We start from the raw sequence: 144,179 nt of genomic DNA, 5'->3' as shown, positions 1-144,179 counted from the left end.
TGCTCCAGAATAGGGAATAACTCCGTATCATAACATATCATATCAGATGGCCATATCAAATCATATCATGTCATATCAGAATGTGTGTACATGGCACAGCATACTCCACAACCCATGTACAAGTAAACCTGCCCCCTCACATCGAGGCACGGCGAACAATGCAGTGGAATACGCTTGATAACATATCCTGGCCCGGGCTCAGTGAAGGAAACATTGAGGCATCCACGAATGGAGTAGTGAGAAACTAATGCAAAATAAAATATAGCACATTTACGGAGACCCAGTAGCATAATTCAGATGACAAACCATATGACAGAAGCGGAGCAGTAATCATAGTGTATGCATTTCGGATATCCCAATAGCATATGTCAAAATAAGCTTTTTGTAATCATTTTCATGTTTCAAAATACATTATGGGGCTTATCAAAATAATTCAAACGAATGTCATATATTTCCAGAGACTCAATAAGACCTATCGGATGACAAATCGAAATAATGAAATCGGACAGAATCATAGTGAGTGTATTTCGGATGTCATAATGAATTACAGAGAAATAACCTTTCTACGATCGTTTCCATACTCCAAAATAGTTTATAAGACTTAAGGGAGCATTTAAAACAATTTTTTTTATTTAGTAGTTAGAAGAGCAGTTAAAATATTTCCTTTAGAACCGCTCGAAGACAAATCATAGATACAAAAGGGTAAAATCGGAAATAGTGGTCCACCTCGGGACAACCGAAGCGAAGGGCTCGAATTACGTATATTATGCCTATGGAATCACCTATAGAGGTCCTAGGGACATTCCATAACTTTCTAGACAATTTGTAAAAGTTTACATAATTCTTTCAACCAAAATATCCTTAAAGGATTCAATTCCATTGAATGATAAAGGGGCATTTTTGAACGCGGATTCCGATGAATAGAACGCTTCCCGAGATTCAAATCCGATCCTAGTACACCTAGGACATGCCAAAAGAAGAATAGGGGTAGCTTTACATACCTTATTCGCTCCTTACGCCTCTCCAAATTCAAACCCCGTTTCGTCCAAAATCTACATTTGGTCACATTTACCAAATATTAATCATAAGGCTTAAGAGTCCAATTTTAACCAATACTTGTCTACAGAAATTTGGGCAGCATCTCCCCTATACATAAGGCATCCCCGAGATTTAACTCGGCTCCAAATGTCAACAACCATATCAACAACAATACCAACAACATCAACAATCGAATTAAAACGCATTCTAGCATGAATAGTATTCTTTTCTACATAGTGCGACAACTTCCAAGCTAACTTCGCACTTCCAAACCAATATCAATGTTTTCATATTCATTTGCTAATCAAGATCATTCCAACACAATTAGGAAGCATTTCATATCATTCTACAAAATATGCACAAAATATACAAAAATTCCACCAAAATCATAATTAATCCGAAACCTCTAATTTTCGACATAAATATCCATAACACATTTTCATCCTCCAATTTCATTAACAAGTTAACTACATTTATTTTCATCCAAAATTCTCTTCAAATCTCATTCCATAATTCACAATACCAACGGACGAATTTATATCGCTATTTTTCCCGTTCTAATCCGTTAAAACTTTAAATAAACTTGTTAGCAATGAAAAGGAGCCTTATACATACCTTAAGAATTCAGCCACCACGTTATCACCCTCCTCCTTGGTTGATTTTTACCTCAAATTGAAGACAACGCGACATACAACACTTTTGTCTTCATGGGCTTCGGGATTCGGGGCTCGGATTTTGATCAAAATTGATTTTTCTTCTTTCCAATACTCTTTTCTCTCTCTCTCCAGAACTTTCTGGTCTTCTTTGTATGAATAATGAGGAGAAAGACCTGAAATTTCATTTAAAAGGGTGTGGGTAATGGGCCTAACCCGGTTGGGCCCGAGTTGGGCCTAACCCACTGACCTTTCGACCTTAAAACGTCCATATCTCCTTGTACCGACGTCACCTGGGAACCCACGACCTATGGTTGGAAAGCTAATTCAATTATCTACAACTTCTATTTCTTGGTATTTTCCAAATTCCAAACTTATAATACAGTTTTTTTCCCCCCAAAGTCAGGTCACCCGAAAACGTTTTCTTAAAAATATTCGTTTGGAGGACTTCCACTTTGATTTGGCCCAAGGGCCCTTCTTGAGTTGTGTTTAACTTCACATATGTGATTCATATAATTTGTCACATGTCCCAAAAAAATCTTGACGTGTGGGCCCCACCTCAACTTACAATTAATCCGACGTTCAAAAATACGGGATGTAACAAATATTCTGCAAATTTTATACAGTGAAGATGATTGAGATATTCACTGTTTTTGGAAGGTAAATCTCTTCTGCCTATCAGATACTCGAGGGTACCGGAACCAGTGGCGGAGTCACACTATGCCGAGGGTGTTCATCCGAACCCCCTCGGCGAAAAAAAACACTATTTTTACAAGGTTAAAATTATTTTTTATGTATATATAGTAGATGTTGAAACCCCTTAAGCTTCTTCGTATGTTTACTTTTTTATATTTTGAACCCCCTCGGCGGAAATCCTGGCTCCGCCACTGAGTCCGGAACATAGATATTACAAACCCCTAGACTCTGAAACGCGCATTTGACATCATCAATCTTCCTATGAAGTCACAACTATCTTGAAGTTTCTTTTTCTTTAGAAGTTTTTTTGTTGGGAAGTAATCGGCTTATCTCCAGATTATTAAGTCGGAAAAGAATTAAACCACCATTGGATAAAAGTGAAAAATCCGCTTCTACTTTGCCTTTTTGATTCTGAAGTTGTCGCATTCAAGGACATTAATGATTTATGAACAGATGCAGTAGATTTGCAATTAACAAACTTACCAAGTATGTAGAATAGTTCATGACAACTTTGAATCATGAAGTGACGGGGCAAACCAAAATCTCCGACCCTTTTAAGTGATCAGCTTCCCACGCTCCTCAAGGATCCCAGAATCAGTTGCTTTTACGTAAGTGGACTATTAGTACATGAAGCTTTTCACAGTGAGCAACAGGATAACAAAACATCATATTGAATAACTGAAATATTATACGTATTAGAAATTTTTCATAAAACAAGAGAGACACTTGATTATATGCTACATGGATCTTGAGTACTTATTTGAGATTAAAATGAGTTGATTTGCAGTTTTACAGTGCCAAAGGCTAAGGAAATCAGATTATGGATAAACAAAGTTAAAGCACTAACCATTTCACAAAAATAAGTAAATTCATTAATTTAAACGTCTGATACATCAACCTTCTATGCCAATATGAGAGGATACAATGTTTAGAGCACATTCTACCCTTTCTCTCTATTTGTATGACTATACCTCACTGGGACACTTGAGTTTGCGCCTAATGCAATATCAGTATGAGATTCCGGCTTAAAATGGCAAACATCTCCTACGCACAAATTATTATCGCGTACAAATTTGCCCCATCCTTAACAAAATATAAGTCTATCAGAACTGCGAACTACAACCGGCCAACTAGCACTACCAGTCTCATGAATAGACATTTACTCAAATTTTTGCACCTTCTTCACGTACTTGTTGCCAAATGTAGCCGGAATATTCAGCATAAAGTCTGTACAGTAAAAACGTGCTAAAACAGAAAACACATTCAACAACCAAGTGATCAGGTATCAAATGCTATGAATTAAAAAGAAAACAAGAAGTGGTAGGCTACTTTTCATCACGATTCGAAGTACATTCAACTACTTCAAAAAATACCGTTTGATCAATACGATTCACTTAGCTAACGTTATTGTAAAGACACTCAAGTGAAAACTAGATGAAAACTTACTCAAAATGACGAGTTATTATCTTCTGCTGATCATATATATCTACTTTTGGAGGTGAAATATATTTGTCCTTGTCAAATATCAAAGAAAGAAACACATTAACATTTTTCACAAATTCTCAGATATTTCACTTCCCTAAACTCTAAAGTACAAGGTAGTTAATAACTGCACTACATCTCAGAGAATTCTATCTTCCGAAAAAGTCCGAATTTCAAATCTTGATGCTTCTGTTTTCTTTAAAATATTCTTTTGTTGAGAAATTATTGGACATCAATGTTATCTCTAGAAACTTAACCTTGCGAGAGAAATTAAAAAATGCCATTCCTTTTTGACAACAAAATCACTTGTATATAGTACTAACACTTTTGAGAATACGTAGGATGCATTTACGGATTTATGCAGATGCAAAATATTTGCCATAAAAAAACTTACAAAAATTACTTTCTGAAAGTTGGATTTCTACATTATGAATTCGAATGACTTCGAATTTATTGATTTAGGCGTAGGAAGAGAACTCTAAAATCATATTGATTGGCACATTAGGCTGGCAATGCCTTAAAGTGATAGGTTTTAATGCTAGAATTTAAGATTAAATGAGAAAACGATGCGTTCTTTATTCAAATTTCAGAAGATAAGAAGATCAGTAGTGATTAATTAAGAGTGCATGAATAATTGCTGTTTTCATTTAATTCCATTTTTATCTAATGTACTCCATTTAGAGTTTTTAAAAGTCGTGTCCACATCCCACCTCCACCCCACGCCGTTCGTTTCTTATTTACCCCTTTTTTTTTCTTGGGTCCTGCCAGTATTTGCTTGGAGAATTTGAGCTGTTTAGTGTGAATCAAAAATCAAAATTTCAGTAACTTATTGTTTTAGTTCTTCACATATAATATTTGGCAATTTAGGCGTATCTCTTTAGTTTTCCTCATGCTAAAGCCATAAACCAAAGTACAAAAACAAAAACTACAATAGTGTTGCAGCCAACTCATTATAAAGACCGCAGTACCCTTCAATTTTACATGAACACACATTAATTTAATCTTCTAATAATTTTAACGAATTTGTAAATATTGTTGTTTCCAAAAAGGATATGTAGTTATTTGTAACGTCTGAGACACTTTTATCATATAAGCCTACACAAGTCTTGAGTAAACTGTAAGAACAAATTCTTATCAAGAGAATATACAATATTTCAGATTGAAAGGAGTGAACTTTTACAGGGCCAAAGAGAGGAACTCCAGGTAGTGGATAAGAAGCTATGTAAAGCATATATCACATCATTGATAGAATGCTAGCTGTAAATTCATTGATTTAGATTTCTGGTACATCAACCTTTCTATTACAACCTCTCTCTCAAGTAGAAATATTTTACCCAAACATTAAGGTGAATGCTCACAGAGATTTTGCCTATATTTTTATGACTACTTTACTTGGGCTATCACATAATGCGAACTTTCAGTATGAACTTCTCCTCATCAATCAGCTTAAAACGGCAAACATCTCCAACACGCAAAGCATTATCGCATATAAATTTGCGTATCCCTTTCCGAATTTCCAGTCTATCATTGGACAGAACATTAACGGGCCAACTAGCACTGCCAACTTGAAGAATAGCCACAAGTGGTTGCTCCCTCTTCGAGTATCTATATCTATTGCCAAATGTAGCAGGAAAATTCTGCATAAGTATGTACATTCACAAACATGTTCAGAGTTCAGACACAATACACATTTAATAATCAAGTGATCAGTAACAAATGCTATGAATTAAAAAGACTACAACAAGTATAGAGAACTTCCCATCATCATTCGAAGTATATTTAACTACTTCAAGGGATTTTAAGTTGGCAGATAGTTAGCGTGCAAAACTGGCTTGAAATTGCTGCCAGAATTTCTTTGGGAAGCTCAATATTGTTTGCCTTTCCAGCAGTAAAGCTGTGTTTTAATGAATGACTCGTTCGAGAATAGATTGCTTTTAACGATTTATGCATACACAAAGTATTTGGGACTAAAAAACTTACCATGCGTGCTCTTTTTAAGTGGGATGCCATAATGACAACTTCGAATGAAGTGACTGAAGCAACCAAGTGACCTGATCCATTAAGTGTTTGATCAGCTGGCCGAGCAACGATAGCTTTCTCTGCACCAGTTGCTTCTTTGTAAGTTGACTATTTTTGGACTTGGACTTTATAGGTTAAACACGGAGACAAATGTGTTGCACCGAACTACCAAAAAATGTAAGATCTTCAAAGAAACTTACCCTGCGCATTTTCTTCATCCAGTGGAACTAGCTTAGACTCTTTGAGAGGAATTACGTCCTGCTTCAAGCTGCCGTTTTTCCCATATATTTTAACATAAAACTTCGAGTTTCCAGCATAGGAAAATGTTAGAAACTCTCCAAATTCTAAATTATTTTCTTGCACAAAATCTGGCCAGCCTCCCTTGAAAAATAAATCACAGTCATTCTTTTCCACAGCAACAGTCCAAGATCTCGCTGCAAGATCTTCAAGCACAGCGATCGAAGGAATATCTCCATTGAAAAACTTCAGAAAGGCAGGTGGAATTCTCTTTTAAAAAAAAAAAGGAGACACAAAACTTATATAACTTCTCTTGATTTCCGGTGCCAGAAAGTTGTTGCAATATAAACAGTGTACAATAAGACAAGAAATGCTTTAATACAAATCAAAGTACAATATACTAGGGTCATAATCCAATGATCCAATCTAATCTTCTAAATCTAGGGCCATAACCACCATTAGATCGTTTATTGTTTCATCATCCACTCTTAAGTCCGTAAGGAAGTATTAAATTGACATTCCCTTTGCAGATACATCTTTAGCCCTTCTTTAAATATTTCCAAACCATATTTAATCCTAGTTTCTCTGCAATTATATGACTGTAGATTGCACTAAATGGATTTATTTATCTCTTATATACAGTAATAGACTAAACAGACAGAAGGTTGGATTAAGTTGACGTTCAACTGGTGGAAGGCTCCTTAACTTCATCGAAATTATCTTAATACAACCGAATACACTAATGCATATCATTCTGAAACACCTTTGTTAGTTATTTCTCCAAAATCGTATTCCTAGAAAATCTTATACGATTAGTGCAAGTTCTATTTTGATGCAACTTACACCACCCAAAGAAATACTCCCTGAGTCCCAATTTAAGTGTCTTACTTTCCTTTTTGGTTTGTCCCAAATAGTTCCTCTTTCTATATTTAGTAAGTTGACAATTCAAATATACTAAATGATAAGTTTAAAATCATAAGACTCAAAGGACATCTTAGTACATTATACACATTTTTAATTTAGAAACACCTATTCAAAAGTGTCTTTTTATTTCTTAAATTTTATGCCCCCAGTCAAATTACGACACTTAAATCGGGACGGAGGAAGTACTAAACCAAGAAAGACCCTTTCCTTTTTGGGACAAAGTATCACAAATTCTTGCATTACTGATTCATCTTTATACATCAAAACTTTGACAACATTTTCCTCATTTTGAAGATAGTGTGTAAAAGAATCATTAGTCTTTTTTTTTTTTTTCCGTAAAACTTGCAAAGGGAAAGAAAAGATTACCAGTTGCGGATAGCATATTTCAGGGTAATAAATCTTAAAGAACTCAGGAAGGTCATGAGGGATAAATGCATGCTCCATTGGTGTCACCATTTTGTTTGTTCACTTTCTGTCTCTGTCTATATCTTAAAGTTAAAAAAACCCGAAGATTGGCTCAACTGCAAAACAACAAAGAAAAAGAGAGGTAAAAGAATCAGTAATAAAAAAATCACATATACACACTGTCAACAGAATACGAAGAAAATGGAGAATACAAATGGGCAGTAAAGATAAAACGAAACTTACCTCTTACTGTAGTTCACTTTCTTTCTCTGGCTAAATCTTGAAGTTAAAGATTGGCTCAACTTTAAAACAACAGGAAAAAAAAATCAGTAGTTAAAATAAGAAAATCATATGTACATTGTAAAGAGAAGAGGAAGAAAATGAAAACAAAATGAGCAGTAAAGATTAAACAAAATCTACCTCTTAGTGTAGTTCACTCTTGATTTCTGGTTTTCGGTACAAAGAAAAAGAAATTTTCGTTTGCTAAGGAGAAGGGGGAATAGGGTCGACCCGTTTAGGATCCGAATAACCTCTCTCCTTCTTATAATCTGCCTCCCGAGGTGTTTGGGATTTGAAAAGCATGCAGGGAGTCAGTTGATTTTGGCATGGGATGATGATATAAAGAGGTTTCACCAAAATGGGCACAAAGAAAGAACGGAAAAGGGCTAAAATTACCGCTAAACTTTGAAAAATAGTTCATTCATACTCTTCGTTATACTATAGGGTCAATTATACTCTTATCGTTATACTATGAGGTCAATTGTACCCTTAACCCAAACGAACTGTCACGTGTCATCATCCTAGACGCCCAACCCATTTCCCCCCAAATAATTATTTACCCACCAAATTTAACCCAACCCGATCAGAATATAACATTTTCACCCAAAATTATTATGACCCAACCCAACCATATACCCGTTATTCAAATAACCCTACAATTCTCTCTCTCTCTCTCTAAACTATGTTATAAATTCATAGAAGCTAACAAGTCTAGCATATCACTCAAATTAAAAATAATATTTCCTTTTCTCCAGTAATACAAATTACGAATAGATCTACTCTTACCCAAAGATATATGTTCTTTTTTCTTTAAAACACCTACAGTACGGGTAATGCATAAAGGGATTGATATTGAAGTCTTCTTTTGATTCCTTCCCGCGTTCAATGACCTTCAGTAGATGTTTTTGTTTTGTGAGGTCGGCGGCGGCGATTTACTGTGGGGAGAGAGGTCGGAGATGGTATAGTTTAGAGAGAGAGAGAATGTAGGGGATAGTGTAGGGTTATTTGAATAAGGGGTATACGGTTGGGTTGGGTCATAATAATTTTGGGTGATATATTATATCCGGGTCGGGTTGGTTTAAATTTGATGGGTAAATAATTATTTGGGGGGCAAATGGGATGGGCGTCTAGGATAATGCCATGTGGCAGTTCGTTTGGGTTAAGGGTATAATTGACCTCATAGTATAACGGTAAGGGTATCATTGGCCCTATAGTATAACGACGGGTATGGATGAATTATTTTTCAAAATTCAAGGTAATTTTGGCCCTTTTCCGAAGAAAGAACGAGAAAAGGTGAAGGCTAAACATGAAAAGGACGAAAGCGACGTATTTCGTGAATGGGGAAAGGAAGAGCACATACAAGTCATTCGAGCAAGGGCTAAAATGATCCCTCAAACTTTATTTAATCCCTCAATTTTGCTAGAATGGCACATTTTTTATCTCTCTAGCGGAACCGTTTAAAAATTAACGGTAGGGACAATTTTTCCAACGAATTTCTATCCCCTTTCTTGATTGATGCACAATTTATTTCTTCATGCCTTCTTTATTTCTTAGGATAAAGGAACCAAATCCTTTTAAAACCATAGCTGATTGACCAGATTTATATAACCTCGTTCAAGTTTCTTGAATAATCTGAAATTCTGAGGGACCACGACGCTGGGTCCTCTTGAGCCGAGCATCTTAGCTGACTATTTGCAAAAATGGGTTTTGGATTCGTAAAGAGATCGATTTGATGGATGGAATACAAGAAGAGACAGCAAAGGATGATCTTTTAAAACCAACATATATTTGCTCAAACAGATATTTCCTTCCCTGCCCCAAAATAGTTTCCACGTGCATGGCTTGTTGCAATTAGTAGTCAAGCAAACCGAAATCAAATAGTCAATAAATAGTTTCCAAAGTTACTTTAAACTTCATATGCTTTGTCTTCACTTGCCGACATAACAAAAACTAAATCAAAATCAAATAAGGAGTTAATAAAAGTATCTCCTTGTAACACCTCGTGTATTCGGGCTAAAATTTGACTCGTAAGACAGGGGTATAATGAACCCAATTTGAGTAGTGTATAAATGGTGTTTGAAACCCAATCAATACATGGGAAGAGTCCTTGAGCAAAGTAAAGTCGGAAGCTACCCTACGGAGCGTGTTTTCAAGTGAGTTTGCACCATGTCTCAATTAAAATGAGTATACGGAAAACTGTGTAAGGAATTTGGGAAAATTTCCGTCTTGAAAGTTGTTGATCTTTGAAATAATTTTCCAACGGTATATTATGGAGGTCAAACAGACATCTGTACAAAAAGTTATGCCCGTTTTACTAAAACAGTGTTCTGTCAATATACAGTGGAATCTACGGGCCGTAAAAATTATACGGGCCGTAGATTTGGGCCGTAAAACTGGTCCAGAAAGTCCAAATCACTGTAATTGATTTACAGTGGGATCTAAGGTCCATAAAACTTTTACGGGACGTAAAATAGGGCGTAAAATGGATCCAACAGCAATTTTAAAACTTCGTTTTAAGGCTTTTTCACTTCATTCTTCACACCCCCAAGCCCTAGAACGACCTTCTATTCTCTCCCATCATCAAGAACACCAAGGTAAGCCTATTCTAATCATTCCAAGTCAATTTTAATACATATCCTTGTAATCTAAACAAGAAAACATCATTCCTAAACTAGGGTTTTCAAGAAAACCCATCTCAAGGTTCAAGAACTCAAGATTTTGGAAATCTTCTTCAAAGTTAAAGTATTTAATTCAAGTTTGGAGTATTACCAGATATGTAAAGTTACTATCTACGTGTGGGAACATCATTGTTCTGCCTCACGCCTCATAATCCACAAATTATTATTCTTTATGAAAACTAGGGTTTCTATACAATGCTCATGATAACCCTAGGTCCATGTCCATGATTATATTATGTATGAATTGTTATAATTCCATCATTGAGTTCTTAATATTTTTTTATGATTATTAAGAATCTGTCTGTAATCTATGAAAACCCCATATATCCCATTCCATGGGTTCATGCATGCTAGTTTATGATATATTATGCTATTTTCGAGAAAATACTATACATGTTTTACAAGTTCATACAAGCAGCTATAATTCATGATATCCATGTACAAGCAATTTATATTCATGGAAACCATGGGGCAGCAAGTGCCACTTATTTTACATGTCCATGTTTTTGGGAGTTGCTTTAATTACCGAGGAGGGCTTCAGATAGCCTGAAACTACATAGCCACCGTAGGATGAGGATCGCTCCACCCATGTCCGGACGATCTCTCATTATGACTGGATCCTTTCATAATATTATTAAACCTCATGTCCCTGGCAAGGTATGAGTGTTCTGCTGGTAGGACGCAAGTACCAGATGTCATACCCCATTTTAACCGGGTTAAATTAGAAGTACAACATATTGGTGATTCCTATTTGTTGTTTATTTTTAAGGAGTCGCCACCTAATTATTTATGGTGAATTAGGACACCTAATGGTTAATTAAAATTATTTTAAAGTTAACTCTGTTTTAAAAATCTGCGAAACTTAAGATTCTAGGTAAGGGTTCAATTAGTCTAAAGGGAAGGTATTAGGCACCCTTTAAGACCCATTAACAATGGTTAACCGACCGGACTTATGATTAGTTAGGCTAAGGGTAAATATAAATGTTTGGGAAATAACTTATGAATATAGCTAAAGTTTTAAAGGAAAAGGTAATAATGTTATTAGAAATAAGACTTGCAAAAATAATAATTTGTATAAAAGAGTTTAGTTATAAATTGAAGGAGCGCGGGATATATTTGAAAATAACTCAAAAAGGGGGAGACCTTAACTAATTTTGTTTAAGAGTACAGACAAGATGGAACTTTCCCTTCTTCTTTATTATGTTTGCTAAGTACGCCTAGCTGAAAATGTACGTGACTGATTTAAAGTTGGAGAGTTATTTATAAAATATACTTGAATTTATATTTGTATATCAATAATACTTTGAGATTTTCGATATAGTAGGAATGAAAATATAATTCAAAATATGTATTTATGGCTTTGCACTTGAAAATCAATGGCTTTAATATAGATAAATATTAGAGGTACTATAAATAATTTAATATGAAAGAAGAAAATGAAACTAAGGAATTAATTATTGTTTCTTCCTACCCATTTTGCTAAAATCAAACCCACTAGTTCCGCTAAGGTTCACTTAATCTAAGCAAATAAAACAAGTAAAGTGTTAGTCATACAATACAAATTAAATGCACAAAGTAAAAAAAAAAAAAAAAAAAAAAAAAAAAGAGGAATGAAATGATTTAAATGGGTTCAGCCCATTGAGGATTGTCGCTGTTCTGCTACTGTTGGGCTTCGGCCCAGTAAAATTTAATCGATTGTGTGGATGGGCTGACTCGAGAAGAGGATTCCGTTGGGCTTTGGCCCGACGCCGAATGCGGGAGATGACGAGTCCGAGGGACTCGTATGCGATAATCATGCATAAGAACAAAAGAAAAAGATTAGTAAAGTGAAGATGTGCAAAATATATTCTTTGAATATATAAAAAAATATTTGCAGCAACAGTCCAGTTTGCACAGTCAATAATTCAAAAACCAATACTTTTAACAAAGGTGCCGGTATATATAAGTGTGTACTTGGAATGTGTCTTGATGTATACACTTAACATATATCTTTATTATACACTACTGATATGTACTAAATGGGCAGCTAGTGTGCAGAATTAATTAGGACCGAACTAATCATTTAAAGGTCGAATATTCAGCATCTCAAGTCTGCGCATCAACATTGCACAAGGACCATGTTTCAAGGCATCGAACTACTAAACAAAATATACTATCTTTCATTTCCTTTTATTCAAAAGTATCCGGAAGCTGAGACAAAGACGAGGAACAATTTCAAAATTACAAACCTTGTTACACATAAAAGAAAACCAGGGAAAAACAGATTTCAAACCAAACGAGAGGGCTGCTATGAAAACACTATGAAAACAGAGCGAGAAAGAAGGGGATCAATTCCATCGGGCAATAGACAATGTTTAGTCTCATAATATTCGAAGCCAAAACAACGGCTTTTAACAGAGAACCAATTAATTATTTCTAGCAGGGAGAAGCTTGTTTCCTTTTTAAAGGTAGTATTTTGTTTCTCGGAGAAACATAACAACAGCCCATCAGTGGCCTATTTGACAGCAGATATTAATGAAGGGCAGCCACAACAAACAGTCGCGAGACAACAATATAGGACAACATCTCGAACATAATAGTGGTTCAATCAGTGAGCATATCATCAGCCAAAGGGTAATAATTCATGGTAATGGCCACGAGTAACAGCTCGAGTGTAGCATCCGTTTTTGTTTAAATGAAAACAACAACTTGCAAAAAAGTATAACAGTAGCTTATTTTAGTTTTAAAAAAAAAGGTGAGTCTCAATGATATAACCAATAATGTATCCACTTTATTTAGATAAAAGGAAACAAACATAGAAAGCACAACAGCAGACTTATCAAGGAGTTGACACCAATAATGACATTGCAGCCATGGTTTAAGTTCAAGAGGAGCATGAAACTAGTTTAAATAGACTAATGTGGTAACTAAAACCAATTTGTATAGAACTATCACATAATGAAATTAGGCCTAGAAAATAAACAAGCAGACATGATATAATGCTATAATTAGGATAGACTAACCAAACCCGCTAAGCTACCCCAGTAAACCTATTAAGCACATAACAGGAAATAAACCAATAAACAACTAACTTCACCTAACTAGGCATATTAAGCATGTAAACAGTAAATGAATCAACAAATAACTAGCTAAAGTATATTTAACTAAGCATATGTAGACAGCAAGACAAAACAAACTAACAAACACAGAAAAATTAAAAGACAATGAGGGATTCAAACGATAAGAAAAATATGATTCATGTCATATTAAAAACGTAAACAAAATGAATTAATCATAAGGCAAGGGGCATTTTGAAACTGTATGCTTAATAGGTAATGTGGTAAAGGAAGCTTAACCGACATTCTTTACACAAATAATTGCATAGCTTATACTTGTCATTTTCATCCTTTTAAAATATAGTTGCTTTAGTCCACATGGAAAGCAAACTGGATCAGTTAACTCAATACCAATTCACGCAAAACAGTCGCATTCAACAAGGATATTCATATTTGTAAATGGACATATTTAACAAATATGGAGATGAAAATAGAACAGGGCAACAGGAAGTTATACTTCGCACACATGTTGAAAGTTGAAACGAAATTAAATATCTAAATTCGTAAAACTCAACCATGCTTAATTAATTCCGGATTTCTAATAAACAAGACAGAGCTCGAATGATACACACGATATTCAGAATCTAGAAACTAATAAAGAGCAGTCCAAAGAAGCAAACAATTAAGATCCAGATCCAACTTAATACCATTATGACGCACAAACTAATAATTCGGAGTCCACATAAATGATATACCCGATATATACTCTAATGTACAAATTCTTGTAGCTCAAAGGTATACAAGAACTATATACATCTAGTATATTTAGGTATATCTCCCATACTCTCAAACAGAAATTCAACACTTACACAAATAAGACATACTTGAACATTACTATTACCAGCAAACGTCTTCGATTATACTAACATACCTGAGTACCGCCATCAGGAGAATACACCAAGTTACACACAAAACCCCTTGTTAAACCCACTAATTAACATGCTTTAATACCAACTAACACATAATTATTCAAACAAGATAAAAATAAACAAATCAAAGAAGAACATAAATGAAAGGCAAATTACACACCTTTTTCAGGTGCAGTGAACGAGGGCGTCGAGGTCTCGGATTTATGCTCGAACTCGAACGAACCCGAACCCGATTAAAGTAACTAAAGTTTCAAATTGGAAAGTGAAAATAGAGTAATATGTGGCTGTTTTTTTTTTTTAGAATGAGGCTATCTTTTCGATGATAATTTCAGTCCCAAATCTTATATTTTCAACAGAAGGGTTTTCTGATTTAAAAGAAAATCAAGACCAAAAAGAAACTTAAGACTCGATGACAGAAAACTTGTGTATCCTCCAAAACACTGGAAAAAAAATCCTCTCCCCATCTCCTCTCAATTCCCCTTCTTTATAGGGTTGTGATTAGGGTTTAAGAAAGGAGAGAGGGAGCGTGGGGGGACAGAGATGAGTGGGTGACAGAGGCGTGGGGGACAGGGGTAAGTGGAGGAGAGCGTGAGAGGAGCGGGAGAGAGAGGGTAGGGTAGAGAGATGGAGAAGATGACAAAGAAGAGGGAAAAGAAAGAGAAAGAGGAGGGAGATGGAATGAAGGAGGCGGCTGAAGGGGTTAGGTTTAGGGGTGAAAAAAAGAAGTAGAAAATTGGGCCGGGTCGGGTAGTTTTTGGGTTGGACCGGGTAGGACAAATGGGCTGGTCAGGTCCGAAAGTATGGGCTGGGTATTTAAAATATGGGCTGATTATTTGGGTAGGGGAATAACATTGTATTTGTATTTTAAGCCATTAATTTGGCTGAAAATTGTTGGTCCTTCCTCCCATATTTAATTAATTTTGGGCTCCTAATTTAATAACCAGTATAATATATACTATGATAATTAATGATTATTATGTAGAAAATAAAGGATTTAACAAAGTGTTGTCTTGTAATTAATTTAACGAGCTCAAACCCAAAAATGAGACGATGGCGAACCATTTAAAATTTGTGATAAAGTAATACTTGTAATGTTGATAGTAAAATAGTGAAAATTAATAGTAGTGAAAATAAAGTGTTTAGCTCGTCAATAAAATTAGAAGCTCCAGGAAATAAATTGAAATAAAGGAGGGACAAAATTGGGTGTCAACACCAGATCATGTTATCGGTTATATTTACTGCTCTCCCCACTCACGATACTTTACGCATGATATATATGTATATGTACTCATGTTCATGATCATGTTTTCAGTTTCAGTTCTTATCATGTTATTCCATGTCCCATGTTATTTCTTCAGTTGCTTTACATATCAGTACATTCAATGTGCTGACGTCTCCTTTTATTTGCCTGGGGGCCTGCATTTCACGATGCAGGTACTGATTTACAGGACGACACATCTGCTCAGTAGGACAGCATTCGTATCAGCTTATTGGTGAGCCCCATCTCATTCGGGGTTTAGTCAACTCTTTATTTAATGATTAGCTATGCATCTAAGGTATGCTGGGGGTCTTGTCCCATCGAGTATGTTTCCATGTTCAGACTTATGTTAGAGGTTTCATAGACTAGATAAGTCAGTTATGTCATGTCACACTTTCGGAGTCGTATAGCCATTTTGACTCATTCATGTTATTTCCGCACTCATGTTTAAACAAGTATTTTTATTAAACATTATGACTTATTGCATTTTGTAAACGCTCATCATGCATTCACATTATATTCCGCTCATGTTATGCCTCATGATGATTCAGCAAGCCATGTGGTTCGCTCGGTCACATGCAGTAAGGCACCGAGTGCCGTGTTTCTCCCAGGCCATGGTTCGGGGCGTGACAAAGCTTGGTATCAGAGCCCTAGGTTCAAGTGTCTTAGGGATTCTATGAAACCGTGTCCAGTGGGGTCACTTTTATATTTGTGTGGCGCCCACACATATAAACAGTTGACCACCAAGACAATTAGGATTGTCTCACTTCTTTCAACTCTAGATCGTGCATAAAGTTATGTTCTCAGAAATCACTCAGAGTCGTGTGTTGTTTCTCATTCTACCGAATACGCCTCGTCTCAATGGATGAGGAGATGTAAATCTAATCATTATCAATGTGTTGCTTTCAAATGGAGTCATCACGAATTATTCTAACTCGTGCCAGGAATCTTAGAGCAGTAAGTAGCATTATTTTTCCATCGAATTCTGAACGTATCGAATGTGTAAGTGGCGAGAAGGAAATTCGAGGCTCAAGACTTGCTAAATAGTGCATGGTGTGTTTATCAGGTGATAGTACCATTTGAAAGGCAAGTTTCGATATGGTAGTACATGTAGGTTATATACCCTATAGAATAAGTTTAATTGGACTCTTTGACCATAGAGCTATAATATAAGGATGATGGTTCAGATTTAAGATCCCACGAGGTAACATGTTATGAAGTTAACCGCAGCAGGCATAAACTTCCACGGTATTTTTGAGCAGGAAATAGCCTAAGAGCCAACCACCTGTAATACTAGAAAGTCTCGACTTTTTTTTAAGGATATATATATTTTTGTCATATTATCTATGTACATAACTAGGAAGGGACTGATGCGATAAGAAAACCACGAGCAGACGATATTGAATTTTTTTGTAAGGTTAGTTTTAAATTATTTAAGCTTATTCATATCAGACCTAGAGAGTATGACGTTAGTAAGTTACTACAAGAAGCAGCTATTACTATGAGATAAAAGATATGACAATTCCCTCTTAGGTTATGTGATTAAGTATTTATCCCTGATGTGTATAGTATGATATAATTTTGAAAGTGTATAGGGAGTTTGAGGTTAGTTGTTACAATAGTATGAAATAATTTTGAAAGTGTATAGGGAGTTTGGGGTTAGTTGTACCAATTCCTTATTTGAGACAGATGAAATTTCCCTAAGTGCGATCCATGTCTATAGTTCAGAAAGATAGTATACAGCCCCAGAATAGAGTCAGATAAGGAGGAAAATTTAGAAATAACTGTATGCTTCACTTTAGTACTCAAAGAAGAATTAGAGAATATGATCCTAGCAAGTGGTTAACAGAAGCATAGTGAGTGAGTTTAAATAGATACAGTGAATTAGAAATTTTCAGCAGAGTTAGTAGAAGTACGCTTTGAGTTAGTTAGTCAAGTTAGCACTACTAAGTGGATAACTATATGAATACACCGAAAGCGTATTAGAACCCAAAAGGTTTAAGTTAAATTTGAGGTATAGAAATTGGTAAAAGAAGAAAACCATCTAGGCAGTAAGAGAGCAAGCTACAGAAGAAGAGCCTTTAAGAGTTATCAGAAAAGAGTTTTCCCCAAGACCGACAAAGCTAGTATGCTAGTTATGTACATTAGAAACCCGTTCATTTAAGTAATCCAGTTTTCGCAGTAAGTAAGACTTGCTTGAAGTAAGCAGAAGAAATGAGTCGTCAGTATTTTAGAGGAAATTAACAGCACCATTAGATGACCACTTATCGCTAACTCAAGAGATCCACAGGCTTTAAACGTCAGCTTTTGAACTAAGGGGGAGATCGTGCGATAAGATGCCGATATAGATTATGTGTTTTGTAAGTTGATAGGTGTTAAAGAGATTATGTCAGAGGATCACAATTTCATGTAGCCAAGATAAGGTGTGTAGAATGCGATTTTTGTCATGCCCGTTGAGATCAAGTCTAGGTAATTATGTTATGAGATAAAGTTCTAAATCGAATAGCAGGTTTTAAGGGTATAACGGTTTCAATTCCAGACTAATTCATGTACTATGTGGTACTAATGCCCAGACGTACTCTACTCGTGCCTTTCGTACCCATATCATGCCCATGTAAGAGATTTACACTCCACATTTAAGATACAAGAATTAAGACTTCATACGATAGTAAGCTATGCAAGGGAATGTCATTTCATGTTTCGCACATCAGGTGTGCTCATGTCTAAAGGAAAAAAAAACCTGCATTCAGGTCTCACGTATCTATCATGCTTTTATACTCATGATCGTGTTCTAGTATCTAAGTGTTTTTCAAATCTGATGATGATCTTGACTCCTATGATTATGTTCTCCATGTTACCACATACTCGTGCCCCAATCCATTTCGCTATGCATCCCACTTATAGCGGTATCGTAACAATGATTTTGTTAGATAATAATGAAGGTGAACCAAGATGGATGTCCTACCTATGATTCTATGTAATTCATGCTTATGTTTCTTTGGCTAATGTTTTAAACCATCTTGTAGCTTGGCACAAAGGATGCCTTTATCTTTTCTGAAGTACCTATGCCATTTTTATGTTCAGAGTGACTTTCTACCCATGTCTTAGATGCTCGAGGAACGAATTATACATGCCTATAATCCATTCTTTCATGAGCCTTATTTATAACAAGGGCGCTTACTCACAGTGATAAGAGTAAGCTATGTTGAACCATGTCCTATTCTTTCGGTATATCTAAATTCTAAAGGTAATATTTTATCCATGTCTTTTGTCTCTGACCTAAGAGTGAGCCTACAATTGTACCCCATGCAAATCACACTTATGTCTTATTATTAGCTCAATACTCATGAAATCAGGTCCAGATGCCACGATACGCATCTATAATGTATCAGGTTGCTCATGGTCCCATGCCCCATGTCATGCTATTCACGTTTCATGCCATATGAATCACGTTCCCATGTACGCATGTTCCACGTTACGTCCTCCATGTACAATGTGTTATACCCTATTTTAACCGGAGTCAAAATAGTTTACAACATCCCGATAATTCCGGGGTTAATTAAAGTCAAGGAGTCGCCACCTAATTACTTATGGTGAATTAGGACACCTAAATTTAATTAAAGTTATTTTTAAAGTTAACTCCGTTTTAAAGTCTACAAAACTTAAGATTCTAGGTAAGGGTTCAACTAATCTAGAGGGAAGCTATTAGGCATCCTCTAAAATCCATTAACAATGGTTAACCGACCGGACTTATGTAAATTAATTAGGCTAAGTATGAAATGTGAATATTTTATGAAAGAAAGTATGCTGAAGATCTGTTTATAAATATAATATAGAGTGTAAATTGGTTAATATGATGTTTTAACGAAAGGCCGATATGATTTTGAAAGTAGAACTTTGGTTTGAAGACTTAGGAAAGTTTGGTAAAAAGGGGGGCTTCGGATTGAATACCAATTTTAATAATTAACCAACTTAATTAGATGTAGAAAGAAAAATGTGTCTGGCTGTTGGAGTTGTTAAACGTCCCATAAAGATGATACAAAATAGAGTTTTGCAAAAAAAAAACGTTACTTTTATACTTGCTGAAATGATATATTATAGACTTCCTCTTTTAAACTAACTAGGTGTTATGCTCCTATATGACAAATATCCTATTAATATCGAGAGTTAAATGACGCTAGATGATTAAATACAGTCTAATTTTTAACACCATAACGATCTGGTTTCAGCACACAAACACATAAATTAACAAACAGAGAAAAGAAAAAAAAAGACACAAGAGGATGAGCATGTTTTCCATTCAGTTCCCTGGAGATAGTAAACTGCCCGCAGGATTCATTATTCAACGGATGTAAAGGAGGAAATAATATCATGTTGGCTCCGTGCAGCATCGGCGTCGTTGAGTCTCAAATGAAACTCTTCGGCTCCGGTAATTATGCAAACATTAAAAGAAGATTGGATTAGAAGAAGAGAACTCACACTAAAAAAAACAATACTTTTATAGATTATGTTAATCAAAATAATAAAGATACTAGCTAACCAAATAGGACATCATAACAGCAGTAACTTCATAAAGCGTAGAGCTTCAAGTACAAAAGACAATTACAAAGGCCTATCCCTGTTTGTACTACCAGCCTTCTTAACGAACTGAACAAAAAAATCCACATGCAAACCAAGTATTTCACACAAGCACCCATATGTATTATGAGAATTCCCTCACTAGACAAAAATCTTGGGGCTGGAATCAGAAGCAAAAAAGCAGAATATCATTTGATCGCAGATAAACACATAAAGTTTCTTTCTTAGTACTGTTATCCTCGCCAACATGTTCTATTATTTTCAGGAAACTGGCAGATTACAGGTACTTGTTGTATGCTTAAAGGGTTAAGAGTGTTGAATCACCAGAGAGTGTCAACATTTCCTCAACTAATCTAGAATCTAGATATGTTCTGTTGGTAAGAACAGAAATATGGGATTGGAACTTGTTGAGGATAAAGAATAAAATACACAGCTGGTCATACCAAACTCAAAACAAGCACAAAATTCTTTTTGTAAATGGAACTGGAGTTGAAACAAATATGTGGCAGTTAAACAGACAACGATAGGTCCACAAAAATGTGAGCTAAGCAGATAAGTATTGAAATTAATATAAACACCAGTGAAGAAACCAACAGAGATGAGACTGGTCGAATTGCCTAAAGAACTAAACCGTGATTCTGAGAGAATTGCAGTAAAAAAAAGATGCAGTGAATAGTCAACCAAAGTAATAAAAGCAACAGCAGAGAGAAGAGTGACAATGCAGGCAGTGATGATTAACAAGGGAACAACAGACAAATTTAAAAGGAAAGTCACACAGCAACATAAAGGAAACAGGAAGTAAACACGCAAAACATTGAGTGTCCAAGGGAAGCAGCATTCAGGCAGTGTGAGCATAGGGATGACATGCTTGTATTGATAGAAGGCATTTAACAGGAAGTTCGAAACTAGGTAAAAGTTAAGATTCAAATACCTACGTAGCTAGTTAAACTTCAGCTTAAATCTTCCACATGATCACATTAAGCTATTTAATGCACGACAGAAGCTATCTAAGGCACAACAGAGACACTGTCAGATCTAGAGTAGCCTAAAACAGGGTACTAACATGAACATCTATAAACAACAAGGAATTATGCATACTTAACTGACCATCAACCAAATTAACTAGGAATGGAACCTAAATAAATCTATAAAACTTACTGGATTGAATTATCAACATACAAATGAACAGTATTCAAACTAAACCAAACATGTTAATAGCCTAAACTAAGTAATAACAGCCGCATCCAACAAGATCCAAACTGAGCTAAAACATAATAATGACTAATCTAACAATAATAACTAAGCTAAACATCAAACTAAACCTTATGAGCACGTAAACCTACGAAACTTAAAAAAACGAGGGGAACGAAATGGGATTTACCTTCTTCGTGTGTAGTGAACTGGGACGTCGAGGTCTCGGATTTATGCTCGAACACGAACGAACCCGATTAAAGTAACTAAAGTTTCAAACCGAAAAATGAAAGTAGAGTAATATGTTGGCTGTTCTTTTCTTTTTAGAGTGAGGCTATGGCTGTTGAAAGAACTCCCCTCTTTCGGCTATGGACTTAAGGCCATTTTATAGTTGATAAAGGCTAGCGTTTTGCTTTGAACTTGAGATTTTGGCTCCAAACAAAGTTCAAGGAGCCGTTTGAAATCAAGAATCGAATCTTTAAAGTTGATTTGTTTCAGAAAGTTCAAAAAGTATTTTGGCCCTTTGTTGACCCGAGCGTTGAAGACAGGAGGGAGAAGGATATTGCACGAAAATGGAGTGGCGAGGTCTGTGATAGTGAAAGCGGGTTTGGTTCTTTGCTGGAAATGGAGATGGAGAAAGAGAAGACGACAAAGAAATGGGGAAGATGAGAGTGGAGAGTATTGCACGAAATAAGGGTAACAAAATCTGCCATGGTCGAAAGAAATTGAACCTTTGTTCAAAACAAGAAAGAGATGAGAGAGAGACGAAGAGACAGACGATAAGGGATGAATGCGGCTAGGTTTAGTTTTGGTTGAAGATGAAAATGACGATTGGGCCGGGTCGGGTGAAAATGGGCAATGGACTGGGTTAAAGATGTGGGCTGCTGATGAGAGTGTTTCGTTTGGGCCATGATTGGGCTCAATTTGTTCCGAATTTCCTGGCCTTTTTCCTCCTTTAATTTAATTATTTTTTTGGGCTTCTAATTTAATAACTAGTACAATATATATTATGTGAAGACAAAAAGTAATTAGTATGTAAAAAGTAATTAGTATGTAGAAAGTAAAGGATTTAATAAAGTAAAATTAATTTAACGAGTACAAATCCTAAAATGAAATGGCAACGTACTGCTAGTAATAAAAGTAACAATGTTAATACTAGTAAAATAAAAATAGTAGCGAAAATAAAGTATTTAGCTCGTTAATAAATTTAGAAGCTCCAGGAAATAAATTGAAATAAATGAGGGACAAAATTGAGTGTCAACACAATGCACCATGTCACGTTTGTTCTCTAAAGCAAAGTATCTCATGTGAATAGTACCAATAATTCCTTTTCTCTCAGTCCTCTGTAATTCGCTCACGAGAATGAGCAAGATGAGCTAAGGTATTCATAATCATGATTAACAGCTAACAAGATAATCAGAAGTAAGATGCATTCCTATATTCAAATAGATATCTTTCCATGTACCCTGTGGTACTTATCTCAGGAGTATTCTACTCAGATTTGACGTATTCATGTCATGCCTATGTTAGAGATTTATGAATACCTATGTTAGGATCATATTCTTGTTATATGACTCAAGTCTGTTGCATTCACACCGAGTTGCGCTTACATTTAAAGCCTGAGTCATATTCCTATCTCATATTACCATGGTGACATATGAACATCTATAATTAAGTCCCTAAGTATCCAAATCCTACCCGTGATAATTAGTATTCAACCCTCATGTTGTAACAATCATGTTTTCGACATTCAGATCCCATGTTATGATATCCATTTTTACACGTATTCGTATCTCATGACAGTTTAGCACTCATGTATTCATGTCATCTAGTCTTCATGTATTTATTGCCCACGTCATGCGTCTCACGCCCAGGTCATCATGTCATGTTCGTGCGTATTTCCAGTACTCATGTCATTCGTGCCTACGGATTTTCTTTCAAACCCCATGTATAGTAATCATGTAATCATTCAGCCAATATCCGTGTGTTCAAGACAGATCAGTATTTATGTTAGCTACATTCAAGATTTAGTAATCACGTTATGTCACATCATGCGTATTAAGATACCGTGTGAGTTGTGTGTCGATACTTTAGTTAGCTGGCAGGCATTTGAGAAATGTCGTAAGAGTTTGAATTATAAAGGAAGTCCTGCCATAAATTTTGTAGATTCCAAAGTTAATAGTGATTCTTAACAACTAGTCATAAATCGAGGACAAATGTTTCATGATTCTCATTCATGTAGGTGTCACTCAGTTTCATGTTCCCCATGTATATGTTTCCATGTAATCACGTATTCAGTTCTCATGATCCATGATCATGTTCCCACGTAACCATGTCAAGCTCTTATGTTTTATGTCATGTTTCTTTCATGTTCATGTATTCAAGCCATGTCCAACCATATTCTTGACCATGACCCATCATTCGAGGACGAATGATCCCAAAGGGGAGATATTGTAACACCTCGTGCATTCGGACTAAGATTTGACTCATAAGACGGGGGTATAATGAACCCAATTTAATTAGTGTATAAATGGTGTTTGAAACCCAATCAATACATGGGAAAAGTCCTTAAGCAAAGTAAAGTCGGAAGCTACCTACTGAACGTGTTTTCAAGTGAGTTTGCACTATATCTCAATTAAAATGAGTATATGGAAAAATTTGTAAGGAATTTGGGAAAATTTCCTTCTTAAAAGTTTTAGATATTTGAAATACCTTTCCAACGGTATATTATGGAGGTCAAACAGACATCTGTACAAAAATTTATGCCCGTTTTACTAAAACATTGTTCTGTCGATTTACGGTGGAATCTACGAGCCGTAAAAACTTTTACGGGACGTAAAATAGGGCGTAAAATGGGTCCGACAACAATTTTAAAACTTCATTTTAAGGCTTTTTCACTTCATTCTTCACACCCCCAAGCCCTAGAACGATCTTCTTGTTACATCTCGTGTTCTCATGCGTTGGAAAGTGTATAAGTTAAATGATATTAGTAATGGACACGAGGTTATCCCCCAAGCTTATAGGTGGTTAAAGTAATGGTACACATGTATCGTAAGGATTAGAAGTTAAACAAATCAAAGAAAATAAGTTTCGTCGAGGTTTAAAATTTATTTGAGTGAAATACGGTCCAAGCTATGATATTCCGTATTTTTGGACTAGGAAAGTGAACCGTCCAACATGAGGAAATTTATCCGAGTCCGGAGAATTTGGTTATATTTAAGCATGAAAAACAAGAACTTGGTATATGTGAGGAATGAAGTCCAAAAATAAGTTGGGCCTTAACAAGTGTGACGACGGTGATTGGAAATTATATTTTATGTGTGGCTAATGAAGGGGTATGGACTAGTGTTATGTCACACGAGCATGGCAATGATTATATAAAGTGTATTAAAAATGATTACTACTTAAAGTGAGTTGAGGTCAAGAAATAAATTAAGTGGATAATAATTATTTTATCCTACACGTGAATTTATGAGGATAAGTATACAAATGACTTGACACCTATACATGTGGTGGCAACTTATATTATGATTTCAAAAGAGATATGTACTCAGGTGGTCCCGTGTGAAACAAGAAAGTGTCATGTAACCATTTATATCATTTTGTCTTTTGAAGTAGTCATCATTTTTTTTTATTTAAGGAAAAATGGTAAGCATCAGTTTGCTCTAAAAATGAGCCACGATATTTGGTCTACAAATGTGGCAGCCTTTCTTTTTAATTTCAAGGAAGAAAAGTGTACCCTTTGTCTCAAGAAAAACATGGGGGCTTTGCTCACCCCTTGGATCTCGTTATTTTATTTTATTGCGTTGTTGAATTCGGGTTTTTTTCGAAGGGAAGTAAAGTGGAAGAAGATCATTTCTTGGTATATAATGTAAGAATTATCCTCTTCTAAATATATTTAAATTTATTGAATTCATAGCTAAATCGTGAGACGAGAAATACGAAAATTATACCGTAAATTTTATTTGATGTTGTTGTTGGCTCATGGGCTATTTGTTGGACTGTTTTGTGGGTTATGTAAACGTTGTTATGGACGGAAATTATGTTATACGACATGATTATGTTAATGAGTATACGAAGTGTATTAAAAGTGGTCCATGTAAATAAATTGGGAGCAAGAATTAAATTGCACGAGATAAAGTAAGCAAGTTTCATATGAAAATGAATAAACGGACAAGTGTATTGGCATGGCCATGTGTATGCATTACAAGGAAACAAAAATATGACTCATACAATTAAGTGGGGTATGGTGCTTATAAGTGGGGGCAAGAATGTTTCATACTAAAATGTGGAATTAGGTGGGCCCTACGGCCAAAGCATGGGATTCACTTAAGAATTCATATTAAAGATGTAGTGATCTGTCTAAGGAATAGAAACATTTTTCTTCAATAGTAGACCAACGTCTTCTTCAATATTATGTAGCAGAAACGTTTTTCTTCAAATAACATGGCAATATTCTCTTCTTAACACATAACAGCTACGTTATTCCATTTCATCGTGTAGTGGGATCTGGGTTTCTTCAAGATGAAGTAATATGGAAGAAGAGTATTTCTTGGCATATGAGACCTGCGAGCTCGAGAAGTATACGTTGGACATTAGATAGAGTTCAAGGTATGTGAGGCTAGTCCTTTCTTTCCATGGCATGAATCTTATAGCTTGACTCTCTTTTATCCATGAGTTCCCTTAAGTTTCGGAAAATATGAGTCTATGTCCATAATTAGCCACACAAGGTAATGAGTAAAGTATAGAAATCTCAATACTCATGTTGTGATGATCCTATGATTTTAATGATGTTATTTATTGCTTACACTCACCTTATATGCTAATTCCTTCAAGGTGAGGCAGGTTGTCAATGAATGTTCCATAATGACGTCGGAAGCCACCGACCTTACGTCACTCCGATATAGTTATGGATTTTTATTGGGCTCTTGTGCATGCTTTATATATATATATATGGATGTATTTTCTCACACCGCGCCGCGCTATAGTCGGTCGGGCAGGCACGTAGATGTGCACACCACTATAGTGGGCAGCTTATACCCCGGACGCGGGAGGCCTAGACGCAGGCTATGATTATTACACCGCTCCTACATGGACGGGCAGCTTATACACTATCACATCGTACCTATATGGACGGGCAGCTTATATATGTATACATACATGACATGATAATGAGTAAGTCAGCAACATTATTTCATTTATATTTGACAGCCAGTACAGATTGCTCTTTCTTGTTGCCTCTTTATTTCATTGATGTCTTCCTATTTCATTGATATATTGTTATTGTTTATGCCTCTCATACTCAGTACAATTTTCGTACTGACGTCCGTTTTCTTCGGACGCTGTGTTCATGCCCGCAGGTAGACAAGGAGGTGAGCTTGATCCAGATTCTTAGTAGCTGTCAGCTGATTGAGAGCACTCCATTGTTCTTAGGTGCTTATGTTTATTCTTTTGGTTCATATATGTATTTCGCGCACGACGGAGTCTTGCTCCGTCTATATGTATAATATGTCAGTAGAGGCTCGCAGACGCGCAGGGTGGGTTAGATGGTCTCACAAGATTACTATGTTATATTTGTATATGTTATTTTGATAGCCTAAAGGGGCACATGTACATAAAATCATTTGTGTTTTTTTAAAATGAAAAATGGTTGTCTTATGATTATGAGATTATGAATGATAAATAAATGTAAAATGGTTATGACGAGTGAGGAAACGAGCGGTGCTCGGTGGTTAGCCCCGGGTACCCGTCGCGGCCCTAGTCGGGTCGTGACACTTCTATTCTCTCCCATCATCAAGAACACCAAGGTAAGCCTATTCTAATCATTCCAAGTCAATTCTAATACATATCCTTGTAATCTAAACAAGAAATCATCATTCCTAAACTAGGGTTTTCAAGAAAACCCATCTCAAGGTTCAAGAACTCAAGATTTTGGAAATCTTCTTCAAAGTTAAAGTATTTAATTCAAGTTTGGAGTATTACCAGGTATGTAGAGTTACTATCTACGTGTGGGAACATCATTGTTCTGCCTCACGCCTCATAATCCATAAATTATTATTCTTTACGAAAACTAGGGTTTCTATACAATGCTCATGATAACCCTAGGTCCATGTCCATGATTATATTATGTATGAATTGTTATAATTTCATCATTGAGTTCTTAATATTTCTTTATGATTATTAAGAATCTGTCCGTAATCTATGAAAAACCCATATATCCCATTCCATGGGTTCATGCATGCTAGTTTATGATATATTATGCTATTTTCAAGAAAATACTATACATGTTTTACAAGTTCATGCAAGCAAGCTATAATTCATGATATCCATGTACAAGCAATTTATATTCATGAAAACCATGGGACAGCAAGTGCCACTTATTGTACATGTCCATGTTTTTGGGAGTTGCTTTAATTACCGAGGAGGACTTCAGATAGCCTGAAACTACGTAGCCACCGTAGAATGAGGATCGCTCCACCCATGTCCCGGACGATCTCTCATAATGACTGGATCCTTTCATAATATTATTAAACCTCATGTTCGTGCAAGGTATGAGTGTTCTGCTGGTAGGACGCAAGTACCAGACCATGTTATCGGTTATATTTACTGCTCTCCCTACTCACGATACTTTACGCATGATATATATGTATATGTACTCATGTTCATGATCATGTTTTCAGTTTCAGTTCTTATCATGTTATTCCATGTCTCATGTTATTTCTTCAGTTGCTTTACATACCAGTACATTCAATGTGCTGACGTCCCCTTTTATTTGCCCGGGGGCCTGCATTTCACGATGCAGGTACTGATTTACAGGACGACACATCTGCTCAGTAGGACAACATTCGTATCAGCTTATTGGTGAGCCCCATCTCATTCGGGATTTAGTCAACTCTTTATTTAATGATTAGCTATGCATCTAAGGTATGCTGGGGGCCTTGTCCCAGCGAGTATGTTTTCCATGTTCAAACTTATGTTAGAGGTTTCATAGACTAGACAAGTCAGTTATGTCATGTCACACTTTCGGAGTCGTATAGTCATTTTGGCTCATTCATGTTATTTCCGCACTCATGTTTAAACAAGTATTTTGATTAAGTATTATGACTTATTGCATTTTGTAAACGCTCATCATGCATTCACATTATATTCCGCTCATGTTATGCCTCATGATGATTCAGCAAGCCATGTGGTTCGCTCGGTCACATGCAGTAAGGCACCGAGTGCCGTGTTTCGCCCAGGCCATGGTTCGGGGCGTGACACTCCTTTATAGAGAATATGTTACCTTTTGAGAAATATAATATTGTAGCTCTTTACAGTAGCTAAACCAGAACGAAGAGTTACTAAATTCTACTCTTTTACACCAATCTTTAGCTACAAAAAATTAACCCTTTTATGCATATCAACCTATCCCTTTTAGTCTGCTATGCATATAAACCTATCCACATTGTCTTGAACAGCAACATCGACTCATTTACACCAACCTTCAGCAGCAAAAATTAACCTTTCACAGCAGCAAAACTATTCTTTTAGAGTAGCAAAAATTATCCTTCCATAGCAGCAAAAAAATTCCTTCAACAGCAGCAAAACAAGAGCTTTTACAGCAGCAATTTACATACTAAAAAATGAGTCGTCAGAAACTCCACTTTCTTGAGTAGCTTTCATATTTTCTTGGCTAGCAGGTCCTCTTCTCACCTACAATTTTTAAAAAAAAATATCAAGATTATACAATGACAAACACAAAATCCTATGTCAGAGACACTTTTTTATTTCTTATTTCTTGTCTTTATGTCAATTTTTTATTCAAAAAGCTTCTGTTGTATCATGCATTGCACAAAATAATTGAAGAAATTTAATACTATTTACTAGTAACCTTATTATAATATACTGAAGCTATCATGTATTAAACAAAAGTTAGCAAATATATACTAAAGAATGAGAAACGGAATCAACATACAGTGAAGAACCACTTTTTTAGTTTAATGATACCCATCTGGTGTTTCTTGCTAAAATCTTATCATAATTGGGTATTTCACTATCATGAGATCTAATAATCATTATTGTAGAAGAAACAATCAGCTTCTTCACTTGAGTTTTCTTGTTGTAGCCGGTCAGAGATTTTCACAGAGTGACTAGGGCTTTTTTCGGTGCTCATGAAATTAGGGGGAAAGGCAACTGAGTTTAATAGTTTTGTCCAGATGGGTTTAGGAGTCACGTGAGTGTCACGTAGCCTTAGGACCGTTACTTTTTAAACAGGTCCCGTTAGGGAGATAAAAAGTGCATCACTCTAGCAAAGTTAAAGGATTAAATATGCTCAAATTACATGGACCAAAATGAACCTACTCTCATAGATAAGAGATCATTTTAGCCCTTTGCTCCAAGTCATCCTTTGGATTTAAGTTTTACCCAAATAATGTCGAACTGATAAAAATAAGGTGAAGCATTAATATAGAGCCCGTTTGGATTGACTTATAAGTTGCTTATAAGCTGTTTTAAGTTTTTTTGAGTGTTTGGCTGGCCAGCTTAAAGTCATTTTGTGCTTAAAATAAGCTCAAAAAAATAATTGGGTCCGTTTAACTTAATTTATTGTTGAGCTACCCCAATTTTTTTTTTTTTAGCTTATAAGTTACTGCTTAAAATAAGCCCAGGCTCATAGTCTTCGAAGTGCTCAAAAGTAAGTACTGGCTACTATATAATTGTTTGAGAAAGGACCAAAATGATCCCTTTATCTTTGATTTTAGATACAAAATAGTCCTATTATTTTACATGAAGCATTAATAGTCCTATATCGTTGCAAAAATGGTCCACATTTGGTCATCTCCAAGGATTTATGTCACTCATTAACGGAAACGCCGCTTTAATTGAATTTTCCTCATGATTTAAATAGGGTTAATGATTGATTTTTTCTCCATCAATAAAAAATTCCACCCTTTCAGTACCGTGATGATAATTAATGGACCCATGGTGATAATTGATAGGAGTAGTTTTTTAGGACCATAGCGCCCCATGTAAAATAATAAGAACTATTTTGAGTCTAAAGTCAAAGACGGAAACATTTAAAAAATAAAGGAAATATTCTACACTAATTATATATCTAAAAGTTTTGCTCAGACATAAATAATTTGAAAACCTATTGTGAAAGTCTAAAACGAGAATTCCAATTAAATGCACCTTAAAACTAGTATTTTAACATTTCACCTAAAATTTAAAGAGTTTTAACTGATTTCGAACCCTTGTAAATATTTGCACTTTCAATTTAAAGTTATCTAAAACTATAGCTAATAGTCAATAAATTTAATTTGCTATCGTAGAATAAAGTAAGTATTTTACATAATATATAAATTAGATTTAAATTTAAGTACTTGCTAAGTTAGTAATTATACTAAAATAATATTCATCGTCCAACAATCCAAATAGACCCCAACTTGTCTAGACGGAAATCAAGAAGGCCCATGATCTAGGTTGGTGATCTTCATTGCACCTTGAAAGGGTTTCACGCCTAAGGTTACCTCAAGTGATCGAACTTATATCATAATTTGTGGTGGAAGGAGCTTGCGTTGGCAAGTGTCGACCTACATAAAGATAAATGAAAATAAGACCCCATTTTATCTACAAGTGTACTTAACTCGCTTCCTTATTTCTCAACCGAATAAATTTATTTTATACCTCATACATTTAATATTAATTGTGTGAGATTTTTTTATCTCCCTCAGTAGTGAACACAAAGTTTGTGCACCCACAATAAAATTTTGATCCACCAATTTTTGAAATTAAACAGAAAAAAACCTCACATACTTAATGTGCACAAAATAAGGCTTTTCTTCTCAAGCAAATATTTGACTAATGGAGCGGGTAATGATGTGTCTTAGTCGACTGCGGATATGTTCTTCTGAAATATAAAATGCAGATACGTACATGGAGTACATTATACATCTGAAAAAGACATCCCTTTGTAATTAGTCACCAGTCCTCATTTTTGTATTTTGTGAAGGATGGTTAGGAGACCTTAACCACTTTATTGTTATTATTATATTTAATAAAAGTAGATGGGAAACCAAAAATATATAATGGGTTTGTTGGGATTTAATGGTTGCAACTTTATAGTGCATTCTTTAACTTAAAATGTAGGGTTCTAATTTCATAGAAGAGCATCCTTCTTTTACTTTTCCTTTCTCACTTTTGATAGGCCTACCCTAACCAAACAAATACTAATATTTATAAAAGAAGAAAAGCGATAAGAAATTGATGAGTAGCTTATATTTTTTTTTTATTTCTCACTCGTGTTGTTTTGAAGTTCGGCTAATCGGCATTCATATAGAAAAGTCCAACTTTAAAGGGAAAATGCTCCCTAATTTCCTATCAAGTGTAACTCTATTTTCAATGCTCAAACATGAGGCTCTGATTAAAAATGATGAATACTTGTTAATCTACATTCTACATTAACCTTTAATAGTGATTATTAGGTTATATGCTTGTTCCAAAAAGAAAAAACACACAAATATGTAGCATATCTAGGACTTGTAGGTGATACACATAATTTGGCATCTCTATTTTTTAGTTTTTCTTTATAGAGGATTAGGGTTGGTACATCTTCTTGGTTAGATAAGGATGTCCAAGGCGCCATGCACTAATCTTCATATGGGACCTCTTCATATAGGATTAGGTTGTGTCAATTAAACACCTTAATTTGTGATAAATAACAATAAACAACTTAAGGCAGCTTAAATGGGATGACCTAATACCATATTTAATTAATTAAGTTTGTCATTATGTGCATTAGGAGACAAGAGGATGGAATCTTAAGTCTTAACTGCCACGGATTAAAAATAATAATTGCATATACTAATAATTAATCCTGATGTATACTCTTTAATTGATCAAATATGAGACTATATAACCATCTTGTCCAATTTAAATATTTCAATAACCACACCACTAAATCTAAGCTGATTAAGATCAGTTACATCGTATCGGATAACATCAAGAACTCAGAATATTTTATATTTGTAACTGATATTTTTTAATAAGATTAAAGCTCATTTATTTATACTTAATGAAGGTCTTAATCTTAATAATTTATATTTTAATCACCAAGTTTATTTTTTCTGAATATAATCACTCTTATCTTAATCATTAGATGTGTTTTTAATCTTACAATCATTTAATGGGTCTAAATAGATCTGAGTAATTAAGATTTATAACAAAATCTTAATATCATAAAAATGGCTATTCATATTTTTTACAAAAATGACAATTCTACAACTATCATTAACCACCATTTACAATAATCACCATCAACGACCTTACAACCAGTAGTTACCACCTTTAGCCATCACTATATATCTCCAACATCGTCATCATTCACCACCACCATAAACCATCACTGTCATCCACCACAATTATTAGCATCCACCATCATTTATCACCATCAACAACCACCCACTACAACAAATTTGGTTATCAGTGACGAACTATGTTGTCACTTAAAATTCATATTTCGTCACAAAAAATACTTTGTGACGAAAAACAAAATCGTCAATCTTCGTCCCTAAACATGGGTCGCTAAAAGTATACAAAGACAATTTAGTGTTTCATCACTAAATAAGGTTTATTAACTACAAAAAATAATTTCGTCCTTAAATTCATACTATTTATGACAAACTTCTTCGTCAAAAAAAGTATAAAAATTTTGTGGTTGATAGTGTGTTTTTGTCACTAAAAAGACAATTAATGCCGACGAAACAACCTTGTCACTAATTATTATTTTAATCAGTGACGATCATAATTGTCTTTAAAGTCATATGTAATTTGTAGCTGAAAAAATGTATTTTCGTCACTAAAAACGATCTTTTATATACAAAAAATATTTCGTCATTAAATACATAAATTGGTGACAAAAATAATTTTATGGCTAAAAGCTATCATGTTGTCATTAAAAATATTGATTTTACCGACAAAACAAAATTGTCACTAAAGAATGTGATTATCAGTGACAATTATAGTTATCATCAAATACAAAGATAATTCGTACGCAAAGTGATTTTAGGACAACTTATTATCGCCAAATAAATGTGACGAACTAATCCGTTGGTGATTAAAATATGATTTTCCTAAAAAGTATAATCTAATAATTATTTCAGAATAAAATTAGTATCCATTGTACAAATTAAGCAAGCATGTATTTTATTCTTTAATAATATACCATATGAAAATAACGTAACAAAACATGCAAAGTACTAACAAAATTTTCAGAAAAAATGACTAAAATTATATTGAGACAACATCTCATTACAAATTCCTTAAATTTAAAGAAACAATAATGAAACTAAATCTATTCAACATGAAAGTATAATTACAATACAAAAATATTGATAAATTAAAAAGACAAAAATATGTTTCTTCCTCGTATGCTAACGTAGCTCCACTCATCCAGTAATTTTACTCTTGAATTAGTTTCACCATCATGTACCTGTGTGAAACAAAAAAAAAAATAAAAAAAAATATATAATGTTAGTGCACTTTTTGATATCACCATCTAAATAAAATATATCTTCAATCTTTAATCACAAAATTAATACCTCTTCATGGTCAAAGACTGATCATCATTGTTCACCCACCCAACTGATTGCACTTAACCCCACCATATTCCTGTTCCGTGAAAATGACATCCATATAAATGAATTTGAATACCTTCAAAAAAGTTATATGAACCATTCAAAAAGTAAAGAGAAGGGGTTTTTTTTACTTTACTTACTCTGAGGATATTGCCCTTGTGCATCCCATACTAAAACATAATGAATAGAAGAAATATCAAAGAGAGGTTTGTTTTTGAGATCAAGATGGGAGGTTATATTACGTGCATGTGATAGGAAGTGGAGACATGGGGGGAGAAAATGGGGCTGGACATATAGCACTGTTGTTTAAAAGGGGTTTGGGAAAAGAAAAAAAAAAGGGAAAGTTTGCCGTCTAATATTTCGTATGAATCCGAAAAAGAGTAAAAACACAAAAAGGATGTTGAGAAAATTATTCTGATTTTTTTTTATTATTATTATTAATAAAATCTCCCATTAAGCAAGCTTAGTGGAAATTTAATTAAAAAAGATGTTGAGAAAATTATGTACTTTATAAATAATGGGATTTAAGTTTCTGATGCACTTTGTAAATTAAAAAAAAAGTATTTATACCTCATATATTATAAAAATCATATACTTACACCCCTATGAGGTATATTTGTTACTAAGTGTATTATAATATAATTATTTAAAGTAAATTGAAATTATAAATAAGACATTTTTATGTATTTATTTTTATGAAATTGTAAAATGAGATAAATATTTTGTTCAATATCTTTAATCACGCATTTGATTAAAATGGAGAATATTTTAAAACATGTATATCTATAAAAACAAATGAATGCAAATTAAGTGACTTAATAAGATATATCGACTATTAATAATAATTTTTCTATAATATGACTTAGTTTCAGATAAGCTCCCTAAATTTTGAAATTTAAACACTTATAACACCACCCCCTCCCCCCGCTCCCCACCCCATACTATAAAATTCACACACTTACACCTCCCTATGAGGCGTATCCGTAACTAAATATATTAAAATTAATTAGTCAAAAAAACTAAAATTATAAATAAGAAATTTGCATGTATTAATTTTGTGAAATTTAATAAAGAAAATAAAGATTTTTGTTGAATATCTGTATTTATGTAATTGATTAAAACAGAGAATTCTTCGAAACATTATTTTAACAAATAAGAAATGAATTCAAATTAATTACTTAATAAGATAAATAGGCCATTAGTAGTAACATTCCTATAATATGACAATTTCGGATACACTCCCTAAATTTAGAATTTAAACACTTATACCCCAAATACTATACAAAATCCTACATTTATACCCACGATGAGGTATATCCATAACTAAATATATTAAAATATAACTATTCAAAAGAAAACTAAAATTACAAATAAGAAGCTTTTTATTTCTTTATTTTTATGAAATTTAATAAAGAAAATAAACATTTTTGTTGGCTATCTTTATTCACGCATTTGATTCAAACAAAGAATTGTCTGAAACTTGTATCTTTATAAATAATAAATAAACACAAATTAATTACTTAATAAGATACACCGACTATTAGTAATAACTTTTCTATAATATGACTCAGTTTCGGACACACTCCCTTAATTTTAAAATTTAAACACTTATAACCCCTATACTATAGAAATTCTACACTTACACCCCTATGATGTATATCGTAACTAAATATATTAAAATATAATTATTTAAAATCAAATTAAAATTATAAATAAGAAGTGTCTAATATGTTTATTTTTATGAAATTTAATAAAGAAGATAAATATTTTTGTTGGATATCTTTATTCATGCATTTGATTAAAACTGAGAATTCTTTGCAACATGTATCTTTATACCGACTATTAGTAATAACTTTCCTATAATATGACTCAATTTCTGATACACCCCTAAATATTAAAATTTAAACACTTTATCTCCCTATACTATAGAAATTCTATACTCACATCCTCTACAAGGTATATCAATAACTATATTTATTAAAATATAATTATTAAAAAGCAAATTAAAATTATGAAAATGAAATTTTTATGTATTTATTTTTATGAAATTTAATAAAGAAGACAAACACATTTGTTGGATATCTTTATTCACGCATTTGATTGACAACGAATTGTTTGAAACATGTATCTTTATCAATAAGACATGAACACAAACTAATTACGTAACAAGATATACTGACTATTAGTAATAACTATTCTATAATATGGCTCAGTTTCAGATACGCTCCCTATTTTAAAATTTAAAATCTTATATCCTTATACTATAGAAATCATGCACTAACACCCCCTATGAGATATATCAATAACTAAATATATAATAATATGATTATTCAAAAGTAAATTAAAATTATAAATAAGAAGTTTTTATATATTTATTTTTATGAAATAAAGAAGATAAACATTTTTGTCGGATATCTCTATTCACACGTTTGATTAAAACAACAAAATTTTCTAAACATGTCTCCTTATAAATAAGAAATGACACAAATTGATTACTTAATAAGATATACCGAAAATTAGTAATAACTTTTCTATAATATGACTCAGGTAAGCTCCCTAAATTTTAAAATTTAAACACTCGCATTTACTATAGAAATTTTACATTCACACCCCTTATGATGTATATCAATAAGTAAATATATTAAAATATAATTATTCAAAGTAAACTAAAGTTATAAATAAGGAATTTTTTATGTATTTATTTTTCTGAAATGTATTAAAGAAGATAAATATTTTTGTTGGATATCTTTATTCAAATATTTGATTAAAACAACGAGTTTTTTGAAACATGTACCTTTATTATAAATAAGAAATATTCCAAGTTAATTACTTAATAAGATATGCCAACTATCAGTTGTAACTTTCGTATAATATGCCTAAGTTTTGAATACACTCCCAAACTTTTTTAAACACTTATACCCCCTATACTATATAGATCATGTACTTATACCCCAATGAGATATATCAATAACTAAATATATAACAATATAATTATTCAAAAACAATTAATTTATAAATAAGAATTTTTATGTATATATATTTTTTTATAAATTTAATAAAGAAGATAAACATTTTTGTTAGATATCTTTATTCACGCTTTTAATTTAAAAATAGAAATTTTTGAAACATGTATAATATTTATAAAAGCAAATGAATAGAAATTAATTACTTAATAAGATATATTCAATATTAATAATAACTTTCCTATTATATGACTCAGTTTTTGATACGCTTCTCTAAACACTTAATCCCCATAGCCATATACTATAGAAATTCTACACTCCCACCTATGAGGTATATCAATAAGTAAATATATTAAAATATAATTATTCAAAAGTAAACTACAATTATAAATAAGAAAAAAAAATTGTAGCTATTTTAATAATTATATTTCCACGAATGCTCTGCACATGTTTATTTTTTGAACACTACAGTGCCTTTATCATACTTATTTGAAATCCTAGTTGGTTAATTTTTTAATTTTCACATTAGTGGTAAATGTTTAATCAAAGATCCACAAAACATCCAACACCTTTTACAAAGTCTAGACTTGCAAGTTGACATTATCTTCGTATAATTGGTCTATGTGGAATCACGATCCCAACTCACATTACGTTTTATGTTTGCATTGATACTTGCCTTTTATTCTCATAAGATGTAGTTGGGCGCTACCACATTATTCTATGATTTAGTATTTTTTTATTCCTATTAAGAGCACTTGAAAAAATATTAGTTAGTTGTCACTTGTCATCATAAATTATCGTAGACAAAGATCCTTTATATTTAGCTATGAATATTTTTCGTCGCAACTAGTTGATTTATTCAACTGCAAATTTTAAATCGTCACTATTTAAAACATTACATATTTTGTGACAAATTGTTTTTTGTCACTAATTCACATGTTGATTAGAGACAATAAATTACTCGTCACTAATTGCTTATATTATTAGTGACAAAAATTAAGGTCATCATTCAATATAAAATTTCATGGCTAAAGCTTACAACATTTAACTACAAACTCCAATTTGTTGCTATTGTAAGAACATACTTTTTGTGACGATACTTTTTGCGTGTTTAAAATGTAACTAATTTAAAGACAAATAATTATTTGTCACAAATTGGATACATTATTAGTGACAAAATAATGTGTCGCTGATAACTTAAATCTGTGGCTATTGTCGCCAACTCATTTTTTGGTGGGAAGTTTTAGTGGACAAACAATTTGCTACGAATTTTGTTTTTCATCACTAAAAATATGTGGCTCAGGTATTTAAAGACGAAATTTAGTCTTTGTCACAAAAGATGAACAATTAGTGACGAATTTATGTTGTAGCTAAGAATTTCGTAGTTAAATATCATATTTGTTACAGTGACGCCTGAATTTCGCTGATTTTCCAACTTGAAACATCATCTCATTCCTCCTTTCTTCGCCCCGCTTTGCTTTTTTCATAAATATCCTAAATTTTCTGAAAATGTTCGCTATCAGGACACACTCGAACATCGATAACTTGTCACCATAAACAATCGTAAACAAAGATCATTGATTTTCGCTACAAATTTTTTTCGTCGCCAATAGTTAAATCATTCAACTACAACTTTTAAATCGTCGCTATTTAAAACATTACATATTTTGTGACAAAAATTTGTTGTCACTAAGTCGCATGTTGATTAGTGACAGTAAATCGTCTGTCACTAATTGTTTATGTTATTAGTGACAAAAACTAAGGTCACAATTAAACATAAAATTTTGTAGCTAAAACTTACAATGATTAACTACAAATTCTAATTTGTCGCTAATGTATCAACACAATTTTTGCGACAAAAGTTTTTCGTCTCCAAAATTTAACTAATTTTAGGACGAAAATCAGTTTGTCATAAATTGGGTATATCATTAATGACAAAATAATGTGTCACTGATAACTATAAATTCGTGGCTAATAGTACTCAATAAATGGTGCCAACTCATTTTTTGGAGGGAAACTTTAAGGGACAAAACTTTGCTACGAAATTTTGTGTTTCGTCACTAAAAATACGTGCCTCATGTATTTAAGGACGAAATGTAATTTTTGTCACGAAAAATGAATAATTAGTGACGAATTTTGCGCCGTAGCTAGTATTTTCGTAGCTAAATATCATATTTGTTGTAGTGACCTTTAATCACTATTGTCAGCCATCACCACCGCTAGCTACTACTTGTAACAGGCAACATTATCAAAACATCATTCCAAATCAACCGCTGCAACCACCACAACTACTCATGATCATCACCACCAACCACCGCATAATTTTTTTAAAATAATTTATTGATACAATATTAAATTATTTAGTATTTTATCTGAATATCATATTTATTAATTTTAGATAAAGATCAATTTTATATATTCAGATGTTGAAATAACAAACATTCTTAATTATTAAGTATTTATATTTTAATACACCTTCATTTTTATATATCCAGATTCATACATTTAGATCTTAATGTACATGTTAATATTCAAATTTATATTCAAGATTATATATCTAAATTAATGCACATCTTAATATTCAAATTTGTATTAAGATTCAGACGTCTTAATCTTAATAAAAAAAAGCTTATAAAATCAAACAATTACATTTCTTATACTATGAAAAATCCTACGTAACTATTAGCTTGAATAATATTTCCTATATGTTAGGTGGTTACTTTGTGAAAAAACATAAAGCATATGTGTAACTACAATATTTTTGTGGATTTTTTTTTATTTTTAACACCAATAATTTGGGAAACATGTATATTTCAAAAGTATTAGTACTACTTATTTGTAATGACCTCTTGTACTTTAAACATGTCAACTAGTTGTACTTAAAAAAAAATATTAGATAGAAATTTCTTATTATTTATTATTCAGCCTTAAATGATCTTACAAGTTACAATTATTTAGTTGGATGAACTTTGCTTTATACAATTCAAATATATAATTTTTTTTAAATATTTTGAGAAAAATAAGAATAAAATTATCATATTTAAGTAGTATGATTTTATAAAATTCTGCAATTAAGTTGATCATAAACTGTACCAATATTTCGTCCTTTACGTCTGATGACCGGAAAAAGAAAAAAATATAAAAAAAAAAGAAAAGAAAAAAAAAGGACCCCACACCACACCTAATCCCCTCTGTACTCTATTCAAGCAAAATTTCACCATTATCTCCTCCACCCCCTCTTTTTCTTCTCAAATCTCAAATCCTCATATTAACTTACCTTATATATTGATAACTATGGTAAACTTATGAGCGAGAATCTTTCGGAAATAACTCCCAAAAGAATAAAATCTGCGTATATTTTATCCTCCACAAATTCACTTGTGAAATTACATTGCGTTGTATCACAAATAGTAAGTGTTAAAGAAAGAGTAAAAGAAAAATAAAAAAATAGTAAAATAAAAAAGGACCCCACACTACACCCCCACCCACACCTAACCCCCTCTTTACTCAACTCTATTCAAGCAAAATTTCACCATTCATTGATCTCCTCCATCTCCCTCTCTCTTTCTTCTCAAATCTCAAAAAATCCTCACTTTACTTTTCATCACTATCTTCCCCATTTTCACACAATGTTCAAATTATACATCCTTATCCCATCTCTTACACTTCTAATCTCAATTCCAATAATCTTTTTTTTAGCCCCATCTATCCTTCCTCAACGCCAAATTACCATTTCTATCCCTGATGAACTTGACGATCTTTCCCTTTTTCACAAAGCCATAACCGCCGATTCAACTTTCCTTAAAAAACCTTCCCATAAATACCCTTCCAACAAATTCCGACTAGGTTCAACCACCATCCACCGCCCTAAAATCGCCTTTCTTTTCTTAACAAACTCCGATTTGCACTTTCAGTCCCTGTGGAACAAGTTCTTTAACCTTTCTGATCCACATCTTTATAATATTTACATTCACGCTGACCCCACAGTTAAAATCACACCTCCAGTTGGTGTTTTTTCTAACAGATTTATACATTCTAAGAGAACTCAACGCTCATCACCGACACTTATTTCAGCCACGCGCCGCTTGCTTGCTCACGCGGTTCTTGATGATCCAGATAACGTTTATTTCGCTCTTATTTCACAGCATTGTATCCCTTTACACTCTTTTAATTACTTTTACAGTTTTTTACTAGATACCCAAAAATTATCAAACAAAATGGAGTTTCCTAGTTATATAGAGATTTTAAATGAATCTCCTTCATTATTAGATAGATATAATGCTAGAGGTGAAAATGTAATGGAACCTGAAGTTGGGTTTGATAAATTCCGGGTCGGGTCACAGTTTTTTGTGATTACAAGAAAACATTCCTTAATGGTTATCAAGGATAGTAAGCTGTGGAGGAAATTCAAGAAACCTTGTGTAAAAATTGAATCTTGTTATCCTGAAGAGCATTATTTTCCTACTTTGTTATCAATGGAGGATCCAAATGGGTGTAAAGGTTATACATTGACTCGGGTTAATTGGACTGATAGTGTTGATGGGCATCCACGTACTTATCATCCATTTGAAGTTTCATCAGAGCTGATTTATAAGCTTAGAGAGTCGAATTCGACGTATTCGTTTATGTTTGCAAGGAAATTCTCACCGGATTGCTTGAAACCGTTGATGGAAATGGCAGATTCCGTCATTTTTAAGGACTAAAGTTTCTTTTTTCTTGGTAAGTTTTATTTATTCTTTATTGGGGCTCTTTTTTCAGTTGAGTTTACTTGGTATATTTGGTTTGATTTGAGATGGACGGCTAATATGGTATATTAGAAAGTACTAGTGATATTTGCTAGAGTTAGCTTATAACATACTTCAAGTGTTGACAATTTGAGTGGTGAATCTATTCAAGGTGGTTTTCTTTTGTTTTACTTTAATGGTGATGGAACATTTTTAGAATCCGAGTAGGCTTGATATTTTAAGTAGCCGAGCATATTTAGGTGAATTGAAGCCCTTCAAATGTAAAGATAGTTATGTTTTCAGGAATTTTATGTAAATATCTCTTAAACTATTTTAACAGTCTCAATGTGTTGCTTAAACAATAGTACTGTAGTACATAGTAATTTTAAACTTTTATCTGTAACCATTTTCTTTATACTTTCAATAATTCAACTCTTCTAGATATATATATTTTAGAAAAGGTTGAAAATTTTATTCTTTCTTTGTTTGTCGCATACTCACCTTTACCTTCATTAGTCTTGTATTACAATTTACAACCAAAAAAAGAATCCCCTCCATTGAATGGTTTTATTAGATTTTGATTGTTGAATTTGAATACAATTCTTTGGTCTCGTTTGGACTTTGGGCGGCCGATGGAAAATCTCCCAAGTAATAATGGTCAAAGAAAGAACCACTAGGATATTTGGTCTTTTGAAAAGAAGATAGTAGGTAAATTATGGCATCCTTAGTTGATATTTGTGGATTTGGTTGGGAAAGTTAGACCAGATGTCTCTATCATATTCATCACTATTAAACAAATTGTGGTCAATTTTCTTATAAAAGGTGTTGAGTTTTGGCATAAAACATTAAAAACCTTTGTGTCAATGAAGCTAGAGATATGACAACTGCTTTGGTGAATTGGTGATTAGTTGAGTTAGGATCCGATGTGATTTAAACTGAATCATGTTCTATTTTTATTTATTTTTGTTTACAGCTAATGATGAAGAGGAGAAATCTTATGCAAACTGTGATTGTTGTGAAGAAAAAGAACGCATCTTGGAGTATCAGATGGGAATGAGGTCTTGAAGGGTTGTCAAAAAGAAGGCCCTCAGCCAAAGTAACCCCAAAAAGAATCCAACTCAAAGCTTTGAATGAGCTTTCAAAGAAAGCAACAAAAAGCAAGCAGTAGACAGAAGGTACTGTTGAGGTGTAATTTAGTAATGTTTTGTTTTTTTATTTTTAAATTAGGCGTTCAGTATTCCACTTGCTCGACTAAGGAGTTAAAACGCTCCGTACCAAGAGGATCTCTGCTCTAGCTCGAATTCAATTTGGTAAAATTTCTAGTTGTAGCTGGTGGGGTTTGAGGAGAGGAGGCCTTTAGGCTCTTCCCTTTGTTGCGTTGTGTGTTCTTCTTGTACATAGATACTAAGAATATTTCGGTGAATCATGAGTGGATGATTAGAGGGCTGTTATTGTGAAGGTTGTTAAATGGTGGATTGAGCCATAAGCAAATAAAGAGAGGGCTAAATCCAAGTCTTTTTCTCCAAGTTACTGTCCCCCACATTTCGCCTTTCCCCCCTTTTTTTGCCCTCAGTTCAGCATTTTCTTTACTTTGATTGTAGGTTATTCCAATGAATGATTTATTTTTCTAGTTATTCCAACTAAATTCTGTAGGATTTAGTTGTTCTGGCCTTTTGAGGCCATCCTTGTACATTGACGTGACTTTTTGAGCAGTAAAAAAAAAATACTAGACACCGTTTGTTTTAGGGTTCGGTCTAGTTGTAAGAACGCGACACGTTGTATGTGAGTTAGATGCACGCTATGATTCCATTACAGACAAAATTTGAAATGTAAGTGGTGAATGGTAGAGGGCCGGATTCATTACCCATTGAGTTTACAGACTAAAATGTGAAATGTAAGTGAGGGTAGGGTAGAGGGCTGGATCCATTACCCATTGAGTTTTGGCCGTGCGTTATTGGCTCTGGGGTGAGTTTTCATAAAAAAAAAAAAATGGAAAAAAGAAAAATACTAGTGACTAGATTTTTTTTTATTTTTTTTAATGAAATGTTAAATGCATTTCTCATACAACTTCTTGTGATTAATAGCCCGTTACTGATGAGGTTATGGTGCCAGATAAGTAGGAGTTGCACTCTGTTAACGGAACTGAACTGAACTTGAGGAACTGATCTGAACTAATAAATCAAATTGATCATATGATGCAGGGAAATTCACTGCATGTAAAGAAAAGAAAAAACAAAAAGTAATTGAATGAAGTTTAATTTTAGGATTATCAATTTTGGATTCACCCATCTATGTTTATGTTTATTTATTTGAGGACCGTCCTCTGATATTGACTTGTTGAAGGGAGAATATTTTGTTGTGTGGTTGCGGAAGTGATAAACCATGCATGCCTAAAAGGTGGTAGATTGTATAAGAATTGAAAATTAGTTAACGAAGTTAAGCAGGCAATGAGTTTTGAATTGTAAGTGTATTTTACTATTTGCAAATTGCAATTATGACTTACTTTTTCATTAAATTTAGCATTTTAGATTACATGAACAGACCAAATGTCTAAATTGGCATGCTCTTTTAGCCTATTAGGCCTGCTTAGCGACAATAAAAAAGATTTAGAAAAAATGGCCACGTCCAATATTATATTCTATTACGTTTGTTTATCATAACTAAATGAGGAAAAATATTTATCAACTAATTATAATTAAATTATTATAATACAAGTAAAAGTGTTATTTACTCCCTCCATTTTAATTTATGTGGCATCATTTAACCGAATACGGAGTTTAAGAAATAAGGGAAAATTTTGTTATGTTTACCAAATTGTCTTTACTTTGGTGCATACTTTTATTGACTTTTCTTCACATTAAGTACATCTTTTAAAGTTAAGTGGGACCTAATAAGGATAAAATAGAGATAGTGCCATTAAATAGTTGCCAAATAAGGAATGATGACATTTATTTTGGGGCGAACTAAAGAGGAAATGGTGTTACATAAATTGAGACGGATGGAGTATTTATTTATTGAATCATTATAAATACTAAGGGTCATGCTAAATGCGTAGAATTTTATGGGCAGAAAATAAGCAGCAAATGGTAAAATGTCTATATTGTCTACTTTTGGCTCCGAACATTACTATTTTCCCTCCAATGATTCCCTCCAAAAAGTTAATATTTTAGCATGCTCATTTTTTTATCTTCCAATGCATTAAACATTTAAATTAAATTTATAACTACAAATACTTTAATTGAATTATATGAATTGAATTTGATTGAATATTAAATTTAACTGGAAATTCTTGCTTGTAGGAGTTTCTAATGATATGTTTAAATTTTAATTTTAATTAATTTAATTAAACTACTAATGTATTGAAATTGAACTACTATCGAATTCTTTTTTATTTTTTATTTTTTTTACTAATTCAAGTTATGATATTTAATTGATTACAATATGAAATATATATAATAAACATCATATATATTTTAAAATAACTTCTCCACATTTTACATACACATCATCTATACATTTTACCAGCAAACAATTAATTTATGACTCATATTTTTGCATACACTTTTCTATATATTTTAAAATTAATCAATTGACTCTCATATGATGTTTTACTTTAAAAGTAAATAATTAACTCTCTTAATATACATCCTTATATATTTAAAAACTGAATGATTAACCAACTCATATTTAAATTTTTGCTTTTCTTATATTAAAAATTGTGTTAATTGACTGGAATAAATACTAATTAAATAAAATATATATAGTTTCAAATTGAATTATTTTTAACCTTATATTACATCTATGATTGATTTTAATTGCCTTTTTTTTGCTCTACATTATCTTTTTCTATCTTTAATAGTCCAATAAACTGATATATACAATTTTATTAGTATATTCTTTTATGTGACCAAACTTATTACTAAATTATCCTTTTTATTGAATTGTGTGAGTTTTATTTTGAATGCATATTAAATTAATTAAAAATACAATCTTTGTGGGATTATAAACTATTGAAATTCAAATGTGAAAAATCATTAAACATAACGGTGAAAAATCACTCTACATATATAAGACAAGGTTAAGTTATAACGAAATGGTTTAAATAAATCGATAATATACAATAATATAGGACATTGGATGATTTACACAAGTGTATTGGTTAAATATATTGTAACTACAGTATTTCACAAGACATTAACTACCATACGACAACAAGTTCCTGTGTAAGCTTCAGCTACATAGGTGAGTAAATATGTGTAAGACGCGAATTTATTGTTATAATTCAACCAAAATAATGTAATTATACAATTATCAAATGTATTATCTTGTGTCGTCGTTCTATCACAAAAAAAAAAACATAGTATTATAGCGTTAATTCTTTAATTTTTTTTTTCTAATCTCTATTGTTGACTTAGTTGACCATCAAATGACTGCATTCGACGGATCAACTAAGTTAAATTTTTTGTTAGCATTCAACAAAAATAAATAATAATTCAAATATTTAAATATATTTTCTTATTTATATACTATCTAAGGATAATATGTTTTATCACAAAATTATTTTCTACATATATAACTCTTGTTACAGTGCATAGGTAGTGAACAAAAACTTATTTCTTCAATTTTCTAAGGAAGAATCAAAATTTAATACAATTGTTATTAATGAAATGTGAGAAAAAAATATAAAACAATTTTAGGTCCACATTTTTAGACGAATTTATTCGATTTAAAATTAAATATATTTAAGATCTTAGATTGTTATTAATGAAATGTGAGAAAAAAAATATAAAACAATATTAGGTCCACATTTTTAGACGAATTTATTCGATTTAAAATTAAATATATTTAAGATCTTAGTTACAAATTTGCTTATTATATTATCCTATGATGGTGTATGTTCAATTTGGGGGAAAAAATTGTGATGCGGTCGAACTCGAACCCATGAACCGACGGTCGCAAGGTTGGACTGGTTACCGCCCGGCTGCAATAGCTTCATCTGTCGAGTGATGCTAATCAAATTGTATTTACCCGCTTGAATAATTAGAGGGACAAACTAATAGGATTAATTTTATAAAGAAATGGTTTAATCAACCCATAATATACAACAACAGAGGACGTTGGAGATTTACACAAGTATATATGAAAAAACTAATATTTTGGTTAAATAAATTGTAACTACACTATCGCACGAGACATTAGCTACTATAGGACAACAAGATCGTTTGTAGAAGTTAGCTACGTAAGCGAGTAACTATGGGTAAGTAGTGAATTTGTTGTTATGATTCAACCAAAACAATGTAATTATACATGTTATCAAATGTATTATCTTATGTCGTAGTTTTATTACAAAAAAATAGTATTATAGTCTGAATTCTTTAATTTTCTCTAAACTTAGTTGACCATCAGATGACTGCATTCAATAGATCAATCAAGTTAATTTTTCTTTAGCATTCAACGAGAATAATGTAAGTATATAAGTATTCAAATATACTATCTTAGGTTATAGTTCTACCAAAAATTCAGTTCTACATGTATAACTCTTGTTATGGTGTATAGGTAGTAACCCTATAACTTATTTCTTCCATTTTTTTAAGGAAGAATCAAAATTCAATACAATTGTTAATTAATGAAATGTGAGAAAATATATAAAGAAAAAATTGTTCCACATTTTTTTAGAAGAATTTATCCAATTTTGAAACACATGTTTAAAATTTTAGTTACAAAAAATATTTTAACACGGTGTATTATTCTTTAATGATGCATGTTCAACCAAATCTTATTTCTTTTATGTTTTAGAAAAAATAAATAAAAAAATTAATTAATAAAATGTGAGAAAAATATAAATCAGATTAATTTCATAATTTTCAGATGAATTTACCCAGTTTTAAAAATTAAATATGTTTAAGATTTTAGTTACAAATTTAATATAATTCATTATATTATTCTTTAATGATGTATGTTTAATCAAGTCAAATTTGTTGTTAGCATTCTAAAAAACGATAATGTAACTTACAAGCAATCAAATATATTATCTTACTCTATAGTTTTATCACAAAATTATTTCTACATAAATAAATCTTGTTATAGTATAGGCATTAAACCAAATCTTATTTCTTCCATTTTCTTAGAAAAATCATAATTTAATATAATTATTAATTAATGGAATGTGAGTAAATATAAGAAAGTTTAGTTTCACAATTTTTAGACAAGTTTACCTGGTTTAAAAAATTAAATATGTTTTAACGTACATCATTAAAGGATAATATAACAGATTAAATTAAATATAAAAAATATATTTAAAAACGTGTAATCAAGATATCCTTTCATTATTTTACTACACATACAATTCGTTGGATCAAATGCTAATAAATTGTATATGCTTTAGCACGTCCTTTATTCTACACCAAGTAAAAATTATTTTTTACATTTAATACAAGTAATAAAGCTAGCCGTTCATTACTTTTTCCTTTTAGAAGAAATAAGATTGTCAATATTTTTAGTTAAGAAAAAAACTTTTAAATGGTAGACATGAATAAGAAAAGAAAAATAAGTTGGTACCCCTCCATTCCATAATAAGTGACTCTTTTAGCTCATGCACACCCTTTAAGAAATTACTTACTCTTAGAAAATTATGAATATTTTTACTAACTTACCCTTAATTAATGCTTAAAAAAAAGTTATTTAATGATTCTTGATTGTAAATAAGGGTAAGTTTAAAAAAATAGGATTAATTGCTTCTTGAAATCCTAAAGTGTCACTTATTTTGAAACAAAATAAAAAACCTAAAATGTCACTTAATATAGAATGGAGGGAGTATTTATAATCTTGAAAAGCTAAACTCATTAAATGTGTATAAGAAGAGAGAAAAACTTTTATTTTTTCTATACATTAAAAACATAAATCTGTCATTACTTTAATAGAAAGAATAAAATTCAAAATTTTCATCCCACTTTTTCAATGAGGGCATAAGTGGCACAAAAAAAATATGAAATGTCCGTAATACCCCATTCTGCTCACAATTTTCTGTTCAAAAATCATTTTCCAAATACTAAATGTAAATAAAAGAAACTCGAAAAAGAGATGGAAGAAAAGAGAAGAGAAAAAACACACGTAAGAAGAAAAGTTTAGCAGCTAATTCATCAACTCGAAAAAGAGATGGAAGAAAAGAGAAGAGAAAAAACACACGTAAGAAGAAAAGTTTAGCAGCTAATTCATCAACTCTCATCATCTAGAAGATTCAACAAATGAGACTCCTATATGAAAATGCAGTCTTACTAGGCAACTGTCTTTTTCATTTTTGTTTTCTTTCTCCTTTCTTTCGGACTGTTCTTTTTGAGACGAATGTACAAGTGCTTTACTTTTTTTTCCCTTTGCTTTTGGACCATGGGTAATGCATTCGACATGTATAAGAACTTGTAGGGTCGACGGGTGTAATTCAATGTTCCCTCTTACATCACCTTTTTCCATTTGGATACAACTAGATAACGTCGATGTCACGTGACCAACCGCACCTTTATTACATATCAATATCAATTGTTGATTATTTTACTGAATATTTGTTCCTTTTTTTTTTTTTTTTTTACCATGGTTATATTTCACTCAGTCCCTACAAAGTTTTGTATCAATTGTATTGAATTTTCACTGATTATATTTTCTTTACTTAAGCCCAATTTATATAATCCTCATATCAAATAAAAATAAAGTAAAAAATCTGTTAAATAATAATAATAATAAAAGTTATCTATGTTATATTTCTACCATATAAATTTATTATAACGTCAAAATATTTTTGGAAAAGCAATAGGTTCAAAACCAACTAACCAGCAAGACTTAAATCTATTCTTAACTAGTAGTAATAACAAATATCGCCTCATATGATTTTTTTTTCCATTGTTTATATTTTTAGCTAAATCTGTATCGATTCAAATAAATAGTAGTTCTTTCGAGATAACTTATTTTCATGTAATTTTAGGTTTATTTAGTCCTTTTTCACACATCCACTTAGTATAGTTTCACACCTACTAATCGATATATTTGTAAGTCGACGCATAATATGACAAGCCATTTCAAATAACCATTTCCATTAATTTTATAAGCTATGAAGATGTTTGGATAAATTTATAAATTCATTAAATCAACTTATCAAAGACTTTCTAATTTATTACACTCTCAATAAACTTCATAACCTAAAAGTGACTTTTAGTATTTGATACTTGTGTATACAAAATAGTACATGTATAATAAAGTCAAGGGATGAAATTAGAACAACAACAACATATTCAAAGTAATTTCACAAGTGAAGTCTGAATAATTCATGTCACTTGATACGGACGACTTTTATTTTTTCGTATGACAACAGTCTTGACCTCCGATCTAGTTTTTTGCACACCTTACTCTTCCTTGTGCGGGTAGAGAGGCTTTTGACAGACACTCGAGAAGAAAGGAAAAAAAGAATAACACGATAAAAAATTAAAAAATACAATAAAAATGATACTCAATAATATAATAATGGTTCTTAACCAAATCAGGTGATATTATCTAAAGCCAGAGCCAGCTCTCATCCCATATGTATTTGTCAGGCTAAATCAAGTCTCACGCATCTTCACACGCGCCGCCCCAGCGCGTTTCACTAACTCCTTCTTTTTCACCCAATCAACGAGCGCACCCCTCCCGTTGAAACCGGAACCAGTTATTCCCCCTTGTGTGGGCAAAAGAGAATCTGACGAACTGCATAAAACTGTTGAACCCCCTGCTTTAACACCTGTACCTTGAGAGGTAAAAAATAAAGTCAACGGTAGTCAATCTTTGTTCTTAGCCATTCACACAGATGACAGATGAGAGAGACATAGATACTATCCGCAGAAAAATACGTATATGAATCTATAAATACAGATATATCTACATGTCCGCCTATACATACATACATATATAAATTCTTGTAGAGAGAGAAAACAAGTGATGGAGGATTAGCCAGACAGGAAGTTCTAGAGAGAGAAAGTGTTCGAATTGATCCTGCTATTGTATTCCTCGAAGAAGAGAGAGAGAAGGAAAAAAACCTAGAATTTTCTCTCTAATTAATTTTCTCGGAAAATTTGGATGTATTTGAATCAGAGGATCTAGGAATTGTGATTTTTCGATATTTACGGTTTGAAATAGAAATGATCCGAAATGCATATGATTGAGAATTGGAGCTCCGAGAATAAGCTAGGGTTTCAATATGGATGTGGATTCAACGATGTCGTCATCGGAAACCGATCACGATCAGCTAAACGGCGCGTCGGCTGAGGCAGCTAAGGATGAGCAGGCGTCGGCGGCGCCGGCGCCGGCGAGTAGTAGTCCGGTGGTGGTGGGGCCGAGGTGTGCACCGATGTATACTGTGGTGAACGCGGTTATGGAGAAGAAGGAGGATGGGCCAGGGCCAAGGTGTGGACATACATTAACGGCTGTACCAGCTGTTGGAGAGGAAGGTAGTTCGAATTATATTGGACCTAGGCTTATTCTATTTGGTGGTGCAACTGCACTTGAAGGGAATTCTGCTGCTTCTGGAACTCCTTCTTCTGCTGGAAGTGCTGGAATTCGTATGTTTCCTCTAATTCTTCCATACCAGTAGTCCTGCAGTTTCTGTTACTATCTATTGCTTCTTGTACTTCGATTACCCATTTTGATGTAAATGTTTAGAATGCTTTGTTATGCTTTCTGGTTCGTATGTTTACGCTAATTATCCAACTTGACTGCCCTTTTTCCTGGGCAGTCTCTGGGCAATTTTCGGATTTTGATTAAAATATGGTTTATTTTCCAGTTGTATAGATTAAATGTAAGAGTCAAGTGACATTTATTGGTCTCAAAAAACCTCTGAATTTTTTGATTGGTAACATTTTAAAGTACAACAATGACAAACAAGATAAAATTAATTAATGCTAGTAGGTAGTTGAGCGTTGTCAAGCTTAAAGTTCCATACGTGTAGTCGTAGTATTACTCTTTGTAGTTTCTTGTCCTTCAATTTCAGTTACTATCTATTGTTTCTTGTGCTTTGATTAGTGTATATTTTGTGGTAGTTATCGTTCCTTTTTCAGACTGCTTTATCATGCTTTATATTTCCATGGCTTCTTCTCTTATGTTATTTCTTTTTTCGAACTGCTTTCATTTGCTTTTCATTGAGCCGAGGGTCTATCGGGAACAACCTCTCTACCTCCCAAAGGTAGGTAAGGTTTGCGTACCCTCTACCCTCCCGAGACCCCACTTGTGGGATTACACTGAGTATGTTGTTGTTGTTGGCAATCCATGGGCAATTTGATTAGAATATGGTATAGTTGCGTAGATTAAATGCAAAGAGTGAAGTGACATTTATTGGTCTCAAGAAGCCTCTAAATACTATGTCTATGCTGAAACAAGATAAATTTTATTTTAATTTATGTAGAATAATCAATTGATAGACGATGTTAGGTTAATAGAGCGTTGTCTCGCTTTTCCTTCCATACTAGTAGTAGCATTACTCCTGTTGTTGATTGTCCTTCGATTCTTGTTGCTATCTGCTTCTTCTTGTACTTCGATTATCGTGCTATTTTGTTGTATTTACTGTTCAGAATGCTTTGTCACGCTTTCTATCGTATTTTGCCATTGCTTCTTCATTCCCATCATTTCCTTTTGCGAACTGCTTTAAACTGTTTTCCCTCGAGCTGAGGGTCTATAGGAAACAACCTGACTACCTCCAAGATGGGGGTGAGGTCTGCGTACACTCTACCCTCCCCAGACCCCACTTTGTGGGATTACACTGGGTATGTTGTTGCTGTTGTTGCTGTTGCAGAATAATCAATTGATAGACGAAGTCTTAATTGCAGGTTTAGCAGGGGCTACCGCTGATGTGCACTGCTATGATGTTCTGACAAATAAATGGTCTAGGTAAGTAGCTATTGGTATCACTGGTAAGCTACATTCTAATTTGTTGTTTACTTAGAATGGATAAAGTATGTGCATGTTTCTTAATAATCACAGGATGACTCCAATAGGAGAGCCACCCACACCAAGGGCTGCTCATGTTGCTACCGCTGTTGGAACTATGGTTGTTATTCAGGTTGGTATAAACTGACAGCATTCCATTTGCTTTGTGCATGATTATCTACTTCAGCTAGCTGAGATGTTCTATCTTGTCCATCCCAGGGTGGAATTGGTCCAGCTGGATTGTCAGCTGAGGATCTTCATGTTCTGGACCTTACACAACAACGCCCACGATGGCACAGGTTAGCACTTATGCAGTTCAAGTAGTGACGTAGTTTCAATGATTGTGGTGTATGCTGGTGAAGTGTGCTGATCAGTTACTGAAATAATTCTGATCTTTTTAGGGTTGTGGTTCAAGGACCTGGTCCGGGGCCACGTTATGGCCACGTCATGGCTTTGGTAGGGCAAAGATATCTCATGGCTATCGGTGGAAATGATGGTTAGTCTCGTGAAGAGGCCTCCCCATTTTTATTTAAGCAACAATATACAAACAAATAAAGTTGATCCATTATTTTCAGGAAAACGACCTCTAGCGGATGTTTGGGCTTTGGACACAGCTGCCAAACCATATGAATGGCGCAAATTGGAACCTGAGGGTGAAGGTCCACCTCCTTGCATGTAAATTCCGTGATCTTTCTTGAAGATGTGTACTTCAATTCCTCATTGTATATGAGACACACTATTTTGTCGTTACTTTTGACTGTATATCTTTTGCTTATTCTGAACTTTATGTGCTTTAATTACTCGGTGAAGAACCTGAGGTTTTGTTAGTACATGTCAATGGAAGAAGTAGTTTGTGATCCTAATCTGGTCCAACCGTCCAGCAAAGTAATGAAATCCTAATCTGCTGTTGTTACTTGGCTAGGTATGCTACTGCAAGTGCGAGATCGGATGGTCTTCTTCTGCTTTGTGGAGGGAGGGATGGCAATAGTGTGGTGAGCGAAGCATGTTTTCTCATGCAATTAGAAAAATGGATGGTTTCTTATGCTGATTTACTTGGTCCTTGGTTTTAGAGGGACACCTTGTTTACTTTAATTGTGTCTACCTTCTTATGTGAATGACCTCTCTTTCTTTGGCCCAAATTGATTATCCCATCTGTTAGGGTGGTGCTTTTTCCCCCCTATTTCATGTACCTAGTAGTTAATCACTTTTAATAGATAAAACTTGGGTGGAGCTCTTTATCTTTCCCATTTTTTTAAAATTGTTTTATCTTTCCTTTTCCTACACGGTTACGATTGCACTCTGCAAATCTCTCCAATCTCTAGCCTCCTCCTTCTTGATCCCTACCCTGCTTGTAGTGCATTGCCTTGCCACCTTGCTCACCCTGATCTGCCCATCTGCCCAACTTCTGCCGGGGATACCGTTTCCCAGTGCCAGCCTTCTGATTTTCCTCCTGTCTCGTCCCGCTTTAGAAATATACACCTAGTCCTGTTAACTAGCATTGAGCGTTCCACAATGATTTTATACTTATTCCGTGAACTATACAACAACAACAACATCATACCCAGTGTAATCCCACAAGTGGGGTGGGAGTTCGTGGGACATAAGTTTTAGAACTTTAAAATGATATGCAGAATAAATATATCTAATACACATCAAAACGATACCAATAACAATTTCTCATGCATGTAACTAGACCTCCACAGTGTATGTCATGGAACTTCTAAGGACGTACATAAGTGATGGCATCAGACAAGACTTCCCAGCTAATCCAAAAATGACTATAATCCTATGAACTAGCACCCACAGTTGGAAGGGTGGGCTCACCAGCAAAAGCAATGTGATGGAAATGACAACAACCTAGGGCGTCTCACCACCACACAATAGTATCTGAAATGTCAACAGCAACGCTTATGGAGGGGTTGAGTACAATTTGTACAATTGTACCCCGTAAGTGATAACAACCCGTGTTGGCCCTTGTAATATTTGACATGATATCTTTTTAACAGATCATGTCTTTTAGATACTTCCAAGTTCTAACTATTGTCTCTATAGCCTTCACTCACTTACTTAAAATTAAGAAGCTTATCCATTGTCTTTTCTGGACCTCTATGCCCAAGAAACTGTCAGTGAAAGATGATGCTGTTGAGCTTCATTCACTTAAACCTAACAATAATAATTTTGGAGTGATGGAGCTGATTTGTGATTAATGAACAATGGACGTCTGGGGCTTGAAGTTAAGGATAGTATATGAAGCTAGGCTTGATGGTACTCCAGAAAACTATAGTTTAGTTGGAGGTGCATTTTATTGCCTATGACTGTAAACCTTGTTGACCTTGTGCATTAGCTTTGGCCATATTTACATATAAGTTTATGTTGACAGTTTGATTGAAAGTGACATTAAAAAAAAAAAAGCAATTTGACTGAGACTGTACTGATAAAAAAATGACTGATAGTGCTCTCATAATTCTTTTGGTTACTCAAAAGGATCCGGTGGTTCCTCTGCAACCATGCGGAGAAAAAGATTTGTAGTGACTAGTGAGTAATGAGTGTATGAGTGTCCTGTAATGTGTGTGTATTTTGAAGAACCTTGAAGTACCCACACCTATGCTATACCTATTCGACATGGGTTCTTCAAAACAGATGTGAAGATCCATGTAACATCAGTGATGAACTCAAGAGTCTGTTTTTTGTTTGCTATTTTTTTCTTTCTGTTGGTGTAATTGATAATTGTATGGGGACTCCGAGCTGTTTACATTGTTACTTCCTCGTGTGCTCTCCCTCTCATAGGTTGATTGTACTTACACTTCTCCCACTGCCTTGTTGATCCACAGCCACTGGCCAGCGCATATGGACTTGCCAAGCATAGAGATGGGCGCTGGGAGTGGGCCATTGCTCCTGGTGTGTCACCTTCCCCTAGATATCAACATGCTGCTGTAAGTGTTTGCTTCATTCCTTTTATTAACTGCATCTTTTCAGATGGATCTTCTTATAGTATTTATCAGTTATGTTCTGGTATTATAGGTTTTTGTTAATGCTCGGCTCCATGTATCTGGAGGAGCACTTGGTGGTGGACGCATGGTGGAGGACTCATCCAGTATAGCAGGTATTTAATTTAATTTTGGTGTTACATAGCGGAGATAAAAGCTGTTTGCTTAACTGACACTCCGGTTAACTGTTGTTTTCATACCTTACTATCATGTTTAACTTCCCCTCTTTTGGCAGTTCTTGATACAGCTGCAGGAGTGTGGTGTGACACAACTTCTGTTGTCACTAGTCCTAGAACTGGAAGATACAGTGCAGATGCAGCTGGTGGAGATGCTGCAGTTGAATTGACTAGACGTTGTAGACATGCAGCTGTTGCTGTTGGTGACTTGATATTTATTTATGGCGGTCTGCGTGGCGGTAAGGCTATAAGATAGACATCAATCAACATTCTTTTATATTCTTTCTAGTTTAATTTTCAGATGACAACCATTTTTTTTTCTTTGGAATTGTAAAGTAACTAGCTGTCATCATCTTTCTTCGTCTCCAGGGGTGGTTCTGGATGTGCTGTGTTTTAGGCATTCATAAGTGGTCTTCACTAGCTATCTCATTCTCTAGTATGCATATAGCATGTTAGAATAATAGGTTTTCACGAGGGGCACTCCTTTTTCTGTTTAACTAATATGTTGGTTTCTGTGTCTTTCATCGGTGTAATGTGAATCCTGTCACTGGTGCATAACCAGTTATCTGACTTAGTAACTTGATATAACTGAAAAATAAATTTATATTGTTGCTCTTCAAGTACAGAACTATTATAATTCCTTTCATATTTACCATTCTCAAAAGTTGTTAGTATACCTTTCTCGCATTTTGGCTAAGATCACATGCTGAATTAATAGAGGGGGTATTTCCAGTCGGGTGTAAACGGATGAAGAGTGCTGGAGCTGGTCCACTTTCGCTGTAATGATGTGGTGCAACTCATATTGATAAGCCCTGCTCGTACTGAGATGAACAACTCAAAAAATTTAATAACTGCGGTGAGGGGGAGTTGTGATGTTGGGGAAACAGGATGGAAGCTTTCTTGTTTTTATGGAAGATATGCCTCTGAAATGCAGGAATCCCAGGCCTTATTTTCCACCTGTACGGTGGTAGTTCCTAGCATGAGCATAAAAATGCACCACGATTTGCTAGTAACCTGGGAGGTGGAAATTAAATGAAAAGCTGTCCCTGCTTAGGTTTAGCTGACTGCTACAATAGCATGAGCTGTAATCAAGAGCTCATCCCTTGTTCACATTATAAAAGTTTCCCAGTTCATGAGCAGCTTGTATTTCCTTGACAACAGGTTTCTTAGTCTGCAAACGGATGAAGGCTCCTCTGAGATTCAATAATAGAGATATTTAGTGATATTTTGGCAGTAGACATCCATAATTACACAACAACTACTACTCAATCCCAAGTTAGTTGGGGGCGGCTATATGAATCCTCACTATCCATGTTGTTCCATTTAGAGTCTCAATCCAAAATTTTAAAAATGAGGTTCTCTATTTTAAAAAATAAGTTCTCCAGCTCTATAAGTTATTTACATTTTTAGTGATATACAAATCTCTAACGAATGTTCGACCTAAAATAAACATTCCATCATGACTAAACTCAATCCCAATAATAATTGATCTTTCTTTTTGGAATTTTTCTTCAATTATGGATGAGTAGACTTCTTTCATTAAAAAATTAAGTAATATCATGTTAGAAATGTCTGTTGGCTTGGTCTATTCTTCATGCAAATCATGCATTCATTTAACTTTCCAGATTATAGGTAGCCAAATACTCTGCCAGAAGTGAAAATCATAGATAATGTCAAATGTATCTGTTGCATGTTTCCAACTTTAAAGAAAATAAATAGTGTGATGAAATATGACCTTGAGAGAAGTTATTCAGATCACTTCCTGGTTTCTGCAACAAGTTTAATCCTGCTGTTTTTTGGTCGCAGGGGTGTTGCTAGACGACTTGCTTGTTGCTGAAGACTTGGCCGCTGCTGAAACAACTAGTGCAGCTTCACATGCTGCAGCTGCTGCAGTTAATGTACAAGCGGGGAGGATGACAGGAAGGTATGGATTTGGTGATGAAAGAACAAGGCAAACTGACCCTGAAGCAGTTAATGATGGCTCAGTTGTACTGGGAACTCCTGTCGCTCCCCCTGTAAACGGTGATGTGTATTCCGATATAAGCACTGAAAATGCCACGCTTCAAGGATCTCGGTGAGTTTGCAGTTGCATAGGAACAGCAACATCTACTGTCTCTGTTTTGTTAATGCATGATAAGTTTCTAAAGATATATCTTGTGGTTTGTTTTGTTTGCAGGAGACTCATCAAAGGTGTTGAATATTTAGTGGAGGCTTCTGCTGCAGAAGCTGAGGCTATTACTGCTACACTAGCAGCTGCAAAAGCTCGACAACAAGGTAATGGAGAAGTTGAACTTCCAGATAGGGACCGTGGAGCGGAGGCAACGCCTAGTGGAAAACAGGCGTCTACTTTGGTCAAGCCTGATTCTGCCTTATCAAATAATTCTGTCCCAGCTGGAGTCCGTTTACATCACCGTGCTGTCAGTGTTCAAATCCTTCATGCTATGAGTTGGTCTTAGTTTGTTCATAAGTTGACTGATGATGTGCCTTAATGCATTGAAGGTCGTTATAGCTGCAGAGACTGGTGGTGCTCTTGGTGGCATGGTGCGGCAGCTTTCTATTGATCAGTTTGAAAATGAAGGCAGGCGAGTTAGTTATGGAACCCCAGAAAATGCAACAGCAGCAAGAAAACTATTGGATCGTCAAATGTCCATCAACAGTGTTCCTAAAAAGGTACAATGATTTGTCTCTTGACAAATGGTCTGATTTAAGTGCCACAATGTGGCTTACCGCTATTTATCTGATGTGTTATTCATGAAAATTGTTGATAACAGTGTGCTTCTCTAATAACTGAACTTTTTTGATGAGATGGTTACACATTTCAACGTGGTATCAGAGCATCCAACGAATCTCACCGCCACCCATTATCAAAAAGAATTTGCACGTGCTTGGCCCATGAAAAAAAAGAATCAGACCCGCAGTTCAGGGGGTGTGTTGAGAATATAATTAAGTAAATAAAAGTGTGCTTCTCTAATAGCTTAAGCTTTTAGATGAGATGATCGCACACTTCAACAAAAATAAAAAGGGTAAACTGCTTGTAGTGGGTTGCACAGAAACTTCAAAATGCTATGGTGGAAGTAGTGCATAACTTTTGCTAAATAAGTAGCCGAATTAATTAAATCCTATATATTTTGCTTGTCTCTGTTTTTTTGGGTATATCCGGTTTGAAGGGCCATGTTTAACAGCTAGATAGCAAAATGTTAAACATTTTAAGGTCTATTCGCTATCTTCAGTAAAATGGCCAATTTGGTATCTTCAAGACACTCCTCTCCTTAAGTCCAAGTATGCAAGTAACAGTGGTGTGGATACATGGATGGGTTTTGACTAGACTGGGGACATTTATGCCTAACATACTAATTGTTTCTGTTACACGTTTATTTTAGTTTTTATGGTGTAAGCCTACAAATTAGTTCTTTTTGGGGTAATTAAATTTATAGCTAAAAAGAACACTTCAATTGTCCGAAGCAACTCGCAGAATATTCTTTTTATGGCCTTGACACCTCAAGTTCCCCCAAAAGGTGTCTCTGGTTCACATCCAAGGTGAGGGCTCATGTTCGATTCTAGGTTTTATGTCGTTACTCTCCCTTCCTCTCTCGTTTTTGCCAAGAATTTCTTCAAGAGTGCTCTTTAAACTGGTTGAAATCACCTTGGTTGGAAAGACCGAAAATAGGGCAGGGTGCTACACCAATTTAAGATTGGTTAAAGCGTGAATTGAGGAAACAACAAGAATCCAATAAGGAAGTTTACAAGCAGAAAATTGAATGTCTTATTCCCTCTTCATCTAGGGAACTTGGCTCCAGCTATAGAACTATAAGTCTCTAAGAAGTAAGAAGTTGAATGAAGAACTGGAGAGCAAAAGTGTGCAACAGTACTTTGAAGGGAAGAAAGAGAGAAAGAATAGTATTTATATTTCCTTGTCCATATCTTGTGGTTTCGTAGTGGGGTGTGTTAAGAGGTTAGGGGGGAGGGGGAGAGAAAAGGAGGTGGGGATGTGACATGGCTGTACTGTTTGCCTTAATTCAATCAGGCCCATAACTTTTCTGAAAACTCGAGCAAAAAGACTTTCCCAGCTCTGCTGTAAATGTAACTGTCATCAACTTTATAGCTTAAGCTGTTACATCGTATAAAGACAAATAACCTATGCTCGGACTCTTCAAAAATATCGAAGGGTGCGTGTCGGATACTCCAAAAATAGTGTATATTTGGAGAAACATAGCAAATAACTGCATTTTGTTAGTCATATCATTTATTTTTCCTTGCTGTCTCAGGTGATTTCCCATCTTTTGAAGCCTCGTGGGTGGAAGCCGCCTGTTCGACGACAGTTTTTCTTGGACTGCAATGAGATAGCTGATCTTTGTGACAGTGCTGAAAGGATATTTGCAAGTGAACCTAGTGTTATACAGCTTAGGGCTCCTATTAAGATATTTGGTGACTTGCATGGGCAATTTGGGGATCTTATGCGTCTTTTCGACGAGTATGGTTCGCCTTCTACTGCTGGGGATATATCGTAAGTGCCTTGGTTCAGTCTTGCTTCTGGTTGTTTTCTTTTCTGTCAGAGGTGTCCTTTGAACAGTCTATATTCACCTTCATTCTTTTTTAATGGATATTTTGATTGAAATTGCTGGTATCACACTTTGCTTGTTGCTGTAACAGTCTGGTGCCTCAGTAGGCTATCAGAATGCTGTTATTGATTTTGTAGGGCAATATTATTATTGAAACTGGAGGGAATGTTTTACTTTTCCATTCTCTAAGTTAAGCCCTTCTATCTTAGTAGTTATCACCAAAACAAGTACCAAAATTACTTCCTAAAGCAGTACCGAGAAAATGTGTCACAATATTTTGTTGGTGTCTGTTTGCCGTGTCTTCTGTCATTCTGTCTCTTGCAGACTTGTACCAATTTTTGAATTGATCTATCAGTTGGATCAGTTTGTGGTGTCAGTATTTGTTCTTTTAGTTTCGATACTAATTTTGGTAAGTGACCATCAGGTATATCGACTACCTCTTCTTAGGAGATTATGTTGATAGGGGCCAGCACAGTTTGGAAACGATAACTCTTCTTCTTGCTTTAAAGGTACCTCTTGGTGTCTTAACTCTTCTTCTTGCTTTGGAGGTCCCTCTTATATTTTGATGTTTGCTATGCTTTCACATTCTTAGTTACTCTGTGATTTTGATGATATCATAAATTGATGCTTTAGGTTGAGTATCCCCTCAATGTACATCTAATTCGTGGGAACCATGAAGCTGCAGATATTAATGCGCTTTTCGGCTTTCGAATTGAGTGCATTGAACGCATGGTATGTTATGATTTACTGGGTGAAGCTTGTCCTTGCTGTTCAAGCTAGACACTGATGTCTATTTATTCAACAGGGTGAGCGAGATGGAATTTGGGCATGGCATCGAATTAATAGATTGTTCAACTGGCTTCCTCTGGCAGCATTAATCGAGAAAAAGATAATCTGTATGCATGGTGGTATTGGAAGGTCAATTAATCATATTGAACAAATAGAAAATATCCAACGTCCTATCACTATGGATGCTGGCTCAGTTGTTCTTATGGATTTATTGTGGTTAGTCTCTGTCTTCTTTTATGCTTCCGTCATTGACTTTAACATCCTCATACTTTCTCACATCTCTGTGCGCTTTTAGGTCTGACCCTACAGAAAATGATAGTGTTGAAGGATTAAGACCAAATGCAAGAGGTCCAGGGTTGGTCACTTTTGGGGTGAGCAATTTACATTTCATATCAATTTCGAGGAGGCATTTTCTTTTCATATCTTGTTTCAGGGTAGTTAAATATTTTTTTCCTTCACCGCCTATTTGGCTTTTATTTTGGGAAGCTGCTATATTCTTATCAGTTAACTGGAGTTACTTTAAAAGGGCCCAGTACGGACAGAAATTATATTTCAAACAAACTTAAATCAGATTGCTGCATCGGCGCTGCTTTTTCACTTTGACATTCTATGGGCTGTCATTTTCTTAAGTTTGTTTTGTGCAATTGCAGCTGTTCCATCTTTGTAAACCTGGACATCTTTTAATTTCTATGTCCAAGCTCTTTTTCTTTCAAGATATTTGAACTCGCGAGTCCTTGAAGTCACTTATTTGATTCACCAATTGGGCTATTACTACTTAAAGGTTCTCCAGGGTGTTAGGTTGATTGTAGTTTCTCTAAGATTTCTTGTTGACTAATATAAGCACTTGCATACATGTAGCCTGATCGTGTGATGGAATTCTGCAACAACAATGATCTTCAACTGATAGTCCGAGCGCACGAATGTGTGATGGATGGATTTGAACGATTTGCTCAGGGACATCTAATTACGCTTTTCTCAGCCACTAATTATTGTGGTACTTACTATGTTACAAAATTTGGATATTTGGAGGTTTTCTACTTTTTAAATATTGATTTTATCCTTATTCAAAATATTTTTGTTCCTATTTTTTCCTTTCTATAGGTACGGCTAATAATGCTGGTGCTATCTTGGTATTGGGTAGAGATCTTGTTGTGGTTCCAAAACTTATTCACCCCTTGCCGCCAGCAATTTCCTCTCCGGAAACTTCACCTGAGCGGCATATAGAAGATACTTGGATGCAGGTTTGTGATTACCAGATCTTTTTTGACCCACAATTTTTTTCACGTTGATATGTATTTGATCTTGCTCACGATTATTGGAATAGGAACTAAATGCCAACAGGCCACCTACACCAACTAGAGGACGTCCTCAAGTAGCCAACGATCGAGGTTCTCTCACTTGGACTTAGATTATACTGCGATTCTTTTGCTATACTTCCAGGCTTATGCTAACATGTGGGATTTCCAGTGATATGTACATAGCCCCACGCCAAGCAGAGAATTCACAGAGATGCGTATCTTCTTGAAAAGTTAGAGGCTCGATGCACGTTGTGATTCTTCCATGTAAAGAAGGCCTTCAGAAAGTCGGATTTAGATGTTGGAGAATGCAGGCGCATGGTCTGCTCATCATGAAGCAGAGCAGGTGGGGTTTTTCGATAGAGGTGCCCTTTGTGTAAATTGAGCCACAAGCAGGTAGAAGGATTTAACCCTTTCGGAATTTTGGTCATTCTCATGGGTGGGTAGTGCTGGGTTTTTATTGTATTTTATTCCTTGTTAGTCATATTCTTTTCCCGTTTAGGTGTATCATCATCATTTTTGTCTACGGTAAAAGAGGACTCGAGTCTGATTGTTGAGATATGTAATCCTGAAAATCGCTATCGTAATTCATGTATCATAAAGGTCATAGCTTTGTGTAATTGTGTTGCTGCCGTGTAAAATATACTTCCACGTGAACAAGAAATGAGATACGAAAACTATAGCGGGTTATTTACTATTTCTCTCTTTTGATTATCATATTCCGTCGTAAGTGTTCTGCAAGTTACAGCTGAGAAAGTTTAAAGGTAGGTTGACGGTTCTTGCTGATTGCGTGCAGCTCCTCTTTGTTCTCTCCCAATGCATCGAGAGGATGCAAATCTAATGGAGCTTTTGCTTTTGAAACATTACTTTTATATAACTAATCTTGCATTCTACTGCTTTATAAATCTATCGTTGTTCACATTATGTTGGTTGGGTGGCGGAGAATGTCTTGTGCTGTATCGGATCAGTGTGAAGTATAAGTTTTCTTATCAATTTTACTTATGATCAAACAGAAACACTTCCCTGTTTAAATGTTCTTTCCAAATGTACCAGCACCGACGTCTCTCGACTACTCGACTAAAATTGCAATGATATTCTTGCAAACTTCAAGTTAGAGAAAGGATAGGAACTTTTGAAAAGAGGCAGCTTGCCTTCAGTCATGTATGTAATGTCTTCAAGTACTGACGATAGAGGATAGAGATGCATTATAGAGGAAAGTAAAATACCGAATATGGCTTGTGCAATATACGGACCCACATTTTACTAATTTTATATTTACACCATACACTCCAGTATTAGTTCACATTTCGCAAACGCAGGAGGAGACCGCTACGTGATTAGAGCTAAAGAATACCGAGCATTTCTATTTTCCCAGCTCTCTTCCTTTTTTTCCTCTCTAGATTCACATGACGAAGTCTGATGAACTAATAAGGTGGGCGCTGACAAACGAAATACCAAAAGCTCCCCTCTACCTGTAGGTCTACACTTTTGAGCGTAGTTTGCTGCTCAATAATTGGCTTCTCAACAAATACAACTTTATACAACCGTGAAGAAGCCAGTTCAAGCTTTGAATGAGATTCACGTAACTATGGTATCAATAAAAAACTATCGACTACATGTGTTAACCTCGTTTAACTGGTCTTTGAACATAAGATTTGTTGGGATCTTCCGTCTTCAACTTTGGAGGCCGAATCTCTCCTTTCTTAGCCTGCAAGAAAGCATAATGAAACTTGTCCGAATCATGTTTACTTCAATTATAAGATGTTCACCACCCACACTCTTTTCTTTACCATCACAGAAGAGGGGGGTAGAGCATGTATCGATGGCAATCTAAGTAAATCAAACTTACCTTCTTCCCGCCCTTCATGAAATCCCTCCAACTGGATACCTGATGACACGAAGAAAATGAATGCAGCTATCAGAAAGAAATCTTCCTGTAATTATAATTCAGAAAACATTTAAAGACAAAGCTGCTATTGCTATAAACACGTCAAGAATAACCAAGGATACACCATCAGTAACTTTATACATCCTATAAACCTGAAGACTCTTGCAATAAAGCAAATACTCGTACCATCTTACAAGCAATAAGGAAGATGGTACGCAGTAACTAAGAAGTTCACCAACTGCAAGTTAAATGAAAGAAAACATACTTCAATGAACATACAACTACTATTGCAAGCCAGTTAAAACGAAAAGAACAGTCACATTGAGCTATACGTCACAGATATGGACCTAGATCTTCTCCTTAAGTTCTTGGTGTGACCACAAGAAACACTGAGCTGGATGTTACAGAAAGAAATTGGAAGCGAATGGAAGGCAGCTTGGAGAAATCCACCATTCTGTCTCTTTAAATTCCTTAAATATAATAAAAGAACCAGGAGATTATCCTGATTAAAAAGAAAATTAGGGAAATTATTTCATAATAATGAGATGAAGTTGACAAGATTTTTTTTTTTTTTTTTTGAGTCAAAAGTTGACAAGATTTTTCTTTTCATTTGGAGCAAAGAGAAACCCTTTTTGTATATCATAGTTGATTACAGTTGAGACACAAATGTACATGATTTTGATCCTTCATGATCTATATTTTAAGCTTCGGGGGTATGGATCTAGGTACGGATACAGGTGTAAGATTCGGCAAAAAATAATTCAATATCCAACAAAGTTATATGTCTAAATTATGAGGCATTATGTGGAAAACTTGTAAGGAATTCTGAGGAGAAAATATTGATCTAGATGAGAATCCCAGAAGGAGATATAAGGAAAAGGACCGACATAGAAATTTCTATATACAAGGTATTCCATTTTCTTCAATTTTGCTCTAGCTATTGTTTTGATTACAGAAATCATTACATCTATCCCAAATTTCTCCGAAATTTCTCCGCTGATTTTGGTCAAAGTACCCAAAATCGGTTGACCATACAGGGTACGGATCCCACACCAACACCCACGTCGTGTTGACACGGTTGCGGCACTGAAAGTGAAGAGTCCGAAACTCAGAAGAGAACTCCAAGGTCTTGGAATGTTGTTCCTTTAGCCATTATGTGGGTTACATGGAAAGAGAGAAATAGGAGAGCATTTGGAGGCGACCAACTATAAAATTGCAAAATAGCCTTTTGTCTCTAGTTTCTTGGGAATTTTTTCTCTGATGGAGTATAATCATAATCTTGTGCATTAAAATTTTAAAATAGATCTCGAATCAATAACATAATGAAATTGAGAACTAACCCTCTTTTCTCTAGTTCCTTCCCACTGCTCCTCATGCTCACGTTTTCTTTTCCACATCTCTTTTGTTTCTTCCTCATCTTTCTTCAGGCGACCTTCCTCTTCAGATATCTACATAAAATCCAACGGCAAGTTTAAGTGAAAATCTAAAAAGATGATATATAGAGAAAAAAGCTGGGGAGCATACCCTCATTGACATTTTTCTCCTCCGCCATTCTTGATCTGTCAATATTTCTCTAACCTTCAACTTCAGCTGCTGCTGGAATTCCTCTGACTGCTCATGTTCTTGGTCATATTTTCCCTGTTTGCACAATCAGGAGTACATAAAATCAACCAGTTGAAACACAAAAGTTACTTAGTGCTATGTTGAAAAACCATGTAGGTTCCTTACCCAAGCCATTAAGGAGGAATTAGAGTCGAGCAGAAACAAAACACAAGATGTTCAATAAGAAATATACCCGTAGAAAGGTGAAAACAAGAGTAAGTCCAAAAAACATCAAACTACATAACCAAATCAAGGAGTTGATGACCTGCATGGTTTAATGTGGTTTCGATTGTGTGAAAATGAACACGGTTTCATTGTAATAAATAATGTCATCTCGGTAGTAGATACAATATCAGGAAGAAAATTCACCCTCTGAATATGTAGAAGCAATAATTCCAGCTAAATTCAGATCAAGTAGATAAAATCGGAGAGACTAGCAGAATTACCTCAGTAACTAATGATTTCAATTTGCTAGCAGTATCTTTTTTAAGCTGCTTCTTCCGCTTTGATCTTAATTCTTCTGTGCTCATACAAAAAAAAAAAAAAAAAAAAAAGGGAAAACACAAAAGTTCCAGTATAAGGAGACAAAATATTAAAGAGACATAGGAAACCCAGAATATTCATATAGTAGTCCCACAATGAAAATGCGGAACAGTCTCCATTTATTCATGTTGAGTTACAGAAGACGTCTCACAATACCAAACTAACAAGTTTTTCGCCCCGTACTGATTATTATCTTTCGTTTTGGACAACATTTTGAAGAAGTTTTTGAAGAAAAAGTTGTGCAAGCTGATTTTTTTGGACTAGTTGAAGTTTTGGAAAATTTCTGAGTGAAAGAAGAGTTTTTGGCTGAAAAACAGCTCCTCAGCACTTCTTCAACTTAAACAATTTTTTTTATACAAACCCCATTTCCCAAAAAATGTCACTTTTGCAAAAAGAAAGAAAATCACAAACAGACACCGCCCAGTTTTGTTGAACTCAGACCACCGAAGAATTGCAGCAACAGTTCATTCCAATGATCAAGCTAGAGCCAATAATAGCCTGTTTGGCCAAGCTTATTTTTCCCCCAAAAGTACTTATTTTTTCAATAAGTGCTTATTTGAAAAAAAGTGAGGTGTTTGGCCAAGCTTTTGGGGAGTAGCAGAAGCAGTTTTTCAGAAGCTAAAAAAAACAGCTTTTGCCCGAAAGCACTTTTTTGAAAAGTACTTTTGAGAAAAATACAAATAGAAGTACTTTTTAAAAGCTTGGCCAAACACTAATGAATGCTCAAAAGTACTTTTTAAATTAATTGGCCAAACACAAACTGTTTTTCGCTAAAAGTGCTTTTTTGAAAAGTACTTTTAAAAAAAAGTACTTTTTAAAATAAGCAAATTTTAAAAGCTTGGCCAAACAGGCTATAAATCTATTATACGAGCAATTACACCAACATTTCCATTTCCATTTACCAGCAATACCAAATTTCTCAATACCGACAGCTGCTGCCTTAGAATTCTGCCTTATTAAGGGTAAGATAATCCCTTTTTGTAGTATTATTGACATGATTGAAATGTGTATTAAAATTCGGCTGTGAGCCGGGCGTGAGAGGGTTTATTACATCTAGTGCTCCAGTGGAAATGCAGAGAATGTGACTGCAGTCTATCCCATCGTAAAAGGAAGAGTAAAGAACAAAAGAGTGAATAGCGAGGTGATGGCAGACCTTTTGCTGCAACAACTTGGCTCAGAATGTAATCCCTCTCCTGTTGATCAAGCAACAACTGTTGCGCTTTAGCTAAGGCTGCATACAACATGAGGAAAAATTTGCATAAAAATTTCAGAAGCAGGAAGGGGAAAAAATAGAAACAGAAACTTCTTACTTGAGCAGTTAAAAAAAAGAAAATAAAACCAAATCATCCCACAATAAGACTACATGTAAGCATTTACAAGAGTGATCTTTTGAGATTCAAGAAACGCTTAAGCTCCTTTCCAGCTCTCGTCCTTGCTTCTTCCAATTCTTTTGACTATAAATGATATTTCTCCTACTACAGAATGCTCTATATCCAAATATCTATATATAGAAAGATGTTGCCCTGATGCGAGAGGGAGTTGAAAAGGCACAAAGTTCCAATGATATTTTACACTGTATTCCAATGAAGGCACTCACTGCTTCTGAAATTGTATAGTTTTTTTTTTTTTTTTTTTGGTGAAGTCTGAAATTGTATTTTCTTTAGTCCTTAGAGTTTGTGACAATAGGATAACAGATTCTAACAATAAACCATTTTCACTTTCACCATGACAAGTTACTAAGTTGATATATAAAACATTTATTAGTCCAAGAGAATGTGGTGAAGGGAGAGGTACATTAAAAATGATAAATCGGCACAATGCTATTTGCTATCTCATAAACTTAAAACTAAGTGCACCAAGTTGAATGATCAATTAAGCAGGTAAACATGATAAGAAACTCTTATCCTGGAATCTGAAAACAAAAATTCCATTAACCACTCCTAGCAATACACAAAATCATTAAAAGCTGAAGCTTGTCAATTAAAAAAGGACAAGCTTTGTACTGGTAGTTTAACAGATAGAACCAGTGTTGTCAAAGGCCCGCTTAAGCCCTGAAGCGAGGCTCAAAACATGTTAAGCGCTTCGCCTCGCTTTATGTGCGCTTCAGTGTCATCATCAAAGCTCCAAGACATACTTTTCCTTGCCAATGAGCCTCTCTTGAAGACATGACACTAGATAATTGATATTTCACTTCATCGTTATGTTTTTACAATTTGTTAGTCCATATATTTGTTATTCATGCTTATTATTAGTATTGGGCTAAACATATATGTATTTAATTTTGCACCATCGTGCCTTTTCTCATTAAAGCTCACACTTTATTTGCGCTTTGCGCTTAAAGCCCCAGCTGACCTTAGAGCTTTTTTGCGCTTTTCGCTTTTGATAACACTGGATAGAGCCTAGTATAAACCAGAATTCTGAAGTTGTAAAATATGGTTTTTAGTGTTATAGCAACACAGACTCAGCATATACTATAGTTCTGAAGAGATCATTCATGTACAAGAAATATTTATGGAAATAAAACTAGTGTTACACTTGCACACAACGAAGAGTAGTTCCACATATACTTTCGATATATATTTAGTGAGAAAACTATGTGGTTCACATCAATGGCCAAGGAACGGCAGTATTCTGCTCTCTTCAGTAGGTTACCCATTTTTTAGCACTATGGCTGCCTTAAATTATGAATATTCCTTCTTGAGGCAAAATGTTTTAAACTGATCATTGATCACTAACTAATCCTAATCTAATTTAATAGAAAAACAACTTTGCAAACATATCTTCAGTATGGACAAAGAAAGAATCCAATTCGAGCAAGTTTCAATCCAAAAATTTCTTGGAATTGATCAAACTTAGCTTATACATAAACATAAAACCACCTAGTCAAAAGAACAGGGGATAAATGTAAAGCATAACCCAAATACTCAATGAAAAGATCCATTTATAAGACTAAAGAAACAAGAAGTATGAACATTGCATTCATCCATTACAACATGATTTTTTTTGTTTTGAATAGAGAAGTCCTTCACTCAAGAAACTACCAAAAATAACAATACTCCTCTACACAAGGCACAACATAGAGTGGCTTTCTTACCGCCAAATGCCTCCTTTGCTTGGGGATGCTTGCATTTATCAGGGTGAACAAGCAAAGACAACTGCATTTATGGTAGTATATTAGGGTCGAGTCACAGAATATGATATAATAAAGGAATCATTTGAGTCCAATAGGAATTTCAAGAAATATACCTTACGATACTGCTTTTTAACTTCGTCAATGGATGAATCAAATGAAAGGTTAAGGTATTCAAATGGATTCAACTTGAAGCATGAAAGTATCCTGCGGATTATGAAATATAGAATACTACAAATAAGAAACAATATTGAATTTTCATTTATTCTGCTATCAACATCAACAAGTAAGACATATATATAAATCTAAAAAGAGACTAGTACTTGTCAAAAAAGAATAAATGACTATTATTAAGCTCAATCCTTAAAAAAATAATAAAAAAATAGTCCAAACTAGTTGTTATAGTTCACAAAGGTAAGGGTAAGGTGTGCGTACATCCTGACCTCCCCAAACCCCACTTGTGGATTACACTGGATATGTTGTCCTTCTGAAGATAGATAAAAACGAAAGTTTTGCAATTCACTATAATTCTAATAACGTGTCCATCCTAACAATCTTAAATAATTTTATCCTATTTTCATCCTTGCAACTTGATTGCTCGGTGTTAGAAATAGATTGATCTTGTTCTAGTCAAAGTTCACATATAAATATCATACAACATAATTCAAGTATCAATTTCAAGGTTCATTTCATAAATTCGCGCTATACAAGTGGAGAACTAACAAATAATTTCCACAAACAAAAACGATTGCTGCATTAAAAAACCCTAAGCATACACACATATATATACTAATATAGAGGACACGTGGCCGGACCTGATAACTTCGTTATCGCGCTCAACTTCGCTGACCTCAGCGAAGAATTGCTTGAGAAGCGCGTCATCTATGGCGGAGCTTTTTGCGGATGACGGAGATGATGTGGCGCTGTTATCTCCCATTTAATGACGCGTTGAGTTCACGCTCCGCTGCTGCGAATCTCCCTATTCAGTTATTCGTAACAACCACTTCACAACCGGGATGGGAAGGAACTACGAATATGTTTACAGTTATAAAACGGGTACTCGGGTTCTCTAGGTCCAACCCAAAATTATTATGGGCCGAAATAATTACTCTATGGTGCAATTTGCACGATTCACCTTATTCGGGGCTGGTCTTTAATTTGTGGCCCTCAAATTCTATGGTCTTTAATTTTTGTCCTTCACTGAAAAACTCTGGGTTCTGGGTTCGAACCCTTGCTCAGTCAATTTTTTTTAAAAAAAAATCTCAAGGTAGAATTTGAATTCGCAAGACAAAATTTGCCTGCAAAACTCTCCCTTAAGGCAGAGTTTGCCTTCAGGCATAAGCAGACTCTACCAATCCAAAACTTTGCCTTATAATTTATTTTCAATTTTTGACTGAGCGGGGTTCGAACCGAGAATTCATGGGTTTTTAGAAAAAGGCTAAAAATTAAAAACCAACAATTTTAGGGACAAAAACTAAAGACCAGTGCCTTTGAAGGACAATCCGTGCAAAAATGGACAAATAAGGACCTGGTCCAGTGGGGTTAAGCCTTAATGTTTGGATCTTATCAAATGTCATTTAATTGCACGGTTTGCTCTTCAAATGGCCTGGTCTTTAATATTTTCCCTCAAAGTCGAACTTATGTTTAGCGGGGTATAAGTTATTTAAAGGCGTGGGATATAACTTGTGGAATATTATGATGCGAATATATAAATTTATGTCCCATGAAAAAGTTGTCTGTCTCGAGTGACAAAAATTAAAGACTAGCACAAAATTGAAGCAAAAGTGCAAATGACCCGTCAAATTTCACTAATTTGAATGGACTTCTTATTGAGAGTTTTCATAAAAAGATCGCTTCTGAGTTCCATGAAGTTTATATTTCTCATTCATGTCAATATTTGTTCAACTCTATTCCTTGAGTATTCATAATTGACCTTTTCAACAAAAAGAAGTATTCATAATTGACACATTTACCAAGTAGCTTCTTGTTAAGCAGTTATGAATCAGCGCCAACCCAACATAAATAGTACATAGGATGTCACGCTAATAGCTATTGGGCCTAGAAGAAGCGGTGGAGCCAAAAGGTTGTCACAAAGGTCAATTTGAGATTCAAGCTCAATTAGCGACTAGCCAAAAAGGATGAGGAGTTAGACAAAGAGGTTATGCGTGTCATTGAGAAAAATGTATGTTCCTCTCACCCTTTTTTGTGAGTCTAGTTTCTTATCCCCTTCTTTAGTCTATCTATCCTTGGTTCTTACTTTCAATATCTTTGCATTTCCTTTTCTGCTTTTGCCATTTGATTTGTTGCATTTACTTTTTAAAATTGTAGTTGAACTCTCGTCTTATTTATATAGTTGAGTAGCTGGTTATGTTACATTGAATTTGAGTTTATTACATAAGCATTCTCTACCAATTCTCCGGAAGTCTATTAATAATTTCTCTATCGGTTTTGACCACTCGTCCACCTTCTCCTTCAATTGGTTCTATCAAAAACCGTTGGTTTAATTTAATATATCTATTGACACTTTATATAAAAAGCTGTAAATTCAAATATTGCAACTTGCATAGGTTGTATGATGTCGATAAAGCCAAGGGCCTAGCAGCCTAGCCAGTTTATACAACAACAACAACAACAACAACAACAAGAAGCCCAGTAGAACCCCACCATGTGGGGTCTGGAAAGGATAGAGTGTACGCAGACCTACCCCCACCTTGAAAGGTAGGGCGACTGTTTCCGAAAGACCCTTGGTTCAAGAGAGGAAAACAAGACAAAAGGTCATATAGGGCCAAGCATATCAAAAACAATATGAAAACGAGGAATAACAAAAGCGAGAAAGTCATGGTAAAAAGGAGCATTAACTACCATAGATAAATAAGATAATCAAAATACAAAGACCCAACAAATATAAGCAGAAATCAAATGCAGAAATCAAATGGCAATAAACGAATGAGCAAAACTACAACTACTATGGTGAAAGGATAAGCAACCTAGCCTTCTATCCTAATTTGAGTCCTTCACAACCTCCTATCTAAGGTCACGTCCTCGGTAAGCTGAAGCTGTGCCATATCCAGCCAGTTTATACTATCTTTTCTCTAATTTGGACTACCATTTTTTTTTATATATATAAATATCATCACTATTTCACTTTAGAAACTTGGTGAGTATGATGAACCAAAACCACGATTTCTGTTCTCTGAATCAGATGCTTCCAAGCAACTTGACCATGTGAGCTCTGCCTACTGTTTTTGTTTCGTTGGTTTTGCTTTGCTAGAAGAAACGAGAACGAAAAAGTAAAAGAGAGAAAATTGATGGGCAAATGGTGGTCCAAATATTGATATATTTTTATACAAATTGATATTAATTAGCATTTCTTCCATATTCTTTCTCAAATTAATTAGAAGAAAAATGTTTTGTATAAGCTAGCTAGTGAGTACAAATAAAGGATCTTCTTTCTTTTTTGTTGTTTTCATCAACTTTATTAATACTTAATTAAAGTAATTAATTTTAAAGTATAAAAGAATAACTAGATCGTGTTACTTTGTCATGTAAATATAATTTGACAAGGATTGATACAAACTTACAAAGTACTCAAACTGTCAAAGACAAATCAATCCTTCGAAAAGACTCGGTACGTACAATTAGTCAAGTGGCTAGCTAGTGTTATCTCTCTCTTTTTCATGAAAATGTTTTCTCTTTTAACACTTAAAAGTCCACTCATCTATATTAATACCCGTTGTCATCGGGTATTAGTTTATCAATAAACTATTAAAAAAAATTGATATAATCATGATCTGGGTTTTGGTTGAATTTTTACCACATGAAGGTGAGAGGGAAACGATATTTAGTAGAAATAGCGCTCACTAGCCATTTTTCAGTGCCCTGTCTTTGCAAATAATTAACCGTCATCATGGAGTTTGAAATTTTGCAAGTAAAATTTTATTTTTCAACACTATGTTTTAAAAAAATAGACACTGTTCTGGAGTTTCGTTTCTGAAATTTGAAACTACGTACAAACATATATCTCTATAACAATATCCTTATATAATAGTTATGCTTCTGTTGAACCGATCTTTCATGTTAGTGTATTATATGTCCTCTTTAACAACAATTTGCTATAGCGGCAAAAAAATGTCGAAATAAACGACACCGTTAAACAGAGATTTGACTATGTATGACAATTATTACTTTTGAATTTAAGAGCTGAAAAGTAATTATTTGTGAATTGTATATTTATACATAGTTGAATTGAAGGTAGTGATGATGTTAGCCAAAGATGCATCAAAAAGTACCAAGTGATGTCTCATCCCATGCAGTTATTGTAACCCAACAACTAGTAGTTATTATAGGGAGTAATTATGTAAAGGTAATGTTAATTGGTAGATTAATTAGTAGACAAAGATCCGACCATATCAGGTCATGTGCCCTACTCTTTACTCCTTATTACGTAACACTAGTCCTAAGCTTTTTGCTTGTCCCTTGGCATCTTGTCACACACTTATATTCTTTGTAGACGTGCTTCATATTATATCCACATTTACTTCAATGAGACGTACGTGTAAATTTATATTGTCTACATATATGTGTATATTAATTTTGTTCATATAACAAATATAATAAAGGCAATTACTAGAGGTAGAATCCGAATTTTTAGTTAATGGGTTCGGTGCAATAATTTTTTTACTTACTGAATTTTGAATAAATTATTTATACATATAATATGATACTTGAACACAAGTACAAATATCTATTAGATTCTGCCGAACTCACAACCATCATTGTGGCTCAGCTCCTACTATTGAAGAGTGCGTGTGTCTCTCTCTATATTCATATATATAAGCCCTTTACTCTTATCCAACTGACCACTCTTGTTCTTATCCATGCATAACTAAGCCCCTAGACAAAAAATTAGATGAGCATTCAAGTGGAATACTGTTAAACAGTGGGAAGATATCCGCCAAAGTAAAGGCAAGTTCCTTTAGTTAAACAGTTATAATGACAAGCAAATATTATGTAGGATTAAGCGTTTAGCCTTCAAGACCCATTTAACATATTCATAAGATAAGTGTCGTGAAAGCCTTGATTTAATTATTACGACCCTGTGTGCGCGCGAGCGCAGTGCAGTGCAACGTTAATGTATATATATATATATATATTGACAAAGTAGAAAGATTAACAATTTAGCATGATTATTTTCCTTTAATATGCACCACGTACCTTTTACGTTGCTTATTTCGTGCAATTTTATATTTATACTGACATTAATGATTTGAAAAGGCTTCCCGTTTTGGAATACAACCGAATAAATAGTAATTTCATTGAAGCATCTAGTTCCTAATTTGAAAAGTAAAATAAAATAAAAACATTAAAGGAGAATACAGTAAAAGAATATATATTGATACATCAAATCAAAGAAAATTATAACAGGAAATATGTACGGCAGTGTTCTTCAATTTTATAATTTATCAATTAAAAAGATCGAGTCCGGCGCCAAAATGACACCTTTTTGGACGTTGAAGACAAAAATGGTATGTCTTCTTTTTTTTTATACCAAAAGGGGCATTTCGTTGGTTATCCAACGAAATGTTAACCCCATTTAACATTTTTCGTCAAATGTTAAAAAAAAAAATGCATTTCGTTACATAGTTGGCGAAATGCAATTTTTTTTTTTTTTTTTAACATTTGACACCAAAATGTTAGCTGGTGTCAAATGTTTTTAAAAAAAAAAAAAAAAAATTGCATTTCGTTACATACCTGGCGTGTTATTTTTTTAATCCTTTATTTTGAATATAAATCTAATTCAATTAGATAAAAACATAGTTAAAAGATATAGGAGAAAGAATAGTTGTAAATTGGTGAAAGAGTAGTTGTAAATTGGTGAAACTTTAGACAGTCATAACTTTGCGCTCGGATATCCGATTTATGCAATTTTTTTTTTGATTTTGCATATTTTTTCGAGATCTAGCCGTGCAAACTGCTGTAAGGCGGTTTGGCCGGGTTGATTTTCTAGAAAACCTCTTTTTTCCCTTCCAATTTTAATTTCCCCCCAAATTGGCGGGAAATTTTCAGTTTTCTTTACTTATAATATGATGATGCGCAATAGACTTCAACATAAAAATTTCGGAGTAATGTAGCTGTGAATGTCAATTTCACTTATGTGGTTTCAATTTTTAAAAATAAAGCTGACTAATTTTCTCGACATATAAAGTTCTATAATAACCTTACAAAAATATAACACTTAAACCTAAAGTTTCCAAAACTACTGCAGTAAAATACTGCTTTATACAAAAAATAATCTGTAACGCGTGTTTTTTTTCTAAGTTTCCTAAAATAAAATTATGAAAATATAAATTTTTGATGCAATTTTATTCTACTATACCCATGTTTTTTTAGTTAGAAAACCTAGCTAAATACCAAAAAAAAAAAAAAAAAAAAATTGCATTGCATTTCGTTACATACATGGCGAAATGAATTTTTTTTTTTACTGTGTTATTGCATTTCGCCATTTATGTAACGAAATGCAATGCAATTGTTTTTTTTTTTTTTTTTGTATTTCGCTAGGTTTTCTAACTAAAAAAAAAAATTTGGGTATAGTAGAATAAAATTGCATCAAAAATTTATATTTTCATAATTTTATTTTAGGAAACTTAGAAAAAAAACACGCGTTACAGATTATTTTTTGTATAAAGCAGTATTTTACTGCAGTAGTTTTGGAAACTTTAGGTTTAAGTGTTATATTTTTGTAAGGTTATTATAGAACTTTATATGTCGAGAAAATTAGTCAGCTTTATTTTCAAAAATTGAAACCACATAAGTGAAATTGACATTCACAGCTACATTACTCCAAAATTTTTATGTTGAAGTCTATTGCGCATCATCATATTATAAGTAAAGAAAACTGAAAATTTCCCGCCAATTTGGGGGGAAATTAAAATTGGAAGGGAAAAAAGAGGTTTTCTAGAAAATCGGCCCGGCCATGGCAGTTTGCACAGCTAGATCTCAAAAAAATATGCAAAATCAAAAAAAAAATTGCATAAATCGGATATCCGAGCGCAAAGTTATGACAGTCTAAAGTTTCACCAATTTACAACTACTCTTTCTCCTATATCTTTTAACTATGTTTTTATCTAATTGAATTAGATTTATATTCAAAATAAAGGATTAAAAAAATAACACGCCAGGTATGTAACGAAATGCAATTTTTTTTATTTTTTTTTAACATTTGACACCAAAATGTTAGCTGGTGTCAAATGTTTTTTTTTTTAAAATTGCATTTCGCCAGGTATGTGGCGAAATGTAATTTTTTTTTTTAAAAACATTTGACACCAGCTAACATTTTGGTGTCAAATGTTAAAAAAAAAAAAAAAAAATTGCATTTCGCCAACTATGTAACGAAATGCATTTTTTTTTTTTAACATTTGACGGAAAATGTTAAATGGGGTTAACATTTCGTTGGATAACCAACGAAATGCCCCTTTTGGTATAAAAAAAAAAAAAGACATACCATTTTTGTCTTCAACGTCCAAAAAGGTGCCATTTTGGCGCCGGACTCTAAAAAGATCCTTGATCAACGGAAGGCTCCTGCAATCGGAATCCAAAGAACAGTTGATACATCTCATTAGTTTAAGAGTTAAATTTATATGTGTTGATGGTTTAAAAAATATTACTAATATTTAATTAAGTCATTTCATTATAGGTAGGGGTGTCAAAGGATCGGTTTGGGTTGAATTTAAGTGGGTTTAAAATGAGTTGAGTTAATATGAATCGGTCATTACTTAGGCTAATTTGAGTAGGGCTGAAATGGGCTAACAAACGGGTCATAACGCCACCTGCCCAATTTTCTTACTAAGATTTATTTTCTTTATTTATTTTTATAATTTTTAAGTACCTAAAAAAAGTTCTTTTTCAAGATTCCTCACTTGTCAATTTGAACTACATATGAGAATTGAAATGGGCTAAATTGGACGGATTAAAATGTGCTGAGTTAAGAAATGGATGGGTTAGACATATCTGCTTTCATGAGCTAAGTTTATCCCCCACAAGTAATAAGCATTAATTGGTGATCATATAAAGATAGCAACTAACCTTCTATTGCGGATTAAAATTCCTAATAGTGTATAATTTTATTCTTAGTTTAATAATTCAATCTAGTGCAACTAGCAAATCATTCGTAGTACCAACAAATAAATGAACAAAAAGAATCTACGGAAACATAATTAGCATCCCTTAATCCCTGAAACGGCAAGTATTAGCATTTTAATTTAAATAAATGTAAAAGAATATAAAGAAGAAAAAATGAGTCCTAATTTGAGCCTTATCTTTCATGTCTCATCATGGGTACAAAGGCATCGCAATAAAAAAATGACCAATAGCTTTTCGATTATGTTTTTCCTTTGGTACACGAATGTTGTTCCACAAATGGCATTCACACTAGTAACCTTTTGCTTTTGTTAGCTCTTTAGTTATCTGTGCACTCGATTTGGAAAGTTAACTGGTCATTTTTAGAATCTAGTAAAGATAAAACTAGAAGGTATCAATTTTCCTGGATGGCAAACCAACAGTATAATTAGAGATAAAGTTGTAAGATTTTATTATATTCACTCACACGCTTTTGTTGTATAAAAATCTACTCAAGTGAAACGACTAATCCACGGTATCATGTTCATGTATTTTAGTTTAGGATTTAGCTTATTTATCAACTGACGTTATAATTAGAGGCGAATATGAAATTTTGAGCTCTTTGGTTTCAGAATAGAAAAGACATTTTACTGAGTTCCGAATAAATCAATATATATATTAAATGAATCTCATAACGCAAATAATGAATTTTGAACAAAAGCAATTTGGGCCATAGAATAATTATAGCACTTGCACATAAATAATAGGGAAAACTACGTGTATATACATGTTAAGAAGAAATATTTACGAAGCGTGATGATAGTTTTCCTTATTTACAAAACATAACGATATTTTATGAAACATGACGGATTTTCATATATTTTTCGTTTTTTAATTTTATTTTCAGAAAATATTTCTTTTTTAAAAAATAATTTTAAACTTAAAAAAAAACAATTTTATATTTTTTAAATTTTTTGTATTTTTTTTTTTTGCTCAAAAGCTTAAAAAATTACCTCAAATTTTTGTGTATGAAAGCTGTATGAAAAATGTATGAAATGTGTATGTGTAAGCGAAATTTTTAATATAGTTTTTTATACACAAAATGTGAATGAAATTCTAAGTCTTGAGCGAGATATACACATTTCATACCATTCTCATACATAAAATTTTGAGTGTAATGTTTAAGCCTTGATCGAGATATACACATTTCATACGTTTTTCATACACAAAATTTGAGCGAATTTTTTAAACCTTGAGCAAGATATAAACATTTCATACACAAAAATTTAAGCGATTATTTTAAGTCTTGAATGTTGTATCAAAGTTGTATACAAAGTTATTGTAGTTGTATTAATTTTAGAGAAATCTAACATGAACTTTATACACTAAAATGTGAGCGAAATTCTAAGCTTTGAGCGAGATACAAATTTCATACCGTTTTCATACATACAATTTTGAGATAATTTTTTAAGCCTTGAACGAGATATACATATTTTATACAGTTTTCATACCGTTTTCATACACTAAATTTTGAGTGAACTTTTTAAGCCTTGAGCGAGATATACACATTTCATACAACTTTCATACATAAATTTTTGAGCGAAAAAAATAAAAAATAAAAAAGTATTTTAATTTTTTTTTTAAAAAAGAAGTATTTTTATTATAGGGTTTGTAATGTTATGTTTTGTAAATAGAAAACTATCGTCACGTTTCGTAAATATTTCTCCTTAATATGTATATATACATAATTTACCCTAAATAATATTCCACGGCCTGAGCTCTTCTTCCAAAAATAAGACATCTTTTATTTTCAATTAAAGCCCAATTAACTTGCCTTGAATCCGTAACTAGAACTCTTACTCCAGTACTCCACCCTGAAATGCAATTCAACTGCTCTCCCCTTAGGACATATTCAAAATTACAATTTATCCATATGTAGATAGTACCACGTCTAAGCTAAAAACCCTCCATGCTAGCTAGCACCATAAAAAAAAAAAAAAAAATAGCTACGAAGCTCGTCGTTAATCGATCTCTCGCTAATAACTTTTTTGATAATTCATTGCCAATCTTCCGCTAAGTAATTAAGATTAGCAACATAGTTGTTCCATTTAGTAGTAAATTGTCCGTCGTTATTTTTTATTTTTTATTTTTTTTTGTAGTGTGCAGTGTTCACAAGTTCGCAAGGTACTCATTTGAACCCACAATTTCCCCTTTAAATTCAAACAAAATACTTAATCGAGTATCACACTGATACATACATATATAAACCCTCATTGGAATTAATTCTTCCATGCACGTTTTTTTTCCTAATCTATAGCCTTACTAACTTTCCCTAAACTGGTTAACTGTTTGTTGTTCTTAATTAAGCACTATATTACAAATATTTTTTAGAAGAGGGGACACAATATAATTCCGCGTGAAGAAGATTTTTCATTAATACTATTCGTTCGATTCTCAGTTATCATTCGGTAGTACCAGATGAGAGATCGAAGACTATATACACACCCACATGGCACTTAAAAGGAAAAAAGATCTGAAAAGGCCATGAAAAGTTGGAATAAAATATATATATGCACGCATGTAAATAGGACACGTATAAGGCTAAAGAGCCCTAAACTATAACCTTAGAGCTTATTTTTATAGTAGGAATATACTAAAATTTTGCATGTGCTAGCTGTCTACCAATATAAAGTTGATCGATGGATGTGATGAGCTATGGAAATTGAATTTGAAGGAGAGATCAAATCCTTCTCATGGTTAAAAAGGCCAAGCCATATCCACCGATGGTCCAATTTAAAGGGGAATCGATAAGAGCAAGTAGGGGTGTCAAATGGTGTGTGACTGAATTTAAGCAGGTTAAATGGATAAAGTTAATAAATGGACAGGTTAATGATCCGCAAAAAATTATTTAAGCAGAAACGATCATAGCTTAATTGTCTAATTCTTACTGAATTTCTTTATTTGTTCTTTTATAATTTATGTAAGTATAAGTACCTAATAAAACTTTTTTCTCCTTATTATTGTTGTACTCAACATATTAAATTAAAAAAATGTATTTTAAAATTTTTTTTGATGAAATTTCTTATCGGTCAATTTTGACTACATATCAGTCTAATTTGTAAATAGCTGAATAGGACGATCAAAATAAACTCAATTGAAAATTGAACTTATTATTGACCCATCCAAACCTATACGAATTGCACGGAGCATGTTCTTAGATTAATTTTAATTTACCATTCTTAATAGCAGACAAGAGACACTAAATTTAGATTTCATCATTAATTACTCAAAAAGTTAAAAATCATTTTGCACGGATTTTACATATGAATTTCTTTTAACTCACACGTAAGGGGGTATATTTTGAAACATAAATAGTACTATCATAGCTATTAAGTCTCGCGATACATAAATTGAAGTCGATTATATAAATATTTATTAATTATAATTATATAGCTTCATCTAAATTAGTGCAAGACCAAGTTTTTAGTTGGGGAATATTTGAGGGTGTGGGGGTGGAGGACAAGAGTAGTCATGGTAAAAGCCAAAAGGGTTGGAGCAGGACAATCAAAGGGCAAAGCTAGTTTCTGACAAGCCAAGGTTTGCCTGTAAAAGTTGCTGCGTGTGGAAAACCTGTTTGCAACGTGAGAGAACCTTATTCACTTGTCTCCATGTCTCTCGCCATCGCAAAGGCCCGCAAATATTTATCTGGACTCTATATTTATGTCAAATCATCGAAATTTATTATTGTTAATTAATTTACTGAGGTTAGAATATATGTCAATTAAATTATGATTTTAAGTGTTAAAAATGCATCATACAATTATTAAATTGATGTAAATACCGGGCAAGTTTTTACCATCCTGAATGTATTAACAGTTACCTTGAGCGCATATGTGTTGGGCCGCAAGGTAAAATAGCTCAATTCCCTTCACTTCCTGCACAGTACACGAAATAAATGAGACAAATGTACGTGGTGAATCAATATTTGATAAATATTTTCAGAAATTACAATACTATGTTTCTTTTCAAAAATAGCAACCTTACCAATACAATTAGCTATGCGTAGTATAATAGAACATTTCTACACAAAATAAAACTCCACAAATCAAGGGATAGATTTCAAATAATCCTTATCAACTTATATCTCTTTTCTCTCATCTTCTTAGTTCTTAATAACTAGCCTTTATATTTCCACTCATTTCTTACCTTTTGGTAAATTCTAACCCCTCTCTACACTACTAAATATTTATTATTATACTGTGCATGTATATTTATTATTATACTGTGTATGTATATTTATTCATAATTATACATTATTATAATACTACATATATATTTATTTAATTATACACTATTAAATATCAACATTATGTTGTATATATACATATATATACCATGTATATATTTATTCCACGTATATATTCAATTATCCACAATTATAATATTGTATATATATATATATATTCCACTTATATATTTAGTTATACCTTGTATAAATTTTTTCCACTTATATATTTAATTATACCTTGTATAAATATATTCCACTTATATACTTAATTATACCCTATATAAATATGTTTTTCTATATATACATACACACATACTTGGTATATTATTTGGTGTAATTTATACATGACTTATATTGTGTATAATTTTCTATTGTAATTTGTACATGATTTATTATAATTTATTCAGTGTATATATTTGCAATTATGAGCTTAAATTTCAGGCTTCCTTCTGCATATTATCATACAAGTTATATTCCAGGTTCCATCTCTGAATTATATATATATTGAAAAGAGAGCGGACAAAATGTGTTGTTATGTAATGTGAGTAATAAGTGTTGTATATGATATATATTAATAAGAACAATTTCAACTTAAAGTAGTTTGTCTTTATTGAATGGTTTAACTTGACTAACATTTATCTTGTTTATGTACAAAAATGATATATGAATATTCAATCAACATTTTATACTCTAGGAACAGACTGTAACGAAATTTTAGGGGCTTTTAGCTGGAATGTAGCCGGATTATGTTTTATCATCTATTACGGTATACAAATCCTTACTTGTCATGGAGTGTAAAATAGTTAATCCTTCTATGATTTTGTAAAAATTTTCTGAACTTTGCACAGTTATGTTTTTTTCCCCTTGTGGGTGCTGTATACGGTAAAAATCGGATTTATGCTAGATCGGTGAGACCGGGAATCGAGGGAAGAAAGAAACAAGCACGAGCATGAAGATTTTCTTTCGGACCGGAGGTATTGCACTAGAAGTGGTTGATCAGAAGAAAGCGGAGGAAATCATTTGGTCGGTTTCTCCATGGCCGTTAGTCCGGTTTCTCCATGACTGAGGTGATCGTGGCCGTTAGTCCGGGTGATCAATTACAAAATTGCCACGCGTCAAGACCGTTCTGCCACATTGTACTGCGAATCGTACGGGTGTCAGACCGTACGGCCCAACCTTATCCTTTTAGGGTTTTCTTTATTCTAAAGGGGCTTTTATGTTGTATGCAAGACCCATAAGACAAAACTATAAATAGGAGGCATTTTCCTACTTTTAAGGGTTAGCTTTTCTAAGATCTAGAACATTGTAATAGAAATTATATATTGAAGCTCTCTCTCCTTTGGTCCGAATCAGTGGCATTTTATGCTGATTCTTCCAATATAGTTGGCTTAATCATAAACATCCATATCTTTATTTAAATCATTAGCGTATATATTCACGTACACATGCTATAGCACGCAAATCCATAATTGTATCTCATAAACCCAAAATAGATTAAAGTTCATCCACATATCTTATACCTCACTTACAAATTCAATTGATTATCTAAATTCGGGATAAAAAGGTGCGAAATTATATAAATATTATCACACGTCTCTAGCTTCATTTATTTCTCCAAATTATTTTCTAACACCAGATCAGCCAATCAGTGTAATAATTGGTGGTCGAAAGATCTTCTTACGCGATGAGAATAATATAGGTGCATGAAAGCTCACAAAACAAATGAGTGTATGGTCAATTCCGTTTTCCTCTTTCTTAATTTTTAATCACCTTTTCTCTCCATACTTTCTCCTTTATAAATCTTCCTTTCATTTCATTTCCTTTCCTTTTTTTTTTTCCCAACCTTGATTCAGCTCTAATAAAACAACTTCTAAATAGAGGGAGAAATTGTTATTTAATGAAGAAGTGTGCCTTCAATGACGTCCTTTGATTCGTTGGTCCACATACATTCATAAGAAGATAAACTAGAATAGAATACTAAAAGCGGATCACCTTATTATTCATAATAAAAAATTAAACACTTTTTTTGAAACTATTTTTAAAAAATTGTTACAACATGCATTGGAGGATCTGTTAGACACATGCATTCATACTTTATTAAAGTGGCCCTCAAAGAGGGTATACAATGGTCATGATCCCACTACTATAGTGTTTTACCATCTTTTAGTAGGAACTATTAATACAAAGGCTTAATACCTAGATGAACCTTTAAATTTGACATGTTTTGTAAGATAGGCATATAAACTTATAAGGTGACCAGATAGACACTTAAACTTACTCAAAGTGTATTTTTCAAGTTTTTCAGTTGTTTTGAAAACAAAAACTATATTTTTCAAACACTCACAATTTTCATGGCCAAACAAGCCCTAAATATATCACAAAATATTTTTTTTAAAATGAAAAAATAAGGCAAACGCATATACATGAGACTATAAATGTGCACTTAAACCAATAAATACTCGCTAATCGCAATTTTGCAGCTTTCAATTAACTCAGATTTTTTTTTTACACTTGAATAATTAAAAAACAATAACTTTAACCAATAAAAATCCTTAAAAAAAGAAATTTCAAATTAAGAAATTTCTAAGTTCAGTATTTCAAGTGTAAAAGAAATTTCAAATAAAGCCGAGAAGAAATTTCTTAATTTGAAATTTCTTTTTTTAAGGATTTTTATTGGTTAAAGTTATTGTTTTTTAATTATTCAAGTGTAAAAAAAAACGGAGTTAATTGAAAGCTGCAAAATTGCGATTAGCGAGTATTTATTGGTTTAAGTGCACATTTATAGTCTCATGTATATGCGTTTGCCTTATTTTTGCATTTTAAAAAAAATATTTTGTGATATATTTAGGGCTTGTTTGGCCATGAAAATTGTGAGTGTTTGAAAAATATAGTTTTTGTTTTCAAAACAACTGAAAAACTTGAAAAATACACTTTGAGTAAGTTTAAGTGTCTATCTGGTCACCTTATAAGTTTATATGCCTATCTTACAAAACATGTCAAGTTTAAGGGTCCATCTAGGTATTAAGCCTAATACAAAAGGTTGCATACAATTTAAGCTTTTAAATATTTTCCCACTTTCCTGCATCATTTTTCCTCACTTTTTGGGGGATGAATTTTGATAGGTACAACTAAAAGCTATATTAAATCATTTTAGGTTTTTTTATTTTTACTTTTATTTTTGGTTGCCAAATGCAAGTGTTAGAATGTGAATTGTCTATGCGAAGATAAGTTTATGATTGGATGCCTTTTGAAGATGCAATTATGTAAAGCTTGATTGGTAGATAGGGAAGGGAAATCTTCTATTCTTTTGCTTGATTTTTGTAAAATAGAGAGGAAAAGAAACAACTAATTATTCTTTGAAACAACTAGCTGGCTAGAAAGAAAAGAATATTCGTTTCCCCCTTAGCATACCTTCCTCAATTTTCATAGCTATATCTGAAAAAACTTGCAAATCATTTACTCTCTTTGTCCATTTTTATTTATTCATGTTTGACTTGGCACACTCCTTCAGATTAAGTAATTAATAAAATGATAAGTTTACCATATACAACAACAACATACCCATTATAATCCACAAGTGAATATGGAGGATAAGTTTACTATATCACCCTCTGAATATATAAAATTCAACTTTTTAGGAAATGCATGCAGTGAGAAATGATTTAGTTAATAATCAGGGTAAATTAGGAATTAAATGTAAATTTTTGTATTGATTTGCTAAACTGGACACATAAAAGAGGACATATATTATTTTTAGTGTATCAGACATTTAATAATGGAGAAATACTAAAATGGCAGCTGCTGGTGGCCTAAATTGAGCCATTGATCAAGGGGGAAAAATGGCCCTCCCGACCAGGAAAAAAGGTATTCAATTTTGGTCATTCCCATTTCCCATTTCCCATTGAAGTTGCTTTTCCAGTGGGTGCAGAGAAGAAAGAAAAGTTCAACAGCACAACTTTTAAAGAGATAATAATTAAAACAAATATTTTGCAAGCTAGATAGTATACTCCTTTCGTTCATAGGCTATTTAGCTCATTTGACGCCTACTAAAAATAAAAATAAATTGGAGTATACGATATAATAGTTTACTAAGTTATTCCTATTTATTAATTAGATGTGTTTTTGAAACTTGAACACTATTAAGAAAAAGTAGTTTTCTAATATAAGAGTATAGTTGGAAACAATTACTATTTTTTTTTTATCTTGAATTCCTAAAGGGACATTAATTTTGAGATAAATATTTTTTGCTAAAACGACACTTATTTTGAGACGGGGAGAGTATAATTCAAAATGATGGACACATAATTAAACAACAAAAATAAGGTAAAAGGGAGAGACAAATAACAAATACTTCCTTCATCCCAGCTTATGAGAAAAGTATATATTTTCACTTTTCAATGACTTGTCACTAAATTTAAGAGAAAAGTGAAGATTTTTTAAACTTATGGTGTAAAATAAGTCATAGAAATTACTGTGATTATAAATTATCTCATTAAAATTACAATAAAAAGTAAAAAATCGAATTGTCACTAAATACACACACACACATATATATACTATTTTTAAACTGAATTAAAAAACAGTGCTACATAAATTGCGATAGAAAAACAAATAAACACGAGTTGCATGATCTACCCCATAAAATGTCATTGCAATTATATTACTACGATGTATCCACTATCTCTGTTGGAATAACAAGCTAGCTAGCACTATTGGAAGTGTCAGTACCAGTGGCGGAGTCAGAAATATAGCTAAGGGTGTTCAAACTTGCGGATAAGTAAATATTTTTTTTCCGATGGATGGGTGCACCGAAAAATTTAGATCAACTACGCAATATATATCTCAATCATAAAAACACTTGTAATAAAACTAACAATTGTATAAATCAAAACTAAAAATCAACATAAAAAAAATCTACTTCTGAAAACATAATCATAATAGTGATACAATTGTATTAGATGAGGTTTCACTTCTTGGAGTATTTTTATAATAGAATTTTTAGAAAAATAGCCCGAAATCCTTTTCTGTAAGGAATCCAGACTTTTGTTAGTATAAAATAAAGGAAAAACCCCACGACAAAGTTCTGTGTGTATAGGTTCGAACCAGCACGCTCTCGCATGAGATGAACAGCTTTGCCGCTTGACCGCCTGGAAATAGTTGTGTTAAGGGCGTTCCAAATCTTTAAGATATACACTATACTCGTTATATGACCTATATACACGGTATAATTTTCCGACGAAGGGTGTTCGGCTGTGTAGAAACTATACAATTTTGACTTATTCCATTCATTCACCAAGAGAGAATATATATAAGATACAATTTTGAATCCTAGTGAAACAAGGAAACTAAGATCCTAGTGAAACAAGGAAACTAACTAATATATGGTAATTAGTGAAACAAGGAAACTAACTAATATATGGTAATTATCTCCCTACAAATATGCTACCAAATAATATCAAATAATATAAAGATATTATACCGCAATACCCCCCTCAAGTTGGAGCATGGGAATAAAAAATGCCCAACTTGGAAAGCAAGAAGTCAAACTATGCCCAACTTGGAAAGCAAGAAGTCAAACTAAGTTTTGCCGAGAGCTTTGGTAAAAATGTCTGCCAATTGTGAAGATGTTGAAACGTGTGACGGAGAAATCAAACCTTCATTAATTGTATCATGAACAAAGTGACAATCTACCTCAATGTGCTTTGTTCGTTCATGGAAAATCGGATTTTTTGCGATGTGCAAAGCGGACTGACTATCACAAAACAATTTGATCGCCTTGGAATGTTGTATACCTAAACTCAACAACAGACCTCTCATCCACTTCAACTCACAAGTGACCGCAGCCATGGACCTATATTCAGCCTCTGCAGAAGATCTAAAAACTGTGTGCTGCTTTTTTGTCTTCCAAGAGATGGGAGATTGACCTAGAAATACTAGCCAACCTGTCAACGAACGACGAGTAAGCGGACAAGCCGCCCAATCAGAATTACACCATCCCTGCAAAGTCAACTCACTGTCGGCACGTAAGAAAATACCCTGTCCTGGTGTGCCTTTCAAATAATGGACCACTCGTAAGGCCGCTTCCCAATGTTCAATCAGGGGTTCTTGCATGAATTGAGACAAAATATGAACAGAATATGCCAAGTCCGGTCGAGTGACCCCCAAATAAATCAAACTCCCGACTAATCTACGGTAGACCTCCGGATCCGACAACAAATCTCCATCTGCAAGGCCAAGTTTATGATTTTGCTCAATAGGGAACCCACTTGGCTTTGCACCTAACAATCCTGCTTCAGAGATAATATCAAAAGTATACTTGCGTTGACACAAAAACAACCCTAATGAACTACGATCTACTTCAATACCCAAAAAATATTTGAGAGACCCAAGGTCTTTCATTTTGAAACAATCACTCAAATAGGCTTTGAAAGTTGCAAGTGCAGCGGAATCATTCCCAGAAATAATAAGATCATCAACATAAACCAAGATATTAATTTGAATATTCCCTCTAGTAAATGTAAAAAGGGAATAATCAGAATAAGATTGAAGGAAACCGTACCCTTTCAAAGCAGTCACCAATTTTGCAAACCAACATCTAGGGGCCTGTTTCAACCCATATAGCGATTTGCGCAAATGACACACCAACGTAGGATCTGGACTTTCAAACCCGGGAGGGAGCTTCATATACACCTCCTCATCAAGGTCACCATGTAAAAAGGCATTATGAACATCCATTTGGTGAAGTTCCCAATTTTTGGATGCTGTAATGGCTAGGAAGGCTCGAACAGTAGTCATCTTGGCGACCAGAGCAAAAGTTTCATTGTAGTCAATCCCCGCTTGTTGATGATTTCCCAACACAACCAAGCGCGATTTGAGCTGTTCCACATCTCCATTTGACAAAAACTTGGTCTTGTACACCCACTGATTACCAAGTGCTTTCTTACCCGGAGGAAGATGTTCCAAAGTCCATGTACCATTGTCTTCCAATGCACGTATCTCTTCTTTCATTGAATGTCTCCAACCTTCGTGTTTCATGGCTTCTTTGAAGGTCTTAGGATCCTTATCCGAAATAATAGCTGCAAGAAACTTATGATAATTTACAGAAAAATTGTCACAATTAATATAGTGTGCCAAAGGATATGGAGTACCTGAGGATTGATTGTTAACAGGAGTTGTAGGGGACAGACTATTAGCAAAAATTGAGTGTGTCACATAATCACGAAGCACAACAGAGGGAAATTTCTCCCGAAAACCACGCCCCAAGCCACCTTCCACATTCGTGACTGGGGTATGGTGTTGCTGCCCCCCCTCGCTGCCAGCGGGCGCTGGGTTCCCAGCGGGCTGTGCAGTGGCTGTTGGCAGCCGCTCAGCCTCGTTGCCAGCTGGCGCTGGGTTCCCAGCGGGCTGGACAGTGGCCGCTGGCTGCAGCTCGGCCTGGCTGCCAGCAGGCGCTGGTTGGGCAGTGGTTTGCGGCTGCTGCTCGGCAGCCTCCGAACTATCAACTTCCCCCCCTAATTCATCCCAGTACACCATAAAATCATGATCAATTTCAGCACCCTCATCAAAAAAAGCTAGACGAAATATTAACATCTTCCGGACAAGTAAAAGGAAACACATCCTCCACAAACTTTACATCACGAGAGACAAAAAAATTCCTTCGTATCAAGATCAAACAACCGCTACCCCTTCTTACCAAATGGATATTCCACAAACAAACACTTTCTGCTCCGACTAGCAAATTTGTCACCCTGAGTTTTTTTATTATGAGCAAAGCATAAACACCCAAAAGTTCGAATAACATCAAAAGAAGGAGGTTTATTGAATAAAATTTCAAAAGGTGTTTTATTTTCCAATTTGGGTGTGGGGGTACGATTTATGAGATGAGATGCAGCAAGAATACATTCACCCCAGAAAAAAATAGGCAAATTGGCCTGAAATCTGAGAGCCCTCGCAACATTCAACACATGTTTATGCTTCCTCTCTACCCTCCCATTCTGTTGCGGAGTACCCACACAAGAGGTTTGAAACAAAATACCAGTGGCAGAAAAATAATTGATCAAACAATTAAATTCTGTACCATTATCACTTTGTACAACTTTAATTGTTTGATTAAATTGTCGATCAACCATAGCAACAAAAGCCATAAACATCGGAAACACTTCTGTTTTATCAACCAACAAGTAAATCCAAACAGCTCGGGAAAAATCATCAACAATTGTTAAAAAATAACGAGCTCCACACGACGAAACATGGCGATATGGGCCCCACAAATCACAATGTATTTTCTCAAATATTCTAGATGCATTATTATCACTTAAAGGAAATTTGTCTCTAGGATGCTTAACACGTAAACACACTTCACAATCCTTTGCTAAACTACTCTTATCACTACTGACATGAGGAAGCAACTTAACTACTCTCTCGGAAGGATGCCCCAATCGTCGATGCCATAATTCCAATACGGACGTTGCCACGACAGTAGACATATGTTGCACCACGTTCGGTTTGCTAAAATGGTATAGTCTGTCCCTCCTAACTCCCGTTCCAATCAACTCCTTCAGTGGGTCATGGATAACACACATATAAGAATTAAAAGAGACAATAGTATGTAAATTGTCAGTAAGTTGGGGGACGGAGAGTAAGTTGCAACGTAAATAAGGCACATAAAGGACATGATGTAAGGTGATTTTATCTGACAGTCGAACAAAACCTTCCAAAGAAGCAAGCACCTTTTCACCATTAGGCAAACCAATAGGACAATCAACAGTATGGACATCAAACAACCAAGATTTCTCACCGGTAACATGACGAGTAGCACCAGTGTCAATAATCCAAGAAAAAACATCAAACTTACCATTCAAGCGATTTTCGGGAATTGTAGCATTACCAAAAAATCCCGTAATAGCCTTCCATTGATCGGAAGTAAAGTGCTGACTGACGGCAGCGTTATCTGATGCGCCCTTGAAACGAGTAGGCGTGATATAGTCCCCGGGTCAGTCTCGTGGACCGAGAAAATAGGGAGAATTAGACTCAATTTTGGGTGGTGGTGGAGGAGGTACGGCGTCACCGGCCATGGAAATTTACGATGAAGAGAAGAAAAAAAACGTGTGGCCTGATACCATGTAGAAACTATACAATCTTGACTTGTTCCATTCATTCACCAAGAGAGAATATATATATGATACAATTTTGAACCCTAGTGAAACAAGGAAACTAAGATCCTAGTGAAACAAGGAACATAGCTAATATATGATAATTATCTCCCTACAAATATGCTACCAAATAATATCAAATAATATAAAGATATTATACCGCAATAGGCTGAACACCCTTGCTCCCATGTAGCTCTGCCCCTGGTCAGTTCCCTTGGAACTTCTGGAAATGACAAATTCAATTAAGAAAACTGATGCTACTAATACAAGCACACAAAATAAAAAGTGATAGAAATCCAAGAACCTTGTTCCAAATACCAGACTATTTTACCTAAAAATCCAAAGGGCTCTGATCATGTGCCAATTATCTTTTCTCCTTTTATCCATAACTTACTGTCCTACACTTAACTTTCAATGAAAATAACACTCTATTGATTGATTTTTACTTGGTTTTAACCTCGTGCCTTCTTCTCTAAGCATTCTCCTTAACTAGCTAGCTAGCTGTATTCAGCTAAAAAGAGGACCAGATTCAAGGATGATTATTAAACAAATTTAGTCCAAATAAGATTAGAATTGAAAACGAAACTTATATAGTATATATATTATCTAGCTTTCAAATCTTATCCTACATAGAAAAAGGGTGGTCCTTATTCCATAAAAGAATGGACTTGTGGACATGCTTGCTGACGGTGGTTGACGGTTGAGGGATCAAAGAAGTAGATTCCATAAACTGCCAAGAAGAAGCTTTGTCACTGGTACAAATATTGCAAAAAAACCTACCATGCATGGCCAAAAAGTTTTTGCTTAGCTAGGATTAGGGTTAGGTTTAGGGGTAGTGCAAATTTGTTTTAGTGTTTTCCTTTTTGAACATGTAAAGGGCATACTATTGGCGAAATTTTTAGTAGCAGTTGGCTAGTTGCTTTATGCAGTAATACTATATTCAACGTGCAAGAACAACTAGTAAAAGTAAATTTCTTATAATTCCTCCTAACGCGGAACTTTAGGACAGTTTGGCCATGAGAATTTTTCATTTTTTTCCGAAAAATTATTTCACTTTATTTGGAAATCAATGTTTGGCCATGAAAATTTTGAAAAACGCCAAAAAACTTTTTTTCACTTTCAATACATTCAAACAACCAAATATTCTTTACAAAAACTATAACCAAACACAACTCCATCTTCAACTCCAACTTCAAAATTTCAAAAAAAGTGAAAAATATTTGATTTTTATGGCCAAACGCCTACTTAATCTCAGCTAATTTGGACCATTAGTTCCAATATAAAAAAGGAGAAGATCTACTACAGTCTGCAGGTGAACAGGCTTTTAAGGGCAACGACTAATAATTTTCCCAAGCTAAAAACATTATGGTAGAGTCCATTTGGTGAAACTTAATAAAATTGCTTATTTTGAGATGTACTTTTACTAGGGTTCTCAGAGATATTTAGAGAGAAATACTTTTGTATTTGGCAATTTAATTTTTAAAGTATTTTTTAGTATTTATGAGTAGGGGTGTACATGGATCGGGTTGGTTCGGATTTCTTAAACACCAAACCAAACCAATTGCGTCAGGTTTTTAAATTTCCAAACCAAACCAATAAAATTCGGGTTTTTCAACCTCGGGTTTTCTGGGGTTATTCGGATTTTTTTTTCCGGAATAATCTTGATACAAAACATATAACTTTTACGTCAAATATTTCTTTAGTCCTAGTAAGATACAACTATGTAATTAAGGTGTTTCATAAGAAAATAACACAAAATGTGAGAAGAGTGATGACATTGTATTAAAATATTCAACAAAAGATAATAAAATCGGTTAAAATAAATATTGCTAATTAATAAGCCATAAAGAAAATGACCATAATCTAAAAATACTAAGTCATGCTAAAATAAGTACGGCTAATAAGTATTAATTACATGACAAGAAAAAAAAAACTTAAGTTCTGTATTTTCACTCTCTAAACCAATTATGCAAAACTAAAGAATAGATATCCAACATTATTGTCATTTCTATGGGTAAATTGAAATTCTTTTGTTAGTATTAGTGTTGAGTTAGTTTTGGTTTGGACTTTATAGGAGTTACTAACATCCATAGGATATAAAACTTATTCACATTCAAAATCTTAAGTTCAAGCTTGAATAATATGATAATAGATGAAAAACTATGAAAAAAATTAAGAAATATTTATAAATTACATTACAAATAAATATTTTTATGTATAAAATATTTTAAAAATTGAATACATGTAATGTTGGGTTGGTTTGGTTCGGTTTGACTTTTTTTTAGCTAAAACCAAAGCAAACCAATTATGGTCGGGTTTTTTTTTCCAACACCAAACCAAGTCAAACCAAACCACTAGTTGGGTTTTTTCTCGGTTTGACTCAGTTTATCGGTTTGGTGCGGTTTATCGGTTTACTTTGGACACCCCTATTTATGAGCATATTGTGTTTGGTCAATCTTTCAAAAGTGTATTTTTGAGTAACAAATTACGAAAAGAATAGTACTAAGGTTCATTGTAATGGAAGATATATGTTTCTTAGCTAAGTTTGACATCTCCAATCACACACTTTTTTTTTCAAAATCCATCACCATCGTAGTGATGGGGGGTTTGGCAGGACCCCTACCATGTCCATTGATTCCAAAATACAAGTACAGTGGAGGGGGACATGGTACCTTACCTCCTTACACAAGATTACATTCAATACTATACAAAAGATATACTAATGCATTCAAACTTTAAGTCAGTTAATGCATTTCGCCTAAGTCACCTCACGGAGGTTCAAAGTACCAACTTGCATTCTTTTTAACTCTCCTCCTAAAGGAAAGAAGGTTGAGCTTATTCATTCTAAGTGGTCCTCTAGCTTCCATCGACAAGTCACCTTCATTCAAAAAAATTCTAGGGACTTGTATTCTTGTTGCGTATTTAGCTAGGGTATCTGCCACCTCATTTCCTTCTCTATAGCAATGTTGTATAGAGATGTTTCTATGAGCCATCTTTGACTTAATGCTTTCTATGATGCCATGTAACCTCCAAGGAGGTTTAAGGGAACCCTCAATCATTTGTACAACCATCTTGGAATCCAATTCTACTTCAAGGGCTTCGAAGGGATGATTGACACGCCAAGTAATACCGACTAGTGCTGCATATGCCTCACTATAATTGTTAGTGCAGAATTGGGATGGATGTGCAAAGGCCATGACCATATCCCTATTTCTGTTCCTAACAATACCTCCGGCTCCTGCTTTTTTTTTTCTTTTCATGTAGCTGCTATCCGTGTTGAGCTTCCAAGTGTTACCTATTGGTTTGCTCCACCTGATCATCTTACTTGTTATCATTGCTTTGAAATTTTCTGCTTGTAAACAAACTTTGCTCCAGTTCTAGGTGTAGTCTACGGATTTGAATTTCTTTCTGATTGCCACCTTGATCTGAAATAAAGATTGAAAACATATATTAGAAGCAGTAATATTTTTGAATTCAAATTTCTTAGTGCACCTTGCTCTCCAAATTTCCCAGCATACAATCATTTGGAGTGATAAGTAGGAGGAATTTGTGAACAATATTTCTTGGTTTTGTCTCCACCACTGCCAAAGAACTGTTTGGACTGTTGAGCCAGTAATGCTAATCCCCAGAGGTCTGGTAATGATTTGTCATGTTTGTTTTGCAAGATCACTTTGTGAAAAAACATGATTACCAGTTTCCACACATGCAGTCCTACAACAACAACAACTAGCACCTTTGTCAATGTTAAATCTTGAGAGATTAGCATCCAGAGGGAGATTTTTCTTTAAAAGCTTCCACATGAAGAAAGAAACCTTGAAAGGAATTTCTTTTATCCATATGTAATTATAGATAGGAGGGGCTACTCGTTTATTTCTCAGTAAATCGAAAGCACTGGAACATGTAAAAAGTCCATTGCTATTCGTATTCCAAATAGCCTGGTCCTTTTCATCTTCCTTACTAATGTGAATACTTTTGATCAACTTCAAAGTATCTGTTGATAAGGAAAAAGGATTATCATCCAGCTCCCATTGCTGATTCACTAAGAAATATTTAAATTTTACATTACCTGGCTTGACAGTAGGATTTAGCATCTGATAAAGAGACCCTTGTTGAGTCCAGTTATCCTAATAAAAAAGAATATTACCAGAGTTAATGTTCCAACTGATGTTGGCCTCAATTTTATCTCTGATATGAAGTAAATCTTTCCAGGCAGGCGAGTCTTTTGGAGCAATTATATTAGAGTTCAGATTGCTTCTCTGGCAATACTTTGCTCTAATAAATTGTGCCCATAAAGAAGGTTCTGTTCTCAATCTCCACCATCTTTTAGCAGCAAAAGTATGACAGATGTCGAGTAAACTCCTGAAACCCAAGCCCCCTTCTTTGGTAGGATAACTCATGTTATCCCAAGAGGACCAGTGATAACTATTTTTCCCTTCTTTCTCTTCCCAAAAGAAATTAGCAAACTGCATTTCAATCTCATAGAGTGTTGTAACAGGTGGCATTAAAGCAGAAAATATATGTAAGGCTTGTGATTGTAGAACATGCTTAATAATGGTGGCCTTACCTCCCGGGGATAAGAATCTTCATTTCCAACCTGCAATCTTATTAAGAACCTTTTTGGAAATATCAGAAAAATAAGAGATTCTTTTCCTACCACTGTATATAGGACAACCTAAATAAGTGAAGGGGAAAGAAGATTGTTTGTAACCGGTTCACCTTCTTATCCTCCTGTTATAAATCATGTTAGTCTTACTATGGGTGATAAAGAAGGTCTTATCATTGTTAATCTCCTGTCCAGAAGCATTTTGATATAACCTTAGCAGATTCATCATGAGCTTCATAAAAAATTTATCAGCAGAAGTGAATAGGACAAGGTCATCAGCATAGCTGAGGTGATTAATTTGGGGACCTTTTTTATGTATGGAAAAATTAATGAAATTATCATTTTGATTAAGATGATTCAAGGTTCTTGACAGAGTTTCATCAGTAATAATAAAAAGAGCAGGAGATAGGGGGTCTCCCTATTTTAAGCCTCTAGATGGTTTAAAGAAACCATATCTAACACCATTTATTATGACAGAATACCAGTTGTTAGAGATCAATCTAAAAACAATCTTGATAAAAAATTCATCAAATCCCATCTTTCTAAGAACAGAAATAAGGAAATTCCAAGACAATTTAACGTAAGCTTTGGACATATCTAATTTAAAAACAACATTGCAGCTCTCCGGGTTGGGTCTAATACCATGAATGATCTCTTGTGTTAAGAGAATATTCTCGGTAATTTTCTTGCCTTTCACAAAACCAGATTGATTCTCAGATATGATCTTAGGCAAAATACTGTTAATCCTTAAAGCAAGAATTTTAGACATAATTTTGTTTGAAAAATTACTAAGACTAATAGGTCTGAGCTTAGAGAAACAATCAGGTGAAGTAACCTTAGGAATCAGAGTAAAAAAGGATGAGTATAGAACTTTGTGAGTTCAAAACCATGAAAGAATGAAAGAACAAAGGATATTACCTCTCTTTTGATGATGTCTCAGCAGTGTTAGAAAAAATGACCATTAAATCCATCTGGTCCTGCACAACTGTTAGGGTCTATAGAATCTATTGCTATTTTAATCTCTTTTGTTGTGGGATATCTTGTTAAAAGGTAGTTGTCCTCAGTACTGACCAGATTATCACATCCTCTAATAAAGTCCATATTTATATCCCTTGAGTTCCTAGTGAAAATTTCACTGAAATGATCAATTGCAGCTTTGGAGATATTTGCATTACCTTCGACCCATTGATCATTTCGATCTTTAATCTTATAAATTTGGGCTCTTTTTCTCCTAGCCTTGATAGTACTGTGAAAGTACTTCGTATTGGAATCCCCTTTTTCTGCCCATTTGATTCTAGCTTTTTGTCTTAAAATAGAATCTTCCATTTTCAACCATTTGATGTATTCAACTTTTGTCTTATTTTGCCGCATTCTATCAGTATCAGCATCAGAGTTTAAGTATGCAGGTTCTGCATCTGAAACTTCCTTCTCAAATTTCTTGACATTTTCAAACACATCACCAATACTGTTTCTGGACCACTTACTAAGCTCTCTAGCCAAAGTTTTCAGCTTTTGTTGTAATATCCACATAGGGTTTCCATATACTTCTGTTTCCTAGACTGTTTTAACCAAAGGAAGAAAATCTTTTTGGTCAGTCCAAAAATTAAGAAATTTGAAGTATTTAATTACCTGTTGGTTGTCATTTGTGCAATTGACAAGTAGTAAACTATGATCAGACCCAGTCTTAGATAGGTGCTCCACATTAATGTTTGGGAATCTAGTACTCCATTCTTCATTATGTAGCAACCTATCTAATCTCATGTGAATTCTCTCCGTACCTCCTCTCCCATTGCACCAAGTGTGAATATTACCTACAAAACCAGCATCTGTCATACCACAATCATCCATACAATTTATAAAATCAAAACAGATACTTAATCTAAAAGGAACACCCCTTTCTTTTCTTCGGCTTCCATTATAGAGTTAAAATCTCCCCCGATGGCCCATGGGCCATCAATGATGGAATTCAAATCCCTTAACTTTTGCCAAAGATACCTCCTTTTGTTTGCTTTAGATCTGGCATAAACAGTTGTTATCCAGAAATTCTCCGTGCTCCCCTGTAAATGAATTTGCAAGGTAACTTGTTGTCTAGTTTTGGAGACTACTGAACAAACAAAGTTAGAATTCTAGAATATCCAAATTTTACTATGAGAGTTGGAGATGGCATGATCGAACCCCATCCTTCTCCTAAACTTCTCGATTTTTTTACTAGTATGAAAAGGTTCTTGTAAAGTTATAAAATCAATTTTGTGAAGTCTAACAATCTTAATAAGTCTGTCCAGAGCACCCTTGGAGTTATCCCTCTAATATTCCAAATTATGTATTTAATCATAAAGGAACTTCGGGGGATAAGACAACCTTTTCAGATTGTTCCGATTTTTCTGAAAAATTATTTTTGTTTCCCTTTTTGTTCTTCCTACCTTTCTTGTTTTTGTTACCTCTTGGTGACAAACCTTGTTGTAATATTGCTTGGTCTCTTTCTTGTGTAATAGGGCCCTTACATTCTTTTAGAGTTGGAGCAAAGACTTCAAATAAACTGTTAAGGATTTGTGCTTCTTCTTCTTCAGAGACGTCTAAGAAGCTATCAGGAACTTCCTCATCCAAAGATATTTCGGCAATTTGTTCTTCACTGGTTATGTAGCAATACTCCTGATCCGAATTATTTCCTAGAACAGTGCCTTGTCTATTTTCAGGAGGAATGAACTCAATGTTTCCCAAATCAATCTTTATCCTGCCTCCTTTTAGTTGTAAACACGCAGTATCTACTGTTGTAGGAGACATATGATCCTTTTGTATTCCTCTTGAACTGCTGCCCTGGCTATCCGCTATTTCATTCACTTCTAAACCTTGATTGACTTCCATATTGTTCTGGTGTTGCTCCTCTATCCGCTTTTTTCCATCTAAAGGTTTGTCAGATTCTTCAAAGGGTTCTTGAGCATTACCAGATCTTGGTTTCTATTTTACCCATAATATGTTCTTGAGAAATCTAGCTGCAGTAACTTTCTTTTTTCTCTTCTTTTGCTTCTTATTTTGGCCTTTGGCTCTTACACCTTTGTTTTCATGTTGCTTGTTTTCTTCTTCAGGTTTTTGCATCTCAGCAGGATTTATTTCGTTACCATGCTTGCTGTTTGCAGTGACAATTTGGTCGACTGGCAGCTTGCTGTTTCCAGTGGCAGCGACTGGCTGCTTGCTGTTTCCAGTGGCAGCGACTGCAGTTTGGTCGCTTGGCCGATTAGTCTGCTTTCCACTGGTGTTTATGCATTTAATCCCCTGCCCCTCGACCTGAGAAATAGCCTGTTGATTAATTTGAGTTGTCTTCTGTTTCCCCTGATTCTTCTCTGTTTTGTTTTGGGCAGTATTTTTCCCGGTTCCTCTAGCGTGATCGTTTCCATTCCGGGTGTTGGTATTCTTTAAGACCTTCTTATTCTTCCTTCTGTTAACTTCGGTGAAACCATCCTCCCCCTGTTCAGTTCTAGCCAAAGTTGAGGTATTTGGATCATTTTCGCCTTTGATGGTATCATGTCCATCATTATTCTGCTAATTCTTTTCAGTATTCGATTTTTGTTGTTATATTTCCCCTTTTTCGGACTGATTCTGCCTCGGTTGTCCTTCCGCTGCTAACTTCTGATCCCTTTCCTTTTCCACCCTTCTACATTGGATTATTGAATGCCCTAGCATCTTGCAATGAGTACAAAACTTGGCGGCATTCTCATATTCAAGCTTCTGATAGAATCCTTTGCGAGGGCAATTTTCATTTTCAGTACCAATGGAAATAGAGTTAATTTTAGTCTCGGTGAGATTGACCTCGACTCTCACTTTTGCCATACTTGGCCTGGTCCTATTCTCAGTGGCAGGATCCATCATAAGAGGGGTTCCTATCGGGGCTACTATTTGTTTTATATAATTCCATGAATGTAAGTGAAAGGGCAAGCCAGGTAATAGAACCCAAACAAGAACTACCGGAGAATCCTTATGCGGTTTGAACTCCGGCGTCCACTTTTCTAACCACATAACTTGTTCATCAATTTCAATGGAGCGTCTGTACCAAACTGTCTTAAAATCATCCTCATTTGAGAAATCTAGAAAGACTGTACGATAATCATAAACACTAATTGTAACTTTACCTCTAACAGTGATTATCTCAGCAAATCTTGCTCGTAGCTTTTCTATTTGGGGCATGGATCGAATAAATTTCCCAACCAAAGTAAATTTACATTCATCAGACATTACACCATAATATTCCCCGTTATTGAATAGCACAGCTGGTACTCCATTAGGAGTGGTGTATTTGGCGGTAATTTCTGGGTTCCCCAATCGATTTTGTTTCAAGATGGGAGCTTTAGGGTTTTGAATTGCTTTAGCATAGTTGTAATTAGAGGGAAATTGGTCTGTAGTTGTGGGCGGAATAGTGTTTACTGTTGCAGGCTCATTGAGACGCGCCAATTCCGGATTCTCCGGCGTCCCCATGGGGCCGGAGAGTGATATTCAATCGCCTAAAAATGGGGGATGTGGCCGTTGTGTAGAGAGAGAAATGTTTTTTTTTACTGTAGCTCTATAAGAGATTGTTCCTGTACAAGGAGCAAATTCTCCAATCACACACTTACACATGTAAAAGTGCAACTAGTGCAACACGAAGCGTTGTCTGTTTACGCATGTCCGGTGAAGAATCGATCCGCAAGAGAGTATTATGTAGGCAATCTAATAATGTAGGCAGTCTATTATAATGCAAACATGAATGGTTTATTCTATGATTCGAATTTATGACTTAAAGGTCACATGAAATGACGAAAACAACTTTACCATTTATCCTGAGCTCTTTCTTGTGCTTTAGTATGTAAATTTGTAAACTAACAAAATTACTTCACACGAAAAAATGTCTCTAAAGTTAAATAGTTAATCTATTCTACATCAATCTATTGAACATAGGCTCTAATTATATATAGACTAGTTATCCATCTGTAGTTGCTTGTGCGAGTGGGGAATCACAGACCAACGAGCTTGTGTTGGAGACTTTGTGCTATAAAAGCTGGAACCGATGGCGGACAGAACCATATGCTCACTTTTTCCATAGCCTCTCATCTCATTTTTTTTTCACTACATTTTTTTATTAATGCAAGTGAAGAACACTATATAGTCTATGTTTTAGATATTCTACTAGTCGGTTTCATTTATTTGCCCACGTGTCTTAATCCCATTTGCCTCATGAAATGTGCTACTTACATGATTCAAAATAAATAAGTTTAATCTTTCTTAGTTTATTTACCGAGAAATAAATGATGAAATCTGGAGTAATAGACGTCGACAGAGAAGTTATAGCAATTAAATGACCCTTCACAGAAAATAATTAATTAATTGCTTTTGGCAAGCGTTTTGATTTATTTATTTTTTAACAAAATATTTTTGACGAATAGCAGTTTGTATTTGATTAAGTATTTGGAAAGCACTTTTGTCAATATTAGAATACTAATTTGTGCTTGACCAAAGTTCCAAAAATGTTTCCGAGGAAAATTTATATTTTTTGGCTTCTAAAAACAATTTCGGCTGCTATTTTTTCCCTCTAAAAAATTGATGAAGTACCTCAATTCTCTAAAATTGAGGTACTTCATCAAATTTTTAGAGGGGAAAAAATAGCAGGGGGGATGCGAGCAGTATGTGAGATAGGACGGCCAGTTGCATTAGGGAAGCAGCTAGAGAGGTATTGGGGGTCTCACGAGGCTGCCGTGGTAGGCACCGAGGGGATTGGTGGTGGAATGGAGAAGTCCAAGGGAAGGTAGAAGCAAAGAAGCAGGCATATGTAAAGTTGGTAGATAGCAAGGATGATGAAGAGAAGCGGAAGAACAGGGAAAAGTATAAGATGGCGAGAAAGGAGGCGAAGTTGGCAGTTTCGGCGGCTAAAACGGCTGCCTTTGAACGCCTTTATGCAGAACTAGAGGACAGAGGTGGGGATAAGAAGCTATTCAAGCTCGCCAAGGCGAGAGCGAGGAAGGCACGCAACTTGGATCAAGTGAAGTGCATCAAGGACGAGGATGTCCAAGTGTTGGTACAGGAATCTCGCATTAGACAGAGATGGCAGTCATACTTTCATGAACTCTTGAACGAAGGAGGGGACATAGACATTGTGTTGGGAGACTTGGAGCACTCGGATAGGCATCGCAACTTTGGATATTATAGGAGTATAAAGGTTGAGGAGGTTAAGGGAGTTGTTCGTAGGATGCGCAAGGGAAGAGCGACCGGACCTGACGAGATTCCTGGGGAATTTTGGAATAATGCAGACAGGGTAGGCTTGGAGTGACTGACTGGGTTGTTTAATGTCATTTTCAAGACAGTGAAGATGTCGGAAGAATGGAGGTGGAGTACAATGATTCCCGTGTACAAGAACAAGGGTGACATTCAAAGCTGCAACAACTATAAAGGTATCAAGCTGCTAAGTCACACTATGAAAGTGTGGGAAAGGGTGGTGGAAATGAGGGTGAGGAGAGGTGTGTCTATTTCAGAGAACCAGTTTGGATTCATGCCGGGGCGCTCGACTACAGAAGCCATTCATATTGTAAGGAGATTGGTGGAGCAGTATAGGGAGCGGAAGAGGGACTTATGGTATTCATTGACCTAGAAAAGGCCTACGAGAAAGTGCCAAGAGAGGTCCTATGGAGATGCTTGGATGCTAAAGGTGTACCTGTGGTTTACATTAGAGCGATAAAGTACATGTATGATGGAGCTAAGCAAGGTAAGGACGGCTGGAGGAGACTCGGAGCACTTCCCTGTTATGATGGGGTTGCATCAGGGATCAGCTCTTAGCCCGTTTCTATTCGCCCTAGTGATGGATGAATTGACGCGACAAATACAAGGTGAGGTGCCTTGGTGTATGTTGCTTGCGGATGACATAGTCCTGATTGACGAGACTCGCAACGGAGTTAACGATAAGCGGGAGGGCTGGAGACAGACGTTGGAGTCTAAAGGATTTAGATTGAGTAGGACCAAGACAGAATACTTGGAGTGCAAGTTCAGTGGCCTACAGCGTGATGCTGGCGAGGAAGTGAGGCTTGGTACCCAGGCCATTCAAAAGAAATGAAGTTTCAAGTATCTTGGGTGTATTATTCAGGGAGATGGGGCTATCAACGACGATGTTTCACATCGTATTGGTGCAGGGTGGATGAAATGGAGGCTCGCCTCCGAAGTGCTGTGTGATAAGAAAGTGCAAAACTTAAAGGCAAGTTCTACAAAGTGGTGGTTAGACCGACCTTACTGTACGGGACGGAGTGTTGGCCAGTCAAGAAATGTCACGTTCAGAAGATGAAAGTCGCGGAAATGCGAATGCTGCGGTGGATGTGTGGGCACACTAGGAGGGATAAAATTAGGAATGAAGATATCCGAGACAACGTGGGAGTGGCACCGGTGGAAGACAAGATGCGGGAAGCGAGGCTGAGATGGTTTGGGCATGTGAAGAGGAGAGACACAGATGCCCCAGTGCGGAGGTGCGAGAGGTTGGCTATGGACGGTTTCAGGAGAGGCAAAGGGAAGCCGAAGAAGTATTGGGGAGAGGTGATTAGACAGGATATGACACAGTTTCAGCTCACCGAGGACATGACCTTAGATAGGAGGTTGTGGAGGACTCAGATCAGGATAGAAGGCTAGGTGGCTAATCCTTTCACCGTAGTAGTTGTAGTTTTGCCCATTTGTTTATTGTCATTTGATTTTTGCATTGGATTGCTGCTTTTATTTGTTGGGCTGTTGTACTTTGGTTATCTTAGTTATCTATAGTAGTTAATGCTCCTTTCTTTCCGAACTGTTCTACCATGACTTTCTCGCTTTTGTTATTCCTTACTTTCTTATTGTTTTCGATATGCTTGGTCCTATCTAACCTTTTGTCTTGTTTTTCCTCTCTTGTTCTCCTCTCTTGAGCCGAGGGTCTTTCGGAAACAGCCGCCCTACCTTTCTAGGTGGGGGTTAGGTCTGCGTACACTCTACCCTCCCCAGACCCCACATGGTGGGATTATACTGGGCTTGTTGTTGTTGTACCTCAATTCTCTAAAATAAATATTCTAAGAAAATTAAACATTCTTGACTTCTCAAAAGCATGTCAAACGGAATGTAAGTACTGATAGATTTTTAATAGAAATTATAGTACCTTGATCATCAACCTAGCCCGCTCTACAGGTCAACTATTTCTTGACTTTGTTACGAACATTAGCAATAAATAAGACTAGGATTGCCAAGGCACTAGTGAAATACTAGTTATTGGTACTATCCGAAAAACTTTACATTGTAAAAAAAGACAAAGGTACGTGATTATAAAAGATAAATGATAGTACTATATTTGGAATAATCGAGATTAATTAACAAAAACGGTGTGTTGATTCTCTCTTCACTCAACTTTTACTACTTTTATAATTGAGTCAACTCGGAATAAGTTCATTCATTTATCACCCCACACAATTAATTGTTAGAATTACATTGAATGATTCAAAGCATAATATGTGTCGTGAGGTGAGAAGTATTCTTATTATAGCCCTAATCCAGTGCATATACAGCTAATTATTCTTTAGAGCAATTTTTAATGGGCTCTCGTGAGCCGACTCACCAATCATCTAGTAAGTTGACCTATGCAGACAAAGAGCACAAATCCCAGCTTTTGCTAAACTTTTTTTTATTATTTTTTATTATGGGAAAAGCTAATACGTTCTTTAATTTGGAACTCCACCGTCCATAAATTTCTATATTTATTCATGCCCGAATTCTTGAATACTAGCTAGCTAGGTGATCCCATTTTATTCTGTTATTCCCTTCTCTTTTATTAATGATACAATTAGTCAATTATCTATGATTTTAATTAGCTTATCACTTTCCAAAATATAATTCCATAGAAGAGGGGAATTTTGCTAACTTTTTCTTTTATTTCAGAAGACATTTTATATATTAACTAGCCTTTACAAAGTGTACACTCTTCTCCTCATTGCCTAATATTTGAAGGGCATTATTAAACCATGTCCATCCCAATCCGAACATGGATAAGTTTTAGCTACTATTATTTTGTATCCTAGTGTTATTAGAACTTTATAGTCCATATCAAATTGTAATTCCTAATTGTATATAATGACATACAAGGCAGCAGACTATGTGGTGAGAAAATAACAACATTCATTGCTTCAGTTATCCTCTGTCTCTTCTGTTCTTACAGATTGGGATGGACAAGGTTTAATAGGCATTAACATAATAATATATAGAGAGTAATACAAATGGAGGGGTGGGTGGGGGAGTGGGTGAATAGAACGCAGTAGGGCAGCAGTATGCCAGTATTAATGCTATTACAATCATATTTAGACAAACTATCATCCACGGTATTAGCTTCTCTAAAAATGTGTTGCATAAATGGCCCTCTAAGATCATAAGTAAAGACTTGCGACATTTAGCTAAGATATGTAAATATTTGTCATTTAGCATAAAACATATTTCCGGGAAGTCAGATTCAGACACATTTCTAGTAGTTGAAGATCTAGCTCGTAGCTGATACTACCTTTGCCAGTTCAAAATCTTATACAAGGCTTCATCACACTAATTAAGATACATATATTATGTATAATAGCATAATTCTCTGTTATTATTCATGGAGAGGCTCTCCACGTGCGGTTTATAATGACCATAACTCATCAACCTTATATTAGACATGGGTTCAGTATTTAAAATCAATTATTAACGTAGAGTAATATATAATGTGTGTGTATATGTGTTACGTGTTCTATTTTTCATTCGCACACGTAAATGTGAGAGCTGAAAGTTATGGGTGCATCCACTGGTCATATAGATAAGATTCGCCCAAATCAACATCACTAACTTTTGGCATGAAATTAACAGCCTACATATAACCATATATGTCAGTTTTTGTACGTATACATATACATCAATAAGGAATTAGGAAAAATGAAAGACAGAGACAGAAAGAGATACGACAAGAGCTGAGTGAAAAAAATATATGATTGGGACCTGTATTCAGTATTTATTTGGTACTGTAATATATACATTTATAGTGCCAGATCAATTACCATAGTCGCCAAAGTAACAATAAACGATATATATATATAGTTTTGTTCTTATTACACGGTTAAAATGATGAGCTACATCACTAACAAATACATTTCTCCTTCTATTCATTTATTATTATGAGGTAACTTAATTTGTTTTTCAATTTCCTAATATTATCTTTTTCTTTTACTAGGTTTATTCAACTAATGAAGGTATATAACAATCTCACTAAAAGATCAAGTTATCACAGAGAACACATTTTTAATTACTTAGTTATATTATATCTCAACATGCTCCTCACGTGCAAACTTGATTCTTGTTCATGGGCCAGATAAGTTTCTTTGTTCTTAGAACAAGAAACGGTGAGACTCGATCAAACTCAGGACCTCGACCTGCTCTGATATAATATTGAAGTGTGATCATCTCATTTAAAAGTTTAAGTTATATGTATTATAGAGAACACAATTTTAATTACTCAATTATATTATTTCTCGATATCAATTATTTTATTACATTTTAAAGTATCAAAAAGGAACCATCATATTATAAATCTTTGAAATAGTTACTAATTAAAGTGCCTAAATTCTTCATTAATATCTCTCTCTCCCTCTCTCTCTCTCTTCAATACACACACACATGTATTGTACATATTACTGTATTGACTAATAATACTATTAATTATAAGGTGATGAATGATTCTAATTTGATGAAGCAACTTTATATATAGTGATGATAGGGTTTTATCGACCGCCCAATCATCGGGCCCCTTCCCAAAGGCGATGCCTTTGCTTCCTCCTTAAGCCATTTTTCTCGTCCAATCACCATCTCTTCTCACTTTTCCCATATTTGTATCAACACTTTAATTCATTTCCTTTCTCGAAATGTTCTGCTGATGGAAGCTTCCCTTTTTTCTCTCCTTTTTACCCTTTTTCCATGCATTATATTAGTATAAACTCTACGTGTAATGTTACTATTTGTAATTCTTATTACTGTACACATACCGTGATATTTTGATGTAACTAATTTGCATCTTTTATGAATTAAAGTGAACGGACAAAGAACCTAACGTAATATTCTGGCTCGTACGGAGCTTTCAGTAGCATTGATTGTGTATCCAAATCAAGTATCATCTTATTGTAGTAACTACTAACTACCAGTAAAATAAAGTTTTTTTCCAACGTAAAATAAAGAATCAAATCATCAAAATTATACGTTGATTGTCTAAGTTGGTGTTGTGAGCATTAAGTTAATATCTGATGACAAATGTCTTTAACGTACATAGCTACTTAATTATCACTAATATTTCTTTAAGGCTTAAAAGAACAGAAGATTATGATAGTAATTTTGACTTATGACATTTAACTTGTACTTTAGAAAAAGGCTAAAGTAGTGACGATAACTGTCATTATTGGAGGTCGAAAATTGTAGGAAAGAAAGTGAAAAAAGCCAAATAAGGCAGCAGCTTTCACAACATTCTCCAATGGTACATTTACTTAGTAACTTACCAAAAGAATCATAGCCAAATCGATGTGTACCATGGGAATTGCTACTTCAGTACAACTGATGTACTGAAAATGAAAGTTCACAGAGTGGTGAAAACGTGTACTTTACTTTTTATTCTCACCATCTTCTTTTAAATTTTTTTCTATTTTAATAGATGAACAAAGGAACGAGAAAATAGATTGTGACATATATATTGAGATTGGAACTTACATCTATTATGTGGAAGTCAATCATCGGTATTACTAGGCAAATTTATTTCTTGTATAAAAAAATTGAGTTCATATGCAACGTCGCTGTAATTAAAGGTCCTCTTAAATCTTACGTCCTAATTTTTATTCCTCTTATACGTGGACACGTAAGTTTTACATAACTCATGAGTTTTGTGACACCAACTTTGCTTTTACTTCGTACTATAAGGAAATATTATCCCTGCTTGCTTTCAGTATTCAGTATTCACTACTATTGTATGAAATATTTGTTACTAAAAAACTTAGAATCAAGAAGACCATATATAAGTCTAGGTGTTTTCACCTTCTTCTTTTTTCCCCTCAAGTTGGTATTTTCACCAAATTAGACTATCAAGAATCACTGCCCTTAACCAAATATAATCGTGTTTCTTTTCATTGTCCAGTTTTCCGAGTATGGATCAATTATGCATAATTAATTCTAAAATATCGCAATTAGCGCAGACGACTGAACACCAGGTTTATAAGGACTGGTAAGGTAAGGTCTAGCCCCCTTGCTTGTACTTATCCCAATTGTGGACCTTTTTATTTTTAATAAAACACCGCTAGACAATATGTCTAGTGGTAAAAAGTCAAAAAAAAAATGCACACTAAGATCAACTACGTGACGTGCTTATAATAATCGTGGATATAGGTAACCTGGGAGAATGATGATATACAATTTACTGTAAATCGGCTAAATTGTATTGCTAATAACGACTAAATTGCATTGCTAATAAAAAAGAAGAAGTTAATATTGTCACTTTAATATATACTAGTAATAACTTAATTAAATCTTTCTCAGAGAAAAAATTACTATTCAACAAATTAAATTAACAATGTAAAAGCAGCAGGGAAGAGAACGAAAAGTGAGTCTTTTGTATACCATCATGGTTGTGGTGGAAAATGATACCGGACTTAGGCAATCTTTCTCTTATGGGCTAGCTTTTGAGGTTAAATTAAACATAATAATCAATCTTTACAATACGACCCCTTTATTTCTAAGCAAAAATTTTGTGTTCAAGCCATGAGAATGCAATTTTTTCAGATATAAAATACTTTCCTGGACGGAAAGAGAAGGCCTTTGTCCTATCTGCTTCTTCCTCTTCCCAGGAATCGAAGAATGAACCTTACGCGGTACGAATTCCAATTAATCAGAAGCATCAAAGCGAATTGCTGACACAAAACAAGAAAAAAGAAGAGAGTATTTTGCATGGTGGGTTTAGAGGCGGGTCCCCTGCACAGGGTTCTATAGCCTTTCTGGACTCTTATAAAGACCCTGACACCCCCATTCCTTGTAATTGCCATCAAAACACCCCATACACAATATTCCCCTCAAACAATCATCTTCATAATCCTATTCCTCTCTTAGCTTTCAACTCTCATCCACTGAGCCCTCTCCTCATTTGGATATTGTTGTTTGCTTAAGGTAAGAATTAACACTTCATTATTTGTTGTACTATCTTTTTGGAACTTGAAATAATGTTAATTAAGCATATATCACTTGTTTTCTTATTGTTCTTTCTCCTAATTTGGCTATTAACTTTTCACGTGCAGAAGGAAAACCCTCCTATTTGTTCTGATCCTCCTCTTCTCTAGTCTGTGAAGATGTCAGCAGCCTCTATGAGCATCAAGAACTTCAACTCAACATTGAAGATGGAAAAGGAACCACAACTTACCATACCACTACCCCCACCCCTACCCCCCTCTAAGGGGGGCAAAGGCATAGTGTCCATTCTTGGATCAGACTCTGAAAAAAGAAACAAAGCGGCAGCTTCTATTAGGAGAACCCTTTCAGCTGACATGTCATCCAAGAAATGGCTCTCACAAAATGGGCTTTCACAAAATGGTTTCCCCCCTATGAAGAAAATTGCTTCCTCCAAAGAACTTGCTGTTCGTGGTCAAGATGATGTTTGGACATCTATCCAAAATGGTAACAAAGCTGATCAGCCAACATCACTTGATGTTTGGAGCTCAATTTTAACCCAAAAGAAAGATGACTCATCCACAGTACTTCCACCTCCTTATGTTCACCCTCTTTTGAAAAAATCATCCAGCTCTTTAACTGAAAAAAGCCTTGAAATTTGTACTGAAAGTCTTGGATCAGAGACTGGCTCTGAAATTAGCCTTCCATCTTACCCTTCCTCTGATACAGATGAAGACAACGATGATCCTCAAAACCAAAAACAACAACAAGAAAAAGAAGAAATAATCTCTCAATCTTTCGAGGAATTTCCAGTTGTTAAGTTCAACCATAACAAAAAAATACCATCTCCACCTAAGTCTTTTCCTCCACCTATTTCTTCCTTGGCTGCAGAGGTTCAAATGCAATCTCACAGGCAAAATGGCAGATTGATTCTTGAAGCTGTATCTGTTCCTCCACAGAATCATTTTAGCGCTCAACGCGTTGATGGTCGCCTTGTTCTCACCTTGATCACCACTACAACTGAGCCAGAAACAGAGGAAAATCATCAAGAAGTGGCAGAGTTTGAGAAAGTGTTCGACGAAATTCAAGAAGTTGAACATAATGGACGACCCCATTTAGGCCATGATGATGGTGATGATGATGATGATGAAGTGGATCAAGAGGAGGAAAAAGGAAATGGTACAAAGGGGATGCAAATTGTGCTAGAGCAAAAACCAAGAATGTCAAATGGGAGGGTGAATGTGAACACATCAACATTGATGATGAAGCAACTTATGGGACTAGAGAAAAATAATCATCATTTAACATGGCCTAACAAATTCAACAAAGCAATCAAATTGATTGACGATGAAGATGAAATAACTCCTATTCCAATCACATCACCAAATCCATCTCCAGCTTCTTTCAATGCCTATGATTATTTCTGGAAGAAAAATCCCACTGTGACAACTATTGTCAACAACTACAATGACAAGAGTGCTGCTCCCATTGCCAATGGTACTACTACAAAGATAGCAGCTAATTATGAGCAGCAAGATTTGGTGCTAATGAGAGGGAACAAGGGGAACATCAATTACTTGATGCCTTTGTTGAGAGGATGCAAAGAACAGAGGAGGTCTCTACTCATTTGGGAGCCTTACTGCATTGCCACCTCCTAATCCCAGTGTTAATTAATTAATTAGATCATCATAACATATAAGCAATCACATAAGTATAGTATATCACAATAAATGTGATGATATCATTTGATGTGTAATTTTTCCTCTCTTTGTTAGTTAAGTCTAGTTTTTACTCTTTTGTTGAAAAAGAGTTTCCTGTAGCCAAATAAACAAAGAGAGAGAGTGTGAGGGAGAAATCAATTATATATCAATGTCTTTGAATTTAGAAGATTTGAACAAGGAAAACATAATAGAGAAGTTTATTTTAGTTGTTTTAATATTAAAATCATCATTTTGCCCCTTTGTGTTTTAGTTTACGATGATGTTTTAACAGATAGACAAAATTGTTAATTTTGAGCCAAGTTTGACTTGGTCGGGTGTCATGTCTGTCTGTCTGTGAGTCTGTCTGTCTCAGTATCAAAATGGGATTTCTCCCCTCTTTTTATTCTTCCTTTTGTCCTTAGCCTTTTGTCATTCCAATCAAAGGTGTGAGTGGCCATGCATTAATTTATAGGTGGAAAATAAGTGGAAGCTCATGATTGTGTAATATCTCTAAGGTTTTGTGAAATATTTCTCAGTTTATATGTAATGATCTATTAGACATATGGTTGAAACAAATCAACAATGGTTCAAAGAGTTCTTACTTTGAAAAACCGTAGTTATTTAGAGAGTAACTCCAATTGTTTTTAAGATATTTTACATGTATAGAACGATAGAAAGTAAGCTTATTATATATTGAAACTACAAAGGATAAATTGGCAACTTGAAAAGTAAGATAAATTATAGTCATAACTAGTTTAACTAGTTACACAATACTAATACAAGCTTTTAATAATTGTCAATGCATATAACTTAATTAACTCCCATTCGCTATAACCATCTCTCTCCATTTGAATTGCATAACATTTCACACCTTGTTCCCACCATTTAGTGACGATCTTAGTCTACATGTTATGGATTCATCCGAAATGAATAACTTTGGCTCTAAATTATTTATGTGTGTGTATAATCGCACAAGTGGAGTTTGGGAAGGGTAAAACGTATGCAACCTTGAGAGGTAGAGAGTATGTTTCCGATAAACCCCCGGCTCAGATCCCACAAGTGAAGTTTGAGAAGAGTAAAACGTACGCAACCTTGAGAGATAGAGAGTATGTTTCCGATAAACCCTCGACTCAGGAAAACAATGTTAAAAATTTACTAACAAGTATAAATAAATAGGTTTCAAATCTAATAAATTGAAAATGGAATGTGGTTGTATTTCCAACTCGATACCATAACGTTCAAATTTTAGATAGGTCTTAGTCACCGTCACGCTCAAGTTGTAAATATGCATGTTCTATTTGGTAGTCCTTCAACTGTTTCCCAACACTTCATCATCACATACTTTTGGTATGCGTAACAGGCTGACAGCATAATACAAGTTTTTTTTATTTGTACTGGAGCTCTACTTGGTAGTCCTTTAATATACATCACACAATTCACATCATAAACATACAAAAATGAGTCTCGGAGAGAGAAATGGGGACCCTGTTCGCCATATTCGGACGTGTTATAGTTCCTTGTATTCTTTCCACATAAATGATTCCCTTCAAGTATATGAGAATTATAAGATTCCAAATTATACTATACTTACCGTAGATTTACAATGTAATATGTGGGCTCACGTGTTTAGTATTTTTTTGTTCAAATCTCACATATGCATTAAGAAATTGTGATGCCCGTAACGGATGGCAGATCGACGAGGACAAGTCACTGAGAAGAACTAACTCACTTCTAGATGGCAAGTTTCGGAAGAAGAGGTGCATATGATATTTTAAGCAAATTCCACATCGCAATGGGAGAGAAAAGTAAAGAGCTTTAAATAAATGATGATGGCGTAAATAGAAGACAAATTTGTGCGCATGTTAAATCAAAGAGGGCAATATGTGTCATGAGCTTGGATCATAACATAAATTTGCAAAATATTTATAGATATTTGATTGTGAATCAATTATTATTTTGCATTTATATATATCCACAAGACACACACAAAACAGAGGCAAATTAAATACACACATAATCTAATGAATACATAATTGTCCATTTCTATTCTTGATCATAGTGGGGATCGGACTAGTTAGAGAGATTCTCATGTTAAACAACTCTTTATATTTGTTCCATCTTTAATGATGGTATTTTCTTAGATTCTGACAAGTGACTCCCTCACCTTTTCTGAAAATACATTTCAAAATTGCATGTTAAATTTATATTTTCAAAAGGAACAAATTTGAAACTTATTCCTTAAGAATTATTCCGAGTGAGCCCAAGAGATGATGTGGAGAGCTGTGTTATAAAGGTTGAATGGATAGTGGACAGAACCATATGCTCTCTATCCATAACCTCTGTTCTCATTTATTTCACCAATTTTTTTTTGAGAAAAAGACATAAATGGTCCCTTAACTATAAGAGTAGGTTCAAAATAATCCCTTAACTATGCACTTAACGGTTTTGGTCCTTTAGGTTTGCCATAAGTTAACAAAAATGGTCCCTCAACTATGAGGGTTGGTTAAAAATAGTCCCTTAAGTATGCACTTAACAGTTTTGGTCTTTTAAGTTCGCCAAATGTTAGCACTTTTAGTCTCCGACAAAATATTCATCGAACTCCGTTTGTTAGATTTGACGAGAACTAGGAAAAAATTAGCGAGAACTCACATTTGGGTGTACACATTACTAAAGAAAAGGCCAAATACCTCAGGATAAAACCGACGGACATCAGTCGGTTATAGGAAAAAACAGAGGAAAAACCTACAGACTTGATAATGTCAGAAAATAGTATCTCGGAACACAAAGACCGACGGACTCTGTCGATTAAAACCGAGGTAGTCTATCAGTTAAGTAAAATACACCAGACCTTAGAAATAAATTAGAAATAGCAGAAACTACAAAAATTATCACTATTAAAAACAAGCGAAAAAAACGATGGACGGAAACCGATGGATAAAATCGAGGGACCCTATTTTTTAATTTTTTTTAGCTTTTATTATTTTTTACGAAAACCAACGAACGTCCGTCGGTTATTTTCAAGGAAAATGCGCAGAAACTATTTTTTTTTTTAAAGAATCACTATGATGGAAGATTTTTTTTTTCCCGGTTTTCAGTAAAAATGAGTCTAGTGTATTTTACTTAGCCGATGGAGTCCGTCGGTTTTAATCGACAGAGTCCGTCAGTCTTTGTGTTTCGAGACACTATTTTCTGACATTATCAAGTCTGTAGGTTTTTCCTCTGTTTTTTCCTATAACCGACTGATGTCCGTCAGTTTTATCCTGAGGTATTTGGCCTTTTCTTTAGTAATGCGTACACCCAAATGTGAGTTCTCGCTAATTTTTTCATAGTTCTCGTCAAATCTAACAAACAGAGTTCGATGAATATTTTGTCGAAGACTAAACGTGTTAACATTTGGCGAACTTAAAAGACCAAAACTGTTAAGTGCATACTTAAGGGACTATTTTTAACCAACCCTCATAGTTGAGGGACCATTTTTATTAACTTGTGGCAAACTTAAAGAACCAAAACCGTTAAGTGCATAGTTAAGGGACTATTTTGAACCTACTCTCATAGTTAAGGGACCATTTATGTCCTTTTCTCAATTTTTTTTTAAAGAGTAAAGTTAGTCATTTTCCTCCACCTTGTTCAAGTGCCTTACCTCATTTTTCCTTATATGGCGCCCAATCAAAAAATTAAGCAACTTTTTGTCTAATTTATTTTTGTTCATCACCGTTAAAAGAAACCGATATCATCAAACATGCATGGTAGGTGTTTCGACAATAATGATTAGAGTTGAAAAAAATTGAATTTGTGCGTGAAAATTATTATTTCACTTGAAATAATCTTCAACTTTTTTTCAAGATTTCAACACCATTTCAAACAAAGAAGTTGAATAGTTACAAATACAGAAATAATATTTATGACCAAACTGCAATAGGAGGTGAAACTAAGTAGAGAGAAGAGGCATCAGATCAATTGAATATTCTTCGTAAAATTTTATTTGCGTAAATAGAATAAAAAAAGATTATTATTCGAAAAAAAAGAAAACTACATTGCGTAAATAGAATAAAAATAGATTCTTGTATGCAAATTATTGGATTCCCTTAAAATGAAGAAAAATCTAGTTTAGTGATAAAGAGGGTTCAACGGTTACTCTAGGCCATAAGTTCAATTTTCAATCATGACATTTATTTATTTTTTGAATTCTCTTATATAAATTTCTGACACCGTCGCTATAACTACAAACCCTTTGCAAGTGTTTTGTGTTGCTTCAATTATTTTTGTTTTATTTTAGAAAAATCAGATTGGAAAAAGGGACCTTTAATGGAGTCATATTCATAATCATCTTTATAAGCTTTTATTGTTAGGTCATGATGCTAGAAGCCAGACAAAATCTCAAGAGCCAATTTTTTGTCTTGGTGGAGGGTCATGTCTGTCTCTCTCTAGCATCAAGTGTGAATGCTCCTTTTCTTTCTTTTTTCTAATTCAATTTTCCTTTTGTCATTTCAACCAATAGCGTTTCAGCAAGAGTCGGTGTCTGTTTGTTTGATCTTGTTTTTGGAAACATCATAATCCATTGTTTAAGGTTTTGTCAAGGAAAGTTTGGGATATTATCTTACTTCATGATATTATAAAATACGTTCTCCTAGCTACTATAGTATATGGTATTCGGATGGAGAGGAATATGCGAGTGTTTCAACAAAAAGCTTCCACCAGAGACAGTAAGTTGCACCAGATGAAAGTCAACATGTGCATTCGAGTAAAACACAACAAGAAGCTGCTAATATGAGAGGGGGAGAGGATTGGTTAATCCACCCCTAGTTTGTAAATATCTACTTGGTGATTAATAAAAGTTCCTTTAATTGTCAAAAAAATATATATATAGTTTTGGAAGATGCGTGCATTACATTAAACTATCGGGATTTGATTACGCTCAAGTTATACTTATATGAATAGGAAGATCGAAGACAAAGTATTACCTATCATGCTTAAGTTGAATTCTGCCACAGCCAAAAATTGTCATATATTTAAATTAGGAGAAGAGTAAATGAACACACACTCAGGAGCATTAGAACTTGTGCGTCATCTGGAGTCGAATTAGAAATCCACTTGGGAATTTTTGAACCAAAAAGAAAGTATTGCCTACATTAATGAACCTAGAATATATTTTTCTTTCAAAGCTAATTGAGGAATTTAGAATGATGTGCACTATCTATCATTTTTGTTTTCATAATGAGATGTATCATTCATAATTTTACATGCACAAATGCTTCTAGAGCTTGGAGTTTAGCGAAACAAGGTGACTCTATCTTGGAATTGCCCTTCTTTTGGGGTGGTCTTTAAATTTTGTCCCTCATATTTGAAATCTTTAACTTTTGCCCTTCGGCTAAAACTCATGGGTTCCAGGTTCGAACCCCCACTCAGTCAAAAATTTTTAAAAAAAATCGCAAGGCAGAGTTTAAATTTCGCTATACCCCCACCGGCATACACTTGTTAAGGAATTACCAAAGTTATGCCGGACCCGGCATACCTTAAGACATAGACTTTGTCTTAGAAGGCAAATTTTTAGTTATGCCTTAAGGAAAAAACTCCGCCTTATGGGCATACTTTTAGTTATGCCTTATGGGGCATCCTTTTAGTTGTACCTTAACTAAAAGTCTGCCCTATAAGGCATAACTAGGAAAAGACTTTTAGTTAAGGCTTAACTAAAAGTTTGCCCATATTTATGCCAAGTCTGCCCATAAGGCATGAGTATGCCGGGTTCGGCATAACTTTGGTAATTCCTTAACAAGTGTATGCCGGGCCCAGCATACGCGCGACCCAAACCTTGCCTTGCAATTTTTTTAAAAAAAATTTATGCTTGAGCGGGGGTTCGAACCCAGAACCTCACGATTTCTGCGTGAACGCTCAGGGTTGCAACGCGAAGGGCAAAAATTTAAGACCAGCAATATGAGGGGCATAATTTAAAGACCACAAATATGAGAGGCAAAATTTAAAAACCACCCCAAAAGAAGGGCAATCCGCGCAAAAAAATGTCTTGATATTGCTAATGGAGATGTATCATCCAAAAATGCATGAATAACTATATAGTAATACTTAAAAAATAATGCATAAACAATTTTATTTTTTTTCAAAAAAAGCTAGTGAGACATGTTACGCGATACCGCTTATAACTCAATGTAAATCTGCCACTTATTGGTGCTCGCAGAGCCAAGGGGTTCCGAACCCCCTGCGGTAAAAAATGACACTATTTATAAATAGTTAAAATATTTTATATGTATATATAGTAGATGTTGAATCTCCTTTAACTCTTTATGTGTTTACTTTTATATATTAGAACCTCCTTAGTGAAAATTTTGGTTCCGTGAGTGAGTGCACACCTAAGCCTGTTAACCGGTCCGGTACAAACCGATAACCGGACGGGTTAAACCGTAACCAGTTTACCGGTTCACGATCTACCGGTGTTTTTTTACCGGTCCGGTTTTTAATTTTTGGGACCGGTTAACTGGTCAAAAAAAAATTAAATATAATCGTTGCCTGCGTGGACTGGACCGTTGGGCAACGGTCCATTTTGCAAAAATGACTGTTGCCAACGGCTCCAAACGCCCCTTTTGCCCCCCCCCCCCCCCCCCCCCCCCGCCCAAATTTTTTTTTGTTACACTTTAACCCATCCCCTACCCCTATATAAACCCCTCTCCATTTCCAATTTTAATCCACACCAATTCACTCTTCTCTTTCTCTCAATTATAGCTATTTTGCAACAATTAGCCACTTTAAATTTCTCTCAATTAAATATTATAAAGTTTTATTCTAGTTTTAATTATTAATTTTGCAATTATAAAAAAAATTGTTGGTGGAGTTGGTGATTTTGCAACAATCCGAAGTAGCTCCAAAGCTTTGGTGGATTTGCAATTCTAACTGCCTTCATTTTGGTGGAAATTAGTCCGGCAATTTGGTACCTTCGTTCCAACTCTATCTTTATTTTCTGCTATTTAATTCTAGCAATTTATTTTCTTGTGATTTATTTGAGTGTGATTAAAATTAATTCTATTTAATAATGTCGAAGAGATTGAAACGTGGTGCCGGTAGTAGTGATATTTTTAGGGGTGGGTTTAATGAGGAAACATTTGTGAACGAAACACCTAATTTAGATTTTGATATTGGTGGAAATAATCCACTTTTAGAGCATGAGGTAATGCAACAACACTATACCGGCACTTTTAATGAAATTAATGATGATGATGATGAAACACAAGCCCCCCGAAAATCCCATAGGAGATACAGGTCCTGCACAATCACATACACAAGACAAACCGCCAAGAACTCGTAGGCCAACCGCTAAAATTTGAAAACCTATGACTAAAGATAAAGAAAGACAAACAGCTTCATGTGGTATATGTAAACAAGAATTTGTTTTTAGGCAAGAAACTAGTAAGGATGGTGGAACGGGTTCACTAACGGGTCATATGAGATCTAAACATAAGGATGTTTGAGGAGAGAAAACGGGTTCAAATGTGGGGGGTATTCAATGACAATAGACCCACGAACCGGTAAAATTTTTAGCTATGACAAGAAAAAAGAGCGTGTAGAAATAGCTAAAATGGTTGCTTTTGATGCTCTACCGTTTTCCTTTCCTTCGAGTTTGGGGTTTGTTACTTATATTCAACGTTGTTATAATCCGTTATTTGAGGGTATTCCTAGAAGTACTTGTAGAGCGGATATTATAGATTTATATAAAAAAAATAGATATAGAGATTTTATTTGTGTCATGTATTTAATTCTTTAAATTGTAGTGTTTCTCTTACCGCCGATTTGGGTCTTAGTCTTAACAAGTTAGATTTTTTTGGTATTACATGTCGTTGGGTTGATGATAATTGGGTGATGCAAAAAGGAATTATAGCTTTTTTATATGATGAAGGGAAAGGTCGTCGTGACGGAAATTTTTTAGCAGATTCAATGTCAACTATTATGAATTTTTTTAACATTTATAGAAAAACACTTTGTATTGCTTTAGATAATGCTTCTAATAATACAAAGGCGGTTGATCTTTTAAAAAGGAAATTAAACCCTCCACTAAAAAATATTTTTCATGTGAGATTTAGTTATCACATTTTAAACTTGATTGTTAGAGATGGTCTTGAATATTTTGAAGATTCTATTCAAAAAGTTTGAAATGATGTTGCTTTTCTTTTTTGTAAAGCTAACAAGCAAAAAATAGAGATTTTAAGAATTCTTGTGTGCAAAATGACCTTAGACCTAGAAAAATTCAAGTAGAAGTTGAAATTAGGTGGAACTACACTTACATTATATTACAACAAGCATATGATTATAGGATTCCCATACAACAAGTTCACAACTATTTTAATACGGATAGTGATGATTGGTTAAATATTACCGATTGGGAAGATGTTAAGGAATGTATTGAACTTTTACAAAAATTTTATAATGCAACTCTTCTTTTTCTAGACAATTATATCCCACGGTAGCCGGAATTTTAGTCTACTTAGCCGAAATAGCTAGAGTTTTATATGAGGATAAAGATAAATCCGGTTATCAAGTGGCTATTTTTAATATGACAACAAAATTTAAGAAGTATTTTTTTCCTATCCAACTTTATTTATATTGGGTTCTCTTTTAAATCATTGTTTTAAAATGTCTTATACTAGAGCATTAGTTGGTCAAATTTATAACTATTTAGAAATTGACGAGGAAGTTGAAGAATCTTTAACTGACGCCGAGCTCGCGATTGATTCCGAGGTTAGAAAAAATTTGTCATTATTCTACTTTGGAAGAAAGTGCTACATCTGTTGCTCCACGCCCTACTACTTCTCAAAGTAGCAAAAAGGGCTTAAAGGATTTGTCGAATTTAAAAGTTTTACATTCACAACCAGCTCCTTCTAATAATGCAAACTTTGATGAATATCACCTTTATTTGATGCAGCCAAATGTGAATATCAACCAACTAGATGATTTAGACGTCTTAGCATGGTGGAAGAAATACAAGACGAGTCATCCAATACTTTCAAGAATGGCTCGAGATATCCTTACGGTTCAAATATCAACCGTGGCTTCGGAAAGTGCATTTAGCTAAGGAAGACAACAAATTCGAGACCGTAGACACTCATTATCCGGATTTAACTTGCAAGTACTAGTTTGCATTCGCGATTGGATTAGATCGGAGCGACGCAACCAAAACTCAGAAGCGGTAGAAAGCGAAGAGGAAGAGATTGAAGATTTGATAGCAAGTGGAATAGACCAAATGGAAGACTTTGAAGATATCTTAATGACCGAATATGATATGGCTGATATTAGCCAAATGATTGACACTTTTTGATTTTATTATTCTACTACTTTTTTGCAACTCATGTATTATTTGCAAGTTAAAACAAACTACAACTTGCAAATAAATGTTATCCATGAATGAATAAAATATATGGCTCATTGAGCTTTCTTCTATTTACTTGTGTTCATATTTTTACTTATGTTAAGTTAGGAATATACCTAAAATATACTAAGAATATACTTATAATATTTTTAAATAGATAGTTATATACTTGGAAAATAACTAAAATATACTAAGAATATACTTATAATATAAATATACTTAAGTTATAAAATAGGAATTTATAAACTTAGAAAAAACTTAAGTTATATAAGTATATATAGTATATATATAACTTAAACATATATATATATATATAAGTTGTAAGTATATATAGTATACATAAAACTTAAGTTATATAAGTATATATAGTATACATATAACTTAAACATATATATATATATATATATATAAGTTACAAGTATATGTAGTATACATAAAACTTAAGTTATATGAGTATATATTGTATGCATATAACTTAAACATAGATATATAAGTTATAACTTATAAGTATATATAGTATACATAAAACTTAAGTTATATAAGTATATATAGTATACATATAACTTAAACATATATAAGTAATATAGTATACATATAATTTAAACACACACACACATATATATATATAGATATAAGTTATATGTATTATAACTTAAGTTATTTATAAGTTAAGTTTTTTCTAAGTTTATAAATTTCTATTTTATAACTTAAGTATATTTATATTATAAGTATATTCTTAGTATATTTTAGGTATATCTAGTATAAATATACTTAAGTTATAAATAGAAAGTTATAACTTAAGCATATAACTTAATATATATATACATATATGGCTATATGTTGTTAGTTAGTAAATATATAAACTTTAGTTATAAACTTATATAACATATATAAATATACCTACAATATACTAAGAAATACTATAATATACAAAAAAACAAAACAAAAAAGAGGTTTTTTTAAGTAAAGAACCGGCCGGTTTCGGTTTTCAATTTTGGAACCGGTTAACCGGAAATCGGCCAGTTTCCTAACCGGTTGTCGGTCCGGTCCGGTTTGGACCAGTTAACGGGCTTATGCACACGTTACACTTATCGGAAAAAAGATAGTCAAAAACTAAAGGGTGGGTTTGCAAACATAATTTAATAAATTCACCGTTAGCAACTCTCCATTCTAAGTCCTTTATCTAACAATTTCTCACATCAAACTACTCTTTTTCAAATTCAAGACGTTGAATGATGATGACATAGTAGAAGTCAAAAAGGAATTAGTTGAAAAATATCAACTTTTCTAGTTCGTGAAAGAAGTAATAAATCCGAGTGGAGTAATACTCTCCAAGTCATCTCTGCAAACAAAACCAACAAACCGCACCAAATCAATAATTTGAGTCAAATCGAGAAAAAAATTCGACTAGTGATTGATTTGACTTGGTTTCTAATTGAAAAAAAAAAATCTGACCAAAATTAGTTTGATTTTAACTAAAAAAAGTCAAACCGAATCAAACCAACCTAACATTACATGTATACACTTTTTAAAAATATTTATTTGTAATGTAATTTATAAATATTTCTTAAAACTTTTCATAGTTTTCGGTCTTTTAACATATTATTTCATGATTAGACTTATAATTTTGAATGATCCAATAAGTTTTGTAACCCATAAATATTAGTAACTCAAATAAAGTTCAAATCAAAACCAAATCAATACTACTGCTAACAGAAGAAATTCAATTCGAACATTAGTAATGACAATAATGTTGGATATCTATTCTTTAGTTTTGATTGGTTTAGATAGTGAAAATACATAACTTATTTAATTTTTTCTTTGTCATGTAATTAATACTTATTAGCCGTACTTATTTTAGCATGAGTTTGTATTTTTAGATTATGGTCATTTTCACTATGGCTTATTAATTAGCAATATTTATTTTATGCAATTTCATTTTTTTTTTAATATTTTATTATAATGTCATCATTCATCTCACATTTTATGTTATTTTCTTACGATACATCTTAATATATAGTTATATCTTACTAGGACTAAAGAAACATTTGAAGTAAAAGTTATATATTTTGTACGAAGACTTTTCGAAAAAAATCGAGAAAACCGAAGAATCCGAGAAAACCCGGCTTCTGTTGGTTTGGTTTGGCTTATAGATTTAAAACTCCGACACAATTGATTTGGTTTGATTTTTAAAAAACCCTAACTAGCGCGGTCTATGTACACCCCTACTGCCAACATAGCTTCGGGCAATTCGCGGGAATGCCCTTATTTTGGGGTGGTCTTTAATTTCTCCCCATTAAATTGGTGGTGTTTAATTTTTGCCTTCGTTAGAACCCCTTGATTTTGGGTTTGAACCCCCGCTCAGTCAAAAATTAAAAAAAAAAAAATCGCTAGGCAGAATTTTGCATGATTCGGACAAAATTTCAAGGGGAGAGTTTTGGCCAAAACTTGGCCTTAAGGCAGAATTTTGTGAAAATAAACTAAGCACATCTTCTGTTGAGAAAAGCTATGAGTTAGCAGATAGCCAGGTAAGCACATCTGCTGCTGATAAACTAAGCACATCTGCTGTTGGAGCAGAGAGGTTTAGATGCCCAGAACTCTTGTTCCAGGCTTCCAGCCATCATTCAGTTGAAATAGAAGCTACTGCAGGCAAAATTCTGCCTTACGAAATTCCTTTTTTTTTTTTACTGAATTGTGATTCGAACCCAGAACCTCGGAGTATTAAGTGAAGGACAAAAATTAAAGATCACCAATTTGAGGGACAAAAATTAAAGACCATCCCAGAAGAAGGCCAATCCGCGCAAAAAAATGCATAGCTTCCTTAAAAGCTTTAACATCCCTAGAACCCAATCCCTCTCGTGCTGCGTGGGCCAGCCCGTGTTTGAGCACTAAAGCTTGGGTCATTTGCACTTTTATCTCTATTTTGTGCTGGTCTTTAGTCATTTTTTTTGTGTGGATTGGCCTTCAAAGGCCCTGGTCTTTAATTTTCGTCCCTCAAATTGGTGGTCTTTAACTTTTTCCCTTCGCCTCATGCCCCGAGGTTCTGGGTTCGTACCCAAATTCAGTAATTAAAAAAAAAAAAAAAAAACGCAAGGTAGAGGTTTGTAGCAAAGCTAGGTCTATCCGGACAAAAGTTAGACCTTAAGGCAAAAGTTTGTAAAATACTAAAATTCCAAGTAAGGAAAAAAAAATTGCCTTAAGGCAGGTGAAGACAAAACTCTGTCTTGAGAATCTAAACTCTACCTTGCTATTTTTTTAAAAAAAATTTGACTGAGTGGGGGTTCGAACCCGAAACTAAGAGATTTTTAGCGAAGACAAAAAATGAAAGACCACCAATTTGAGGGGCATAAATTAAAGACCAGTGCCTTTGAAGGACAATCGTGGAAAATGACCCGTCTTTAATTTTTGTCTCTCAAATGGAACTTATACCTAGCGGGACATAAGTTATTTAAAGAATCCGATATAAGTTGTGCTGGATCTTTTGAAGAACTTATGCCCATTCAGGGATGGAGCTAGTTCATCTGGTGCGGGTTCAGTCGAATTCAGTAGCTTTGGTCCAAACCTTATATTTGTATTAAAAAATTCACTGAACATATACAAATTATTAATTTAGAACCCAACAACATTAAAAAACCAAAATTTCAAACCCATAAACGTCAAATCCTGACTCTGCCTTTGTGCCCATTAGGCCTAAGTTCCATTTGAACAAAAATTAAAGACCAGTCCATTTGACCTTCAAACTGTACAATTTCTACCTAAAGCTTAAAAGAAGCCCGGCTAAGAGTTTCATAGAAGGGGTGGGCTCATTATACTGAACGGGCCTCATAGTTGACCTAAGATGAGAGCAACAGAAGTGGCTCGGGGCCCAATTTCAATCTGTGTTTTTTTGGATCCAGTTGGCAATATACTAAGATATACAGGAAATTATAACCAACGACCTTGAAAATGGATGATCTTGAACTTTTGACCCCAACTTGTCTTGGGGGAAAACCTTCAAGGTCAAAAGTTAAAATTGTTGAAATTAAAGTTTTTGTCCATGAGGCAAGTGGATCAAAAGTTCAAGAGGAGCCACCTCCAAAGTCATTCTTGTAAATCACCATATTCAAGGGTAAGAATAGCGGAGCTGGTCACTTTTAGACATGTGTTGGAACTTTAATTATAGAATTAAAACTCCAAGTTAGTGTTTTGGAGTTTGAAAAAAAAAAAAAGGTCTCACTAGATTTTTTAAGTTAAGGTATTTTTATGCAAAAAAAAAAATTCTGCATAAAAAGTGACTAAATTTTTATCAATTTGAAATTGCTACTTATTTTCAAATAGCAATTATGAAAGTAGCTATTTATAAAAAAATTCCTACAATATGTACTCTTTAAAGTTTCCTTGTTAAGGAAATTGATCATTGTTTGGACCGAACTAAAAGAGAAGAAATAAACACTTAGAGCCCGTTTGGATTGGCTTATAAGTTGCTTATAAGCTGTTTTCAGCTTTTTTGAGTATTTGGCTGACTAGCTTAAAATCATTTTGTGCTTAAAATAAGTTCAAAAAAATAATTGGGCCTATTTGACTTAGCTTATCTAAAGCAGCTTATAAGCTGAAAACAGCTTATAAGCCAAAAAAAAATAAGTTAGACTACCCCAACTTATTTTTTTTGGCTTATAAGCTGTTTTCAGCTTTTAGGCATAAGCCCATCAAAACAGGCTCTTAATATGATCAAAGGGAGTAATACTGTAAATCAATTCAAGACGCTACTATTTATTAATTACCAACAGTGTTTACAAGTTGCGATAGCCTGAGGCTGTAGCTTATTTACTCAGATAAACAAATGGTTTCTCATTCAGAACACAGAGTACTTATGTTCAGTTTCAGCAATTATTACATGTTTATTGATTTGGGTTGTCCTTTCCCTAGCACCCCACTTACAGTTTTTTCATTTTTCATCAAAAAAAAAAAAAGTTGCGATAGCTTAGTAACTAAATAACTTGTGGGAAATAATTTAACTAAAATAAGCAACTAGTATCTCTTTTGAAATGAGATTTGAGTTTGAATTACAAAAGAGAACACATGAATTAAAGTCAAAGAGTCAAATCTATTTCTAAAGATTCAATCCAATTTCCTTAAACTACATTTAAGGCTACATAATATGGTAAAAGTACATTTGAGTCGTCAATGGATACAACTTACCCTTAATAATTATGCAAGCGTCGATCCGTCCATGCTTCAATATTTATCATCAAATACTAAAAGTAAAAATTTGTATCAAATCAAAAAATGTGATTCTTTTCTTCTCATAATTCAACTTGGAAAATTCAAATTAAAATATGCATTAAATGTATCTCAAATTTTAATGTATTCCTAATATGCTTGCTAGCAAGTTAAATTAATATTTTGTCATAGTTTTTTTTTTTTTTAAATGAACGAGTTTTTTTTCTCCATTAATGATGTTTGATTTTTTTTTAAGATTGGTATTCAAAGATAAAATATTATGTGGAGAAGTGACCAAAAGCCGAAGAGATCTTGCACGCATGCTTCCAAAACAATGGATGTTGTTGTGTTACAATTAGTTAAGGAAATATATTTAAGTCATTAATTATATTAAGTGTCATTAAATTTAGTTCCAAGTTTGACTAGGGTTTATTTAAAATGGTTGTTTGTTTTTAAATGTGTGGACCCCCCCTCCCTTTCTGCTTAACTAAAATCCTTATATTCACTTCTTTCAAGTTTTTTACTTAAGAAAGGAAATTTAATAGCTTTAATTATAATATTTAAACTATTATATTGTATCTATCTTTTTTTGAACGTCAATTAACTCTCCACTAATCAAACCGGTAAAGATAAAGTTGAAAAAAAAGTAATCATTATTTTTATTTTAGAAAAGGGCCAAATATACCCCTGCCGTTATACTTTAGGTTCAAATATACCCCTGTCGTTATACTATTGGTTCAAATATAGTATAATGGCAGGAGGGGTATATTTGAACCAATAGTATAACGGCAGGGGTATATTTGAACCCAAAGTATAACGAGGGATATATTTAGCCCTTTTCCAACAGACAGGGTATATTTGACCCTTTTCCGTTTTTAGTTTTCTATTTTTATGTATTTAAAACAAATATAGTGAGATAAAATGACTGATATCTAAATAGGAAGGAGTAATTTTGAGGAAGGTTTTTAATTTGAAAACACACTGTTTAATTTTTTTACATTTATGTGGATCACAGAGGACACATTTAAAGTACATTAGCTAGTATGAAATAGCTATACATAATAGCATGAGTGATATTTGACACAAATATCTACATTTTGCAGCACTTTCCCTCCTTATCTTAGTACTTTAATTGCATTCTTTATAATGAAATCGTTGTATTCGATCTTATGTTGGTATGTTTGTGTGTTTAAGTACAACGAGATAGAATGAAGAAAATCCAAGCATTTTTGAGAGAAAATGGAGCTTAGTGCACTTGGACGAGAGGACAAGAGGAGTGTGCGACACTTGGAGTGAAAATTGAGCAATTGAAGGCATCTAGGCGAGCAGCCCGCGTAGCGCATGAGAGGCCTCTCTGATGTGCGACACTTGGAGTGAAAATTGAGCAATTGAAGGCATCTAGGCGAGCAGCCCGCGTAGCGCATGAGAGGCCTCTCTGAATTTATGTCTGCAAAAATCGACAGACACTCCCGCGATGAGCTCGCGTCGCGCAGCCATCGCAAGACCTCGTCTAGTTTTCCCATTCAATCGGGATTTGGTTTTAATTATTTCAAATTTTGACCTAGACTAGAAATAGACGTTTTTAGGTTAGAAACAACGTGCTGGGATTATTCTTACGACTTGTAAGTCGTCGTTCTTATTTTCTTAGGTTTTGTTTTATTTTCTTCATTCAACCCTAGATTATTCATGAATTCTTGTTCCTCTTCACGAATCATGAGTAGCTAAACTCTCTTATTCTAGGGTTGTGGCAAAAGACATGATAGTTGGTTTGACGATAATTTCTATCCATTAAATTTCCATCGTTTGGGTTTCTTATTTATTCTTGTGCTTAATTGTTTAATTACTTGATCACCAATTAGACACTATTGGTGATGCATGAGTTGAACTTGAAAGAGCGACTTCACGTACGTAATAAGAATAAATAGAGTTTGTTCAATTAATCGTTTCGCTACTAAGGATAGAAATATATCCTCTAGCCCTACTTAGTTGGTTATGGAAATATAAATGTGTTCTTGTTATTTCTGGCGATCATAAAAATATAGACGTTAAGAGTAACATCTACAGGCTTGTGAGTAGTTTGAAAGATTATCATTAAGTTAACATAAACCCGTAACCCAGGAAATATGATAGGTAGAAGTGTCGGAAGACTAACTGGATTGTCGAACGCTATGACCCTGGAACTCTTTTTCATTTGATAAACCTTACGGTCTTATTCCTAGTCATCTAAATCACAAAGTTTTCATTTATTAATTTACTTTCAGTCAATAGTCTAGTTACAACAAACATCTTGATTTCACTCTCTTGAATAGTTACAATGGAATTTGAATTAGTTGAACAATATAAAATCTAAGTCTCTGTGAGTACGATATATGGACTTTAAAACATATATTACTTGTATATACTTGCGTGTGCGTTGAGCAACAGTGAGGAGCCGTTTGGACATGATTTGAAATTATGATATGAAATCCTGATGATTTGAAGTTGAAGTTTTGTTTGGACATACAATTTGGAATTCTTTAATTGTACTTTTTCTCATAGAGATAAAAACCCCACAAATTGTGAAAACCATCAAAACTTTTCCAATTCTTATATAATTTTATTGATTGAGCAAATCATAATTCATAACAAAATTTATACGCTACTAGAAGACCTTTCTAAAAAATACAATATCAATTGATCAAATTTTAGTTTAGTAAAAAGGAAAATTGAACATGAGTTGTAGTGTAACTACTCTTTAATATAATCCTCCCACATGGTTGGTAAGAGTAAATTTGTTATAAATATAATATCAATTTGCAGATCTTTTAATATTTGATATAAATAGTTGGTAAACATGGTTGGTGAATATATCTACCAACTTATGGATTTTTTTTTTTTTTTTACAAAATATAAACTTATTGGTCAAGTTTTACATTTAAAAATTTTGAAATCATGATTTGGAATCCCAAATCATGTCTTTTTGGATGATTTGTGATTTGAAATCATGATATGAAGTTGAAATTATAAAAATTTGTGCAAGTTGCATAAACGAACACCGATTTGAAATCACGATATGAAATCATCGCATGTCCCAACCCCTACTAAGTATAGAACAATTTTGCTTGCTGTAAATGTTACTCTTTTAAGGTTTCTTTAGGAGTGGCCGGTAGTCTTTTTTTTGGTAACTAGTGACCAGTAGGCTGTTGCTAACTTTGTGAATATCTTTCGAAAGGTACAAAAAAATATTTGGCTGTTGATACGTGTCTTAGATCTTATGAATTAAAAAAGTTGTGATAGATATAAGGGAAGTGTTACAAATTTACTTTAACAACATAAATTTTTTGTATTTTTCTATTTGTCACGGAGAGGAAAAAAAAAAGAGAGGGGAAAAATACAAACTTACTTTTTTCCCAAATTCATCCAATATATACACATGTAATATATCTCTTTCTCCAAGGGTTGGATACTTCTTACATGCTCACATTTAGAAGAAAAAAAAGGATTCTTATATTCTACAGTAATATCAAAGACAAAGTTCAACAAAAGTCTTTATTTCTTAGTTTTTTTATTCGGGTTACTAACTTTGTTATCCTGGGGAAAAAGTTATTACATTTTCTCTCTCATCTTTACCAGAACGTAATTATAAGAATTTTTGAAGTATCAACGATCTAATTCATTATCATTTATGTTCCTAAGCATCAATAATTTTACATAACTTCGTTATAAATGTGGGTTGTAATGTTTGAAAAATTGGTATTATTATTCGGAGGTGTTTTTTCAAATAATTGGTTATACATCTTATGTGATTTTGTAAGATAGTATAAGTATATTTCAACTATATATTAAATGCAATAAAAATAATTATTATGAGGATTTCACTAACTAAGTTTCCTAGTTTGTTATATAGATTTGGACAAGTCTTTCTTTCTCACTTTTTAAAATCGGATAATATTATTTGATGACGTGGGAGTTAATTTGAAAATCTTCACAAAACGAGGCTTATTCTTCGCGTGAAATCTCATAATTTTTTATAACTTAATCTCTCTTAGATCCTTATTTCTTATAAAAAGACTAGGTTCTGATTGGAGGGTGTTTGACCGCTCGAGTCAAAAACAATCTTTTCATTAATTATGAACAAGAAGCACAAAGGTGCCCTTAAACTTGTTTAAAAGAAAAAAAATATACTTAGAGTTTCACTAACTAAAACATCTTTTTGATTTAACTCCCATCTAACTACGTGCATTCCCAACGTAATTTGCATCAAAACACAAAAAAGGTCCCTTCAACTTAATTTGCATGAATAGTCCATTATAAATATTATAAGAAAATCAGGGACAAAAGAAGGCAAAAAATAAAAAGACATGCAGAATTAGCTTAGCTGTAAAAATAAGATAAGATGTACAGTCAAGATCCTTCTGATCTGTCCTTAGATTACTTTTTCTCATTTCTCTTAAAAATTCTGAAAGAATAAAAAGGGAACTTTATAAAATCTTATGATTGAAGTAACTTTAATTAATATAATAATGGTAAAAATAGAAAATATTTAAGCATTTAATTAGTTGCTGTATTTTTCAATCTGATCTGTCTTTAGATTACCTTGCCTTACTTCTCTTAAATTTTGAAAGAATAAAGGAATCTTTATAAAGTTATGTGATTAAGTATCCTTAATAATAATATAATAAAATAAGAGTAAAACAAAAAAAACATTGAATTACTTACTGTATTTTTCAATCTGCAATGTCCTTAGATTACCTTTTCTCACTTGTCTTAAATTCTGAAAGAAAAAGAAATCTGTAGGAAATAATTTAATTTCATTTAAATGGTAATAATAATAGGAAAAAAAGAAAATATATAAGCATTGAATTTAGTTAGTTACTGTATTATTCATAAATATATATTCTGTTCCCTGAATCTCCTCTTTCATTGAGAGAAAAAAGCTCCAATGTGCAGCAAATGCGCATAATATTTTCCCATTTCTGAAAAGAAGTCCGCTCGGGTCCGTGTCTGTCTCTCTAGAATTCCGGTATGGATAACCCATCGGAGCATTCCTCGGATTCTCCTCAACAGCCCGAATCTCATGTAACTGATGACCAGCAACTTTATTTTGTTCCTTACAGGTAATCCCATTTTGTCCCTTCTCATTGACTCATTCTTCATGCAACTGCTTTTATATATATAAAAAAAGGAATTGAATTGAAAATTCTCCGGGTTTTTCTTCAATCAGTTGATTTTTTTTATGTTGATTTGATCCAATTTAGCTGAAGACGAATCTGAATCATAGATATATCTAACCACAAACTTGAAACAAGTGCTGGTTAATTTTTTGTTTGTTTGTTACTTGTTGTTTAGATTGGTAATTTGATAAGCTTCAGTACATTGAGATGTTGTAGGTTTTTAATCAACACTTATCCACTGGATCAAATCGTGTTGTGTGTGTGTGTTTTTTTTTTTTTTTTTTTTGTTTTTGTTTTAAGTTTCGTTTATTAGTTTCATTTGGATTGGTAGTTGTATGAGCTTTTGTACATTGAAATGCTGTTGGTTTTTAATCAACGTTGTTGGTTTTGCTCACCTCTTAGCCTTTGGATCGAATCATATCGTCTCGTGTGTGTGTATTGGTCAATTTTTAGCATAAGAGAGTTATGGAGTTGGATTTTCGGTTGTGTTATATTTAAGTTGTTAATAATTGAGAAGTATTATAGGGAAGTGCCAATGAGATCTAAAAATGTTGGTTATCAGGGACTGTTTAATACTTAATAGCGCAATCACCTCAGAAGAAGCTGACAAGTTGTTCCACCTACATAAGATATAGGTTTATCATGCCGTATGTTGTCAGTTGAAATGTTTTTTTTTTTTCTTCGGATAACCGTGGTGTCCGGGTCAGCTTGCGCGGACCTCGACTAATTCTACGGGATACATGCTATCTCCCACTAGCAACAGGTACCAGGTAACTATTTCCATCAAGGCTGAGACAGATGGGAAGAAATCAACTTAGTATTTTTGTCTTTTTTGAGATTTGAACCTGAGACTTCATGGTTTTCTTCCCACTTCATTGACTACTAGGCCACACCCTTGGGTGCTGTTGTAGTTGAAATGTTATTTCCCTTTATTATAAAAAGCTCTTATCTGTGGACGAAGTGCTCTGTGGTTAGTGGGGGTAGAGGAGAACGTGAAATAAAAGCATAAAATTGATGCTTGAGAGTGAGTGTTAAGAAGAAAAAGAATGTTTTAGTGGACAGGATGGGGTAAATAGCCTGGAAACAGCGCGAGAAGTTATCTTTTGCAGTGTTTTCTCTAGGTAAGATTTTTTGGTCTCTGTGTGTTTCCAAGGAGCGGGTTAAAGTGTTATAAACACATACATCAGAAGTTCACAGGAATATATACATTTACAGCAGTGCATGAGAAAGTGTTTTTGCCATTATAGGTGGTGGAAGGAGGCACAGGATTCAGCAGCATCAGATGGGAAGTCGGCGACCTTGTATGCAGTGGCACCAGCTCCATCTTATGGAGGGCCAATGAAAATCATTAACAATATATTTAGCCCAGACGTCGCATTTAACTTGAGGAGAGAGGAGGAATCTTTATCACAGAGTCAGGAGAATGGTGAAGTTGGGGTATCCGGCCGGGACTATGCTTTGGTCCCCGGCGACATATGGCTGCAGGCACTCAAATGGTCAGTATTTAGAACTATGTTCACTTTGTATTCCTTGAACTGCTTATTTAACTTATTAACTGATTATTTCACTTTCCTTTTTGGCGTTTCTTCACGTTTAAGAAAGGGAATCTGTCTCTGGATCCTAGACACTAGTAACAGGATATTTAGCACGTTAATAATTTCATGAATTCGAACTGTGTAAAAGTTGATCTCTTCATTATAGAGGGTGTTTAACTTATAGCTGATTATTTCCCTTTCCTTTTTGGTGTTTCTTCACATTTAAGAAAGGGAATCTGTCTTTGGATCCTAGTAACGGGATATTTAGTATTTAGTAATTTCATGCATTTCGAACTATGTAAAAGTTGTTATCTTCGTTATAGAGTTCTGATTAGTTTGATTGGAATTGCTCCCTCCTATCCAGGCACAGTAACTCTAAAGCTGCCGCTAAGAATGGAAAAAGCTTTTCAGCGACAGATGAGGATATTGCGGATGTCTATCCTTTACAGCTGAGGCTTTCTGTTTCGCGGGAGACCAGCTCCTTGGGAGTCAGGATAAGCAAAAAGGTTAAAAATAACTTTAGGAATTTATTATCCCATATATGATTCCAATGCGATTTGTACTATCATAATATCCATAGAGTGCATAACCATATCCGATCCTTTCAGCCGCGCCCCCCCCCCCCCCCCCCCCCCCCCCCCCCCGCGCCGAGAAGCTGGCTTTCTTTTTCGTTAGTTGCTTCGCCATATTTCATCCTTCACTATTATTGTTACTGTTGATTGTTGAAACTTTTAAAAGGAACTAAGATGACATGCCCAGTATATCAACTTTAAGAACAAGGGTTATGCATGAATCCCGCTATTCTCATCCTCATGTGAATTACTAGGAAGGGAAATAGCTGTTAAAGTTCTTCCACATTTGTTTGATAGTTAAATAATAATCAACATACATACTCTTTGTGATGTTGAGTTATGCAAAAAGATGACAAGTACATTATTTTGATATGTATCTATTTGCTGATATAGTGGGCTATAAATTTTGCATGGCAATTTTCGGTTTCTCATGCATTCGTTAACAATGAAATCAATCCTATTGCTATTTATGTAGTTCACTTGAAGCATTTGATGCTTGTAATTTGAATCCAAAATTGCTCATCCGCAAACTCCAACGACAACAAAAGTTCTAGAGAGTGAGTCTTTGTGAAATGATATTAGAAAGGACGCTTTGTCTTTCACTTTGTTGTCTTTCTAACGAAGTGATTTACTCTAGAGTTAAATTGTATAGCCAGGAACAAACAATGTAAGACAAGGCAAAATTGAGAAGGATGCGCTAAAATGTACTTTTGTATGTATGTAGCTATGACACGAAAGTGGTATACTGATCCAAACCATCCCCCTCCAACCTTTCCCATGTCTGGAGGAGAAGAAACTATGTAGTTGGGAATCAATCAGTTTGAAGATAGCATAGTAGACTCAGTTACAGTTTTATCCTCTTAATCTAAAACTAACAAGTTATCTCACATCTGAAGTATTAGCAGAATCATTTATACCACCTAAATAGCTTGGACGAACTATATACCATTTGAGGTCTTACTTACAGAAACATATCAGAGATTGAGTTAGTTCTAGCTTTTATTATATACTCAAGGGTGCCCTGACTTCTTCCACCTTTATGTATATTGACAAATTCTCTTTCTTTGATCACTAAAGGCTAAGAGGAAACGGTACCAAGAGAGTTACATGCCAGCCCTGGTTTGGATAAACTAGGCCAGTTGATACAGCTGAGGATTGTGTATTGAAACTACATTTGTGTGAAGAAGTAAAATGGCTAGAGAATTTCATTGTTTATAAAACTAATAGGAAATAATTAGAGAGAAGGATCACACGTGAAGATAGACCAAAAGGATGATGTTCGTTCGAACAAAGTCCTCTTACAGCTACTACATATTTCTTTGGGAATCTGTGATCATTCATGCTACTACATATTCAGCTTGTGTTCATAAAAATGTAGCCTCCAAAAGTACCTCATTCTACCAAGTAATTGGAATAACTTGCTTACATTTTGTAAGTGTTGCATATTAGACGTTTACAGTTTTGCTTTGGATGATGTTTCTTGTTTTATCTTGCAATATATCCTCACCTAAGTTTTGGAGTTCAGTTGCACTGCTTTATCTCCTTTAGAGTCTAGTTTTACATTTGTTTTCTCACATTTGATTCAGGACAATTCAGTTGAATGCTTTAGAAGAGCCTGCAGAATTTTTAGTGTGGATACAGAACCCGTAAGTTCCAATATTTTTGTTAATCAATTGCAAGGGTCTCTTTGTAGAAGATTAATCACATTTTTGTTCTCTGCAGTTACGGATTTGGGATTTGTCTGGGCAGACGGAGTTGTTTTTTGCAAATGAAAATAATAAAATGATCAAGGACTCTCAGAAGCAGTCAGAGCAAGATGTATGTAATTTTAACTCTGTCATAATTCATGATTAACCAATTAAAAAGTCGACCAGTGCTTCTGCGGCATTTGTTATTAATTTTTCTGTCTTGCATTAGGAAATAAATTTGGTTAAAGTTTATTCTGGTTGTTTTCTAATTAGTTCTTTTAGCAGATTCTTCTATTTCTTTATCTAGTGTTTGCTTCATAAAAAGGGTTACAGTAATTATGTGATTACTTAAAACTCCTTCAAGGAATGAAATGATGAAAGAAATTTTCTCCAGCGTACCAGGAGATCATTTGGTTTTCTGTATAAGTGTTTGTTTTTTTCTAGAGCATGGACAATGCTGAGCCACTAAAATTCAGATTTATGTGAATCTCTTTTGTTTTAGGGGTCGTAGGGATTTATTCATTCAATAGCAGTAGATGTGCTCTTTTCTTGTACTTTGAATGACATACACTACAAGAAAATTTAGCTCTTTTAGTTTACCGTGCAACAAGAGAAACACACAATAAATGAGACAGTTAATCTAACAATCCACTTATACACCCATTTGGTTTGGTGACAACCAATGAGTAAATTCAGGTTTATGCTGCTTTTAGCTGGATATAAGATTACAAAAATACCAGCCACTTGGTATTTCTCTCTTCCATATAGCAGTTACTACTAGTTTGGTTCATCATCATTGATTACTTTTGTGTTTCTTTGATTATGTACTTGTGAAACAAATTAAGTGTTTATTGGTTCGGACAGTCGATAAGCAAGAAATGATTTGGACATACTTCTTCTTTTTTTTTTTTTTTGCTTTGCAGCTGCTCTTGGAGTTGCAGGTTTATGGGCTATCAGATTCTGTTAAAAATAAAGCAAAAAAGGATGAGATGTCAATGCAATACCTTAATGGTTCTTCTCTTCTGATGAATGGTACTGGCAGTGGTATAACCTCTAATCTCACCAGGAGCAGTTCGTCATCCTTTTCTGGAGGTCCATGTGAAGCTGGTACCTTGGGATTGACTGGATTGCAAAACCTAGGGAACACCTGTTTCATGAACAGTGCTCTTCAGTGCCTTGCACATACGCCAAAGCTCGTTGATTACTTTCTCGGGGACTACAAGAGAGAAATAAATCATGACAACCCATTGGGAATGAATGTAAGCTGTCTTGAATTTTTCAAGATCATTCCAGGCCGCTTTTATGTTCCCCTCAGTTCTCTCTGAATAATTCATTGTTGACATCCCTTAACCTATATTAATTTATATTTGGTTGGAAAGTAATGGAAATAAATTGAATTGATTACTCCCAAGGTGAAGAATTCATTATTCACCTCCAATTGTTTGGTTATCTTGGGGAAAAGTAAAAAAGATATACATATCCATTCCATTCAATTTTGTAGATGTTAGGAAAATTGGCTTGGAGGGTATTCAATCTCTCCACTTTTTGTTTCTTACTAAATACGGTAAAATAAACTTTACCTCTTTTACTTTTCCTCCTCCTCCCTGCCTCATTTCACCCCAATCAGACATTGTGTTCTATTCTGTCTCCTCACAAAAATAATGCCTACGCTCCTCTCTTTAAATTGATTCAGGGAGAAATTGCCTCTGCTTTTGGGGACCTTTTGAAGAAATTATGGGCTCCTGGAGCGGCTCCTGTGGCACCTAGAACATTCAAATTAAAGCTCGCTCATTTTGCTCCTCAATTCAGCGGCTTCAATCAGCATGATTCTCAGGTCCAATTTCAGTCCTTCCTGTTGGATTTACTTTCCCAGTTCAGGTCACTTATTTATACTCTCTTTTCCTGTCCTCTCATTTTGGGGGCATCATCTAATTCTCCTTACGTATATCTGCAGGAGGTCTTAGCTTTTCTATTGGATGGACTCCATGAAGATTTGAACCGCGTCAAGAATAAACCTTATGTTGAATCTAAGGATGGAGATGATCGTCCAGATGAAGAAATCGCTGATGAATACTGGGACTATCATCTGGCTCGTAATGATTCCATCATAGTGGATGTGTGCCAAGTGAGTAACACCAGATTGTTTCTCGTATCTTACTAGAAGTAGGAAACATTTTATCTCACCAGCATGCAATGGTTTCTTGTCTCTCACTGACAAAAGCTGGAAATCGTTCGCCTCATTTCGACATTGACTATAAAAGAAAGAAGAGTGAAGTGGTATAATGTTTTAATATATCTGAAACTCTACCAAACGATATCCCAACTGTCTGGGGAAGTTTAGCCAGTGTTCCTAAAGCTTGCTTCAAATGCCTTGTATATTTCTGTCTAGATTCTCTTCTCTTTTATGAATAAAACCTCTTATCTTATCCAAAAATGATAACAATAACTGACACAATTTGTGTTGAGATTCAAACAAGTGAGATTCAAACAAATCAATCTTTTAGTTGTATCGTCTTTAGTGAATTCTTATACTTGATGTTCAAATGTTACCATAAGTTTTAGAAATTGAATTAATTGTTGTCCTTTTTCAAATCGAACATTTGCGATAAACAACTTAGGTCATAATTTGGGATAGAGGGAGTACTATTTTTTTATGCAAAAATTCGGTTCAGGTTCTTTTGAACGGATTTATCTAGAATGTATCCTGAACAAGTAGCTGATTTTTGGATTCAGGTTTATATTAAAACAAATTAGTTTTATATGTGTTGCTTCCTTTTCTCTATATGGTCTCCCATTTCTTTTAAATGTCTTTTGAGTATTACTAAAATGTCCCTACTAAGAATTAAGAAGAATATCCAGCCTTTAACCTCGGTAAAAAAGTAAAGCGTATGCTCTTTTACAATTTACAAGTTTAACTATATGAAAACTTGAACCTAGTTTATCCACACACACACACAAAAAAAAAAAAAAAAAAAAAAAAAAAAAAGGTGAACCTTGTGAATTGTGCTGACACTTGTGCAGTCTATAGGCTCTGTTTGGAAAGAATTGGTCTTTTTATGCATTATGCGGTGTATGTCAGTATATCTTATCTAAATTCCTATTTGACCAACTGGCCCGGAGTTAATCTTTCCCATCAGGTCATGAGTTGCCTATGACCCTTAGGAGCATTTAGAATTCTACTTCATCTGAATCCTTGTCTTTGTACATTTATACAAGTTTCATGTCTAGTCTTATTTCTCAGAGCTTATCAATTGTTGCAGGGTCAATATCGTTCCACATTGGTCTGTCCTGTTTGCAAAAAGGTCTCCATCATGTTTGATCCATTCATGTATTTGTCACTGCCTCTGCCATCTACATCTACGAGGTCGATGACTCTCACAGTTATAAAAAGTGGCAGTGATATTGAGATATCTACATTTACAATAACTGTTCCCAAGGATGGAAAGCTTGAAGATCTAATTCGTGCTTTGAGCACTGCGTGCTCGTTGGAGGCTGATGAGACCCTTTTGGTGGCTGAGGTTAGTGCAGTTTCCAGTTAGACGAGAAATGGTCTCTATGTATTTCAAGTTGTTGCTCGGTTCCTGTTTTAAATAAAACTTATTTCCAGCTCTTATATGCTATGTGTCAGATAGTCAAGTAGTTTCCTTTTTTTTTCTATTTCCAAAATAAAATTCTGTTTCTAGCTCTTACACCGTTTACTGGTCACAGATATACAACAACCGCATTATACGTTACCTTGAGGATCCAGCCGATTCATTATCCTTAATAAGAGATGGTGACCGACTTGTTGCATATCGGTTGCACAAGGGTACTGAAGAAGCCCCCTTGGTTGTGTTTACACATCAACAGATTGATGAGTATGTCCTGACTTTACTCATAATTTGTGCATCATCTTTTTTCCTTTGAAGTTCATAAAACATTTGCTAGTCATTTTATGGACGTGTCTTGCATGCACAGCTATGTTTCATAAGTTGGGAAAGAAGCACTGCGACGGTGGTGCTTCAACATCAGAATTGTTAATCATGGCAGGGTTTGGTTGTGGGTGTACTTTATGATTATGATTGCTGAAAAGAATTGACAAAATGTTTTCTGCAGAAGATATATGTAGTTACTAGTAATTATTAAAAAGATTTATGTATCAATGTTATTCCTTTTTTTTTTTTTTTGAGTAAATATGTATCAATGTTATTCTCACAACCAATCTTTGAAAGTAGGACATAGATGACTACTATGAGGTTACAGAATTACTTACCAAACAATCAAATTTACCTTAATTTTAGAGCAAGTGATGTCTGATTCGTTGTACTTCAAAATGTTCAGTTTTAAGTTAATGCCATCACAACTAGTCTTTTGTTAGGAAAGTGCATTTACGACTGTCTTCTGTGAGAAAAAGATAGAAGTAGAAATCACTATCTTGAGTTGAGATCATAATGAAGCTCACATTGTTTCTGGTGGTTGGCCCTCTCGGCTGCTTGGAATTCATCTTTGCTTAAATTTTGACTACTTTATCTACTTACCAAATGTTGAAATAAAAAAGATTCTTTGAACAGTCTAACAGAACAATTTTATCATAAATTCAGAGATCATTGAAATGTTGGTATGGTCTATCTTATTGGCATCACTACACTTGTACTTGTAAGCATCACTAAGGAGTGTAGGAAAAAAATAGTTGTTACTCTTTTGATTCATTATTGAAATTTTCTATAATATATACAAACAATTTCAACTGTTTCAGTTAGTCTCAATACTGGTGTGTCTACGGCCAAGAACTAAAATGTTCTTCTTCAAATATCTTTTTACATTTTGTCAGCTCAGTGAAGATTAAGATATTTTCTTTTTTGATGACTGAGAAATCTTTCTACGGCCACCCTTAGGACCAACCACAGCCCTTGAGCTCCGGGATAATGGTCCCCTCAAATACCAGGCTTAGTTTGTATGGCAAAAAAAAAAGAAAAAAAAGCCACGAGTCCCTTAACCTTTGCCACTTGAAATAAGCCCTGGTGTGTGAATATTACGATACTTATGAATTGCCTTTTCCCAAAAGTTTTTCTCAATCTGTTAGTTTACCATGGAGAGTGGGTGATTAATCATGGTAAGTAGAACTCAAGATAGTTAAAAGCTAAGCAGCCAGGGACTCTTCACTTTCAATGCCGCACCCGTGCCGGATTCTCCAAAAATACACTACTTTTTGGAGAATCCGACATGCACCCATTGACATTTCTGAAGAGTCGGAGCAACATAGGTTAAAAGAGTAGGTTGTTAGTTGTCATATACTTGTATCTTGTATAAAGTAAAAGTGAGGCGGTTTATCTAGTAGTATTGAGCATGCTCAGTCTCAACTCACTTCATTTGTGGATGCATTACAAATCATCGTTCTGCATGGTTCTTGGAGCAACATGTAGTTGAAATGATGTGTGTTATCCTTCCAGATTATGTGGATAATCAGGAAGATGCAAAAGGAAATAATTGCTTTTTCCATGCATCTTAACTGCTGAAGTTGTTTATGTTGTGGAGTTCCTTCTTAGTTCCTTTTGCTGTTTGAATTTTTGATCTGTTGAGTTGAAAGATTCTCATAGTGGCCTGTGACTCCTTAAATAAGACGGCTGATATTTCTTTTGGCAAAAAATCTTTTCCTTGCTTCCTTTTCCATTCTAGCAATCTAATAAATACTGCATGTGCAGGCATTATACATACGGGAGGCTGACTTCAAGTTGGAAGGCATTTGGTATTCCACTTGCCGCACATTGTAGAGTTCTTAAAGGATCTGATATCTATAGTCTTTATATGCAGTTGCTCACACCATTCTTAGTCCAAAGTAGAGCCCAGACAGATGAGCATAACTTCGATAGAAGTTCTACTGAAGTACGTGCAGACATGGAACCTGACGACTCAAGAGTAAATGGGTTTCCAGAAAGCTTTGCTGAAGAAAATGTTGCCGAACATTTAGATACGGAATTTCATTTTTACCTATCAGATAATAAGGCAAGCTCTGAGATTGTAATGGACCAGCCATTACAGTCCGCAGATGTCCCTGGAAGGTTAAATGTTCTTGTAAATTGGTCACCTAAAATGCTTGAACAATACAATACGAGCATTTTCAGCTCACTGCCAGAAGTTTTCAAAGCTGGGTTTTTTGGCAGAAGACCACAAGAATCTGTCTCATTCTATAAATGTCTCGAGGCATTTCTGAAGGAAGAGCCCCTAGGGCCAGAAGATATGTGGTAAGTACGCAACTATGTTATGTTATGTTATGTTATGTTAGCAACTGCAGACAGTAACTTAGATAATAACATTCAGTTATTCATGAGGTGAAAAGACTTCTTTCGTGCAATATTTTAGTATTTTATCTTATCATCTAATCATTTATTTGTGCCATTCACTTGGGAAGTATGAGTATGATCTGCCTATCGTTCCTAGCATGAATATGATCCGCCTAACGTTCTTTGTTTCATATCCAAAATTAGGTTCTGCCCTGAATGCAAGCAGCATCGCCAAGCCACTAAGAAGTTGGATCTTTGGAGACTGCCGGAAATTCTGGTCATCCACCTGAAGAGGTTCTCATACAGCCGGTTTCTGAAGAACAAGTTGGAGACGTATGTTGACTTCCCCACTCATGATCTTGATTTATCCTCGTTTATGGCGTTCAAGGATGGAAAATCTTCCTATCGGTATATGCTTTATGCAATTAGCAACCATTATGGAAGCATGGGAGGGGGTCACTACACTGCGTTTGTTCATGTAAGTGGTGCTGCTACTTTGATTACCTTGCTTCTTTTACTTGCTTTTGATTATTTTCTAAGGCAAATATGATTCTTTTATACCTGATAAAATTGGAGTATTAATGATCAGTACTTGGGGAAAGGGGTGGGTGGGGGTCAGAGTCACTGTAACCTAAAAGTCAGAGTCACTGTAACCTATAAGGACAAATTTAGAAATTTCATGTTTCATAGGAGTGTTCTGTTTATGTATTTTCACATCCAAGGCGTCATCTGCATTTAAATTGATTGCTTATTGCATGTTTATCCATTGTATATGAAACTTTAGTCACGCATCTTCACTCTGTATTTATCATCTGCATCATGAAGAATATATGCAGGAAAGTCAAATTATCAGACTTTCCAGTTTTCCCAATTTAATTCAAATATTCTAACTTGTGTTTTTTCTAATAATTCTAGCAAGGTGCTGATCGGTGGTATGACTTCGATGACAGCCATGTGTCTCCCATCAGCCAAGACAAGATCAAAACCTCAGCCGCCTATGTTCTGTTTTATAGACGAGTTGAAGAAATCTAATGTTAGACGATAGTGTTACTAAACATCAAGGCTTGGTTTATCTTTTCGCAAAGCCTTATAGGAATCGTTTTGATTACAACATTCTTTGACCTTTGGCATCATCTAGTTTAGTTGTAATTTTGGATCAAAAAGAATCTAGTGGAGTGGGAATAAGGATTATGTAGAATTGTAGCAAAGAGGGAAAGAAATTAAGGTTCTTATTTACATAGCCGTTTTGAATAGAAGATATTTTCCTTTTATTTTTCCTGCAGATAAGAAAGTAGTTTGGAACAGATTGCTTATGCACCTCCTGCTATATAAGTTTTGAGAAGAGGAAACAAAAAGGGTAAGTTCTTTTCTGACATGAAGTTATTGAATGTCATTAGATAAGAAATTATATTAATTTTCATTTGCAATTTTGGTGATCCCACTGTGCATTATACCTTGGGGTTCCAGCTTCGATCGCCACCCCTGAAAACATATGGGTTGTACTACTACAGTGAGAAAGCAAGCTACTTGATGGTGAACTGTTGCTTATTTTTGCAATTGGATTTAGCCCTATCTAATGTTAAGTTCAACTGTTTGGGGCACAACACTAGCCTATATCACAGAGTTTCTCAAGTACAGCTACTTAACAGATTAGGCCTGTTTGTCTATACATTGCTATAGGACGAAGTGAAATTTAGGTATACACGCGATTTGGGAGAAGAGGGAGTACATTATTGTTGGGTTGGGGGTGGGGAGGAGACTGATCTTTGTATCACTTAGGGAACCTGTTTCCCTACTTTTTAGGGAAGTCATTTTATTGATTTTAAGGAACTTGTTTTTTCAGAGAAAATACTTTTCAAAGCATTTTGGCCAACCAAACGCACCCTATACATAGACGTGTACCGTGTATGTGTATATTATTGTTATAGGTGCTCAATCTTCTAAACAAGTAAAGGAAATGGGAAAGAGATTGAATCTTAGCTAGTGTGGTGGTGCTTGTTGAATCTCATTAAACCTAAAGTTATCTTCAATATCTGGTGGGTCTATGCTATAATAGGAAACCCCAAAAGGCACTATAATCTTTATTTTTCTTGACTATCTTTAAATAATTTGGACTAGACCACCCTTCTTGATATTGGGTAACATGCATGTGGGTTCCCCCTCCCTCATGTTTTTAGGGTATTGGGTGATAGGATCATAGATGAGTAGCTTAAAAACCAAACCACCAACTTACAAGATTTCTTCTTTCGGTTTGACCATCTGATAGTCGAAATTCATTATCCTTACTAATCTCGATCCACGTCAGGTAGACTTGTTAAGCGGGTAAATTGCTATCTTCATTCTCAGGGCTCGGACTGAAATCTTTCGTGAAGGGTGAATAATCCTTCGCACCTGAGCACGGTTAGTCTTGCAAGACTTATTGGTGTGTATGAGGACGGATAATCTCAGTTTATGCAAGTAATACCGAATGTGATATCCACTTACAACAGTAGTAAATAAAGAGGAATATAAGGTGTTTTCGATATTTTTCAATTTTCTCATGCTTGGTAGATTAAAAAAAATTAAAAATATTTTTTTTAGGAAAATAAGTTTCTTAAAAATAAGAAAAATATCTTCCCTAAAGAAAGTAGAGAAGACAAGTCCTACAAGATATTTCATATTGATTGTCTCCTCCTAAGTACCCTCGAACTCACCTCATCTTCACCCTCACCGCTACCCCACACCCTCAACCCCAGCCCACCCCACCTCCACACCCTCCACGCCACCCCATCCCCACACTCACTCCATCCCCACTCCCCAACCCCCATAATATTTGTCTAGATTATATATAAATACTTTTAGGATAATATTTTTGCCCAAGAATATAAATAAGAAGCCCATTTATTTTTCTGAAAAACTTTTTTTTTGTGGAAAACATTTTCCTTCGTATCAAACGCATCCATAAGCTCAAATGTTTGAAATTAAGGAGTACTAAAACAGTAGTTGAAGATAGGAAAGGGGAATCAGAACATAACAATAGCCTACCTTATTTTAGTATCCTACTTCTATTTTTAACCCCAGTCCTACGTATACTTTGCCAAATTTTCCAATGTGTCCTTCAAGAGGCCATTTTCATTCATGAGAAACCTGAGGGGTTGTAAATGTGAAATCGAAACTTGAACATCATTGGAGAATATATATTGGATTCGTCATAATGGTTACAGTTCTATTAAAGATGCCTCCCTCTTTTACCAGATCCAGCAGCATCTCAAAAAGATATGCTAAAGAGTAAAAATGTTAACCGTACGGTATACACTTATTCACTAGCAGCAAAGCAAAGGATCTTTTGGAAATGTTATTGGAGGAGTCACTAGATCTTTCCTTTTTTTCTAGATTAATTCTTTATATATATATATATATAGATATATCCATAGCTCAAAAGCGTTTTCTAAGTGGTCATGGTTCTTTTGATAAGAAGAGTTGATGAATGATAAAAGAACACTTTCTACGAATTCTGATTTTCTTAAACAACAGAACAAACAATTAAATGAGAAGACGAAAAGTATTTAAAAATTCTTAACTCTGACTTGAATATCCAGTGGACAAATGCACGAAGTTTGCCGGAACACAAATTCCACCATCTTTTTCATTTTTTTTAAAAAATATTTGGTGGAGAGTTGAATAGCAACAATAGCAGGACAATGATTTACAATCAGCGCAGAACTACGAGAAAAGGGAAGTGAGTGATATATACGCTGCAGATCAATTAAATGGAAATGAATAATGACTAC

The 144,179-nt window shown here is 34.2% G+C and overlaps 7 protein-coding genes across 11 annotated transcripts; 4 read left to right on the top strand and 3 right to left on the bottom strand.

Moving 5' to 3' along the window:
- Nucleotides 1-5,076: 5,076 nt before the first annotated feature.
- Nucleotides 5,077-8,776, bottom strand: LOC132603872 (putative B3 domain-containing protein Os03g0621600). 3 transcript variants are annotated; one of them, XM_060317178.1, is made up of 6 exons: nucleotides 8,520-8,776; nucleotides 7,698-7,756; nucleotides 7,416-7,570; nucleotides 6,089-6,371; nucleotides 5,850-5,968; nucleotides 5,077-5,506 (listed from the first exon to the last, which is right to left on the bottom strand). In XM_060317178.1, exons 3-6 carry the CDS (start codon nucleotides 7,503-7,505, stop codon nucleotides 5,270-5,272), a joined length of 729 nt encoding a protein of 242 aa, XP_060173161.1. In that variant the 5' UTR covers nucleotides 7,506-7,570; nucleotides 7,698-7,756; nucleotides 8,520-8,776; the 3' UTR covers nucleotides 5,077-5,269. The 3 variants fall into 3 exon arrangements, with proteins under 3 accessions (XP_060173161.1, XP_060173157.1, XP_060173148.1); XM_060317174.1 differs by having other exon boundaries at nucleotides 6,089-6,395; nucleotides 7,875-8,774; XM_060317165.1 differs by having other exon boundaries at nucleotides 6,089-6,395; nucleotides 8,520-8,773.
- Nucleotides 8,777-40,507: 31,731 nt separating this feature from the next.
- On the top strand, nucleotides 40,508-43,226 carry LOC132603867 (glycosyltransferase BC10-like). The gene is made up of 2 exons (XM_060317158.1): nucleotides 40,508-41,695; nucleotides 42,674-43,226. The coding sequence occupies exon 1, from the start codon at nucleotides 40,606-40,608 to the stop codon at nucleotides 41,677-41,679; it is 1,074 nt and encodes a 357-aa protein (XP_060173141.1). The 5' UTR covers nucleotides 40,508-40,605; the 3' UTR covers nucleotides 41,680-41,695; nucleotides 42,674-43,226.
- Nucleotides 43,227-50,246: 7,020 nt separating this feature from the next.
- LOC132603851 (serine/threonine-protein phosphatase BSL3) lies at nucleotides 50,247-63,141 on the top strand. Of its 2 annotated transcripts, XM_060317146.1 has the most exons (22): nucleotides 50,247-51,278; nucleotides 52,539-52,599; nucleotides 52,693-52,771; nucleotides 52,858-52,937; nucleotides 53,040-53,134; nucleotides 53,214-53,313; nucleotides 53,561-53,630; nucleotides 55,470-55,571; nucleotides 55,660-55,741; nucleotides 55,861-56,040; nucleotides 57,608-57,875; nucleotides 57,978-58,218; nucleotides 58,301-58,471; nucleotides 60,067-60,305; nucleotides 60,785-60,869; nucleotides 60,994-61,092; nucleotides 61,166-61,365; nucleotides 61,445-61,520; nucleotides 62,008-62,143; nucleotides 62,251-62,390; nucleotides 62,474-62,537; nucleotides 62,617-63,141. In XM_060317146.1, the coding sequence occupies exons 1-22, from the start codon at nucleotides 50,918-50,920 to the stop codon at nucleotides 62,628-62,630; spliced, it is 2,943 nt and encodes a 980-aa protein (XP_060173129.1). In that variant the 5' UTR covers nucleotides 50,247-50,917; the 3' UTR covers nucleotides 62,631-63,141. The 2 variants fall into 2 exon arrangements, with proteins under 2 accessions (XP_060173129.1, XP_060173121.1); XM_060317138.1 differs by having other exon boundaries at nucleotides 62,474-63,141.
- Nucleotides 63,142-63,649: 508 nt separating this feature from the next.
- LOC132603843 (uncharacterized) lies at nucleotides 63,650-70,633 on the bottom strand. Its single transcript, XM_060317127.1, has 9 exons — nucleotides 70,423-70,633; nucleotides 69,724-69,814; nucleotides 69,572-69,632; nucleotides 67,631-67,708; nucleotides 66,381-66,454; nucleotides 65,857-65,970; nucleotides 65,673-65,780; nucleotides 64,294-64,332; nucleotides 63,650-64,152 (listed from the first exon to the last, which is right to left on the bottom strand). The coding sequence occupies exons 1-9, from the start codon at nucleotides 70,542-70,544 to the stop codon at nucleotides 64,066-64,068; spliced, it is 774 nt and encodes a 257-aa protein (XP_060173110.1). The 5' UTR covers nucleotides 70,545-70,633; the 3' UTR covers nucleotides 63,650-64,065.
- Nucleotides 70,634-94,483: 23,850 nt separating this feature from the next.
- Nucleotides 94,484-100,232, bottom strand: LOC132617405 (uncharacterized). Its single transcript, XM_060332401.1, has 8 exons — nucleotides 99,458-100,232; nucleotides 98,814-99,271; nucleotides 98,204-98,720; nucleotides 97,395-97,591; nucleotides 96,837-97,319; nucleotides 95,229-95,286; nucleotides 94,854-95,153; nucleotides 94,484-94,587 (listed from the first exon to the last, which is right to left on the bottom strand). The coding sequence occupies exons 1-8, from the start codon at nucleotides 100,230-100,232 to the stop codon at nucleotides 94,484-94,486; spliced, it is 2,892 nt and encodes a 963-aa protein (XP_060188384.1).
- Nucleotides 100,233-108,788: 8,556 nt separating this feature from the next.
- On the top strand, nucleotides 108,789-110,893 carry LOC132603835 (protein FAF-like, chloroplastic). The gene is made up of 2 exons (XM_060317114.1): nucleotides 108,789-108,938; nucleotides 109,067-110,893. The coding sequence occupies exon 2, from the start codon at nucleotides 109,118-109,120 to the stop codon at nucleotides 110,591-110,593; it is 1,476 nt and encodes a 491-aa protein (XP_060173097.1). The 5' UTR covers nucleotides 108,789-108,938; nucleotides 109,067-109,117; the 3' UTR covers nucleotides 110,594-110,893.
- Nucleotides 110,894-130,066: 19,173 nt separating this feature from the next.
- On the top strand, nucleotides 130,067-141,782 carry LOC132603822 (ubiquitin carboxyl-terminal hydrolase 8). Of its 2 annotated transcripts, none has more exons than XM_060317096.1 (13): nucleotides 130,067-130,297; nucleotides 131,602-131,850; nucleotides 132,254-132,395; nucleotides 134,048-134,107; nucleotides 134,184-134,279; nucleotides 135,073-135,408; nucleotides 135,843-135,983; nucleotides 136,104-136,274; nucleotides 137,410-137,667; nucleotides 137,858-138,006; nucleotides 139,831-140,370; nucleotides 140,614-140,887; nucleotides 141,325-141,782. In XM_060317096.1, the coding sequence occupies exons 1-13, from the start codon at nucleotides 130,206-130,208 to the stop codon at nucleotides 141,439-141,441; spliced, it is 2,625 nt and encodes an 874-aa protein (XP_060173079.1). In that variant the 5' UTR covers nucleotides 130,067-130,205; the 3' UTR covers nucleotides 141,442-141,782. The 2 variants fall into 2 exon arrangements, with proteins under 2 accessions (XP_060173079.1, XP_060173089.1); XM_060317106.1 differs by lacking the exon at nucleotides 130,067-130,297 and adding an exon at nucleotides 131,148-131,475.
- The last annotated feature ends 2,397 nt before the right edge of the window (nucleotides 141,783-144,179 follow it).

Source organism: Lycium barbarum, chromosome 1 (assembly GCF_019175385.1).
Source record: "Lycium barbarum isolate Lr01 chromosome 1, ASM1917538v2, whole genome shotgun sequence".
NCBI lineage: Eukaryota > Viridiplantae > Streptophyta > Magnoliopsida > Solanales > Solanaceae > Lycium > Lycium barbarum.
Note: the sequence above shows the minus strand (reverse complement) of the source record. Positions and strands in the feature narration are given on the sequence as shown.

Bases quoted from the DNA above. Each gene is read 5' to 3' on its own strand.
- LOC132603867 (XM_060317158.1), top strand. From the start codon at position 40,606: ATGTTCAAATTATACATCCTTATCCCATCTCTTACACTTCTAATCTCA.
- LOC132603843 (XM_060317127.1), bottom strand. From the start codon at position 70,544: ATGGGAGATAACAGCGCCACATCATCTCCGTCATCCGCAAAAAGCTCC. The intron at 69,815-70,422 runs GTCCGGCCACGT...CATAATCCGCAG, and splicing joins CGCGATAACGAAGTTATCAG to GATACTTTCATGCTTCAAGT. The intron at 65,781-65,856 runs GTATGCTCCCCA...GATTTTATGTAG, and splicing joins GGAGAAAAATGTCAATGAGG to ATATCTGAAGAGGAAGGTCG.
- LOC132603835 (XM_060317114.1), top strand. From the start codon at position 109,118: ATGTCAGCAGCCTCTATGAGCATCAAGAACTTCAACTCAACATTGAAG.
- LOC132603851 (XM_060317138.1), top strand. From the start codon at position 50,918: ATGGATGTGGATTCAACGATGTCGTCATCGGAAACCGATCACGATCAG. The intron at 58,472-60,066 runs GTACAATGATTT...TTGCTGTCTCAG, and splicing joins TCAACAGTGTTCCTAAAAAG to GTGATTTCCCATCTTTTGAA. The intron at 61,366-61,444 runs GTTAGTCTCTGT...GTGCGCTTTTAG, and splicing joins GTTCTTATGGATTTATTGTG to GTCTGACCCTACAGAAAATG.
- LOC132603822 (XM_060317096.1), top strand. From the start codon at position 130,206: ATGGATAACCCATCGGAGCATTCCTCGGATTCTCCTCAACAGCCCGAA. The intron at 130,298-131,601 runs GTAATCCCATTT...TTGCCATTATAG, and splicing joins CTTTATTTTGTTCCTTACAG to GTGGTGGAAGGAGGCACAGG. The intron at 136,275-137,409 runs GTGAGTAACACC...CAATTGTTGCAG, and splicing joins TCATAGTGGATGTGTGCCAA to GGTCAATATCGTTCCACATT.
- LOC132603872 (XM_060317174.1), bottom strand. From the start codon at position 7,505: ATGGTGACACCAATGGAGCATGCATTTATCCCTCATGACCTTCCTGAG. The intron at 6,396-7,415 runs GTAATCTTTTCT...TTTTTTTAAAAG, and splicing joins AAATATGCTATCCGCAACTG to AGAATTCCACCTGCCTTTCT. The intron at 5,969-6,088 runs GTAAGTTTCTTT...CAACTGGTGCAG, and splicing joins GGATGAAGAAAATGCGCAGG to AGAAAGCTATCGTTGCTCGG.
- LOC132617405 (XM_060332401.1), bottom strand. From the start codon at position 100,232: ATGGGGACGCCGGAGAATCCGGAATTGGCGCGTCTCAATGAGCCTGCA. The intron at 97,320-97,394 runs GTAATTAAATAC...AAAACAGTCTAG, and splicing joins GCACAAATGACAACCAACAG to GAAACAGAAGTATATGGAAA. The intron at 95,287-96,836 runs GTCAGTACTGAG...CTTTTTTATTAG, and splicing joins TTAGAGGATGTGATAATCTG to GATAACTGGACTCAACAAGG.